Source organism: Orcinus orca, chromosome 5, assembly GCF_937001465.1.
Source record: "Orcinus orca chromosome 5, mOrcOrc1.1, whole genome shotgun sequence".
Lineage (NCBI taxonomy): Eukaryota > Metazoa > Chordata > Mammalia > Artiodactyla > Delphinidae > Orcinus > Orcinus orca.
Window position 1 is genome coordinate 106,104,125 of NC_064563.1, and position 144,179 is coordinate 106,248,303.

At 36.7% G+C, this 144,179-nt stretch overlaps 1 pseudogene; it reads right to left on the minus strand.

The window, feature by feature from the left end:
- Window positions 1-68,329: 68,329 nt before the first annotated feature.
- LOC101290137 (14-3-3 protein theta-like) lies at window positions 68,330-69,341 on the minus strand (annotated as a pseudogene).
- Between the last annotated feature and the right edge of the window lie 74,838 nt (window positions 69,342-144,179).

The window sequence follows — 144,179 nt, forward strand, 5'->3', positions numbered from 1 at the left end:
GCCCGGTTGCTCCGCGGCATGTAGGATCTTCCCAGACCAGGTTTTGAACCCGTGTCCCCTGCATTGGCAGGCAGATTCTCAACCACTGCGCCACCAGGGAAGCCCCTTAAATATATATTTCTAACGTCTAAGTTTTTACAATGATTGTTTTTCAAATATTGAAAATCACTAAATTTTAAAACTATAAGCTTTGAAATATATAAATACATATGGAGTCTTTTATTTCACATAGTTTATGATCTGCTAAAGACTTCAAAGGGAGCAAAAATGGGTTAATCATTATTAGCTAGTTTGTATATTAATGTCTCCAAAAAAATAAGGACACTATTGTCCATCTCCCTAAATAACAATGTTGCAAGAATAGGTTTCAGGCAGGACCAAAATTCTGGTCTTTTAGAAAAATGGTACACTGGGGAGATGACCCAAGAGTTACCTCTGATTGGGAATTCTGAGTCTTTTATTCTCACTGGAATTCTAGTCACTTTTGGCTGAGTGAAAATTGACCTTTGGTTCACCCATCTCCTGTAAACACTCAGGAATATCCTACCTGTTGAGCAAGTAGGTAGAAAGCCAATTTCCTGATTACCTGAAAAGGGACAATAGGGCACATAAACCCTGTGAGGATGGCAAAGGGAAATTCTTGAAGAATCTGATGGTGCCTTCATCACTGTCAGGTGGTATCACTGGCAGAAGTAGCACCTTGATGGAACCTAAAGGCAAAGGAATCTTTCCAAACTGCAAGAAGTGTCACTGTGTTTTTGGCTCTGTGCAGCTATCTCAGTGAGGCATTTTTTATTCTTACTGAGTTTAAGTGAACATATATCTTTTGGCTGTGAATGTTAGTATCTTCCCATCAATTACATCACTATTCCACTGGGACAACAGTCCACATGAAATGGAATTTATATTTATATTTTCTTTACATTAGCCATTTTATTTTATTTTTAAAATATGTACACTCTTTTTTTTTCATTTTTATTTATTTTATTTTTGGCTGTGTTGGGTCTTCATTGCTGCATGCCGGCTTTCCTCTAGTTGCAGCGAGCTGGGGCTACTATGTTGCGGTGCGCGGGCTTCTCATTGCAGTGGCTCCTCTTGTTGCAGAGCACAGGCTCTAGGCGCGCGGGCTTCAGTAGTTGTAGCACGTGGGCTCAGTAGTTGTGGTTCACGGGCTCTAGAGCACAGGTTCAGTAGTTGTGGCATATGGGCTTAGTTGCTCCGCAGCATGTAGGATCTTCCCGGACCAGGGCTCGAACCCGTGTCCCCTCCATTGGCAGGCAGATTCTTAACCACTGTGCCACCAGGGAAGCCCACATTAGCCATTTTAGAATCAAGAATTAAAATAAAAAACAAAACTCAAGCCTTTTGAATGATCTATCCTTATATTTATCTGTGTAGTGCGTGATTTTTGATTGCCTCCTCAGAAGCTTCCCTACACTCTCCTTTTAACAACCTTGATTTCCATTTTTGTAAGTTAAATTTATGCCAAATCCTGCAGTGACATGTGTAATTCAGGCTAAACCAATTGGACATGTCATTCCTCTGCCATCATGATTGGTTCAATAGTAAGTATGAGAACTGATCCAGTCCACTCAAAGTGAAATTCATGACGTTATTTGAGAATACTGGGACAAAAGATTCCCTCTCATTTCTAAAAATAATGAGGAGTCAAGTAGACCAGGAACTTCTGGAAGCCTTTTAGGACCACAAAGAGAGTCCACCTAGGTATAAAGAAGAGCAATTGAAAATTGAAAAAAGAGAAGAGCAAGAAAGAAACTGAGTTCCATGTTAAATAATTAAATAGTTGAATTTTCTTATCTTTGGAAACAAAAGCAGCTATACTTTACATAAATTAATACTATTCTATACAACTCTTTGGGAAATTTAAAATATCCAATCACCTTCATATGAAAATGAAAATTTAAATCTAAATCAGTACTAGGTGGGTATTCTTGAATCAAAACTAAGTATTATTTATTTAGTATGCTTACCAAGTGCACACATAGACTACCTTGTTCACACTTAACTCGATTACTTGTTTAACTTGAATTTTTATTTCTTTTGGTATATGGAAAGACATTTGAGCTATAAGGATGCCCTTTTTAAACCACACCTCCTGGTATTCAGACCTTCTCACATAGATTATGAGCTGTCCCTGTGAATGAAGGTAAAAGTGATATAGTGTGACTTGCAAGGTCCTAAGAACCCTTGAGTCTTCTGCTTTGATCTCTTTGAATACTTCCTCAGGGAAAAGCCAGGCACCTGTGAGAAGTCCTACTTCCCTGCCCCAAGCTGGCCATGTGGAGAGACTGCATGGAGAGAGAGATGCCTTGTTAGCCCTAGCCATTAGAGTCTTCTCAGCTCAGGTACCAGACATAGGAGTAAGAAAGCCATTTGGGATATCCAAGCCCCAGTAGACTGATGTGTCGAAGAATCAAGGGACACGTTTGACAGTCAGAACCAAGAGATCTCCATCTATGTTCAGCAACTTAAACCACAACACTTCATATCCCAATCATTATGGATCAGAGACATGCTGCTCTAGCTGGGCTCTGCTCAATTTTCTGACTCCCAGAATTTTGAATATAATAAAGTTGTTGCTTTATGCCACTATATTTTGGAGTGGTTTGTTAGGTAAAAATAGGAAACTAGAATAACCAATGAAAGAAAAGAAGAAACAAGCATGAATAAAAATTTGGATCATGATATTATTTTAGTGCCAATGATTATTCTCCAACATAGCATTCACCAATATTTCCTTCTAGTCATCTGGAAAGGAAGGCAACTTCACAAAGGAATGACATATATGCTGGATCTATGGACCCATCTAAACAGGAAATAAGGCTTCTAGGACATCTGAAATATAACAGATGACCTGCCAGATGTAATCAGGGCTTGTCCTTGCTTACACAGCCGGACTAGTGATCCCTTTTTGCAAAAGGATTCAGTTATATGTGTTCAACAGTGCCTAAAGGGTTTCTATATCCCTTTACTCTGGAAGACAAAGCAATTAATAGAGAAGATACAAAGATAATTTGGTAAAGCACATAGAGTATAAATTAATATGCATATAAACATCCCAAACATCTGGGTGTTTCTAAATCCTTCACTTTTTAATAGAGTGGTAATAGTTAATTCATATCACCTATACCATGGAAAATACAGCACCCCACACTTTTCTAGCAAAAAAAAAAAAAAAAAAACAACCCTCAAATAGGCCTTTTATTGACCTCATTTTCTCTGTAACAAATTATGTTGGAATTATTCAAAATGTCAGAGTAATCCCTATATTTGTAAATAGCCCCTTCCCTATGCATGTGTTCAGTGAATATGTCAGTAAATTATGTCATGCTGATACCTGATTAAAATAAACATTTCAAAAAGAATGAATATATGTATATGTATAACTGAGTCACTTTGCTGTACACCTGAAACTAACACAACACTGTAAATCAACTATACTGCAATAAAATAAAAATTAAAAAATAAAAATAAATTTTAAAAAATAAATAAAAATTTAAAAGATAAACATTTCATAGATCTTCTAAGTTTTTCCAACATCTGGTAGTGTATAAAGAAAATTTTCCATGATTCCAAGATATTTCAAACACTGTCTATATTTAAGTGTTCCTGCAACAAATATTAAGTACCTATTATTTACCAAGCACTGTTCCAGGAACTGAGGATACAAGGCAAAACAATAGCCTTGTCCTAATGTAGTTTAGAGCACAGTTTAGGATTCAGATGTTACCCATAATCCATAAAAAATGCTGCAAAGGAAAAAGAAAGGAAAAACAAAGAAGGAGCTTAGCAATAGGGGTGTCCAGGAAGGCTTCCTATAGAAGTGACCTTTCATCTGAGGTCTGATGGATGAGTAAGCATGCCCTAACCTGAGTAGGGTGGGCCTTGACTAGTGTTCTAGGTTAGAAAAGAGTATGTGAAAGCCCAAAATGTGGGAGAGAACACAGAACACTCAAGGAACTAAAGGAGACAGGCTGACATATAGAAGACTGAGTCGTTTAAGACAGGCATATAGAAATAGGGGCCAGGTCACACATGGCTGGTATAATCAGCAAGGATTTAATTTTTGTTCTATAAGAAGTGTGAAGCTATGGTTAGGATTACAGCACTTAGGAGGAGAATACAGAATGAGAAGAGAGGGGGACCTTGACTACCCTGACATTCAAAGGCTAGATAAAAGAGCATGAGATGGCAAAGAAACTGGCAAAGTGTGGCCATGGAGTTTGGAGCAAGCCCAGAACAATGACATAAAATTAAAAAGAAGACAGAATTTCAGGGAAAAGAGTATGGCCAGCCCTGTCCAATGCTGCTGAGAGATCAAATAAATACACATTGGCTGTAGCTACATCAAAGTCACATGTTAACCTCAGTGAGAGGCCTGTTAGGGAGGTTGGGAAGCGGTGATGTGAAATCCAGATTAGAGTGAGTTGAAGAATCCATCTGTGATTAAGAACTGAAGACAGAATACACAGACAACCCTTGGGAAATTTATATGTGGAAAGGAGACAATGAATAAAGAAATGGTTAAGGGAAATATGGGAATTAGGAGGTGGGTATGTCTGTGTGTTTATAGAATGTGTGTGTTTTAAGATGAGAAAAGCTAGAGCATGCTTGAATACTGGATGGCAAGGACTCAGTAGGGAGAAATACACAGATGACTGAAAAATGAGACGAGTAATTCCAGAGTAAGGATCCAGAAAAAGCAAAGAAGAGCCAAAAACAGTGTGTAGGCAAACGTTTGGCATACTTACACAGACCAGTTTATATTTTCAGACAATGTATATTTCCATTCTTCTGCCCCTTTCTATCTTCCAAACTCCTTAGAATCAAATCAGAAAACTAATGTATTTAAATTACTATGAGAAAATTCATATCACCATTGTTATAGGTGATAGGACTAACAGATGTAGTCCATGAATAATACAAATAAACATATTCAATTATGAATATGGCTTTCATGAAACAATGAAACAATGTAATGATTCAATATATCTAATAAAGACATATTGAATTGTAGTTCTAATGAAAGTGAAATTTTTGGAAAATTCTTAGAACTTTCTACAGGCTTGTATTGCTGATTAAATCATAGCCTGATTAACAATTTTTTTATTAAAAATGTTTTAATCATAAATGTTTAAATCCAAGTTACCGTATATTCATAGGAAAATAACGCCAATTTCCTTATTACTTAAACTAAATAAGAATACCAAATTGAGTTTTTTTTCCCTTTATTTCATAGTTGTACAAAGAAGACAGACTAAAATTGCTTCTGATCCAGCAACAAAAAGAAAGGAATATAACTACATGTAGCATCATAGATGAATTTTAAAAACTGCATGTGAGCAAAAAAAAAAAAAAAAAAAAAAAAGCCAGGTGCAAAAGAGTTCTATATGTTAATGTGAGTGTTGGTTATAGAGCATATATGATTTTTAATCAAGCTATAAACTTAAAAATCATTACATTTTATTGTATGTAAATTATACCTCAACAAAATTGCATTTGAGTATTTCCATTAAAATTCAATAACAAAGGGAATTTTCTAATTTTAATCAATACTTTCTTTTTGTACTTATTATTTTCCCAAAAAAGACCAAAACCCTTCAGAATTGGGCTTATTTTTCTCTGCCCTTCACTCTTCACCAGCTTGTATTATCTGAGGTCACATTTTTATTGTGGGCATCAAGCCACTTCAAAGAGTTCCCAAGTATATCAGAGAATCCAGCAAGGGACACTGTTCTATTACCTGCAAACAAATATGCCAGTTTTGTTTCCTCTCCCTCAATCTCCAACCACCATTCCTGACCAAACTGGTAGCTTTGGAACCACTGCCTGTCCTCAAGAAGAGTCTGATTCTACACTGAGCTGGCTTATTTGTAGGAAAGTAAAAGAGCGCTGCCCTCACCTTCGCCATACTTTCCCAGTCATGGTGCAAGCTCAACCTTTCAGTTCCATGTCATGGCTGAGATCACTTCACTCTGCACCTCTGTTCTCAGAGCCTATTAACCGCCTGATCAGCCTTTTCTTGACAGATCTAGTCATCATGAACACAGGGAACACTCCGAGTATCCTAACACTACTAGTGCATCTTTTTAGCCATTTCTTCCTATTCAAGGATAACCTCATCCCAGTTTGACTTTCTGTGGGAATATTTGTTGCCTTTGAGAAAAACTATAATCTCCTAAAAGCAGAACTGTGTACTCACCCATGGATCTAAGTAGAACAATTGCATCAGAACTGAATAGTCCAACTGCAGTACAATTTCTGTTATCCAGACATAAGCATCTATATACTAACTGATGTTGAGCTGTATCTAGAATAGCAATTCTTTTTAGGCTACTTCTTCAGTAAGAGGTGATGATTCAACCTAAGCATCTTCCTACTTTCCCAGCTGTCTCATCTCAAACATATACACCACAACACCAGAATGAGCAGAGTTTATAAGAATACTGCATCCACACAAAGGAGAAAGAACAAACTCCTCCTTTCCAAATAAAGTCTCTGACACATAGCTGTGGTTCAACCATTAACAATATTCCACATTATTGGATGATTGGATTTAGACTTCTAAATCTAAAACACAAGTTCCTATGCTTTCACTATTTCTTCAGTAATCATGGGTGGTATTATTTGCTTTATGAGTATTAGTAGGGCCCCCTATAACACACTTTCCCCTGCATATCCCCTCAAAAGATAACTTCTTTCCAAATGTAAAAGTCAAAGTTATATTTCTTGGAGAGACAAAGCTTCTTTAAATCTTTAAATCATACTTTTTACCAGTTTCCGGCCCTAAATTTTTTTTTTTTTTTTAATTCTTAAAGAAGAATTTTAGATAGATCATTCTGTTGTCAAAACAAAAACTCATGTTGGTATGGCTTTCATAACCAGTTCAAACCTTATATGAACTAATGCATGAGTGAGTATATCTAGGCCCATCCCTACCCTCCAAAATGATGCCAATAGATGATTTATTTAGTAATTGAATACCATAATCATGAGATTTTGAAGAGGCAAAAAGGAAGAAGACAAACAGAAACCTTAAACTGCAAAGGAGAATGAATAAAAGAAAGAAAAAGGCCCAAAAAAGGAAAAAAGAAATTTGTGAAGGAAAAGGAGGATGAATAAGTGGAGACAGAACAAAAAGGGGAAAAGAGTGGGAGGATGATCATGACTGAAATATATTTAAATTTGTATTACAGTTTCCAATATACTTCATACAGCATCTTTACACCCTTGTGATTTTCAGTAAAAGGTTCTAAACCAACCTTGTGGAGTTTGCTTTCCTCAATTTTCATCAATAAACTAAACAACAAAACATGTATTTAAAAAACTAATGTACTTTTCTCAGATTTAGCCTTGACAAACTGGTTACATGCTCCCTAATGTTTTCACAACGTCTAGGACAGGGACAATATGTCCACAGCTACAATTTGTTCTTTACAGCCCTGATTTCATCAATGTTGCTATCTGCAGCAATGAAAAGAGATATAGCTTGGTTCCTGAAAAAAATGAAAGAAGCTGAGAATAATAGTAAGGATATTAATAATAACATAATAATTAACACACATGCATCAGATACCAAGTCAAGCACTTTATATACCTTATCTTTAATGATCTTATCAACAGTACTGTCAGGTTGATACTGAAAGTTGAGAAAACTGAGGCTCACAGAGGTTAAGCAACATGACCAAAATTCTACACCAGACATCAGAATCTAGTCTGTCTGTTGTCTAGTCAGCACACTTCCACTACACCATTTGAGATTTTCAGAAGATTCTCAACCATCCATTTCCTGTCCCATCAGGGGATACATACAGTATTCCTGATGTTCTTAATTTTCACTCTCCCTGTTCTACAAATTCTTCTTATCACTCATCCTGGAAATCTAAAAAGTCCTTGAGTTTGCTGATTATCAGTTCCTACCTAAAGTTAGGGTGATTTTGGAAGCAGTCACAAGCATGGTTCTGACTCAGTTTGTGCAAAATAACCCTACAATGCACTGCAAGTGGCCATGTTTGGATGCTTTCCCTCCACTTATTGCAGATCACAATGTCACATCTAAATTCCTAGTGACGTTATTGATAAGACTCTCCTTGCTGCAAACATTCCCCCAATACTTTCCTACTGGACTACATTCTGCCTGAACACATGGTTTCTTTAAGATTCTTGTTAGGGTCTCAAAGATAGGATCAGACAGTCTTCTGTGGGACAGAAAATTGTGGTCTTATGAAGCCAGTTTCTACAGGGTTACACAGACAAACACACACAGAAATAGATGGCAGGACTGGAGATGTCAAGGGTCATTTCTGAGGGGGAAAAAAGTCCTCCCTGAATCATACACCTGCGTGGCCAGACAAATTTCTATTCAAAACTCAAAGAAATGAATTTGAAGCTCTTGGAAGAAAGCCTTTGAATGCTGTTCAGCTAATTTCCCAAGATAATAGCAGGCATTGTATCATGTTTGTTTGGTCCTTAACACACAAAGCCACAAAACTTGTTTTACTTTTATTTTTTTTACAGAAAATCTGGTTAAATGAAAAGTTACTGCCTTATTTTGCTGAAAGGAAAAAAGGATACAGCTTTTTAATTTTCTTTCACGAACTAAAAACTATTTCAAAATACGAACTACTCCAAGTATAATAGGAAGGAAATGAATGGAGGCCTTAAACTGCTCTCTTTTTGTTTTGACACAATCACAATTGAACATGGCATTCAGTATATCTTACAATGGTGAAACAGGAGAATACAGTAGTAATGAACAGTGCTTAACACAGTCTGTCTCATTTTTCAAGACAGAAATGTCCTGTAGCATGAGTTTAAAGAAATGAAATTTTGTAAAAAGGAGATGGAAGGGAAAAATTGGGCATAAACTCTGACCCTTCTAAATTCCTGAAGCTGCAAAGCAGACAAAAAGAAAAGAAAAGAAAAAAATAAATCTATAGAAAAATAGTCAGTAAGCACCCTGTTTAAAGAGAGAAAATATTTGAACAAAAGCTATATTAGCACTTGCCTGGATCTTGATTACTTGTAACAAGGTTTAGAAATAAAGGAAGGAGAAAATATTAAAACTAATAAGGGAGGAAAACTGAAGGAAGGAGAAAAAAAATAAGTTGCCGGAAACATGAGGAGAAGTTTTGATGTTTTTTAAAGTTAAAATGTGCATATGGGGAGAAAAAGGGATAGCATATCATCATCACATGTCATCACTTGCCTAAAAATTCATCACCTAACATAAAAAAGAAAAAAATTTGCACAGCTTTACTAACCTGCAGATAATTCTTAATTGTGTCCCCAAACCAGTTGTTCCTGCAAGCACTCACGCTGTCTACTCTTGGGTGAGTCCATAAACAACTTTAAAAAATGGAGTTATACTTTATACTTAATGGAGTAGGTTGGGGCTTTTAAATTTCTTCTCATGGACCATTTGAATACTTAACAAATTTAATTGATGTAGAGTCCTGAGAATTAAGAAATTTTAGATCTGGAAACAAACTCAGAGTTCATTTAGTCATAGAATCACACAAAACTAGAATCAAAAAGAAAGGTTATCTCATGTGTACTCCCACATCAGGATGGATTTCTCTATATTAATGTCTTTGTTAGATGGTCAACACTATGTCTGAACACTCTTATTTTCAACTCATTCACTTTATAGGTAACAAAGATAAAACCCGAGAAAAATCAATGTTTTGCTTTTTTTCCCCAAAGAGTGCTCATTTATATATAAAACAAATGCTTAGAGTCAAATGGATCTTGGAGATGTTGAACTTTAAGCAGCATTAGAAAGCCTGATCCATTGCAGGGCATTGCAGGACTTTACTAATTTACATTGTAATTTCCCAAGACCATTGAAGTTTTGTTCTTGTTTTGATGAATTTGGGGGGGTAGAGAGGGTGGCAGGAGGTGGGGGTAGAAGTTGCAAGACTAGTTTTCTTCAAAATATATTTTGGAAACACTGACCTAAGTGGCTTTTTCAAAACTCCCAGGTATTAGTTTTAAGCCATGTGTTTTTGTGCTTTCATTTGATGTGAAAAATCAGCTTTTGATCATTTTCTATGTAAAAGATTTTAGAATTTCTATGAGCTCAATCAACTTCCTCTATGGCTCTGCAGAGTTCTTTCCTCATGGATGGATAAGCTGCAAATGTTGGTTTGACGAAACATAGAGGGCTGGGGATTGTTTATATGGTTCTCAGTCTCAAATGATCTCCCTACAACTGCCTGAACTTGACTAATCAGAGGGTGATTTAATGCATTTGAAAATGGAATTTGTGCCCAGAAAGCTTTAGTTCACGTGTCATCCATGCCACTGTATTACAACTGACAAAATTTCTCTGAGGAAATAAAAGTTGTGTAAGGAGAGACCTGAGCAAATTGTCAAAATAGGAGTTAATGGGTATCTAGAAAAAAAAAAGCATAAGGAGCTAGGCATGGGACAAGGAAGGGGGAATCAGAAACTGGAAAGAAACCAAAGAAAATACCAACATAAATTCTATTCTGCCTTGATCAATACTGTGACCTAATATGCTGATCCATTAATGAAAATTCTGCTCTTTGAGGTATCCCTAAACTTTTCTGTATGTGTCTTCAGTTGAGGTGTCCAAAATTTGACACAGTACTATACTAGGGTTTTTATCTGAAATAAATATTTTTTATAAGCATTTTCTAAAAAGTAAAAATTCTAAAAAAGTAAAATTTTTACTAAATTCTAAAAAGTAAAAATTTCTTTGGAAATATATTTTGATACTGAAAGATAATTAAGGACAAAATCTATCAAATGTTAGAAAACTATAATGAGCCACTTACTCAACTCCACATAACCAGAAAACAACTTCTTGATTTTATCCTGATTTTATTCAGTAATAAATTATCTGCGGCTTCCTTTTCTTTGACAATTGGCCATAACAGCAGTCACAGAAAAAAAGCAATTTCCTCAGAAACAAAGAGCCACTTCATTGTTTATAAATGAGAGTTGGAGACCAAAGAAGAGTATAAATCAATGATCAGAAGTCTTAATACAAGAAACTGTGGCAGTAAACATATAATGATAAAATATTTCATTTCAGCTGAAATAATCATGAAAAGTGGCATCTTTCACAATGTAGAAAATATCAATAAAAATTCCCTGAGAAGAAGTTTATTTGATCTGTAATACCCTGATTCCATTGTAAAGCCCTGGTTCCAACAATATCATCTACTACTGACCATTCCCTGTTTTGAATCACTATTGCCCTAGAAATGAAAACAATGGCATTGAATGACTTGCTTATTCAGCAACTCAAAATATCAAAAACTATTTGCCTAACTCATATGGTGCCTGACTCTTTCACATACTTCTTCCCTAATTTCTCCTTTATTCAGTATTCACTGATTCAATATGTATTCTCACAAAGACCCAGCCCTGCCCAGCCCTAAGTCCACAACAGCCTAACTGTGCTTGAAAGCTGCCCTGAGTTCTAAGTGAAAGAAAAATGCTGCTCTAATTTCTCTTATAATGAGAACAGCTAACATGCGGCGACAGCCAGAGGAAATCTTACATTGACGTGAAGTACTTTATTTCAGGATTTAATTTTGACCTCAAAAACATGCTTTTGCCTGGCTTTTCCAAGTATCTTAGAAAAGGACTCACTTCAAGTGTCAGTAAACTGATTTCACAAGATACATGGTGACATTTAGGTCCCTCGGTAAATGCAAGAACTTATCTTAATTTAGCACTGAAAGCCAGCCTTGTAAGCTGGACTGTACTTGTCATTTCTTGTCATTCTCACTATAGGATTTATGGCTCCTGTAGCATACAAAAGAAGAATCAAGGCAATTCTGAGCCAATGGTCTAACAACATCACACAGATGGCATCTCTTCTATCATAATCAAGCAGAATGTACATCACAAGAGAAAGGGGAAATTAATAATTTTTGTATATCCTCCCTTTGATTTTTGTTCTTATTCCTATTCCTTGTTTACATCACCAGTTGGAAATAAGGAATTTATTATTATAGATGTGTTATGGATAACAAGGAGAAGTGGTTTTTGTTTGTTTGTTTTCTAACAAGTCAAACATTTCAGATGTTTCCTTCTGGCAGACTTTTTTTTCATTTCCTTGGTAAATGTTTACTCCCAGTTTGAAAATGGAGACAAGTATTAACATTACTCTTTTGGGACCATAGCTGTGTTTTTGACTAGTTTGTGTCAAAAAGAAAAAAAAAAAAATACTTGAGCAGCAAAATGAAACAAATTTATGTTTAGAAGTAGTTTAGAGAAAATACTACCAATGTGGAAGAGGAAAAAAAAGGAAGAAGTTATAAGAACACAGAGACTATATCCAAAAACACCTCTAGAAATTTAAGTTCAGTTGATATCAGTAAGCTATTTTCCATATCTCTCTTGCTCTGTTCTTTGGCTTCTCTTTCTCCAGGTGCAATCCTTTGTTCATACTTGGTTCTCCATATTTCTTCCAATAAAATCTGAAAATCACAACTAAAAAACAGAACCTGTCTTGTCCAGGCTTGCAAATAGGTCACATTTGGTAGCAAAATTCTCTCCTTTGCAAAGTATTTCATGGAGTCCTAATGCTATGAGATGTTAATATTTTTAGTGAGAGCAAAAAGCACCTGGAGCCATTCCAGCTGTGACAAAAATGATATGGTAAGAAAGGAATCTGATAGAATTAGAGATCATTTTGAGTTTGATGTAATGGGAATATCAAATAGATATATGAATTTGGCTAGACATTAATATTTTAAAGACATCTGCAAAAGACGGATATTGAATAGGAGTTTGAATTCATTTGAACTCCAGCAGAAGTGGATCTTGAGACAGTATTCGATGCAAGTAGTTTTATTAGGAAGAGATCCTGTTAAAGGATCTCTTTCAGCCCTGGGGTCGGGCTGAAATGGGTGAAAGGGGTCAAAAGGTACAAACCTGCAGTTATAAAATAAACACATCATGGGGATGTAATGTACAGCATGGTGACTGTAGTTAAGAATGCTGCATTGCATATTTGAAAGCTGCTCGGAGAGTAAATCTTCAAAGCTCTCATCACAGGAAAAAGAATTTCTTAACTATGTATGATGATGGATGTTAACTAGACTTATTGTGGGGGTTATTTCACAATACATACGAATATTGAATCATTATGTTGTACACCTGAAACTAATATAATGTTATACGTCAGTTATACCTCATTTTTTTAAGTCACTTTTTTTATAATTCCACTAGTCTAGATTTTTTTAGGGTAATATCAGAACTTCCCTCTCTAACAGTTTAAAAATGGCCAAAGTTCAGCATTTTATATTTATTCATATTTTTTTCAGCATTTGAGCAAGGTATATTTTTTAGTTTCTCAAAAGACATTACTACCATAATTATCATTCTGATCTGCACACAGTCATCACTAATAATAGCTTCGCCAACAAAAGCAGCTACGTTGTCTGCTACATTCCATGTCTCAGGATATTAGCCCTTCTATGCCAAATTCCAATTTTTAGCTAAAATTTTTATAATCCTTATATAACAATTTTAGTACTCAATTTTAATTAGGCAGAAACTAATGCCATATTAAATTCCAAAATACTCAATAAATGAAAAGCATTAATAGAGACTGAAGAGCTTCTAAAATGCTTTCAATAAACTTAAATAATTTTTAAATATATGGGGCACTTTTCAAAATTTTGTTTGAATGATCTCTTCACAAGTTATCTGAATCCACTGTGTCCTACACTGAAAAATATTCAAATGCTAAAATCACATTTCATTTGATACAGGATACTTAAAAAAAAAAAAGACAATAGAAAATTCTGAAGTTACCTCCAAAACAATACCTGCAAACAAAAGAATACACTAAAGTGTAACTTTGAATTTGGGGTTGACAGACACTGACATAGCAAACTCTACAAAATTCTGAAGGCAAAAGGGCTATTTGTAGCAACAGCAACAGCAGCAAGAGAGGGACTGGTGACAGAATGGGAAAATACAACTCAGCTGTGTTCCTACTGGCACACGAAGGAGACAAGAATCTGTAGCTTATTCTTGAGCAAAGATTAGACACTGTCTTTCCCTTAGGAGAAATACTTAGCCTAAGAGGGTTCTGGCTTCATATTTTACTATACTTAGGACTTAACTCGTCTCAAAAAAATCCATAAGGATCTCAGTTATTCATTTCACTTTGCCCCTGGAGATTGCAAACATTGGGAAAAAAATTCCCAGTTGTTGATAAAAAAAATAATTTCTACTTGCAGTCAGCTAAATAGCTGTCTGCTTTAAATGAGATATTATTAAATGCATTCAGTTTTCCATGATTCTTTGCATGTGAATTGCCTGGGTACACTTTTCACAGCTTTAGAGGAGGTGAGTTCAGTCCAAGACACTGTGCTCAACGCCAGAAAGGATAAAAAATTAAGCAAGAGCCGATTTAATATTACAAACTAATTTGACTTGGGGCAATTTTTGTGTCATGTATGGAGGATGGAGGAGTTCATAAGAACTATCAAAAATTACTAATGGGATCTCAGAGTTTAACAAAACCTGAAGATCCAATTAATAAGGTCTATCAAAACAGAAATTAATTTTGAAAGTACAGACTATAAACCAGCAATGTTCTTCAGATTGTGTGTTGAGACATCATCAGCTTACTATTGCAGAATCTGTTTAAAATGTCTTTTGCATTTCAAATTTTATTTCTTTAGTGGTTTACAACATAATTATGAGAGAGCATATACATTTTTGCATTACTCCATATAGTGTTATACAAATTGGACTAGTCTCCTAATTAAAAACCAAATTCCCAGTTAATGGTAAGCTTTACCTCTGCCGGTATTTGAACAGAATGATTCTTCCAGATGACTTTGGTGATAGGAGAGCACTAAGAGCTCCCTGAAAATATAGGGAAACTAATTAGAATCTGATTCATATCCAGACTTCCCTAATGCTTGCTACCTCTCTTTTTATATTTTCCTCTGTAATAAAATTTATTAGATTAAATTAATTTATAATCACCGGTTCTCCTCTAACATTTTTATTGATTGCTTATTTTCAGTCAGCTTTGTCAACCTTCTTTTCTCATTTAATTGTGATTGTTATACTATGGTTCAACTAACATGACCTTAAAGGAGAGAAAGAATAAAGGAACCAGGAGAAAAGAAGGGAGAGACTAAGAAGTGGGGGATAAAAAGGGAAAAGAATTGATAGAAGAATAAGACAGATTTTTTAAATGAAAGATAGAGATGTATAATATATAGACATGAAGAAAAGGGGAGAGAGGAGAGAAAGTAACCAGAGCCAGAAATATCAAGAGAGCAGAACCTTCATAAAGAAGCAGTCCTTTCGTGGATCATTAGGATTTTACTGCTGATAATATTTTACATTTCGAGACATGTTTACAACCATTAGTACGCAGATTAGATAATAAAGCCCTGCCTTACCATTCCCCTGTTCCTTGAAGTACTGAACACTCTACACGAAAAGCTCATCTTTGAAAATCATTTGACCTTCGCCTATTGATATAAAATCTCTAATTCTGCCCCTCACCTACATGTCATTCTAAGTTTCCAAACTCAGTGCAAAGTTTTTCAGTAAATGAGTCACAATGCCATTCCAAAGCCTCTTTTCTCATACTTAGCAAATCAATATGACCTTCCAGGATCATTGATATAACAAATCTTAAGCTATGTGCAACAAAATATAATGTTCAAAGAAATAATATAAAGTTTGTTTTTATATATTTGACATCTCTCTATATCAAAAGGAATTTTATTTTTGCCAGGATATTTTTTTTCATAAGTGTGTGTGTTGGCCATGAAAATAGGCAACTCAGATCTCCTGCTGTGGGGAATGTAATTGAGGAGACAGCCTAAGCTGCTGTACTCTGAAGCCACTGCAATTGTACTGAGGCCACACTTCCCATAGCTGCTCCCAGCAAATTATTGAGTATGGTAGGGATACTAAAATAGGTTCATTCCTATGAGAGGTAGGATTCCTCTGTCAAGTGACTTTGGCTTAAGGACTCCCCCATGGGCCTAATCCAAACTTTCACAGAAACGTACTGTAGCCCAAGACTCCTCTTACACAGCACTTCACTCTCTCCCTCATAGGGGTCAGACCTGTATTATAGTCTCATAGGTTCACCATCACCTCCACTGGCTCCATTCCCATTTCTCTTATAGACACTTTCCCCAAATAAATCCTAGATGTATAATCTTATTTTAGCCCCTGCCTCTCAGAGGACCCAAATTAACACTACTGGTACTGAGAGTGACCCAACAAAACAAGCAATAACATTTTGAGTTTAATACTCACTGCACAGTGGAGAAAGGAGATAGATGAGGTACAGATAGTCCCTGGCACAAGACAACAGCTAAACTGGTGATGACCTGGGCAAATGTTCCAGTGGAAAGGAATGTCATTGTAGGGCCAATGTTTCATGCATACAATGACAGTAGAGTTGGCTGGTTATTGTTAGTTGTAATGATAGCCTTCAGAGAGATAATGAGAAACTGAGGACCCATGACAAATAGTGAATGGTCAAGTTTAACATAGGTAATCAAGGAACTGAAGACTTGATAGAGTTGCAGAGCTCCAGAGATGTTTGAATCCCAGCCCAGACAGATCAATTTTGCTAAGATCAGAGTCCTGGTTATAAAAGTGTGGGATTCTGAGACATGACATAGGGACATCTGGATGAATTCCGCTGAGGATATTGGCTTGATAGAGCCGGTCTAGCTAGCATCTTCCCAATTCTAGAAGATATTTCAGGTATACCTCCCCAAAATTGCAACATGTGCCCCACTCTGGAACTGTCCCAGATCATTCATTAAGGTTATTATAAATGCTCAGTGAGAAAAGAATAAGCATCAGTTATGTTCCATACGTTCCTTTCTGCAAGCCAGAGCTGATGGAAGGAGAGGCAGTCATAGGTCTGGCATTGTGAGTATGCATGATGAGTATGGGCCAGGGGCAGCACTTAGCTACAAGAAGCCCCTAAGTACCATAATGATGCAAAGTAAGAGAAGCATGGAAGAGGGCTTTACCACCTCCATTTGTTTTCTCAAAAGTAAAGCTCACCTGAAAGAAAAATACTAGAATATTTGTCTAAAATGAAAATCTCTGGGCCTCATGCCATGGCACCAAGTTAAAATTTGGGGGAGAAGTGTAAAGCATCACCAGTATTTACAGAGAGATATATTTTATCTGCTGTATCAATTCATATGCTTGATCATGTTGGGAGAAGCAATCCTGCTTCCCACCTCTAAATTAAAGACAGTCACAATATCAGAGTAGTAGTCCTCAAGCCTCAAAAGCTGACCCCCGGGCTTCCTTGGTGGCGCAGTGGTTGAGAGTCTGCCTGCCGATGCAGGGGACACGGGTTCGTGTCCCGGTCTGGGAAGATGCCACATGCCGCGGAGCTGCTGAGCCCGTGACCCATGGCCGCTGAGCCTGCGCGTCCGGAGCCTGTGTTCCGCAATGGGAGAGGCCACAACAGTGAGAGGCCCGCGTACCAGAAAAAAAAAAAAAAAAAAAAGCTGACCTCCACTTTGAGGGTTCTGGAAGTACAGAGAATTTACCACTTTATTCTCAAAACTGAGCATGTTTAAACTTCCATGGTTTCTACAGATTGTCAGTGTTCAGAACTACCTGGTATTGAAAATTGTTGAAATCCTACTCCCTGAAATGGGTTTTCTAGGGCTTTGGGGGAGAGCCGTATAGTGTGAGGGGCATGATGGCCCAGGGAGAAATCTTACACTCCTTTGACTTTAAGTCTCCTCTCAACTTCAACAAGAATCTTCAAGGAACAAAGGACTCAACTGTTCTGGAGTTCTGTTGAGCAGAGTGCTGGATTTAGGATGTAAAAGCAAAATAGCGCTGTATGCACATTTTTATTGTGTTGTTGACTCCCTAATTTCATAAAAATAATGCAGAATAATTAGTATAAATCATCATAATTATATACAAATCCATATTATATACACATATAACTAAGTAATGTTATACATGAAACTAACAGGTTTAAAGACAAATCAATGTGAATTTTTATTGAGCTAGAATAGAGGAGGAGCCATGAATAAAATGTTTACATATGTAGAGAAATATGCATTTACTCAGACAAAAAAAGAAAGTTCTAAAAAGTGTCAACAAACAAATGTCAACAAAGTAGCATAGATCTTTGTCCTTTCTTGGAAGAGTTTGGACCAACAGTGTGCATAATTCAAGTTATATAATTCAATGAAGATATACTGTTTAAATTGTTTAGACAGCTGTTACTCTGTAAGCCTAACTGTAGAAAGGCTAATATTTATCATTCTGGTTAAACCATAGTATAGAGAGAATGCTGGCCAAACTTGGCTGGAAGAAGTCACCTTGAGTGTGTTTCTTTTCTGGCCTCTAATTAAACAATGCATTTAAAGAGATGATGAACTCATACATCAGAGTTGGATGTTTCAAAAAAAAGCATGCTGTAGTTAAACAATAAAACTCTAAGTGGTAGCAGCTGGAGGAGACATTCAATATTTTATCACAGGAAATAGAATTAAGTCAATGACATCTGTGCAGTGGAAGAGACTTTCTCAGTTTAGATTTATCTTGGAAGCTACTCTCTTCTTGCCAAGATTGAGCACCTATAAAGATCTTCCTACCATGTAGCTTGGTTTAGGTTCAGCAGGAGGCTGAGCCCTTATCACAGAGCAGAGAACAAAGGCAGGAGCCCAGAAGCCAGCATTTGGTAGGCAACATGCTTTGGACAAGGGCAAGCCTACTTGGACAGTTTCAGAGAATATAGATAGTATAAACCTTTAGAAATTGTTCACCTTGATGCTGCAAATTCCCTGATATTGACATTAGGGACTGGAGCATAAATTAGAGAGATAAGCGAAAAAGAGACTCCAATGACCCAGAACCAGAACATCAGAATGACAATAACAAGAAAAATGGCAGTAGCAACAAACAAAACTAAACAAAACCAAAACTAAATAGAAAGCTCTCTTTGAATTGCGCTACATGGTGACCACTTTTTCTAATTATAAGAAAAGAATATAAGTTAATACACAAATCTCAGGCTGTATATTAAATTTACTTTGTTGCATGGGCTCTCATTAGTGTTTTTTATACACTTCTCATTTCATGGCATAGATTCAGTTATTATTAAACTTTTTCTTTCTTAATATTTTTTCAAGGCTGCAACTTGAAGAATCCTACCAGGTGTTATTTTTAAAATGATACCCAAAAAGATAGATCCTCAAAAAAAAAGAGATCCTAACTCATAGTGGCTTTTGATATTCTGGTTCTAAAGTGAAAAGAGAAGAAAGTTTCTGTCCTAACAGAATCTTGATTGACGTATATCATAAGACATAGGTCACTTGAACTAAAACTGTGCTTATGAAAGAAAGTCTCCTTTTCTTTCAATTACTGATATTTGGTAGTAACACACATCACCTTTCACCTTCTATTGTAGGTATCTGCACATACATTTTATCTCCCCTTATAGAGAGGGATACTGTCTTATTTATGTACAGCATATAATAGGCATATAATATATTCATATTTGTGGAATCGAATAACTGAATGAATGAGTAATGAGTGATATGGTTATTATTTTTTTTCCTCAGGGCAACTGAAAGGAGTGGAAAATACACTTGACTTGGGCCAACAAATTCTGGATTCATATCCTATTTCTGTGGTTATTTAGCCATTTGACCTTGGGCAAATCATATAATCTATCTAGTTCTCTCTCAAATTAAAATTTCATTTGAGTGATGGGTAGGATATTAGAGAATTCTACTGTTATCCACCATTAAACTGTGTCCCTCTCAAATTTATATGTTGAAATCCTAACCCTTACTACCACAGAATGTGACATTATTTGGTGATAGGATTTTTACAGAGGTAATCAAGTTTAAATGAGGTCATGAGGACGAGCCTTAATTCCAAGATGATCAATGTCCTTATACAAATGGTAAATTTTGAACAGAGACACACATAGGCCTACAAGCCAAGGAGAGAGGCCTGGAACAGGTCCTTCCCTCACAGCCCTCCAAAATAACTCTGCCAACACCTTGATTTTGGACCTCTAGCCTCCAGAATTATGAGAAAATAAGTTTCTGTTGTTTAAGCCACCTAGTTTGTGGTATTTTGTTTGGAAACCCTGACAGTAGTCTTGGTAAAGAGGGGTCTTTATAAATGTTATCCTAGCCATGTGGTTCTCAGCAAATTGTCCTACCTAGTTCTAGAGCAGAGATCAGTAATTTTTCTGTAAAAGGCCAGACTTTAGGCTCTCTAGGCTACATGCGTTTCTGCTGTATACTCTATTTTAATCTTTTAAAAGTGTGAAAACCATTCTTAGCTTGCTGACTGTACAAAACTGCGATGCAGCCTGATCAGCCCACAGGCTTTAGTCTGCAGACACTTGGAGCACAGTCTCATGTCACAGGCAAGGATCTTGTTCAATCAATTCTAAAATGCCATTCAAGTGCATGTTACAAGTATTACCAATCAGTTTAAGTAATTTTTTTCAATTATTTTTAATAAAATATTATTTTTTAATCAACCCTCAACTCTTTACCCACAAAAAGCTCTGCTAAGGCCTTAAGTTCTTTTTCCTATCTTTTATCAACTATGGAAATTTTCAACATTAGGTTCTAATTTCAAGTGATATTGCTGATAAATAAAAATTTTCTCCTATGTTTAGAGTAACATTTATTGGGAGAATTTGATCCTCCCTCCCCAATTATGCAATGATTTAACAAGTTTAGTTTCAACATGGCACTAGGCATTGCCCTCAATTCAGAATTAGCTATATTGATTCCTCAATGATGTCAAAGTATACTTTGGGTAAAAAATTGTGATTAATATAACCTATAAAAGACTTTACAGACCAAAGCCCCAGAGCCACTTCAAAAATATATAGTCCAATAAGCACAGGCTAGGTGGTTTGCTTGCTAATAACAAAATTTGCTTCTAAATGCTGGAATGTATGTGCTGGAATTATAATTGCAGCCCTAGTACTCACTACTATTTCTTAGGAAATCAGTTATTAGGTTTATGAAGTGATAAATAGCTCCTTGTTCTGCTAAAGTGACTAATCTTTATTCTTTATAGATCCATCTCTAGGCATTAAAAAAAAAACTGTTCTGCTGAATGCAAAAAGTTTCACATTTAATTCTAACCAAGTTTCAGTTGTGAAGATGAAAGTAGAAATTTATTGCTGGTTGATGAGTAAACTAGCACACAAATATTTAAACCAGCAGATATTTCCTCCTTTATCTCCAAACATCTTGTCTTATTTCCTTCCAATTACATTTTTTCTTCTTCCATGAACAGCAAATATGTCATTTCTATCATTCTCCTGCTGGTGGCCTTATGGAAGATGATTGAATTACCCAATCTTTGGAAGGAACAAGCTGTTTTATGTCTCAAGTGTCACGGATTTTGTAGATTCTTTTGCTCTGGGGTCTTTCTCAGGTTATTACAGATTTTTTTTTTTTTTTTGCGGTACGCGGTCATCTCACTGCTGTGGCCTCTCCCATTGCGGAGCACAGGCTCCGGACATGCAGGCTCAGCGGCCATGGCTCATGCGCCCAGCCGCTCCGTGGCATGTGGGATCTTCCCGGACCGGGGCACGAACCCGTGTCCCCTGAATCGGCAGGCGGACTCTCAACCACTGCGCCACCAGGGAAGCCCAGAGTTATTACAGATTTTAAGCTACTTTCACTGAGTAATGTTCTCCTGAAGGAAATGAAGGAATGAAAACTCTGGGTACATGCAGTTTTCCCAGGCACAAAATCACAATGATGAGCTTTTCCTACATCTTGATGAAAGATGGAAATTGTGAGAAATAATTCAGTGTTTCTCAAACTAGTTAAGAGACTATCTGCGTCAAATTCCCCTCTGTTATTTGCTAAACTACAGGTTTTGATTCTGACCCCAGATCTTCTGAATCAAGATCTCCAAAGGGAAGTCCCATGTGCTAGTATCCTATCACTGGGTAACAAATTACCACAACTTAGTGGCTTAAAACAAAACCTCATATCATCTCATAATGTCTGAGTATCAGAAGTGGAGGCACAGTTTAGCTGAGTCCTCTGCTCAGGGTTTCACAGGCTGAAATTAAAGCATCAGTCAGGCTATCTACCCTTCTAATGCCCAAGGTCCCCTACCAAGCTCACACCATTATTCGTGAAATTCAGATTCTTGAGGCTCTGGTTGTAGGACTGAGAGTCTCAGTTTATTAATAGCTGTTGACTGGAGGCCACCCCAGTTCCTAGAGGCTGCCTACTGTTCCCTGCCATGTGGCCGTCTCCATAGGCAGTTCACAATATGGCTGTTTGCTTCTTCAAGGCCAAAAGGAGGCTCTTTTTCATCAGTCTGCTAAGATAGAGTCTAAATTATAAATACAGAGCCAGAGTTCTAAAAACATGACTCCCAAGATTCCGTATCCTAATCCCCAATACTAGTGAATATGCTGAGATATCACTTCAGTGATTATTTTACATAGCACAATTGATCTTAAGATGGGAAGATTATTTGTGTGAACCTGATTTAAATCCTATAGGTCCTATTAAAAACAGAGAATTTTCTCTACCTGACAGAAGAGGAAGTCAGAGAGGTTGGAAGAACAAGAAGGGACTCCATCGTGCCATTGGTGGGATCAGGCCATGAGAAAGAATGAGGGCAGCCTCCAGGAGCAAAGACCAAGCTCTGTCTGATAGCAGGGAAGTGGGGACCTCAACTCAATAACCACAAAGAAAAGAATTGAATTCTGCCAACAGCAAGAATGACCTTGGAAGTGGATTCTTTCCCTTTTTCTCTGTTTAGAAGCAAGTCACATGTTCTATCTTCACTCAAGGAGAGGGGATTACTTCAATGGGAGTAATTCTCACTCTAGAGCCTCCAAAAAGAAAAAAAATCTTGCTGACAAATTGATTTTAGCCCAGAGAAACCCATTTTTTGGCTTCTGAACTCCAAAAGTGTAAGAAAATAAATTTGTGCTGTTTTAAGCCACAGAGTTTGTGGTAATTTATTGCAGCAGCAAAACGAATTTAATACACTATTCTTGTCCATTAAGATCTTAATAAGTTTTTCTAAGTCAAATTACTCTTCTCTCTATTGTAAACCTTAGTTTATAACAATTGAGTAATACTTAGTACATGATGCTGCAATTATATAAATTCAACTTATGCATCTCTACGAGTGTTAGCTTCTCAAGGGCAGGAATAGTATTTTAAACAACTCTACATCTGACACAATGACTAGCACAATGCCCTACTAGCCCCTGGTGCTCCATAAATGTTTACTGAAAAAATCATAGTTGACGTTTTTAGAGCAGAAAACAATTTCCATAATAAAACCTTATGACAAGACAGTGATAAAATTCATCTCTAAAAGAGACAGATTCAAAGTTTCTTTTATATGACATTATTCAAATTTTTCCTAGAGGTCTACGCAGAAAGAATAACCATAAACAAGTCCTTAAAAAAATGAAACCACTTCTATTAATTGTAAGTTTTGTTTGTGGCAGTCACTTGTGATATCTAAGAAAGAAATGCATTCGACTTAGAGGGAAGATGAGGAATTTACTCAAATAACTGAAGATCAGATAACTTAATCCAGTTTGAATTTTAATCCTGAATGGCTGCAGACATGTCATATCTTTTATAGGGTTCTCTGTTATTATAATCACTGAAAGTGACCGGGACATTCTTAAAGGTTTTTACAAATTAACTTTGGTGGTCTTTTCTCCCCTTTATGTTGGTGCTCTTTCAGATACTTTCGTATTCCTCTATTGGTCTCTAGCTGTGTTTCTATTTGTTTTGATGAAATATTACTTTCCTCTGAGATATACTTCCCTGATACTCTTTTGCTATGGTTAATTTTTTGTGTCAACTTGACTGGGTCCAAGGGAGCCAAGGTATTTGGTTAAACATTATTCTGGGTGTATCTGTTAGGGCGTTTCTGAATAAGATTAACATTTGAATCAGTAGACTAAAGCAGATTGTCCTGCCCAATGTGGGTGGGCTCAATCTAATCCACTGAGTAGAACAACAAGGCTGATGAAGGAGAATTTGTTCTTTATCTGACTGTTGAGCTTGGACATCTGTCTCCTCTTGCACTTAGATAGGAACTTATGCTGTTGGCTCTTCTGGCTGTCAGACCTTTAGATGTAGGCTGAAACCACACCATTGACTCCCCTGGTTCTCCAGCTTTCTGGCTGCAGATCTTGCAACCGCTCAGCCTCCATAAATGTTTTAGCCAATTCCAAAAAAGAAAGAAAGAAAGAGAGAGAGAGAGAGAGAGAGAGAAGGAAGGAAGGAAGGAAGGAAGGAAGGAAGGAAGGAAAGAAGGATGGAAGGAAGGAAGGAAAGAGAAAGAAAAGAAAGAAAACAAAGGAAGAAAGAAAGAAAGAAAGAAAGAGAGAGAGAGAGAGAGAGAGGGAGGGAGGGAGGGAGGAAGGGAGGAAGAACCTATTGGTTCTGTTCCTCTGCAGAACCTTGACTAATACACTTTTCAGTTTAAAGCTTCACTTTCTTTGACACCCCACACACTTAAGAATAGAAAAGTTGCAGGCTTCCCTGGTGGCGCAGTGGTTGGGAGTCCGCCTGCCAATGCGGGGGACATGAGTTTTTGCCCTGGTCCAGGAAGATCCCACATGCCGCGGAGCGACTGGGCCCATGAGCCATGGCCGCTGAGCCTATACATCCGGAGCCTGTGCTCCACAACGGGAGAGGCCACAATAGTGAGAGGCCTGCGTACCGAAAAAAAAAAAAAAAAAGAATAGAAAAGTTGCTAAGAGAGTAGATCCTAAAAATTCTCATCTCAATGAAAAAGAAAATTATTTTCTATTTTATTTTTTACCTACATGGGATACGAATATTAACTAAACTTAAAGTGGTAATAATTTTTCAGTGTATATAAGTCAATACACCTTAAACTTACACAGTGTTATATGTCAATTAGATCTCAATAAAACTGAAAGAAAAAAAGTGGAGTTGGTTTCCTTATGCTTTCTAGTACTACTTCCAGATCATTACTTCATCCTCATGTTAAAAATGCCTGCTTTTTGAAGTTATTGCCATTCTATTGTAATATCCTTTCTTTCTTTTTCTCTCTTAAATATTTTCATTTTCCGAACTCCCTTCCTCACACTAATTCACTGAAGACTTTAAGATCTTGTTCTGTCTTCCTCGGCACCCCAAATACTATTAACATTCAGGTTCTTTCTTTCAGACACTTCAGCATTCAATTTTCTGACTTTCTTATCATCAGAGATTTTTTCCCCCTCAGTTTTACTCCATCATTATACTTTTCCCTTGCCAACTAAAAATTGGCACTTGTCATCTGCCTCTACAAGGATTAAATCACAAGCTGCTGTGACCACTGACCCTCAACACACACTGAAAAGAGTTCAGGGTGGAGACCAGGAATGAGGCAGTCTGTGCTCTGGGGAAAACTGGCAGAACAGGTCTTAAGATAGATATTTTCAGGAGAAGATTTTATGAGCCCAATTCTTGCATCTCCTCATAACTAGAAAAGCACTAAAATCCTTCATGTTGACATTTGCTCCTCATGACTAGCAGCAACCTTCTGCAAAAATGTCTGCTTGATTGCATGTACTCCCCCTGAGCCAAAATCACATATATACTGACCCGCCTGCTACCTCTTTGGAGCAGTTTCTCAGAGGTATCTGAAATGCTGTCTCCTGGGCTCTGGTCCTCATTTTGCCCCCAAATAGAACTTAACTCACAACTCTCACCTTGTGGATTTTTTTCAGTCGACGCTCTCAACAGACATTTGTTTCATAAGAAATCATCCCATAACTCCATGACATTAAGAAATAAGCATCAATGATCACACTCCCAGGTCCTCAGATCGCATGGAAAGCCTTTTCTTCAGACTATGGGTTTACAAGTTGGTCAGGGTGACTCTGTTTCCAGAGGCAGGGCTGAAATTTAATTTGGGCAGCTCTGCTTCTCAGGTCTCTGACTCTTTTGGAACCATAAAGTTACTCAGTTTATTGTATCAATGGCATATGAGAAGTATAAAAAAGGAAACTGAAATATGTGACATTTCTCAAGACCTAAGCTAATCACTGGCATATAGACATTTCTGCTTACATGCCATCAGCCAATTCAAACACAACATAAATGGAGAACAAAATTCTATTCTATCCACAGTGTCAGAGGAGGTGAGAGCGAATATTTGCTGAACAATAATCCAAACCATTACATCTTTCACAGATAAATTTTTTAACGTGTCATCATACGGAAATACTCCATTTAAAAAAATATAGGAAACATTCTCTTGTAATCAAGATCTATTGTCTTTCATACTTTCAAAATCAGGTGCTTCCCAGTACATCTTTACTATGTAGAAATTTCCAATATCTTAAAACCTCTAATACTTCCCAAGTCATCTTCTGTTTTATATCTTTATTTTTTAACTTAACTTCTTTTAGTATCAATTTTCTTGTTCTACAGTCTTTCCTTACCAGGAACTAGACAAGCCTCAACCCAGAATCAGTTTAATTGTCTGATTTCTCCATAACTATATCAGGCTACTGATTGAGCAAGATAAAAATCATGCAGTGGCATGGGTTATATCTCCTGTATGTTCTAATGTTTCCTGTATCCTCAACACTTCCAGGAGTCCATATAATCTGCTAGGATAAGTTTTTTCTACATTTTCCCAAAGTCTGTGTCAAAAGTTGACATCTTAAATTTTGAATCCATAATTTACCAAGAGGGCTTCCCTGGTGGCGCAGTGGTTGAGAGTCCACCTGCCGATGCAGGGGACGCGGGTTCATGCCCCAGTCTGGGAAGATCCCACATGCCGTGGAGCGGCTGGGCCCATGAGCCATCACTGCTGAGCCTGCGCCTCCGGAGCCTGTGCTCTGCAACGGGAGAGGCCACAACAGTGAGAGGCCCGTGTACCGCAAAAACGAAAAACAAAACAAAAACATAATTTACCAAGAAAAATTTAATGTTCTCTATTTCTCCTGTGCTCCACTCCTGGTTGTCTTTATTCCAGTCCGAGAAGGTGGGAAGTTTTTATGAATTATTCAACATATTGATTGGGCTGTTAGTAGGAATTACATTTTTAAATTGTTGTTTGTTTAGCACATTAACGGGTATGATTAGTCTTAACTTGCTTTTCTTTTCCATCGGAATCTTAAAATCTGAGATTTTGGATATATCGTTAAAGAAAAGGGACTAAGTAAGCCATTTGTTTGTAATTTTATTGAAGACTTAGGCTGTTAGGCAAAAGAATTTAACTACAAGTCCATCCTACATCACTAAAGTTCTGCATTTGAATTTGCGAATAACACAGTATAGTAATAAACAGTGATTTCTTTTACCTGAATTTATCAGCTATGAAAATTTTTCCAAAAGGTATCTAAGGGATAGTAGGCACACATTAGAAAACAAGGCAGGTGATCTTATGTCTCAATTCCCTTTCTCCCTCTCTCTCTCTCTCTCTCTCTCTCTCTCTCTCATCTTTCTTCTTGGCAAACAGCTGCCTTTTATGCAACAGATGAGCTTACCTTCTACTCCACAAAGTATCAGCTTTCAAAAATGACACTTTCTATTTCTCACCACAACATCCTACATTTGTACCCATTGCGGGCTCTATGCCATTTTCATTAGGGAAAGCCTTCCCCCCACACCGCCCCAACCTCCACATGCATATGATTTAAGCCTGGTCCCTTCACCTGGTTTCTTTCTATCATACCCTAAGCATGAGTAACTTTTTCTTTTATACAAACAACACCAACCACATAAACACTTCCTAAATTCCACTTAATGCTCAACTTCTATCCTTTCTCTCTCCTCCATTTAAAACTTTAAAATACATTTTTTACATTTGTGTTTCTACTTCATCTCCAACCACACAGTTCTAAAGATAGGTTTCCCTTCCTACCACAGTGCTGAAGCTACTTCTTCCATGATCACCAATGATTTCTTTTTTGCCAAGAAAACTTTGTAATACTTATCTTCATGAGTGTCCAGTAGCTTTTGACACTCCCCTTAGGCTTAATATTTGAAACTTTGTCTCCTTTTGTCTTTGTTGCACTGTGGTTTCTGGTCCCTCCAACCCCACTTTCTTTCTGATCATATTATAGTCACATTTATTGACAACATTTCTATTCACAGCCCTAAGGTTGTGTTTCTTATCATCACCTCATTTTTGATAATAGCATCTCCCTGACTTATTGTGTTAAGTTCCTCAGCTTTAGCTATCATCTATATTGACAAGTTATTAAAGGAGAGGCAGTGCGTCATTGTGGTTAAAACCCTGTGATGCTGGATACAGACTGTTTGGGTTCAAATCACAGCTCCACCACTTGTGAGCTGTGTAAACTTGGGAAAAACACTTAATTTCAATAAACCTCAAATTTACCATTTGTGAAATGGGGCTAATAACATCATACCTATTTTATAACATTGTTGTATTAAATTTATATATATAAATATATATAAATTGGATCCAGGCCTGCAATATTTAATTACTTACTGTACAAGTGTCATGTATTGTTCTTAACTATTAGAGCTCTATCTCCAGCTCAGATCTAGCTTTTAAGCTCAAGATCTCAATATTCAAATGATGTTTACTAGAAATCTCCAAACGTTAATTCCCCAGTCATTTGGAACTCAGTATGTCCAAAACTGCTCTTATTTTCTTCTTCACTAAACCTGTATTCCATCTCCTGTATTATCTTTCTTAGTTATTTGTGCCATCATGTACCTATTTGGTCAAGCCAGACCAAAACATGTTACTACATTTTTTTGGCTCCCACATTGAAACAGTCACATTTCTTGTCGACTTTAAAATATTATTTTTTTTCTAATCTATCTTTCAATATCTCATATTTCAAAAATATATCTTGAAATATTATGTATTCTTGGCACTTTTCTATGCATGGAAAAATACATGACAAGCAAAAATAGCACTCTGTGGAGCTTAGATTAAAATGAAAAATAAAATTAAAATGATATCACAAATAAATGTAAAATCATATCCATATCTCTCTAGTCCTCTAGTCTTATTGAACTACCTAATTCAGGCCATCATTACCTTTTACCTTGACTATTTTCCATGGGTCCCTAATCTTCTCAATTTCTTCATTCTTGCCCCATTCAGTCAGTTCTAATCAGATGATCTTCTAAAACTCAAATCTACGTTTTCCATTCCCCTGCTTAAATCCCTTCCCACTGTCCTTAGGAAAATATTAAATTATTTACCAAGTTCTTACATCATTCTATATGATCTCATTTTTGATTACCTCCTTGGCCTCATTTTTTAAGCACTCTTTCACTCACACTATGGTCTAATTATCATAAAGTTATGTTAGTTCATGGAAAATACCACATCTTCTCTTGGCCAATGGGCACCTCGCAACTTGCACCCTCTCCCTGAAACTTCTTGCTCACATTTCTCCCATCACTGGCCACATTTCCTACATGCCTCATTCTAAACTCCCTCCCACAACCATACCTAATCCATTTTCATTCTTCAGATTTCAGATTCAGGCTAATATTGGGTATTTCCTTCTTTTTGCTGTCCAAAAGCACATGGTGCTTTCTATTATAATAGAACTCAACACAGGGACTTTTAACTTCCAATTTAGTTGTATGTTTTCCTCACTAATCTGTAAGTAACTTGAGAGTAAAACTGTCTTTGCTGTGTGTGCTGTCAGTCTTTTACACAATGTATGGCACATATTAGGCATTCAATAAATACTTTGGGGGAAAATGAAATTAAAGTAAAGGGTATAATAGAGAAGGGAAGATTCTGAAGCAGACACAAACCAAACATTCTGATGGTACAGTGAGAAGCCAGGTCTCTCCAGAGTTTGGAGCTGGTTGTATATGTTGGGAACAGAAAAAATTGCCATACCTGGCACACAGTAGGTGCTCAATAAATATCTGTCAAGTGGAAAACTAGGAAAGAGCAATTATAAGTAGTTAAGATCAAAAGAAAGATTAAGGCTGATTCCAAAGCAAATGGGAAAACATTGAAGGATTTCAAGCAGTATGATGCTAGAAATAGGTACTTTTATGACAATATTCATCATTGACTTGGTGCAGACAATTTCAAGACCTGTCACTTATGCTTTGTGTGTATATGTCCATTTAAACTTTTGAACAGATGAGAAATGGAGACATATAAACTTTAAGTTTATACTTCTATAATCACAAAGTTAGCATGATACAACAAAGGGGTTGAAACTCAGGTTTCTGACTCCGAAGACTGTTACTTACTACAGCTGGGTCAGAGAAAGAAGTTCAAAGCTATTTCAGCACTCTAGATATGAAAAGCTGAAGATCTATGTTAGGGTGATGACAGTGAAAATGGAAAACTATAACAGGATAAAGTTAAAAGTTTTAAGTGACAGTTTATAAGCAATGAAGGTGGAGAATAAGTTTTGAAAATAACATGAAGCTATTTTCAGAAAGTAAAATTATTCTTAATAACTGTAAAATTATCAGTTAATTTAAAATTTTTAGATGCTCAATACTTAATTTTAATTTCAAAGTGTTAATACATAGTAACACTAAAATTCTTTTTTTTTTTCCGGTACGCGGGCCTCTCACTGTTGTGGCCTCTCCTGTTGCGGAGCACAGGCTCTGGACGCGCAGGCTCAGCGGCCGTGGCTCACGGGCCCAGCCGCTCCGCGGCATGTGGGATCCTCCCGGACCGGGGCACGAACCAGTGTCCCCTGCATCGGCAGGCGGACTCTCAACCACTGCGCCACCAGGGAAGCCCTAAAATTCTTAATGAGGGATTTTTGTAAAAATCTATTTAACTTTTTAACACAATACCTATAATTTCTCATACAATAATATAGAAGAATTTTATGTACCAGCAGCTCAATATTTTTCTAATGTTATTACCTAATTCAACTCTCTCATTCAGCCCTTTCAATACCATTGGTTGTGCAGTAATGCATTTCTAGGACAGAGGCTTCAGAACAGAGGCTCCAGGGGCATAAAATATATTCTTATCATTCAGAAACAGAATAATAGAGGGACAGAATATTTAAAGGGCTTTTAACTCCCTTAACCTACAAAATGATAAAGACCAAAGTAAGAAGTTTTCTAATATTTTTCTTTCCTTTAGTATTTTCCTAGAGGTGTCCTCTATAAAACAGACTCCTCTTTCATCGGCTCTAGAAAAAGGAGAAGAAAGCTGCCTATTGCATTAGTTCTGATCCTCCAAGAAGTAAATGTCAAAATGGAATTTAGATGCACCAGAGGTTTGGGGTATAATGACTATGCCAGAGAAAACAGAGAGTCAGAAAAGTAAGGAGAACTATCAGATTATGATGCAGGTCTTACCTTTGTGAAGGAGAGGGAGGGAAGAAAGAGGGACTGTGAGGGAAGAGTCTCAGAATATAGCATAGTTCTAACAAAATTTTGACCAGGCTGATGAGGAGTTCTGGACCCAGAGTCAGCACTCAGAAAAATCCCATATTTTACAGTATTGGGCCTGCCTTAGTGTCCATTCTGTACTCAGTCATTAGCTGCAAGCATCCCAAGGGAAATGTGGTCTCAGAGCAAACAGCACACAGCACAACTTCTAATTTTGTCACTACATTAAAGATTTTCTTTCACTATCTTCTGATTATTATAGTCTCTGATGAAAAGCCTACAGAATTTAAAATTTTATTTCCTTCTATGCAATGTGTTATTCTCTGGTGCTTTCAAAATTTGTTTTTTAGGGGCTTCCCTGGTGGCACAGTGGTTGAGAGTCCGCCTGCTGATGCAGGGGACACAGGTTTGTGCCCCTGTCTGGGAAGATCCCACATGCCGCGGAGCGGCTAGGCCCGTGAGCCATGGCCGCTGAACCTGTGCGTCCGGAGCCTGTGCTCCGCAACGGGAGAGGCCACAACAGTGAGAGGCCCGCATACAGCAAAAAAATAAAATAAAATAAATAAAATTTGTTTTTTAGGAGACAGGATTAAAATGGTGGGGTAGGAAAATCCTGAGCTCACCTCCTCCCACAGACACACAAAAACTACAGCTACACATAGAATAATTCTCTCTGAAAACAGCCAGAAGATTAACTAAACAACTCTTCTACAAGGGTATAAAGAAAAAACACATTGAGATTGGTAGGAAGGGCAGAGATGCAGTCTAGTCAGGACCCACACTCTCGGTGCATGACACACAGATGGAAGGAGATATCATAAACACAGAGGTCCTCTTTATGAAGAGAGGGGTTTGAGCCTCATATCAGTTCCCCAGACCTGGGGACTTACACTGGAAAGAAAAGACCCCATAATGTCTGGCTTTGAAGACCAGTGGGGCTTATGTCCAGAAGATCCCAAGGGCTATAGGAAATCAGGATCTTGCTCTTGAAGAGCTCAAACACAAACTCACACATTCATTCCCAGTGCAGAGGCAGTAGGTTAAAAAGCACCTGGGTCATACAAGAAGATATTGATTACTTTCAGGGTGTGTGTGGAGGACAGTGATCTGGTGGAAAATTCTCCAGGGACAGAAGCACTGGCAGATGCCAATTTTTTTTTTTTTAAACTCTCTTTCCATATAGTTGGCACAGTGCTGGTGGACGCCATTTCTGTCACTCTACGCCAACCTAGCTAATGCCATGTTCCCCACCATAGCAGTTTCCTGAGGACTAACCCCATCGAATCTGCCTGGTCCCTCCGAAGCAGCTCCAAAGCCACTCCCCACCACTCCTGGCAGGCAGTCTTGGTTAAAACCAGCACCCACCTAAAGCAGCTCCCACCTCAGAGGATCAGCCCCACTCACAGGCGCACCCTCAAATATTACAACTGCCCCCACAACCATCCACACCAGGGCCAATACTGCCCATAAGGGCAGTAACCATGGCCAAGCCTCATAGCCAGGCCCACTGCAGACTAGATGCACCCATTAAAGCACCAACAGTCCTCACACCCAGCTGTCCTGGGGGCCAGCCCCACCCACTAGAGCACCTGCAGCAACTGTGGCATTGGCACAACAGGAAGGCACATTCAGCCTATGCACAGGACACCCCAGGAGCAGTTGACTCTAGTGAACAGAGGGTATTTCTCTTATAAGCAGGAAATTTTCTACATAAGACCACTTCTTTAAGACTGGAGATGTAGCTGATCTACCCAATAATATACATGGAAACAATACAGAGAGTTAGGCAAAGTGAAGAGATAAAGAAGTGTGTTCCAAATGAAAGTACAAGACAAAACCTCACACACACACACACACACACACACACACACTAAATAGAGGTAGGTAATCTACCTGATAAAGAGTTCAAAATAATGGTTATAATGTTGCTCACTGAACTTTGCAGAAAAATGGATGAACACAATGAGAATTTCAACAAGGAGATAGGAAATATAAAAAGAACCAATCAGAGTTAAGAATACAATAACTGAAATGAAAAATACCCTAAATGGAATCAACAGCAGATTATATGAGGCAGAAGAACAGATCAGCAATCTGGAAGACAGGTAGTGGAAATCACCCAATTGGAACAGCAAAAAAAAAAAGGAATTTTAAAAATGAGGATAGGTTAAGAGATCATTGGAACACCATCAAGTGTACTAACATTTGCTTTATAGGTGTCCCAGAAGGAAAACAGAGGGAAAAAACAAAACTTATTTGAAGAAATAATGGCTGAAAAATTCCATCATATGATGAAGGAAACAGAAATCCAAGTCCAGGAAGCATGGAGAGTCTCAAAAAAGATGAATCTAAACAGATCCACACTAAGACACATTATAGTTAAAATGTCAAAATTTTAAAATAAATAAATGATCTTAAAGGCAGCAAAAAAAGAAAGAAAACAACTTGCAAGGGAACCCCTATAAAAGTATGAAATGATTTTCCAGCAGAAATTTTACAGACCAGAAGGAAATAGCACAATATAATCAAAGTTCTAAAACAAAAAAAAACTTATAACCAAGAATACTCCACCCAGAAAGTTTATCATTCAGAATTGTAGGAGAAATAAGTCGTTTTCCAGATAAGCAAAATTAAAAGAGTTTATCACAACTAAACCAGCCATACAAGAAATGTTAAGGGACTTCTATAAGTGGAAAAGAAAAGGTCATAACTAGAACTAAGAAAATATATGAAAGAAAAACGCTCACTAATAAAAGCAAACATATAGTAAAGGTAATGAATCAGTCACTTACAAAGCTAGTATGATGAAGGTTAAAAGATAAAAGTAGTAAAATCAACTATAACTACAGTAATTAGTTAAGGGACACACAGGATAAAAAGATGTGAAATATGACATCAAAAATGTAAAAGGTGGGAAGGAGGAGTAAAAATGTAGTGTTTTCAGAATGCATTTGAACTTAAGTGACCATTAACTTAAAATAGACTGCTGTATACATAGCTTACTATACACGACCTCATGGTAACTATAAAGTAAAAACCTATAGCAGATACACAAAAAAATAAAGAGAAAGGAATCCATACATAACACACAGAAAGTTGTCAAACCACAAAGGAAGAGAGAGAGAGAAGAAGAAAGGAATAGAGCAGAAAATACAAAAACAACCAGAAAACAATGAACAAAATTGCGATAAGTACACACCAGTCAATAATTACTTATATGAAATGAACTAAAAGCTCCAAGCAAAAGACAAAGGGTGGGCTTAATGAATAAAAAGACAAGAACCATCTGTGCTGTCTACAAGAGACTCACTTCAGCTCTAAAGATACACACAGACTAAAATTGAAAGGATAGAAAAAGATATTCCATGCAAATGGAAACAGAAAGAAAACTGGGGTGGCAGCACTTATACCAGAAAAAATTGCTTATATCAGACTTTAAAATAAAGGCTGTAACAAGAGGCAAAGAAAGGCATTACATAATGATAAAGGGATCAATCCAACAAGAAGATATAACAATTGTAAATATTTATGCACCCAAAATAGTAGCACCTAAATATATAAAACAATATTAACGGAAATAAAAGGAAAAATTCACAGTATTTAATAATAGTAGAGGACTTTAATACCCCACTACAGCAATGGCTAGATTATCTAGACAGAATATTAATAATGAAACACTGGCCTTATGTGACACATTAGATCAGATGGATTTAATAGACGTTAAGAACATTCCATGCAAAACCAGCAGAATACACATTTTTTTAAGTGCACATGAAACATTCTCCAGGGTAGATCACACATTAAGTCACAAAATAAGTCTCAGTAATTTTAAAAAGACTGAAATCATATCAAGCATCTTTTCTTACCACAACCCTATAAAACTAGAAATCATTTTCAAGAAAACTGGAAAAAAAAACACGAACACTTGTAAACTAAACATGCTACTAAAAAACCATTGGGTCAATGAAGAAATTAAAGAAGAAATTTTAAAATACCTTGAAACAAATGAAAATGGAAACACAACTTTCCAAAATCTACGGGATACAACAAAAGCAGTTCTAAAGGGAAGTTTATAGCTATACAAGCCTACTTCAATAAACAAGAAAAATCCCAAATTAAAAAACCTAACTTTCTACCTAAAAAAAAAATTGGAAAAAGAACAACAATCAAAGCCCAAATTTAGCAGAAGGAAAAAAAATAATAAAGATCAGAGTGGAAATAAATGAAACAGAGACTAAAAAAAACAGAAAAGATCAGCATAACTAAGAGCTGGTTCTTTGAAAACATAAACAAAATTGACAAACTTTAACCAGACTCATAAAAAAAAAAAAAAAAAGAGGAAGGGCACAAATAAAAAAGGAAAGAGAAGTTACAACGAATACCACGGAAACACAAAGGATCATAAAAGACTACTACAAACAATTTTATTCCAAAAAAATTGAAATGGAAGCAAAACTTCCAAACTCATTCTATGAAGCCAGCAATACCCTGATACTAAAACAAGACAAAGATACTACAAAAAAATAAGTTTTAGGCCAATATCACTGATGAATGTAGATGCAAAAATCCTCAACAAAATATTAGCAAAATAAATTCAACAATACATTAGAAAGATCACACAACATGATCAAATGGGATTTACTCCAGTGGTGCAAGGATGGTTCCACGTCCACAAATGAATCAATGTGATATACCACATTAACAAAATGAAGGATAAAAATCACATTATCATCTCAGTAGATATAGAGAAAGCTTTTGACAAAATTTAACATCCATTTATGATAAAAAATATCTCAACAGAGTGGGTATAGAGGGAATGTACCTCAACATAATAAAGGTCATATATAACAAACCCACAGCTAACATCATACTTAACAGTGAAAAGCTGAAAGCTTTTCCTCTAAGATCAGGAATAAGCCAAGGATATCCACTTTCACTGACAATTTTATTGAACATAGTACTGGGAGTGATAACCACAGCAATTAAACAAGAAAAAGAAATATAAGGCATTCAAATTAGAAGAGAAGTAAGACTGTCACTATTTGCAGATGATACAATACTATGTATAGGAAACCCTAAAGACTCCAAAGAAACTATTAGAGCTAATAAATAAATTCAGTAAAGCTGCAGGATACAAAATTAATATATAAAAATCTGTTGTGTTTCTGTACACTAATAACAAACTTTCAAAAAGAGAAATTAAGAAAACAATACCATTTACAATCACATCAAAAATAAATTTAACCAAGGACCTGTATTCTGAAAACTATGATACTGATGAAGGGAAAGACAAAACAAATAAATGGAGAAATACACCATGTTCATGGATTGTAAGAATTAATGTTGTTAAAATATCCATACTACCCAAAGAATCTTCAGATTCAAAGCAATCTCTATCAAAAAATCCAATGGCATTTTTTACAGAACTGGAACAGATAATCCTAAAATTTGTATGAAACCATAAAATACCCCAAATAGCCAAAGCAATCTTGAGAAATAAAAGAGCAAAACAAAACTGGAGTTATCACACTCCTGGACTTCACACTGCAGTACAAAGCTATAGCAATCAAAACAATATGGTACTGGCACAAAAAATAGACATATAGATCAACAGAACAGAAAGCCCAGAAATAATCCACATACGTATGGTCAATTAATCTATGATAAAAGAGGCAAGAATATACAATGAGGAAAAGACAGTGTGTTTAATAAATGGTGTTGGGAAAACTGGACAGCTACATCCAGAAGAATGAATGTGGACCACTATTTTACATATATACAAAAATAAACTCAAAATGCATTAAAGACTTAAATGTCAGACCTGAAACAATAAAACTCCAACAAGAAAGCATAGGCTGTACACTCTTTGATATTGGTCTTAGTGACATTTTTTAGATCTGTCTCCTCAGTCAAAAGCAACAAAAGCAAAAATAAACAAATGAGACTACATCAAACTTTTGACTACAGTCAAAAGCCTTTTCACAGCATAGAAAACCAGCAACAAAACAAAAAGGCAATGTACTGAAGGGGAGAAGATATTTGCAAATCATGTATCCAGTAAGTGGTTAATATCTAGAATAGTAAAGAAGTCATACAACTGAATATCAAAAAAACCAAACAGTCCAATTAAAAATGGGCAGAAGACATGAAAAGACATTTTTCTGAAGAAGATATATGGATAACAAATAGGCAAACGAAAAAAATGCTCAACATCACTAATCATCAGAGAAATGCAAGTCAAAACCACAATGAGATATCACCTCACATCCTCAGAATGGCTATGATCAAAAGGACACAAAAAAGCAAGTGCCAGTGAAGATGTAAAGAAAAGGGAACCCTCATGCACTGTTGGTGGGAATGTAAGCTGTTGCAGCCACTATAGAAAACAATATGGAGGTTCTTTAAAAAATTAAAAATAGAATTACCATAAACTACCATATGATCCAGCAATTCCTCTTTTGGGTATTTACCTGAAGAAAACAAAAGCAATAATTTGAAAAGATATATGCACCTCTATGCTTATTACTGTGTTATTTACAACAGACAAGCTAGGGATGCAACTGAAGTGTCCATTGATAGATAAATGATTAAAAGAAGTGATAAACACATACACATACACATACACACATATATGCAAAATGGAATATTACTCAGCCATAAAAAAGAATGAAGTCTTGCCATTTGAAACAACATGAATGGACCAAGAGGGTATTATGCTAAGTGAAATAAATTAGGTGGAGAAAGACAAATACCATAGTATTTCACATATATGTGGAATCTAAAAAAGAAAACAAATGAACAAATGTAACAAAACAGAAACAGTCATAGATACACAGAATACACCGGTGGTTGTCAGAGAGGAGGAGGGTGGGGGAATGAGTGAAATAGGTAAAGGCAATTAAGAGGCACAAACTTCCAGTTATAAAATAATTAAGTCATGGTGATGTAATACACAGACTAGCTAATATAGTCAATAATTTTGTATTAACTTTATACGGTGACTGTTGGAACACAGACTTACCATGATCATCTCATGATGTATATAAATGTTGAATCACTAGGTTGTACACCTAAAACTAATATAACATTGTATTCCAGTTATACTTCAGTTAAAAAATTGTTTTTTATCTTTGTTTTTCAGCAGCTGGAATCAAATGTACCTAGGCATACTTTACTTTGTATTTATCCCAGTTGGGAGTTGCTGAGCTTCTTGAGTTTGCCAGTTTTCTACATACTGGAAATGTTTCAGTCATTTTTTTCAACCATTTTTTTCCCTGTCCCCTTGTCTTTATTCTCTCTTCTGGTACTCAGTTCCCCATATTGTAGCCCTCTTCACTTTGTCCTTCAGGACTCTGAGGCTCTGATTATTTTCTTTTCTCAGTGTTTTTCCAGTCTATTCTTCATGTTGATCTATTTTCAAATTCCCTATCTCATCTATCATCACCATCCCGCTATTAAGCCACTTTGATGAATTTCCTTTTTATTTCAAATATCGGATTTTAAGTTCTAATAGATCAATTTTTTAAAAAATATTTTCTGATTCTCCATTGAGAGTTTCTATGTTTTTGCCCAGTATGAGTGGATTCCTTTCCTTACTGAGCATAGTTATAATGGCTAATTTAAAGTCATTATCTAATCATCTCAGCACCCATGTCATGTCAAGTGTAGCCTCCATTAGTTATATTTTTCCTTGAGAATATATTTCTGTTTCTTTTTAAGTCAAAAATCTTGATTAATATCCTAGAAATTATTAATATTGTTTTGGAGACACTGGATTTTTGTGATATTCCTTTGAAAAGTGGCAATGTTTCTGTTTCAGCAGGCAAGTAATATAGTTTATATTTAATCTGCAAATTCTTGTCTTTCCTTTTCAAGATTACATTCATTTCTCTTAGCCATTACTATAAGGGGTCTTTAATCTTCATTCATGAATTGCTCAGTTATGGGAAGCCAGAAACTTAGAAAAATTTTACGCATGGAATTTAGTGCTTCTCTTTTTCAACTCTTTCCCCTCCAGGATTAGCTCCTCACTCTCTAGCAGCCATTCCTCAGCTCTGTCTCTTGGTTCCTCAATCCAGAAAGATAGCAAATTTTTCAATGAAATTTTAGCCATTTCACACTGCACCAAAACTCTGGCCCTCTCTTCATACCAAAGCTTCAAAAATAAAAACTCATTCCATAGTTTTCCCTTCTTCAACATCTTAATTTTCCTCCAAAATTGCCTGCTTTTTTTCTCTCTCCAAAGTCTTTATGCAGTTTTTATGTTTTGAAGTTTTCACCTTTTGTTTGTTTGTTTTTGTTGTTGCGTGGGGTTAGTTTCTTGGGGTTTTTTTTTGTATTTTATTCAGAGTTTTAAATTGTTAATTACAGGAGACTTCAGTATTCTCTTCCATATTGGAAATTGAAACTCCATAGTAATACTCTTAATCTCAGAATTAATTAAGTCATAGATAACGCTACTATCTAAATCCATATTTTTTCAGGAATGGTGTCCCAAGGGTTCAGAAGAGATTTCTTCACCAGGTAACTAACTAAATAGTTTTTTTTTTAAATAATTAATCCCAAACTATTCAATGTGGGCACTCTTCAGAACACCTTTTCAGTTCTGACATCTTCCCAAACCAATAATACTTGTATTCCAGGATAGACAAAAGACTATCAACACTAGTTACCAACAGTGTGTTAATCCTTTTCTTATCATCTAAATTAAAAAATAAAGTTCATGCAAAGAAGGGGCAGTGAACAATATGTAATTTTAACAAAATAATAATAATAATGGTTTATTTCTCTTTAACCCACTTCTACTTTCATTATGATTTAATACAGAAATGACTGGTCTCTTCCAAGAATGAGTGCTTTATTGAAAATTTTTTGTTATAACAAAGTTTCCACATAATTGGAACAAGCCAACTTTAGTAGTAAATGTCAAGTTACTTATTTTTTTTTAAATACCGTGTAGCTTTTTTTTTTAACATCTTTATTAGAGTATAACTGCTTTACAATGGTGTGTTAGTTTCTGCTGTATAACAAAGTGAATCACCTATATGTATACATATATCCCCATATCCCCTCCCTGTTGCATCTCCCTCCCACCCTCCCTATCCCACCCCTCTAGGTGGTCACAAAGCACCAAGCTGATCTCCCTGTGCTATACAGCTGCTTCCTACTAGCTATCTACTTTACATTTGGTAGTGTATATATGTCAGTGCTACTCTCTCACTTCGTCCCAGCCTAATCTTGCCCCTCCCCGTGTCCTCAAGTCCATTCTCTACATCTGCGTCTTTATTCCCGTCCTGCCCCTAGGTTCTTCGGAACCTTTTTTTTTTTTTTTTGATTCCATATATATATGTTAGCATACGGTATTTGTTTTTCTCTTTCTGACTTACTTCACTCTGTATGACACTCTAGGTCCATCCACCTCACTAGAAATAACTCAATTTCATTTCTTTTGATGGCTGAGAAATATTCCATTGTGTATATGTGCCACATCTTCTTGATCCATTCATCCAATGATGGACACTTAGGTTGCTTCCATGTCCAAGCTATTGTAAATAGAGCTGCAATGAACATTGTGGTACATGACTCTTTTTGAATTATGGTTTTCTCAGGGTACATGCCCAGTAGTGGGATTGTTGGGTCGTATGGTAGTTCTATTTTTAGTTTTTTAAGGAACTTCCATACCGTTCTCCATAGTGGCTGCATCAATTTACAGTCCCACCAACAGTGCAAGAGGGTGCCCTTTCCTCCACACCCTGTCCAGCATTTATTGCTTGTAAATTTTTTAATGATGGCCATTCTGACTGGTGTGATGTGATACCTCATTGTGGTTTTGATTTGCATTTCTCTAATGATTAGTGATGTTGAGCATATTTTCATGTGTCCGTTGGCAATCTGTATATCTTCTTTGAAGAAATGTCTATTTAGGTCTTCCACACATTTTTGGATTGGGTTGTTTGTTTTTCTGATACTGAGCTACATGAGCTGCTTGTATATTTTGGAGATTAATCCTTTGTAAGTTGCTTCATTTGGAAATATTTTCTCCCATTCTGAGGGTTGTCTTTTCGTCTTGTTTATGGCTTCCTTTGCTATGTAAAAGCTTTTAAGTTTCATTAGGTCCCATTTGTTTGTTTTTGTTTTTATTTCCATTTCTCTAGGAGGTGGGTCATAAAGGATCTTGCTGTGATTTATGTCATAGAGTGTTCTGTCTATGTTTTCCTCTAAGTGTTTTATAATGTCTGGCCTTACATTTGGGTCTTTAATCCACTTTGAGTTTATTTTTGTGTATGGTGTTAGGAAGTGTTCTAATTTCATTCTTTTACATGTAGCTGTCCAGTTTTCCCAGCACCACTTATTGAAGAGGCTGTGTTTTCTCTATTGTATATTCTTGCCTCCTTTATCAAAAATAAGGTGACCATATGTGCATGGGTTTATCTCTGGGCTTTCTATCCTGTTCCATTGATCTATGTTTCTGTTCTAGTGCCAGTACCATACTGTCTTGATTACTGTGAAAATGACTATACTACCCAAAGCAGTCTACAGATTCAATGCAATCCCTATCAATTTACCAATGGCATTTTTTACAGAAATAGAACAAAAAATTTTACAATTTGTCTGGAAACACAAAAGACCCCGAATAGCTAAAGCAATCTTGAGAAAGAAAAATGGAGCTGGAGAAATCAGGCTCCCTGACTTCAGACTATACTACAAAGGAGATGTATTTTTTACTGTAGAAAACCTTGTAAGTGCTCGTTGCCAAGTCATTATTTTTTCCCCATATTTACCAGTAAAACTATTTAAAAATGTGTGTAATGACTCCTGCCTCCATTCTTCACCATGTATTTTATCACTAATCCCAACCCTGATTTAAATTATAGCCAAAACATTGACATTTCTCCAAACAGACCAGTGATTCCTTACAAGATTTTCCACTATTGTTTTACTGATTTTGTCCTGTTTTTTCCTGCTATCACTGAACAATTGCTATAGTTTCAAAATAAATTCTAAGCTTCTTCAACTCCCATGAAAATTTTATCTAATATTTCCTCTACTCTCTTTCTTTGACTCTTTTTTTTGTTACAGTTTTTTTCTCCTGACATGAAAATGTTGGGTACCTTAAAGTTGACAATTTGACTTCATTTTCGAGCTTTCCAAGATGAGTATGTGTATCTCTAGATAGCGTGGTAAGGTATATTTAGCTTTGTAAGAAACTGTCAAACTGTCTTCTAAGGTGGCTATATCACTCTGTATACCAATCAGCAATGAATGAGTGTTCCTGTTCTCCACATTCTCAGCAACATCTGGTGTGTCACTGTTTTGGAATTTGGTCATTCTAATAGGTTTGTAGTGGTATCTCATTGTTCTTTTAATTTGCATTTCCCTGATGATACATGATGCTGAGCACCACTGTGAATGCTTATTTGCCATCTGTATATCTTCTTTGGTGGGGTGTCTGTTCAGATCTTTTGCCTATTTTTAAATTGGGTTGTTTGTTTTCTTATTGTTGAGTTTTAAGTGTTCTTTGTATGCTTTGAACACCAGTCCTTTAACAGATATGTATTTTGCAAAGAGATTTCTCCCAATTTGTGACTTGTCTTTTCATTCCTTTAATGGTGTATTTCTCAAAGCAATTTTAATTTTCATGAAGCTCAACTCTCAATTCTTTTTTCTTTCATGGATAGTGCTTTTGGTATTGAATTTAGAAAGTCATTGCCAAACCCAAGGTCACCTAGATTTTCTCTTATGTTATTTTCTAGTTTTATGGCTTTGCATTTTATACTTAGGTCTATGTTCCATTTTTAATTGATTTTTGTGAAAGACGTAAAGCCTGTGTCTAGGTTTATTCATTAATTTATTTTTGCATGTAGGTATCCTGTTTTTTCAAGTACCCTTTGTTGAAAAGACTATTCTTTCTTCATTGAATCACCTCTGCTCCTTTGTCAAAGATCAGTTGACTATATCCGTATGGGCTCTGTGTTCTGTTCCACTGATCTATATGTCTTTAATTAATAATACACTGTCCTGGCTTTATAGTAAGTTCAAGTTGAGTAACATCAGTCTTCTGAGTTGGTTCTTCTCCTTTAATGTTTTATTGGTTATTCTGGTCTTTTGCCTTTCCCTATAAACTTTAGAATCACTTTGGCAATGACCACAAAATAGTTTGCACAATTTTGATTGGAATTGCATTCAATCTATAGATCAAGTTGGGAAGAACCAACATCTTAAGGGTATCAATACATAATTTATCATTGTATCACTTCAATTATCAAATCCACTTTGTAAACCACTGAGGAAGACCATAGTATACTAGAAAAGCCAAAATACTATAGTCAGAAAATTTGGAATTATGCTCTAGATTCACCACTTTAATTAGTATGATTTTGAGCACATAACTTATCCTCTTTGAACCTTTGTTTTCCTTATCTGTAAAATACCTGGGACAGAGGATATTAATCAATACTGGTTTTTTCTACTTTTTTTCACACCCTTTCATCCTCCACTCCACTCAAGTATTTCATTGCTTCTGAGAAAGGAAAAAGTAAAAAAAATAAAGAAAGAAACCTCTCAGTTTTTGGTTTATGTTTTCCACATTATAAGCCACTACAGGAACCTGGAAAAAAGAATTTGGGTACTGAATGTACTGTCAAGCCAACAACATTAAGGAAAAATCAATTTCCCTGGTTGAGAGTTTGCATTGGACTCAGTGGTACAAGTGAGGTAGAAAGTGAAAAGAAAGAAGAAAGAGAGAGATAGGGCAAATAGAGAGAAAAGAAAGAAAGAAAGAAAGAAAGAAAGAAAGAAAGAAAGAAAGAAAGAAAGAAAGAAAGAAAGAAAGAAAGAAAGAAAGAAAGAAAGAAAGAAAGAAAGAAAGGAAGGAAGGAAGGAAGGAAGGAAAAGAAAGAGAGGGAGGGAGGAAGGAAGGAAGAAAGAAAGAAGTGAGGAAAGAGAAAGAAAGAAGGAAGGAAGGAAGGAAGGAAGAAAGGGAAGAAAAGAAGGGGAGGAAGGGAGGAAGAAAGAAGCAGAGAAAGAGATTGAAGATAGCCAAAAGGGACAGGCAGGTATTCCTTCTCCCTGCTCCCAAGCAGCTAAAGCATAACACAAAAACCAGATTCACCCAGTTGAACTCTTGACTAGGACTTGAATCTTAAGAAAGTGACTAAAGTTGCTAGGCAGTTAGAATATATTCATGGAATCATTAGTGGAGTCAAAGTTTCAATGGCAGAGACAACTTTAGCAACATCCTAAGTGACTGTTTCTCTTATGTAAACTTAGCCAGATTCTTAGTCATCTTTTTGGCTCTGATCTGTTATCAAGCATTGTTATCCAGCCTTCCTACTTATTCTATGGGCTTCCAGGTATCTTAACCATAAATTTCTTTCCTTAAAACAGAAACAAAACTAAATTGGCACCATTTATTTGTAACAAAGAAATCTGACTGTCACCAAAGCTGGTACCAGAAGTGGGATCCCATACCCACTTTAGAGACATGGAAGAAAACTAGATTGCATTACCTATTATAGATGAGTCTAAAATCAGTAAAACTCTATGAGTATTCAGAAATTAGAATGTCATGCATGCAAAGGGAAAAAAATTAACTGAATTATAACTTAGACTTACATGAAAGCAAGACATATGGGGCTGTAGTTGTAACTGGATAGAATATGTTATAGGTTGAATTGTGTGACCCTAAAAGGACACTGAAGTCCTAACCTCCAGTATCTCACACTGTGAACTTTTTTGTTAATAGGGTCATTGAACATGGAATTAGTTAAGTCAGGCTGAGGTCATACTGGAGGAGGGTGGGGCTCTAGTCAAATATGGCTGATGTCCTTATTTGTCTCAGGGTATTTTCTGATTTCTGCTTTGATTTCTTCATTAACCTATTGGTTTTCAGTAGCATGTTGTTTAATCTCCATGTATTTTTGTGATTTTTCCATTTTCCTTCCTATAATTGATTTCTAGTTTCATATCACTGTGGTCAGTAAAGATGCTTGATATAATTTCTATTCTCTTAAATTTGTTGAGACTTTTTTTGTAGCCTACCATGTGATCTATCATGGAGAATGTTCCATGTGTACTTGAAAAGAACGTGTATTCTGCTATTTTTGGTTAGAATGTCTTATAGACATCGATCAAGTCCAATTGGTCTAATGTGCCATTTAAGGCCACTGTTTCCTTATTGATTTTCTGTCTGGATGATCTATTCAATGAAGTAAGGGAATTGTTAAAGTCCCCTACTATTATTGTCAATTTCTCTCTTTTGTCTGTTAATATTTGCTGTATATGTTTAGATGCTCCTATATTAGATGCCTATGTTTATGCGTGTTATATCCTCTTCATGTTTTGATCCCTTTATCATTAAATAATGCCCTTATTTATCTTTTAGTTCCTTTTTTTTTTTTTTTTTTTTGGTTCACCCAGCTTGTGGGATCTTAGTTCCTCAATCAGGAATCGAACCTGTGCTCTTGGCAATAAAAGTGCAGAGTCTTAACCACCGGACCATCGGAGAATTCCCTCTTTGTCTTTTATTATAGACTTTGTTTTTTAAAATCTACTTTGTCTGATATGAGTATTAGTACCCCAGCTTTCTTTTTGTTTCTGTTTACATGCAATATCTTTTTCCATTCCCTCACTTCCAATCTGTGTGTGTCCTTGGCTCTGAAGTGAGTCTCTTGTGGGCAATGTATAGAAGGGTCTTATTTTTTATCCAATCAGTCACCTTATGCCTTTTGATTGGAGAATTTAGTCTAATGCCATTCTGTTAACTGTTTTCTGGTTATTTTTGTAGTTCCTCTCTGTTCTTTTCTTCTTTTAGTCTCTTCCCTTGTTGTTTGATCATTTTCTTTGGTGTTATGTTTGGGCTCCTTTCTCTCTAATTTTTGTGTATCTATTGTAGGTTTTTGTTTTGTGGTTACCATAGAGTTCATATATATTGACTTATAACTATATCTACTTATTTTAAATTGATAGTCATTTAAGTTAAACACATTCTAAAAGATCTACATTTTTTACTCCCCACCTCCATGTTTTGTGTTTTCAATGTGATATTTTATATCTTCATGCCTATTCCTTAACTGTTTATTGGAGTTAGAGTTGATTTTAAAATTTTATCTGTTGTACTAGCTTATTTAAATGGTTAATCCATTGCCTTTACTATGTATGTGCCTTTACCAGTATGATTTTTCCCGTTCTATAATCTCGTATTTATTGTTGTAGCCTTTTCTTTTTTCATTTAAAGACACTTTAACACTTCTTGTAAGTTTGATTTTGTGTTAATGAACTCTTTTCATTTTTGCTTGTTTGAGAATCTCTTTATTTCTCTTTCAATTCTGAATGATAAGCTTGCTGTGTACAGAATCCTAGGTTGGAAGATTTTTCCTTTCAGTACTTTAAATACATCCTGCCACTCTCTTCTGTTCTGCAAAGTTTCTGCTGAAAAATCAGTTGATAGCCTTATGGAAGTTCCTTTGTATGTGACTCTTTCTTTTTCTCTTGCTACCTTTAAAATTCTCTATCTTAAAATTTTGCCATTTCAATTATGCTATAACTTGTGGGTCTCTTTGGATTTACTTTGTTTGGGACTCTTTATGCTTCCTGTACCTGGATATCTGTTTCCTTCTTCAGGTTTGGGAAGTTTTGGGCCATAATTTCATCAAATACATTTTCTACCCCTTTCTCTCTCTCTCTTCTTCTCCTGGGCCCCCTAAAATGTGAATATTTGTACATTTGATGTTGTCCCAGAGGTCCCTTAAACTATCCTCAATTTTTAAAATTTGTTTTTATTTTTGCTGTTTTGATTGGGTGATTTCCATTATTCTATTTTCCAGGTCACTATGCATTCTTCCGTATCACCTAATCTGCTGTTAATTCCTTCTCATGTTTTTTATCCTTTCAGTTATATTATTCACTTCTGACTGTCTTTTTAAAAATTTTTTTCTAGTTCTTTGTTGAAATTCTCACTGTGTTCATGTATTCTTTTCTCAAGTTAAGTTAGCATTCTTATTACTATTGCTTTGAACTCTTCATCAGGCAAATGATTCATCACTGTTTCATTAGGGTTTTTTCAGGAATTTTTAATTGTTCTTTCATTTGAAACATATTCCTTTGTCTTCTCATTTTGTTTAACTTTCTCTGTCTCTATGAAATTAGGTGAAACAGTTACCTATCCTGCTCTTGAACGTATATCCTTGTGTGGGAGTGTCCCTATACAGTCTGAGTATAACCAGAGGCTTTGGTGAGACAGCTGGATTGGAAGTGAGCACAGGCTACATCTCCCTGGGGTGTGTTTGCAGCCACCACATTAATGGGAGGTAAGACTGGAGTTGGAGGGGCTAAAGCCAGAGCCAGGTGCAAGCTGGGACTTCTCCTGTGCTCAATGGCCATCACTGCCCTATTAGGGAACAAGACTAGGGCCTGAGGGGCTGGAGCAGGATGTCAGGAAGTTGGGTTTCTCCTGGGTGTGATGGCAATCTCTGCCTTGGTTAGGGGCATGCCTGAGTCCTAAGAGCTTGGGGCTGCAGTTTTATGCTAGTGTCACTTTTTCCCTGGTGAGTGTACCTTGGTTGGAGGCTGGGTTGGGATCAGAGGTGTTGGAGCCACAATACTGGGCTGCTTTTGATCCCTCTCAAGTGTGCACAGGGGCATATGCACTGGCAATGACTGCCTCTGTCCTGGTCAGAAGTAGGGCCAGGGCCTGAGCTGGCTCCTTTTCCTCCAAGTGTGCACACTCTCATTAGCAATGGCAGCCATTGCCTTAGTGAGAAGTATTGAATCAAGAGGGGTGGGAGCAGGAGCCTGGCACAGGCTGGGGCATGTGCTGGGCCTGTCCTGGCAAGCTGGCCAGAGCCCCAGGCAATTTTTAATCTTTTGCTTCTGTGCTGCAACTGAGGGCAAACAAATCTGTGCATGTGTTCTTCAAGAGTGGAGTCTCAGGTTCTTACAACCTTCCAGTAAGCCCCACTAGTTTCCAAACTAGCTAAGGGACTAATCTTCCTGTTATCAGACCCCAGGGCTGGGGTTCCTAATATGTGGCTCAAACACCTTGCTCCCCAGGGAGGATCCCTAAGCTTGTGATATCCCTGTCTTCTTCTGGATCCCCCAAGAGGGGTGTTGATCCAGACTAAATTGCTTCCCCTCCCTACCTACCAGACTCTGTGTTGATCTTTCTTTACAGCCTTGGTTGTAGAAGAGCCATTCTGCTAATCTTCTGGTTGATTTCAGCAATAGTTGTTCTACATGTAGTTGTATTTTTAATGTGTTCACGAGAGGAGGTAAATTCAGCAAACTCCTACCCTGTCACCTTGATCCGGCCCCTGGCTGATGTCCTTATAAGAAGACAGCCGTGTAAAAACAGAGACACACACATAGGGAGAATGCCATGTGATGATGATTGCAGAGATTGGATATATGCAATTGTAAGCCAACGAATACTGAAGAATGCCTTCAAACCATCAGAATCTAAGAAGAGGCAAGGGCGAATTCTCCTATAGATTTCAGAGGGAGCATGCCCTACCAACATCTTGATTTAGGACTTCTAGTCTCCAGAACTGTGATACAATAAACTTCTGCCTTTTTTATCCTCTTTGGATGTGTGGTAGTTTGTTAAGGTAGCCCTAAGAAACTAATACAGAACATTTAAAAAAAATGAGAAACTCAAAAACTGTGGAGCACTGTGGTTGCTCTCAACACTGTTTGACAGATTAAAAAGTGCACAAAATCAAATTCCTAAGTTTTAGTTCAAGTGATGGATTTAAATCTAGGGGCTTCCTATGATGGTGTTAAAATAGTCACAGACAGCTGAAAACCAAATGCAAACACTAATCCTATAAGTTGCTGATTTATAATGACAGTTGAATTTGAAGACAAGCTCTATTATTTTATATAAGTTATAGTATTGTTTTGGAAAAACTAGGATCATGAAAACTTGAAAGAATATATTTGAACATCTAGATGGCATGGAATACTCTCTGATATTTCTCTAGAACTGAAAGAAGGAAAGAAACCCCTTGTCTGAAAATCTTTTCTTCTCTTGTTTTAAAATCTTATCAGAAAAAAAATCTTAATGCTCCCCCCACCACTCCCATCTCTCATTAACTCCAGAGGTATATGAGAATCAGATGCCAGCATGACTAGGATAGGATTCAGTAAAATATTAAGATCTCACCAAAATAAATGACTATGTACTAAAGTAATCTCAGAATCCATTAATTTTGCCAAGAAATTTGTGAGTGATATGAGAAATAAAGAGATGCCCCAGCAGCATATTTGGAAAGGATTTATTTACTGTTCTCTGTAGCCCTTATTTCAGCATCAGGGGATTCTGAACTCATGCTGTTTACATTCCTAGTTCTTGAGGAAGATGCTCAACAACTGGAAAAGTTCCCACCTGTCTACTTGCCCTGTGAAGAATTATTATGGTGAAAATAACAAAGATAAAGTCCACAGAAATCTCTCTTTTCACAAAAATAATAAATCAAATGGTACACCACATAACTGGGGAAATGACAGAGATGAGTACCACCACTGAGACTTGAAAGATGAATATATCTTGACTGCTTTACCAAATTAGCGGGATGGGTCTTTGAAAAGGGGAATAAATATTTATAAGCTTAAATCAGAGAGTGACTCTAAATTATAATTACTGTTCTAGATGTGGTCCCATTACCAGAACAATTTAATTCAATTCATGAAACTCTTGCATGTTGTAGAAAGACATGTGAAAAATGAGAAAGAGGTAGAAATGAATCCCACAAAAACATATATGTTTTAGATCTTAGGCATATTAGGACATCTTCTCCAAAATGAAAAGTTAGTTGCTTCATCCTCACTCTATAAAATTAAGAAAGACAATATTTAGAGAATATCTTTTTGGTTTTAAAGACCATACACTACATTTGGTGACCCACTGAGATCTATTTACAGATGTCCTCAAAACCTGTAGTCTTTGAGTTGAATCCCTACCCGACCCAAGAAGGCGTTCTTGTATGATACAGGCTACCATGTAAGCAGCTCTGCCTCTAGGCCCTTTAAGACTTAACAGAAGTCAGTGGTGCTCATAGATCTCTGGTGTATAAGTTCTTTGGTATGCCAACAGAAACTCTGAAGTTTTTGTTGTATGCCTTCTTTTTTAACTAACTCTCCATGTTGGCAAAACTGTTTGATTTGCTAAGGAAAAATGATAGAGCCTGAGCAAACTGCCATGGCATAAAAGGTGACCATTTAACCCAAGCTTCTAATCATGAATTGGATGTTACCCAAGCCTCTAATCATGAATTGGATGTTATCATATCCATGAAGACATATATTTTAGTAGAACAAAATATCACTTCATTATAAAGTAAAAGTAGGGCCCAGTCTTATGCAGAAAGTATATATAGTTAGCATTGGAAATTTCCTCATATTTCCAAAACATGTGTTCCAGATATAATTCAACTCTCCATTGACACAAACTAGCAACACAGACCCATGAGGATTTTCTATCATTAGTTATCCAAAGAAAACATAAATGAAATAAGTTAAACCTGACAACTGCACAAAGTGCTGGCATCACCCAGATACAGACTTCTAGGATATTATAGCTCCTCTAATGGTGGAAAAAGTAATAAATCCCATTAGAAAGTGCTTCAAGCTGGAAATCTATTATCATTATCTACTTTGCTTATAAAAAGAAAAAAACCTGTTGTTATGATCTTCACTGGTCTGCAAGTGTTTTGACTAGATATTCAGGCATTTTTAAGAAAGGATATTAGAAGACTGTTGACATAGTAGCCTGGAAAAGGAGAATGTGTGTGGACTCCTCAAAATAAGCCCATTAAAAAAATATATTTAGATCATAGGGTTGTGTTCACATTCAATAGGCTGCCATTTTTCTAAAAGGAACTTAATAATAAAATGGAAAGATAAACCACTTTGCGCATGTTCATCAACATACTTTCTCAGTCACTAGAGTGCCTGCTCAATGACCTCATGGAAAAGCTTCCCTAGCAATACAGGAGGTCTATGCATGGGTCTGCACAGTGGGCTTGCCCTCATTAAACCAATCAATCATTAATACTTAGTGCAAGAGTCTTCCTTAGCAGCTATCAACAATGTAACCCCTATAGAGTTCCTAAAATTGTAGGACTGGAAAAGCCATATAGTTACTTGATGGCAGGTTGATTACATTGGAACCCCACCCATAAAGATCAGATCAACATTTTTTCCTTCAGTAAAACAGACACATTCTAGTTGTGGAAATGCATTTCTTATCTGTCATTCTTCCTTTATCACTACTAACACTAGACCAACTAAATGCCTTATATGCAATTATAGTATTACATACAATGTTGATTCTAATTAAGCAACTGGAGAGTTGCTTAATTAGCAGCAAGGAGTTAAGTGATTCTTTTATGCCCAAGCTCTCACCATGTACTACATCACACAAAAGTGGCTGACCTTAAGGAGAGGTGGAATTGTGTACTGTTACTTAAAGTATCAACCATTATAGTGCTACAATACAGAGAACTATAGAATCTATATCATTCATTCTTTCTCATATGATAAGTTTCCTGAGAGAAGAGAGCATTTTCATATTACTTTTGTGTCCCCAGTATTGTACACAAAATGGGTGCTTAAAAGAATGCTGGTCAAAATTAAATAAATCAATTAAAAATTATTTTGTAGATTCATAAAGTATGATTAAAACCCACTAAAAAAAAGAGACCAGTATCATAAAATATCCAGAAATGCAAATCTAATTTGCCTTTCAGGTTTCACATAAAAATGGTGCTTTGTTGATACCATTACAGAGTACTCACTGTTTCTTTCAAATAATCAACTATATTTAAAAGCTATATTTTAACACTGTTCTTTACAAAGAACTGAGTATTCTGCCCTTATGATGACAAATGCTTTGCACAATTGAATTATATCCAAGCCACTGATTTCATTTTGATAACTGCCTTTCCAAAATCATTTGCAAAGCATTTGTATTTACAGCTCTCAAAGAACTGAACTTCTGGTAAGGAACAGTAATTTGACTATCCTGAAATTGTGAGGTTTTTAGCTTCTAGTTTCCTTGCTGTATTTATTTTTATTTGTTTATTTTGTTTTAGTGTAAGGTGGTATGGGTAGATTTAGTCAAATCTAAAACATTTTTTTTCTTATTGATGATTACTAATATATATTTATTTGTTTTCATTTTCAAAGATTAGTAGGGCTGCTATCTGACTATACAACTTTAACTGATTCATCTATTGAAGGAAGACCGAGAGGTTGTAGTCTCTGAGCTCAGCATTGCATTAGTACACACTAAAAATATAGAGTACAAAAAATAAAATTCAGTCCTTCAATTCCTTAATCAATCATCATCTTCTAAAGGAAGTGCAAACAAATTATTACAACAAGCACTGCAAATAAAGTATGCTTAAAAATATTCTGAAAGGGCTTCCCTGGTGGCGCAGTGGTTGAGAGTCCGCCTGCCGATGCAGGGGACACGGGTTCGTGCCCTGGTCCAGGAAGATCCCACATGCCGCGGAGCAGCTGGGCCCGTGAGCCATGGCCGCTGAGCCTGCGCGTCTGGAGCCTGTGCTCCGCAACGGGAGAGGCCACAGTAGTGAGATGCCCACATACCGCAAAAAAAAAAAAAAAAAAAAAAAAAAAAAAAAATATTCTGAAAGCACAAAGCAACTTTCTTGAATACAACATAGATTTAATAAACTCATGTTGTTGGGGAGGAAGAAATTTTCCTCTATGCTTCTAGGTTCGTCTGGCTGGTCTAAGAATTAAATCTACATGAGATAGATTAACAGGAGAAAAATCAGATAAAAGTTTAATAAAATGTGTACATGGAGGATACCCAGGAAAACTGAGTAACTCACCAAAATGACTGCAATCTTTACCTTACATACTTCAGCTAAAGAAAAAAGAGGATGCTGGGGAGTAGTGGTTTGGGACTTCAAAGGGGAGGAAGGCAATTGACATGGGGATGGAAAAGCAAATGTTTGGTAAACAAATGTTTGCTAGGCTGGCCATACAGAGACAATGGTACAAAGAGAGGAATTTTAACAAACAGCCCTTGCTAGGTTCCTCCCTGTCTACACACCTAGTTTATACTATAGCTGTCTATGGTGATAGCTACATTCTTTAGGCAGTTCTGGAAGGCCACAGTTTCCTCCTGAATCATTTGGGCCTTGACTGTTTTCAGCTCAAAATAATCTGCATGCCAAAAAGACATTTTGGGGTGGGAGATTTTGCTCCCCTATAATGTGTTGAATTTTTAAAAATTAAATATCATATTTTTAGAAAGGAAGTACTTTTTTATTGTTATAAAATCTCCAGAAACCAGTTGGTCTCTAACTTTTAGAGACACAATATATTTTTGGTGAATTAATGAATATGAATGATTGCAATAACAAAATTAAATGAAAGCCTGAGTCATTTTTATTAAAGTTTTACACTTTGAACAATTTATAATATTGTTAGAACACACTAATCTGTAATTTCTGCCTTTTCAAGAATTTTATAGTAAGTCTGGACTCATTCAAATTCTGTCATTACTATTATATCTTTCTTATTTCTCTGGGTTTCTGGTAGAATAATTAACCAGAGTTTTAAAACTTGAAATGAATCTGAATTTTTATAGTCTACCTATGAAAAGAGTATGATTACTGTCGGGTATTTACTTTATCCACTTTTTTCTCCTATCAATCAATAAGAAATTGTTGATTAGTATTTTAAAATATTGCTTGTGTTCGGAAGTTATGGTGATAATTAAGGTCAAAATAAAATGAATTGCTTGTAGACAGTAAGTTTAATTTAATATCACATCAGTATATTTCATATCAAATTTTAATGTGTAACTTTACTGAAATATATGATCTCGGTCTACAGTGATATTTTCAAAGAAGAAATAAAGGATGACTATAAAGATCAATTTACCCTTCAATCTCAGGAAAGTACCTACAGACTATAACAGAGATGCAGTCTTCACTTACAAGACGGAATCATAGCATCTTAATATTTGAATTTCATGTTTATACTGGCAAAGATGAGTAATTGGTAAATGTAAGCTGCATAAACACAAATACAGTCCTCAGGACTGAATCTCTTATTCATGGTATTTTTCTGAATTATATAATTACTATATCAAATACACAGTGACTGTGAAGAGCATGTACTACCAGCTTTCTTGTGTGTGTGTATAAGATTCTGAGGATATTTGGATATTTTCCCATTAGTCTTCTAATAAATTGTGGATATGCCCAATCAGAAAAGAATGAAATACCTGGCTATAATCAGAATTTCAGAAAAAAAATCAATGAAAAAGGTGTGCTTAGCAACTCCATTTCCCTTCCAGATCCATTCTCCACTCTGTTCCATCTTATGCCACGCTCCAGGACACTGACATGTTGAAATATATCATCAGATCTCCTGTGCTCTTCCAGCTGGGGAGGCCCGGGGAATTTTGGAGGAAGAGATGAGAACATGGTCAAGGCTTTGACCCTGATTCCCTTCCTTTGAAGTCACTTCAGTCTGGCTGTCCCCCTTGAAAAGATGGCACTACTGCACTCAAAATGGCCTATTCTACACAATTCCTTTTGGTTCTGAAAACCTCTCCTGCTCCACATCACCATTATACGTAGGGAGAGTAACATTTGCTTCTGTTGCCAAGGTTCTGGGATTTTGCACCAATCTTTGTGTTATTCCAAGACTCCAGCCATTTTTTTTTAATTTGGCACTTTATAAATAAACCATCTTCAAATCATCTACTATGAATGTGCTATTTTCTGATGCAGCCATTGATATCAGGAGTGTCCTAAGAAACTTACCCTTAAAATGGGACTATGGGATTTGGTTGGTCATATATTCCAGGAGCTCACAGATAACCTCTATTTCAGGGAAAAGTAGGATACAAGTAACCCGTGGCATGCTGTGGCATCATAATTACTCAAATTATTACTGCTAGTAACACTGGATAAAATACAGTTGGAGGAAACGGCATTGTGACATTGACTGCTTTGACACCATGCTATGACAAAAACAGTGATCTTGAAGTTCAGATGTTCACCTGGTTTCTTCTAATGCCCCTAGAGAATTAAAATAAGGCAAAGAGAAATTTGAAACTATGAATGTGAAGCTAAGAATATATATGAAAAAACAAAATGTGCCTGTGACAGCTTTCATGAAGACTTTTATTTCCTCTACTTACAAGGCACACATGGCTGAGGACCATGCATAGGAATTTATAGTAAGGGTTGCAGTTTCATCACCAATGAAATGCCCAGCTCTTCCGCTAGTGGGGAAGGAGCAGGACCCTGAAATGTGGAGTGGGGACAATTAAACACGTATGGATGAGATCTTGAAACTTTAACTTCCCCCCCAAGTCTTCCTCCATCTGAAAAAATCAGTCCATCCTCAACTCCTGGTTGCACCTGGGACAATTAGCTTCATAAGATAATAAAATTTTTTAGAACTATTTTCTCTACTTCCCCTTCCTTTCAGATCTACAACAATACTTATACCCCAGCATTGTCCAGACAGTGAGGTACAAGGTCTATTCTAGGAGGAGAACAGTGTATATACCAAGCAAGTTAAAATCTTTCACAAATTTAAATTTTTGGATCTGTGTGGTACTTGGTTCTACATGTGTTAGACCACACACAAAATGTAAGATTCACTAGGTTCTAATCAATGGCATGGACCCTTTCACATTGGTTTCAGAATTTGCTGCGTAGGCTTGAGCACCTGTGCATGACAATAATATTCTACTACTCTGGCTAATCTAAGTCTTCTCTCAACAAAGCGCTATAGTTAATGAAATTGAAAGGCAAAAAACTTCCTTGTTATACTCTGAAGGAAAGTCTTAATTCTTAAGGAAATAGACTTGTTGGAATGAATCTATTAAGTGGAATCTTCTCAGCAAGTGCCTAGCCACATCCTCCTGGGATATCTGGGAGGACATTCCCTCAACAGGACATTAAGAAATGCTTTCATGAGGGAGGCATGAGCATTCTTGATCTCTCTCGTGTTTATACTCTTTAAGCCAGAGATGCCAGTGTGAGATGCTACAATGAAAATTGGCTCAGTGACCTCAGTGGTAAGAATGGGATTCTAGAGTGGTAGAAAATGTGAGCACCATTACACAGAAGCCATAGGGAAAAAATGGCTACAATAGTGTTTTGATCCATGGGAATCTATTGCTAATTACTCATAGCCTCAGATATGAAATAAATTGATTCCTAGAAGTCTACTTAAGTGCTTCTTGACATATATAGGATGATAAATTCTAGACTTGTTGAGAAAAATCTGACCCAAATTGCCATTTGGAGATTCACAGCTTAGTTATTACACCAAAGTCAGTTCAAGTCAGACCTTTCCCCATGAAAAATTTTGAGGCTATTCAGTTTGAAAAGTAAACCTGCATCAGGTTCCTCAAATGGACCCATTACCATTTTCCAGAATGATTTTAGAATGGGATATATCCGTAATTCAGAATTTTTCAGTTACCGGCTCTGAACTCATGCTTATCCTCAGAGACCCAAAATACTGTCATATTTTACTAGTCAGAGTAAATCTTGAGTTGTTCTAGCAGCAGTTTCAGAACATGCAGTAAAAATAGAATATATTTAATCAACAAGAAGAATTCTCATATTTGTTCCCTAGTATATGGAATAAAGGCTATTTTTGTAGGAAGAGAACCAAAGAGAACCCTGTATCTCTTCTCTTCCTTAAAATAGCAAACCAAACTACCATCCCTAGGGGAATTACAGAGATTAGTGCTACCATCAAGGACCTGAGATGTGCAAGGGTTGTCATTCCTAGCACAGCACCAATGAACTAGCCTGTCTGGTCAGCGCAAATACTTGATGGGTCATGGAGAATAACAGTAGATCATCAAAAACTTAATCAAGTACTGATGCCCATTGCAGCTATGGTTCTAGATCAGATATCTCTATAGGCACAACTCAACACAGATTTTAGCACTTGCTATGTAGTAAATAATTAAATTTCTAATAAAGTTAGTAAGCAAAATCATAAATGGTTTGCATTTTCATGTCAGAGAAAACTAGGTGACGTTACTGTCTTGCTACAGGGCTTTGTCAACTCTTTAGCTTCCTTACATAACATATAGAGAGTTTTTAGTTCACTAATTAGCTAGCACTCTAGATAACTTATTAAGACAAATTTGTGCCAGAAGGTATGGGATAAACTACAAATGTTCATGAATCTGCCTTGTTGGTGTAGTTTCCAGAAGTCCAGTAGCTTGGATCTGTCAGAATACTCTTTCTAAAGTAAAAGGTATGACCAGCCTCAAAAGAATAAGCACATGGGACTTCCCTGGTGGCACAGTGGTTAAGAAGCCACCTGCCAGTGCAGGGGACATGGGTTTGAGCCGTGGTCCAGGAAGATCTCACATGCTGTGGAGCAACTAAGCCCATGCACCACAACTACTGAGCCTGCGCTCTAGAGTCCACGAGCAACAGCTACTGAGCCCGCATGCCACAACTGCTGAAGCCCGCACACCTAGAGCCCATGCTCCACGATAAGAGAAGCCACCGCAATGAGAAGCTCGCGTACCACAACGGAGAGTAGCCCCTCCGCTCGCCACAACTAGAGAAAGCCCGCGCGGAGCAACGAAGACCCAACACAGCCAAAAATAAATAAATAAACAAACAAATAGATTTATTTAAAAAAAAATAAGCACAATGTTTCATGGGTGTGTATAGATTTTAGAGGCAAAATATCCTGTATTTGGGTGAGCTGTTGTACCCAGACGCCAGGCACCTAATGTGCCTGTTTTCAGTGTGATCTGGAGAGAGAAATTTCACTTTATCAGATTTAGGTTGTAATATGATTGTGCTTCTACTAGGCATAATGACTCAGTAGTTCAAATGGTTTTGGAATTGTCTTTGGCATACAGATGCTGTATGATGTTTCTGGTAACCCCAGAAAGAAAATCAGAAAAATCCCTAGGGTAAGACCATGTCCTCCTCTTTTGGCAAATGTTCTACATTAGAAAAGCAGCTCCAGGATTGTAGCTGGATCCTTGACAGACTAAATGACTGAACATGAGATACCTAAAGACCACATGAACCAAACTGCCCATTATGACAATAATCCAACAAACCTTAGCATTGGAGGTCAACAGGCAGCATTCCCTTATAAAGTAAATGTAAGATACACAAAGCAAAGCTCTATGAGGCCCTGAAGACATGCTTGAACTGCACAAGCACATAACTAAGACGCATGGTACCTGTTCCTACTGTTTCACTTCCTCTCTCTCTCAACCCACATTTGTGGTCTCATGGAAAGTTCCCTATGACAAGTTAATAAAAGAGGAAAAGGTGTGGGCCTTATTCATGGATGGATCTACAGTAAATTAGAACCAGATGGAAGTATACGACTAGTGTTCCACAATCCCCCTCAGAAATGGGCCTCAAAAGCAGTGGAAAGGCAAACCTTCCTGTATGGAAGTGGCTCTCCACATTATGGGAAGGGAGAATAGCCTCGCATGGATCTGCTGGAACAGAACCTAGAAAAAAGTCAGAAAGTTAATGAAAAAGTGGTCTAGTAAAAGATAAATGAGAAAGATTGCTGGAATCATGAAAAGATTAATAATATAAAAGGAATTAGTGTGGAAGAAAAAAAGACTCATTCTCCTATTCTTAAATAAAACAAAAAGCAAATGTTTCTAAAAATATAGAGAAAATGAGCACCATGAAAAAAATAAAATAATTTCTTTTTAAAAATCTGCTGTCAATTATAGTCACTCTGTGACTCAGCTAAATTTCCCATTATAATTGTTTTCAGTTTCCTTGATTTGAAGGGAGCAATTGCCAACACTTGCTTAAATTTAGATCAGTGCAACAATATACTGAACTGCATTCCTGATCATATAGGAGCATAGTAATCAATAATTATTTCTGCCCCTTTTAGAAATGCTAGAAACCTGTCTTAAATGTTAAGTTGCTGAATAGGCCATGGACCATTATCATACAGAAGCAGGAATTCATGGTCTGAAAAAGCCCACCTTAACATTCTGAGTCTTGCTACTTCATGGATCCAGGTAAATGATTACTTAGGGCCAGTTGCAGGGTCATGCCAAGGCTCTTGAGCTCAGGATCATTTCAGGGGCCTACAATTAGGACAGCCCGATTATCTGGTGACTTAAATGACCCAAGTTTTACCAAAGCCTATGCCAACTTCAGTCCGTCTTTGCATTTATCTCCTATAATTAATAAACTTATAATTAAGTAGCTTAGATTCTTTCTCTGATTATTAAAAGACTCAAAGACCTCTCTGTCAGAGGTCACAACAACATTGATCAAAAGTCTGCATTCATTTATTATGATTAGAAAACATATTATTTAACCAACTAAAAGTAAAAAAATACAAAGAAATATTATCAAGACCATTAAAGAGGAATATGTCTGTCCATACACAAATTTTTTTAAAAAATATTTCCTTTTTACTTAGGAATCCAACAGAGAAGTCCTCTTTGTTTCATAAAAAAGCACAAGTTGAGCATAGGGGGAAGCTGTCAGTGTGCCTTTTTAAATTCACTTTCAACATACTCTTAAATAAAGAACAAAAAGAATATTCTTACTCTCTGCTACATGGAAGTTAGAATTCCTTCATTCATTTACAAAAATTATTTGGCTTGAACTGTGCATATAGTATAGGACATGCAATTGTTTGAGGCAGGAATACCCATTAGAAAGGCTATACAAAGTCTGTTCCTGCCCTTGAACCTCCTAGAACCTAGTAAATACTGATTGAATGCCTGCTCTGAGGTAAATCTCCAGCCCCACAAACAGTTAAACTCATAACTCCCTCAAGTACATGCACTCACAGGTACACAGGCAGCACTTAACTCTCAATTGTTATGTCCAGGCTCTGTTCTCCCTCAGGTGAGAACAGCCAAAGTATTCTCTAGTCCAAGAGTCCAACAGAAATCGCTAGGACTTGTAAATATAGCAGTAGATAATCTTTACCTGCAATGTTAGAGATTATTTCTATGTGATTTCCCTGGCCCTTTCACCTACACAGGAGCACACTTTGGAACTCTGACTGTTATCCAGTATTGTACTTTTAGAAAATCGTAACTACCACTCAAAATAAATAAACTTAAAATAATAAGTGGGAAAATGAATGAGAACTTGTAAAAGTGTTTAATAAATTTGCAGCTAAAAACTGGTATTGAATTTGATTGGTCTAACTCCGTGATTAGAATTTGAATCAAAGTATATTCTTGGGAACATCTCAGATTTCAAGGTCATCTAATCAGATTCCTAACAGTTCTTCACTGACTAGCATCAGGTTCTACAAATTTCCCTAAGAAAATATTTTTATTTAACACATTTTTATCACCAAAAACTGGACCTAGGGCTTCCCTGGTGGCACAGTGGTTAAGAATCACCTGCCAATGCAGGGGACACGGGTTCGAGCCCTGGTCCAGGAGGATCCCACATGCCGTGGAGCAACTAAGCCCGTGCACCACAACTACTGAGTCTGTGCTCTAGAGCCCGCGATCCACAACTACTGAGCCCGCATGCCACAACTACTGAAGCCCACGTGCCTAGAGCTGTGCTCTGCAACAAGAGCAGCCATTACAATGAGAAGCCCATGCACCGCAGCGAAAAGTAGCCACCGCTCGCTGCAACTAGAGACAGCCCACGCATAGCAACAAAGACCCAACACAGCCGAAAATAAATAAATAAAATAAATAAATTTATTTAACAAAAAAACTGGACCTAAAGGCTTTAATAAGTGGTTTAGTTTTAGAAGGTGGTTCTTCTGAAAGTCATCAAACTGATACATGCATCAGAAATTTATATCTGGGACTTCCCTGGTGGTCCAGTGGTTAAGATTCAGTGCTTCCACTGCAGGGGGCATGGGTTCAATCCCTGGTCAAGGAACTAAGATCCCACATGCTGTGCAGCCAAAAAAAATTAAAAATTGTATCAGATTATTCATAACAGTGTAAGTAATGTCCTTAGGCCATTTAATGTAGAACATGAAGTTCACAGTGGTGAGTACATGGTGAAACCAAGACCTCAGATCATTTTGTTTCCAGGGACTAGAATAAAATACTATAAGGATTTAAATCCTAGGATTTTATTTGGTTGGTCAGATGTAGAGAATAAACTATGAAAATACAATAGAACTATTGAAATTATTAACTTGGAATTCTCAGGTATTTTTTTTGCACCCGTAGATTATATCCTCCCTGAATAATAAAGTATTCTTTACATTATAAATTGCATAGACAACTTGCAAATGGATACAATGTATTAAATGGCTACATTGTACAATGTAAAACACATTAGTGATTATTAGAAACAGTTTTTTTAAAAACTCCCAATATATTACTACAAATCCATGTTCATAAATTCTAAAATTTATAAAAACGGATCTAGGCCATCCTTGAAACTGTCACTCATTTTTTAGATGCTTAGTAAACAGAACCAGCTGTGATTCTGATGTCTATGAAAGTAGATATAATACCTTTTCTTCTTTCTCTTACAGTCTTCTGTATATCTCTATGTTCAACAAATATAAAGATATGTTCCCATCAAACTACCAATGGCATTTTTCACAGAAGTAGAACAAAAAATTTCACAATTTGTGTGGAAACACAAAAGACCCCAAATAGCCAAAGCAATCTTGAGAAAGAAAAACAGAGCTGGAGGAACCAGGCTCCCTGTCTTCAGACTATACTACAAAGTTATAGTAATCAAGACAGTATGGTAATGGCACTAAAACAGAAATATAGATCAATGGAACAGGATAGAAAGCCCAGAGATAAACCCATGCACATATGGTCACCTTATTTTTGATAAAGAAGGCAAGAATATATAATAGAGAAAAGACAGTCTCTTCAATAAGCGGTGCTGGGAAAACTGGACAGCTACATATAAAAGAATGAAATTAGAACACTCCTTAACACCATTCACAAAAATAAATTCAAAATGGATTAAAGACCTAAATGTAAGGCCAGACACTATAAAACTCTTAGAGGAAAACATAGGAAGAACACTCTACGACATAAATTACAGTAAGATCCTTTATGACCCTCCTCCTACAGTAATGGAAATTAAAAAAATATAAACAAATGGGACCTAATGAAACTCAAAAGCTTTTACACAGCAAAGGAAACCATAAATAAGATGAAAAGACAACACTCAGAATGGAAGAAAATACTTGCAAATGAAGCAACTAACAAAGGGTTAATCTCCAAAATATACAAACAGCTCATGCAGCTCAATCAAAAAAACAAACAACCCAATCCAAAAATGGGCAGAAGACCTAAACAGACATTTCTCCAAAGAAGACATACAGATGGCCAACAAATACATGAAAAGCTGCTCAACATCACTAATTATTAGAGAAATGCAAATCAAAACTACAATGAGGTATCACCTCACACCAGTCAGAATGGCCATCATCACAAAATCTACAAACAATAAATGCTGGAGAGGGTGTGGAGGAAAGGGAACCCTCTTGCACTGTTGTTGGGAATGTAAATTGATAAAGCCACTATGGAGAACAGTATGGAGGTGCCTTAAAAAACTAAAAATAGAACTATCATACGACCCAGCAATACCACTACTGGGCCTATACCCTGAGAAAACCATAATTCAAAAAGAGTCGTGTACCACAATGTTCATTGCAGCTCTATTTACAATAGCCAGGACATGGAAGCAACCTAAGTGTCCATCGACAGATGAATGGATCAAGAAGATGTGGCACATATATACAATGGAATATTAGCCATAAAAAGAAACGAAATTGAGTTATTTGTAGTGAGGTAGATGGACCTAGAGTGTCCTACAGAGTGAAGTAAGTCAGAAAGAGAAAAACAAATACCATATGCTAACACACATATATGGAATCTAAAAAAAAAAGAAAAAATTGGTTCCAAAGAACCTAGCGGCAGGACAGGAATAAAGATGCAGACGTAGAGAATGGACTTGAGGACGAGGGGAGGGGGAAGGGTAAGCTGGGACGAAATGAGAGAGTGGCATGGACATATATACACTACCAAATGTAAAATAGATAGCTAGTGGAAAGCATCCACATAGCACAGGGAGATCAGCTCGGTGCTTTGTGACCACCTAGAGGGGTAGGATAGGGAGGGTGGGAGGGAGATGCAAGAGGGAGGAGATATGGGGATATATGTATATGTAGAGCTGATTTACTTTGTTATAATGCAGAAACTAACACACCATTGTAAAGCAATTATACTCTAATAAAGGTGTTAAAAAATATATATGTTCCCAAATTATTCGTAATATTTCACAAGGCTTCCTTCATAATGTTCTATGGTTATTATTCTTATTTGGAAGGAATGGATGTTGAGGAGAAAAGGATGCGTTCACTTAACTACAGAACATTTTTACTTCTGGAGCTTCTAAATAGAGATAAGAAATACACAGCAACAATATAAGGAACCATTTCTTAGGAAAATGTGTACAAAATATTTTAAAGAATTTAAAATATATTAAAAGAATATACTTTTACTGTTTAATGATCCTGACCTGGTGAATTTAGGAATAAAAGGTAAACTTACTTTGATAAAAAGAAAAAAATAGAAAGAAAAAAAATAAAACCACCTCAGGAGATTTTAAATTAAAAGTTTAAAAATCACTATTATTAAAAATGTAGGGCTTCCCTGGTGGCGCAGTGGTTGAGTCCACCTGCCAATGCCGGGGACGCGGGTTCAATTCCTAGCCCGGGAGGATCCCACATGCTGCGGAGCTGCTGAGCCCATGCACCACAGCTGCTGGACCTGCACTCTGGAGCCCTTGAGCCACAGCTACTGAGCCCACATGCTGCATCTGCTGAGGCCTGCGTGCCTGGAGCCCATCTCCACAACAAGAGAAGCCACAGCAGTGAGAGGCCTGCACGCCACAACGAGGAGTGGCCCCCGCTCACCACAACTAGAGAAAGCCCCCACACAGCAACAAAGACCCAACACAGCCAAAAAAAATAAAAACACATAAATAAATAAATTTATTTTTTTAAAAAAGTAATATAAACATATACTTAAGGTGTCATAAGAGTAGGAATGGGAACAGAAGGAAGCAAAGGAATGTTAATAAAGTCAATACATGTAAAACAAGTACATGCCTTGTATAAAGTCTCAAGATAGCAAGTTTTTGTACTTTAAAAGTCAGTTGTCGGAGCGGCTAGGCCCGTGAGCCATGGCCGCTGAGCCTGCGCATCCGGAGCCTGTGTTCCGCAACGGGAGAGGCCACAACAGTGAGAGGCCCGCATACCGCAAAAAATAAAAAAATAAAATAAATAAAAAGTCAGTTGAAATGGAGATTTCCAGTCTTCCTCCCCAGAGATTCTGAGTCTTTTGTTGTCTTATCCTTGACAGGCCATAGGTGATACAATTGGCCATTTACTAGTAATGCAGTGCATAGAAGCACAAGAGATATCCTAGTGAAACCCCTGGATGGTCCCCAGACGTACTCCTTTCTGCTCCCATTGTGTGACATCAAACTGAATACTTCATGGCAATTATCATTACTTCTGATATTACAGGAGCTCCTGTGTTTGTTTGCTGGTCCACGGTCAGGAGGAGGAGCTGAAAGCAGTTTGTTCCTACTCACAACATCCAATTCAGTGAAATTCTCTGTCCCCTGGCTGACTGAGTGTTACCTGCTTGAAAACCACAATCCTCAATAGATGTTGATAGGAACTAATCCTATTTCCAACATATAGTGCCTGGAACTGTATATTTTAGCTTTAGGGGATGCCCCAACAGAAAATAAACTGTTAGTTGATTACATAATGGCCTCCTAGGGAACAGCGCCTTACCCCTACAGGGTATTGTCCCTAAGCCAGTGCTTTGGCTAAGCCTTTAGCAGTATGTTCTGTCATCCTAGTAGGTCAGTTGCATGCAGAAGACCAGTGGATCCTATCGTTATGCTTTTTATTTTTGTGCCTCCTTTACCATCAAATGGACCTCGGTCTGAAGCAACATCCTTTGGGATAACGTGTTTATAAATCAGACATTCTATAAGCACTCAGATGGTGGTGGGGGTGGACACATTGTAGATAAGAAGAACCAGCCCATATCTAGAGTAAATATTGATTGTAATTTAAAAAAAAAACACTGCTATCTCATCCAAGACCGAAGGGGCCCAATGTTATCCCTCTGTGATCAGTAGCTAGTTGGTTTTCTCAAGGATTGGTCCCATATCAATCTCTGCAGCCCACTGAATAGTCATTCAGAAAGAAGCAGTAGCTAATAAACCCTGGTAAAGGAAGAATATGCTATAGAGTCCATGCATTGCCTCTACGCCTTCCACAATGGCTACTCTATTTATGGGTCCATTGTATCATCTTGTGCTGGCATTTTAGGATTCAGATCTAAGCACTTTACCACTCTTTCAGTTAGTAGTGGGGAACGATCCATGAAGCTGAAGTTAGGAGTTGAAGTGCAAGGGTAGTAAATACCACGGGAATCTGGACTATTTATTCAAGTAATTTTCTTGTGCCTTCTGGACTTAAGCTGGTTCAATCTCAATTATAAAATTTCTATTAGCCAAAGGGTTGTTGTACTCACAGTGGAATTTATGACCCAGAGAATCTGATAGTATCCAGGTTATTCCAGCTAGCAGTCATTAAAGCTATCACTTGCTTAGGTTAATGTAATCTACCTAATGTATTTGGTTTTTACATGTACTAGAAAGATAAAATAAGCAGGGAAATTATGGGAACCACCACATCTGACTTTTTCAAGTTATAGATGGTACAGATTCTGAAATTTGTGTCTTTTGTATGCTGTAAGAGAGAGAAATCGAACTTAATTTTCTTCTAGCTGTTTTCACATTAAATAAACTATTCTTTCTCACTGGATTTATATTTCATCTTAGACATACATAAATTATCGTGTATACCAGAATCTATTTACAGACTGTCTTTACAGACCAGTTCTACTGATTTATTCCTATACTAATAATATGTAGATTTGATTACAGTAACTCTGTAGTATTTTCTGAAATCTGATAAGTAAATCCCAACTCAATATATTTATTGGTAATAAAATTTTTGGCTAATCTGAACCATAAAGTCTTGCAGAATATCTTGAGGTTATTTTATTCGATCTATATCTCCTCAAACAGTGTTTGAATTCTAAAATATTAGTCAAAGAAAATGTAACTCATATACATTGTCTTCTCATCTAAGAACATGACTGTATTTCCTTTTGCCGTATCTTATTTTATATCTGTCTATTAAATTTAAAATCTGTTTTCCTTGAGTTCCATAGCTTTCTTGGTAAAGTTATTCTATCTCTATTATAGATCTTTATTTCCAGTATCAAAGAAAGCTATTGCTATTTGTTGTATTAATAACACTATATTACCACATTCTTATTAGTTTTAACAGCTTTACTGAAATATAATTAAAGTAAAATAAACTGTACATATTTAAAGTGCACACTTAATAAGATCTGGCATGTGTATGTACCTGTGAAACAATCAAGATACTGACTATATTGATCACTCCCAAAAGTTTTCTTATGCCCTTCATCACACCTCTTTCCCACCCCGTTCACTCCTGTCCTTCTACTGCCCCATTTCCAACTATTATTCTGCTGTCACTAGAGATTAGCCTGCATCTTCCAGAATGCTATGTAAGTGGAATTTAACATTATGTACTGATTTTAGCCTGATTTCATTCACTCAGGATAGCTAGCTATTTTCAGAATCACTCTTTTTGTAACAGGTATCAGTAATTCATTTCTTCTGATTGAAGAAGATTGTTCCATTATGTTTGTTTAGTCATTAACCTGTTGATGGCTATTTGGTTTGTTACCAGTTTTTGAACATTAGAAATAAAGTTGTTATAAACATCTGTGTGTAAGTCTTGGTATAGACTATGCTTTCATTACTATGTGTGGAATGCAGAGCAAAATGCTTAGATCTCATGGTGGGTGAATGATAAACTTTTTAAGAAACTGTCAAACATTTTCCAACATTGTTGTACAATTTTACATTCTCACCAGCAGTGTACGAAACTTCCAGTTTATTCATATCCTCATCAACACTTGGTATGGTCAGTCTTTTTAGTTTTAGACATTCTTACAGGTTTACAGTGGTATCACATTGTAATTTTAATTTGCATTTCCCTAATAAAGTTGAGCATCTTTTTTGTGTTTATTTGCTATCCATATGTTTTCTTTATTGCAAGAACTTGTTCAAATCTTTTGCCACTTTTTTTTACATTATAAAATGTAATTTTATTTTATGCTACTCTGCTATTACATAGGGCATAACATTTTCACAAGGCTTTTTTGGGACTACAGTCAATGATTATTAGAGCAACATACAATAGTGGTCCAACTCTCTAAATAACAATCACTAGACAAACTGGACACCCTCTCACATGTGTACAAATCTGCATGGAAAAGTACTAAAGTTTTAGACTTGGACTTGTGTACTTTATTTCCCCTTTCTAGTGTATTAAGAAATGACATGCACTTTCATTTGCCAAAAGCAATGCTTGTATTTTGGCAGCAACATGCTACTTCCATTACATAGTAAAGGGAATACCAGAACTACAAAGGCAGGAGATGTAAGTGAATTTTTATTGGGAAGGGAAGTTGTCAACTTAAACAGCAGCAAATGAAGAGTGAATGAGGAAAGTTCCTGTTGTCACAGATACACAAGAACTCCATCATATATGATACAGGAGGCATTTTAATTTGTGACCCCCAGCCTCAAAATGTCAAATGTTTTTCCATTCAATCTAATACTTCTGGATTCCTACCAAAAAGGAATATATTAAGAGGATGGAAAAGTTGCTTACTGAAAGAAAATCCCCAAAGAAGAGTAAGGGAGGGAATGTAGAAGTCAAGAAGTTATGTAGAACACTCTTTAAATTGTAATTAACTACATTTTCATATTTTCACAGTAATACAAAACACAGTCACGTGCAGAACTGGTTCAGGTTACTTAAATACCAGATAGATTTTTAGTTCTCTACATAAGTGTTTGGAAGTTACTTGTGTTTTTATAAAATGAAGCTATTAATACTTTTCTACAGCAGTAACTGCACACTAGGAAGGTCAAGACAAACACAAATCAAGGAATGGAGTTTTCCCAAAGCTGCAGTGTAAAAAGACTATAAACAGTTGATTCCATACACATGAGTGCGTTTCTTTGCTATAGGAAATCCAAATGGAATAAGGAATGGAGATGAGTAAAAAGGTTTCTTGAGGGGAAGAAGGATGACACCCTGTATGCACTTAGTTCTCTGCCCCTTCTGCCACATCACATTCTTCTCCTGCACTGTCTGATGTCCATTATGTTAGGTTGTCTCTAAGCAACTGCATGATGAGGGTGCTGTCTTTGTATGAGTCTTCATTCAGTGTATTAAGTTCTGCAATGGCTTCATCAAAAGCCATTTTAGCTAGTGTGCAGGCAAGTTCTGGGTTATTAAGGATCTCATAGTAAAATACAGAAAAGTTAAGAGCCAGCCCCAGGCGTATTGGGTGTGTGGGTTGCATCTCTTTCTTGCTTATATCAATAGCCTCTTGATAAGCTCCTTGGGAATTATCTATTGTTTGTTTCTGATCATCACCACAAGCAACTTCAGCAAGGTACCGGAAGTAATCTCCCTTCATCTTCAGATAGAAGACCTTACTCTCTGGATTAGTTACATTGGCTATTAAATACTTATCCAACAATTCCAGGACCGTGGTGCAGATGGACCTCAGTTCGGACTCCACTTTCTCCCGATAGTCCTTAATCGGCTGCAACTTCTTGTCGGAGGTGTTGGTCTTCTGCTCGATGCCCGAGATGACCCTCCAGGTGGACGTGTGGCCCCCGACGTTCTTGTAGGCCACCGAGAGCAGGTTGCATCCTCGTTGGACAGCTCCGCGCCCTGCTCCATCACAGCTTTCATGCAGGTGGCCATGTCGTCATAGCGCTTGGCCTGCTCGGCCAGCTTGCCCTTCTGGATCAGCTCCATCTTTTCCATGGGGCCGGGAACAGGACAGCGAGGGCAAGCACCAACCCGGATGGCAAGGAGGAGTCTCTTCTGCCACTTTTAAATTGGAATTTTTTATCTTATTATTCAGATTTGAGTTCCTAACATATTCTGACAATCATTCCTTTATCACATATGTGATTGGCAAATATTTTCTCCCAGTCGTTGGCTTTCATTCTTTTAACAGTCTTTCAAAGAACAGAAATTTTAAATTTTGATGAAGTTTAACTTATTAATTTGTTTTTTTATGGATCATGCTATTGATGTTGCAACACAGAGTCACAAAGGTTTTTCCCTCATGTTGTCATCTAGAAGATTTACAGTTTTAGGTTTTCAATCTAGATGGATGATCCATTTTGAGTTAAACTGTGTGAGATGGTTGAAATTCATTGTTTTGCCTATGTGTTTTCAGTTGTTGCAACACCATTCCTTGAAAAGGCTATCCTTTCTCAACAGAATTACCTTTGCAACTTTGTAAAAATTTAATTGTCAATATATGAGTGAGTCTATTTCTCAGCTCTATTCTTTTCTACTGACCTATACATCTATTTTCATGCCAGTACCAATCAAAACATTACTGTAGCTTTATAAATCGTATAATATCTTAAAATCAGGTAGTATTAGTTGTCAAATTTTACCCTTTTTCAAAGTTGTTGGCCATTCTAGGTCCTTTGCATCTTCATATAAATTTTAGAATCAGTTTATCAATTTCTACCCAAAAAGAAAATAGTCTGCTTGGATTTTATTGGGATTTAGTTGAATCTATAGATAAATTTGGGGAGAAATGACATTTTAACCCTATTGAGTCTTCTGACCCATGAACATAGTTTATCTCTCTAGATCTTTTTAAATGTTTCTCAGCAGGGTTTTGCAGTTTTCGTTAGATTTATCCCTAGTGGTTTCACATTTCCTGATGCTGATGTACATGGAATTCTTAAATTCCAATTTGTTGAGTGTTAAAAATATATAAGATTTCAAAAGTTTTTTATACATTAATACTTTATACTGAACTAAAGATTAAAGGAATATTCTAAATGCTTCTAGTAGGGAGGCAAAGGGGAGGTGATAAAAATCTGACTGTGCTCAGACTTCTTACTTGAAACTGTTGAAGCCAAACTATAATGCCTTTGAAGTTTGAGGGATAAATTATTTCCAATTTAAAATTCTATTCCAAGTCAAGCTATCATGAAAGTTTGGAAGTAAAATTAAAAATGTTTTCCAACAAAAGAATAACTAATACAGATTTGTTCAGCATTATCTTAATTTTGTACTTACTGTATATCAGCATAATTATAATAGCTCTCATTCACTTTTCAATTTTTCTTCATAAATATCAACAATTCTGAAAGTCTGCCTTATATGCTCCATAAGGAAGATCCTAAGGTTATGTTCCTGCCCAACAATGACATAAACGATTAAAAAAGACTCAGAATTCAAGAAACAGAAGATAATGTAGGAAAGTAATAAAGAGAAATTATAATGTGACTGATTAGAAAAGGAATTACCAAAGAAAGGATTTTCATTCCTGGAAATAGTCAAACAGTCATAATAACTATCTACCTTGGGTTTTGTAGAGAAATCTATGGGAGGGCTAGATTAGGTGAACTGTGGTCTCCAAAGTTAAAAGAATCTTCTATTGTAAAATAACAGTTCTTTGATTATGATTCATAAATGTCTGCTTCTTTTATTGATGCTAATGTCAATGCTAACAACTTACATTTAAAGTTAGCATATATTTTTCCCTTTATTCTGAAGCAATATTTAAGAACTTCAATAAGATTGAGTAAAACTTTTTAAAAGTTATGAAATAGTGAATATAGACTAGCTTGTTTCATAAAGTCCTAGGGAAACAGATATGAAAGAGATATCAAAGTTTGTCTGCCCTTAATAATGATAATGGAATTACATTTGTGTTCTCTTTTTTTTTTTTTTTTTTTTTTGCGGTACGCGGGCCTCTCACTGCTGTGGCCTCTCCCATTGCAGAGCACAGGCTCCGGACGCGCAGGCCCAGCGGCCATGGCTCACGGGCCCAGCCGCTCCGCGGCATGTGGGATCCTCCCGGACCGGGGCACGAACCCGTGTCCCCTGCATCGGCAGGTGGACTCTCAACCACTGCGCCACCAGGGAAGCCCCATTTGTGTTCTCTTGACCTACTTCTCTGATGACCGATAAAGCCTGTTGATAAGAACACAAGATTACATATAATTATCTGTAGAGTAATAACTGTCTATATGGATATTAAAACTATAACTTTGACGCTGGGTGTTACACTCATTCAAAAGAGTTTAGCAAACTTTATGTAAAAACTTTAATCTCCATGAATAGAAAGCTTGTCAGAAGTTATTAAAAAAAACAAATTGAAATTCCCATTTAAAAAAAAAGATTTCAGTCAGACTGAATCATCAACATTGTCTAAAGACTGATGGAAAGATTCAGTTAAAAAAAAAAAGATGAGATAGGATTCTCATGAAAAAGGAATCTTATTCTTGCTTAGTTCAAATGCATTCATTCAAAAATAACTTATTAAGCACCAAGGATATTCCAAACACATGGTGACCATGATGATTGGGGGAAAAGCTACCTTAAACTTCAGACAGGAAAATGTCAAAGAAAGTAGTGAAAGATATAAATGGTCATGTAGTTTCAGACTCTAAAATGGGAAAGTTCAGAGTTTGGAAATCACTTGAAATTGAATTTCTGCCTATGAAATTACAAGAAGACTTATCAAGGAGAGGATCTGAAGATTCATAGTGGCTCCATAAAGATCACTTGGATGGTTTTAAGTTTTAAATTTATATGTAGAAAAGAGGTATAGAGGCATATAACCAAGCACAAATATGAAAGAAACATGAGCCTGTGAGAACAGTGCCAGAAAACCGAGAATGAATTGAGGTTTGTGAATAAACTGCATAAGGAAAATAAAACATTTTTAAGTTACATTTATATCCAGAGCAAGAACAAAGAGAATTTACCTGTAATATGTCTGGCAAGATTTTATAAATTGAACAAGTGACACAAAATGGGATTTGGAAAATTCTATTTTACTTCCATATTCTCTGACCAGAAGAATAAATTTTAGCCTAGAGAAGGCGGAATAATATGGGTAAAAGCAATTGAACCTCAGGATATGTAAAGAGATGATAAGATAGCATTTAGCTTCTCTAAATGATTTCAAGTCTCCAGGCCTAAAAATATTACATACTAGAGTATGGTAAAAACTTACAGATGAGATAGTGAACTGCAGGAACGGAAATTTCTTATCTTTCAGCCACCAAGGAAAATGGGAGATGTGACTAGGAATCCAGTTATAAACATTTAGTCTTGACTTTCAAAATGAAAGGAAGAGATAGTGTCTTGGAAGAATTTATTATTATAATTTGTGTGTTTTCACACTGCTCTAAGCCAGTAGCTAGTCCATTAATACATCCATGTCTCTGGGATGGTTGCAGATGGAAAGCAGACAGAGCTTATGATCAGTGGCTCCTTCAGTCTTTTGTGAAAACCTACGTTCCTTAAAGAGAGGGTGTTGGGTTGCAGATGCCATTAATGCTCACCTAATATTCAAAATATTCTCTACAATTCCTAGCCTCCCTGGCATTTGATTTGGGACCATGTGACTAGTTCAGGCTAATGAATTAAGAGTAGAAGCAAAATATTTTATTTCCAGACCAAGGCAGTTAAAAGTCAAATTCTTCCTCTCACTCTCTCTCTTTCCCTGCCACAAGTTGAGATGGTGGCAGCATAAGATGGAAGAAGTCTGGTTCCTTGAGTGACTACAGAAAGGACAACCTATGACAACTCACATCAGACCTTATGTGGATAAAATATAGCCTTTCGTTGTGTTAACCTACCCATTTTTCATGGTATCTTAAGGTAGCTAGCATTAATTTCCTTACTCTCTGAGTATAGTTACTCATTTAACTAAAAAGTTTAGAGACAGATAAAGCCTTAGACATTGCCAGACTAGAATTTTCATTTCACTTATAAGATGTTTTGTCAACTATGTGTTTTGTCTTCACCCTTAGGCTGGCATCCCTCATGTTAGCAAAGTAGCTATAAGCAGTTACAGGCCTCATATCTGCACATCTTATCATCCAGAGCAAAAGAAAGAGACTTCTTTTTCCTCAACCTAACATTCTATCCAATCAAAGAAGATCTATTCTCTGACTGAGCTATCCATGAACCAAGAACTGTGACATAGTTAAATTATGCCAACTAGCTTCAACAAATCAGGGCTAAAGCCTAAAGAAGATATGAATCAAGCCCTCCCAACCTCATAGCTGGTACAAGTCAAGGGGAAGTTGGAATGGATCTTGCAGAGAAACAGCAATGAAATATACTAAAGAGGTCTTGAATATCCTTAGATCATTTTACTTTATCTTATTGAAAATGTTCATAATGATTTAATAGCTTATTTAGTGGATTCATAAAGCTTGTAAAGAAAGTCATTATGTTCGACAATACAATAAAGTTTCAGAATAATGGTTCAAGTCTAACAACATAAACATTTCTTAAATAGAAATTAAAAAACTAATATGTAAGATATTAGTAAGAACCTGGACTTGGATTTTTAAAAATTATACAAATACAGGTCCAGTAGGTAAAGATTATTAGTACCTCCTGTAAAAGATTAGGGGGTTATAGTTTAACAGGAAACACAATCAGTCAGCAATGTGATGAGACCATCCAATAAGGTCAATGTTAAATTGCACAAATGGACATAGAAAATCTCCAATGATACAGTGAAAAATCTCATGATATTCTATATAAATGAGACCACCCTTAGAATCTATGTAAAATTCTGGAATCACAATTTAAGAGGAATATTGAAAAATCAGGAACATCTGAAGAAGAATGAACAAATTAATGAAATTGAAGCTGTATCAGTTTTGGAGCAGTTGAAGGAAATGTGGAGGATGCTTAGCCATGAAAAGAGGGGCTTAAGAAGAATTTGTTAACTGTCTTCAGACTTCTGAAATGCTGTATATTCATGCACATACAACTTGTTTGGAGGGAATCACTAGGACAAAAGAACTGAAACACAAAAAAACAGATTTCAACAGTGTACAGAGAAGGCTTTTGTAACAGTTATAGATATGCATGAATGAAAGAGGATGCCTCAGCGCAGAAAGCTTTCTCATCACCAGGGTGAGTTCAAGAAGTAAGACTAGCTTGTCAGATGTGATATGGAGAAGATACAAGCCTGCAGTGATACTTGAACAAGATAATTTTTATAATCCCTTTAATGTCAGTGTTTCTAGGATAATATGAAATAAGCTAGATTTCACTACTATGTAGAAGTAGCCTATTTTAAAGCTTAATTCCCTCAAGATGCTGCAATTCCACCATATAGCTTCAGAGAAACAGAAAGAAAATGTCAACTTTAAACAATCTCTACTTTTCTAGCTCATGAGAGATTTCATAAATTTTATGATTTCTAATGACACAGAGAACATGTCATATTTCCATTAAGAAATAATTTCATATAAGTTAATATTGACCCATGAAATGTCACTCTCTGATCGTTAACGGCAATGACAGCATTGGCTAAAATAGAGTGCTTTTAAAGAACTCTATCCATATCATTGGTTTAAGAATAGAGTGTCTCCAAAGGCATTCACTCAGGGAATAACAACTCAGAGAGATAAAACCAAGCCAAGAGAACAGTGAATAATTTCTATTAGCAGTGCATTCACCTTGAGAAATCACCAGCCTCTCTTTGACTTTTCTAACTATGACCAATTAATTTCGAATGGATTTTCTACAGCTCTCCTCCTTTACCCTAAAAAAAAAAAACCACATAATATCAATTTGTGGCATTGTATTTCCTTTTGTCTGGGATGAAGCCACCAAACACTAAAGGTTAGAGTCTTACATAAATTTAGATAGCAGGACTAAATGAAAATGAAGCTCTTATTAATGGAAAATAATCTCATTGGAATAAACAGACAAAAACTAATTTATAATACAGATTCCCTACACCAAGCAGTATCTACTGAAAGCCCTTTATCTAAAGTATCGACAAACTACTCACACCTTTTAAAGAGATCTTAAAAATACACCAAAGGTATTCTGGAGAAAGTTTAGGTCTACAGATGTGAAAGAATTTCCCATAAAATTACATAACCTGCCTACAACCAAGTTTTTTCAAAGTTACATTGTTTTCATAAAGTTAAAACTGCCTCTTCCTATGCTTCTGTGTAATGCCTAAGAGGCATTACTCTTTGGAAGCTTTCTAACGGCCTATGTGAAATAAACTGGTAGACTCCATCACTCTAAACAACCTTACTAATTTTTGAAGGAAACTTTAAAGACTTTGCATTTTACAAAAAGTGAATTATTTAAGGTCATTTATTACACGCTCTCTCTGTTTTCAGCAGGGCTGATCTAAGAAGCGAAGAGAAGAAAAACTGCCCCCTTAAGCTCATGTGAGCTATTTTGCAGGGAATAGTTCCTTGTTCAAGAACCATTTACTATAAATTTTTATTATCCCTTTTATGAAGCTAGGGGAAATATTTAAGAGCTACTCCTTGAAAAGCACAAATAAGTGGTAAATGTGGCTTTCAAAGCATTGACATGTATTTGGAATTAAACTACTAAATACATCAGATTACTTCCCAAATTGATAAAAATGAATTCTGATTCTATTTTTTAAATCAATCCAAACTTTTGATGAATTACATTGTTAAATAGTTGTGTTTAGACATTTTTCAACTAGTATTTTTACAAAAAGCAGAAAAAATTTCATACATTTTACAACTTAGTAACATGGACATTTCTAAATTTCATGTTCATTTAGCTAATATCTAACAGGATTTTTAAAATTTGTAATATTATTCATCAGTGTAACAAGAAAAATCCTTTCTATTTATAGTACTCAAGGCCCAGTTCTAGAACATCTGAGTTTTAGTCCCTTATCATTAATTTGAGTCTGGGGTAGATGGGTGAAGAACTTGGTGTCTCAGGGCCAATTCAGCTATGTAAAGGAAGGAAGTGGGCTCATGCTAGGTAGGACGTATCCAAACCTGGGGGCTCTTGCCCTGGCTAATGAGAAAAATACTACCTGAATCAAGCATATTGTTTCTATATAGGAATTAAGAAATTTTCCCAAAGAAGCCACAACTTAGATTTTTGTGTAAAATTTCTCACTTTTGCAATTGACATCAAGATTGATGTCAAGACCTGACCTCAAGAATTGACATTAAGATTTTCAAAACACTATGCAGAACAATGTTATGAGAACTAAGCAAAACACACATGCAGATGAGGGAAACTTCACTTCAGTCTACAAGAGAATGTTTCGCATCTATGGTCTAGAGAATGCACAGGGCATCAAGAAAAGGGACTCATAATTCTTATTTTCAGACTCCCGCTTCACATTCTTCCCTCTTTTCACATGCTTATTCTCCAAATGCTACCTCTTTTTCCTTCCTTCCCAAGCCACCCCAGCATGTCCTTCTTCCTTGAGGAAAAACAACTAAAACTTCAGGAACATAGAAAGAAGTATATTAGAAAACCAAATCTGAGCTATTTAAATAGGCACTAGAGTCCACTGTGATTCATTTTCTAAGAGTAACTCATAGCTCTCTCCAGGTGTTCCTACCTGGGCTTAGAATTAACCTTAATTGTGTGGCATAATCTTCAATCGTAAAACACAAAACACTAGAAAAACTTTCAGTATGAATAAAATCATTTAGTAGAACTTGACTTTCATATTGATATATGAATTTTCTATACTCCACACTTATAATTAAGAATGATAATAGAGAGACATTAGGTATTAGAAGTTGTAAGTTTGGCCAGACCAAAAAGATTGATCCAGTCTAGTAAGGATGTGTTCACCTTGGTTTCCAACTCAATGTGCAAACAAACATCATAAAACATAGGAAAACAAGGAACAACTTCCCTGTACCTCTCTAATTACTTAGGAAGACATACCTGAAGGTTTAGTGGTGAAAGAAACCCCCAAAAGAGTAAGAACTGATAGTAAAAGCCCAAGGCCCCAAGCTTGTTGTCTTTTCTTCATTTAGCCAGAAAAGGCCTCGATTATACTGCTTGCTAAGCCAGTTACTTTCTTCCCTGTCTAATAAAAGAGTTACAGTATAGGAATTACAGTCCTAATTTTAATATATCACATATGAAGACAGAAGAGTTGCATAAAGGAGAATTAACATTATTTTTTAAGGTTGAAAATTAAAGAAATACACAGCAGGGACTAAAGGAGTTTAGAAAAAGAAAGAATTTTATTAGAGTGAACAAGGAAACCTTGTATATGAGAGAAAACTCAAACTAGAACATGAGGGAAAGTACTCTTGTTACACAACTAAAAGAGCACAATTCATTGCAGATTCAGAAAATTAATGAACTCACTGTTTGGTTGAGAGAACTATTTTATAGGGTTGAAGGGATTTGTGAAGGGACACAATAAATGTTGAGGCTGATGTGATAGACAGGGATCAGTATACGAGTTGTAAATGCCAAATTTCAGGCTAAGTTCAAACTTTTTTAGGCATTAGGTTTGGCCACCAGTACTTTCTGTGAGGAACTGGAAACAGCTACAACTAAATTTGAATTTTCAGAAAATACATGGTGAGACACTTTAGAGACATAATTTGAAACTTCTTTTCCAACCTGGTTTGGCAAAAGCACAAATCAATCTACCTTTAATGCAGACTGAAGGTCCATCGGCTCAGGCTAGCCCACCCAAAAGAGCATACTGAATTACCATTGCTCATTGATGCACCTGTGCCTTTTGAATCGTTCTTCTTAAAAATTGTGTATTTTCAACTGTAAACTGCTCTAAGGCAGCATAAAAGATACCTTTTATAAGAAAAATAATTTTGTATATTTACATATACAATCCACTCAGCATTTTAAAAATGTTATTGAAATATAGTCCATGTACAGTATTATATTAGTTTCAGGTTATTACATAGTGATTTAACATTTGCCTACATTATGAAATGATCACAACAATAAGTCTAGAAACCATCTATCCCTATAAAAATTTATTACAACATTATTGACCACATTCTTTATGCTGTGTATTATACCTCCATGGCTTATTTATTTTATAACTGGAAATTTGTACCTCTTAATCCCCTTCACCTGTTTTGCCACTCCATCCTTCTCTCCTCTAGCAATCACAACAATCTCAGTATCTATGAGTCTGTTTTCATTTCCGTTTGTTTATTTGTTTTGTTAGATTCCACATGTAAGTGAGATCATATGGTATTTGTCATTCTCTGTCTGACATTTCACTTAGCATAACACTCTCTAGATCCATTCATATTGTTGCAAGTGACAAAATTTCATTTTTTTATGGCTGAATAATATCTATATCTATGTATCACAACTTCTTTATCCATTCATCAATCAATGAACACTTAGGTTGCTTCCACATACTGACTATTGTAAATAAGACTATAATAAACATTGGTGTGTGTATCTTTTCCGATTAGTATTTTTGTTTTCTTATGCTGAATAACCAGAAGAGAAATTGCTGGATCACATGGCAGCTCTATTTTTAATTTTTTGAGGAAGCTCCATACTGTTTTCCACAGTGGCTGCACCAATTTACATTCCCACCAACAGTGCATAAGGATTCCCTTACTCCACATCCTTGACAATGCTTGTTATTTGATATCTTTTTGATTCTGACATGTGTGAGGCGGTACCTCATTGTGCTTTTAATTTGCATTTCCCTGATGATTAGTGATGTTGAGGACTTTTTCGTATGCCTGTTGGTCATCTATATTTCTTCTTTGTAAATATTTCTACTCAGGTCCTCTGTCCATTTTTTAATCAAGTTGTTTGTTTTTTTTTTGATGTTGAGCTCTATGTGTTCTGTGTATATTTTGGATATTAACTGCTATTGGATATATTGTTTGCAAATATATTCCTCCATTCAATAGTCTGCCTTTTCATTTTGTTGATAGTTTCCTTTGCTGTGAAAATATTTTTACTTTGATGTTGTTCCATTTGTTTATTATTGGTTTTGTTTCCCTTGACTGAGGAGACACATCCAAAACATGTTGGCTAAGATCAATATTAAAGATGTACTGCTTGGGCTTCCCTGGTGGCGCAGTGGTTGAGAGTCCGCCTGCCGATACAGGGGACGCGGGTTCGTGCCCCGGTCCAAGAAGATCCGACATGTTGCGGAGCGGCTAGGCCCGTGAGCCATGGCCACTGAGCCTGTGTGTCCGGAGCCTGTGCTCTGCAACGAGAGGCCCGCGTACCTCAAAAAAAAAAACAAAAGATGTACTGCCTACCTATTCTTCTAGGAGTTTTATGGTGTCAGGTCTTAACATTTGTCTTTACTCCATTTTTTTTCTTTTCCTTTTTTTTTAAATTGGGTTTTGGTTGTTTTACAATGTTGTGTTAGTTTCTACTGTACAGCGAAGTGAAGTACAGTTCCCTGTGCTACACAGCAGGTTCTCATTAGCTATCTAATTTATATATATTAGTTAGTGTACATATGTCAATCCCCATTCCCAATTCATCCCACCCCCCTTCCCCTCTTGGTGTCCATACATTTCTTCTCTACATCTTTGTCTCTATTTCTGCCTTGAAAACCCATTCATCTGTACCATTTTTCTAGATTCCACATATATACATTAATATACGATATTTGTTTTTCTCTTTCTGACTTACTTCAGTCTGTATGACAGCCTCTAGGTACACCCACATCTCTACAGATGACCCAATTTTATTCCTTTTTATGGCTGAGTAATATTCCATTGTATATATGTACCACATCTTCTTTATCCATTCTTCTGTCAAAGGACATTTAGGTTGCTTCCATGACCTGGCTATTGTAAATAGTGCTGCAATGAACATTGGGGTGCATGTGTCTTTTTGAATTATGGTTTTCTCTGGGTATATGCCCACTAGTTAGATTATTGGGACATATGGTAATTCTACTTTTCGTTTTTTAAGGAACCTCCATACTGTTCTCCATAGTGGCTCTATCAATTTACATTCCCACCAACAGTACAAGAGGATTCCCTTTTCTCCACACCCTCTCCAGCATTTATTGTTTGCAGGTTTTTTCATGATGGCCATTCTGACTGGTGTGAGGTGACACCTCATTGTAGTTTTGATTTGCATTTCTCTAATTATTAGTGATGTTGAGCAGCTTTTCATTTGCCTCTTGGCCATCTGTATGTCTTCTTTGGAGAAATGTCTATTTAGGTCTTCTGCCCAGTTTGGGATTGGGTTGTTTTTTTTTTTTTTGATATTGAGCTGCATGAGCTGTTTATACATTTTGGAGATTAATCCTTTGTCTGTTGATTCGTTTGCAATTATTTTCTCCCATTCTGAGGGTTGTCTTTTCATCTTGTTTATGGTTTCTTTGCTCTGCAGAAGCTTTTAAGTTTCACTAGATCCCATTAGTTTATTTCTGTTTTTATTTCCATTACTCTAGAAGGTGGGTCAAAAGAGATCTTGATTTATGTCAAAGCAAGATTTATGTTGTGACTTATGTCAAAGTGTGTTCTTCCTATGTTTTCCTCTAAGAGTTTTATAGTGTCCTCGCTTACATTTAGGTCTTTAATCCATTTTGACTTTATTTTTGTGAATGGTGTTAGGGAGTGTTCTAATTTCATTCCTTTACATGTAGCTGTCCAGTTCTCCCAGCACCACTTATTGAAGAGGCTGTTTTTTCTCCACTGTATATTCTTGCCTCGTTTGTCATAGATTAGTTCACCATAGGTGCATGGGTTTATATCTGGACCTTCTATCCTGTTCCCCTGTTCCATTTATATATGTTTCTGTTTTTGTGCCAGTACCATACTGTCTTGATTACTGTAGCTTTGTAGTATAGTCTGAAGTCAGGGAGCCTGATTCCTCCAGCTCCATTTTTTTTTGTTTGTTTTGTTTTTTTCCTCAAGAGTGCTTTGGCTATTTGGGATCTTTTGAGGTTCCATACAAATGTTAAGATTTTTTGTTCTATCAAAATACCATTGGTAATTTGATAGGAATTGCATTGAATCTGTAGATTGCTTTGGGTAGTATAGTCATTTTCACAATATTGATTCTTCCAATACAAGAACATGGTATATCTCTCCATCTGTTTGTGTCATCTTTGACTTCTTTCATCAGTTTCTTATAGTTTTCTGAGTGAAGGTTTTTGCCTCCTTAGGTAGATTTATTCCTAGGTATTCTATTCTTTTTGTTGCAATAGTGAATGGGATTGTTTCCCTAATTTCTCTTTCTGATCTTTCATTGTTAGTGTATAGGAGTGCAAGAGATTTCTGTGCATTAATTTTGTATCCTGCAACTTTACCAAATTCATTGATTAGCTCTGGTAGTTTTCTGATGGCATCTTTAGGATTTTCTATGTATAGTATCATCTCATCTGCAAACAGTGACAGTTTTACTTCTTCTTTTCCAATTTGTATTCCTTTATTTCTTTTTTTTCTCTGATTGCTATGGCTAGAACTTCCAAAACTATGTTGAATAATAATGGCAAGAGTGGACATCCTTGTCTTGTTCCTGATCTGACAGGAAATGCTTTCAGTTTTTCACCTTTGAGAATGACGTTTGTTGTAGGTTTGTCCTATATGGCCTTTATTATGTTGAGGTAGGTTCCCTCTATGCCACTTACAGGAGGGTTTTTATCATAAATAGGTGTTGAAATATATCAAAAGCTTTTTCTTCATCTATTGAGATGATATGGTCTTTATTTTTTAATTTGTTAATATGGTGTATCACATTGATTGATTTGCATATATTGAAGAATCCTTCCATTTCTGGGATAAATCCCACTTGATCACAGTGTATGATCGTTTTCATGTGTTGTTGGATTCTGTTTGCTAGTATTTTGTTGAGGATTTTTGCATCTATATTCATCAGTGATATTGGTCTGTAATTTTCTTTTTTTGTGATATCTTTGTCTGGTTTTCATATCAGGGTGATTTTGGCCTCATAGAATGGGTTTGGGAGTGTTCCTTCCTCTGCAATTTTTTGGAAGAGTTTGAAAAGAAGAGGTGTTAGCTCTTCTCTAAATGTTTGATAGAATTCTCCTGTGAAGCCATCTGGTCTGGATTTTTAATCACAGTTTCAATTTCATTACTTGTGATTGGTTTGTTCATATTCTTCCTGGTTCAGTCTTGGAAAGTTATACCTTTCCAAGAATTTGTCATTTCTTCCAGGTTGTCCATTTTATTGGCATATGGTTATTTTTAGTAGTCTCTTATGATCCTTTGTATTTCTGTGGTGTCTGTTGTAACTTCTCCTTTTTCCTTTCTAATTTTATTGATTTTAGTTCTCTCCCTCTTTTTCTTGATGAGTTTGGCTACAGGTTTATCAATTTTGTTTATCTTCTCAAAGAAACAGCTTTTAGTTTTATTGATCTTTGCTATTGTTTTCTTTGTTTCTATTTCATTTATTTCTGCTCTGATCTTTATGATTTCTTTCCTTCTGGTAACTTTGGGCTTTTTTGTTGTTCTTTCTCGAGTTACTTTAGGTGTAAGGTTAGGTTGTTTATTTGAGATTTTTCTTGTTCCTTGAGGTAGGATTGTATCGCTATAAACTTCCCTCTTAGAACTGCTTTTGCTGTGTCTCAAAGGTCATGGATTGATGTGTTTTCATTATTTGTCTCTACGTATTTCTTTATTTCCTCTTTGATTTCTTCAGTAATCTCTTCGTTATTTAGTAGTGTATTATTTAGCCTCTATGTGTTTGTGTTTCTTACAGTTTTTTTTTTCCTGTAATTGATTTCTAATCTCATAGCATTGTGGCTGGAAAAGATTCTTGATGTGATTTCAATTTTCTTAAATTTTCTGAGGCTTGATTTGTGACCCAAGATGTGATCTATCCTGGAGAATGTTCTGTGTACACTTGAGAAGAAAGTGTAACCTGCTGTTTTCGGATGGAACATCCTATAAATATCAACTAAATCTATCTGGTGTATTGTGTCATTTAAAACTTGTGTTTCCTTATTAATTTTATGTCTGGATGTTCTTTCCATTTGGGTAAGTGCAGTGTTAAAGTCCCTCACTATTACTGTGTTATTGTTGATTTCCCCTTTTAAGGCTCTTAGCATTTGCCTTATGTATTGAGCTGCTCCTAGGTTGAGTGCAAAAATATTTACAATTGTTATATCTTCTTCTTGGATTGATCCCTTGATCATTATGTAGTGTCCTTCCTTATCTCTTATAACAGTCTTTATTTTACAGTCTATTTTATCTAAGTATTGCTACTCCAGCTTTCTTTTGATTTCCATTTGCATGGAATATCTTTTTCCATCCCCTCATTTTCAGTCTGTATGTGTCCCTAGGTCTGAAGTCATTCTCTTGTAGACAGCATATGTAAGGGTCTTGCTTTTGTATCCCTTCAGCCAGTCTGTATCTTTTGGTTGTAGTATTTAATCCATTCACATTTAGGGTAAGTATCAATGTGTATGTTCCTACTACCATTTTTTAAATTGTTTTGGGTTTGTTTTTGTAGGTCTTTTTCTTCTTTTGTATTTCCCATTTAGAGAAGTTCCTCTAGCATTTGTTGTAGAGCTGGTTTGGTGTTGCTGAATTTGCTTAGCTTTGGCTTGTCTGTAAAGCTTTTGATTTCTCCATCGAATCTGAATGAGATCCTTGCTGGGTAAAGCAATCTCGGTTGTAGGATTTTTCCTTTCATCACTTTAAGTATATCCTGCCACTCCTTTCTGGCCTGCAGAGTTTCTTCTGAAAGATCAGCTGATAACCTTATGGAGATTACTTTGTATGTTATTTGTTGCTTTTCCCTTGCTGCTTTTAGTATTTTTTCTTTGTATTTAATTTTTGATAGTTTGATTAATATGTGTCTTGGTGTTTTTGTCTTTGGGTTTATTTTGTATGGGACTCTCAGCACTTCCTGGACTTGACTATTTCCTTTCCCATGTTAAGGAAGTTTTCTACTGTAATCTCTTCAAATGTTTTCTTAGACCCTTTCTTTTACTCTTCTTCTGGGGCCACTATAATTCGAATGTTGGTGCACTTAACGTTGTCCCAGCATCTCTGAGACTGTCCTCATTTCTTTTCATTCTTTTTTCTTTATTTTGCTCTGTGGCAGTTATTTCCACCATTCTACCTTCCAGTTCACTTATCTGTTCTTCTAACTCATTTATTCTGCTATTGATTCCTTTGAGAGAATTTTTTATTTCAGTTATTGTGTTGTTCATTACTATTTGTTCTTTAGTTCTTCTAGGTCCTTGTTAAACGTTTCTTGTTATTTTCGCTATTCTATTTCCAAGATTTTGGATCATCTTTAGCATCATTACTCTGAAATCTTTTTCAGGTAGACTGCCTATTTCCTCTTCATTCGTTTGGTCTTGTGTGTTTTTACCTTACTCCTTCACCTGCAGCAGATTTCTCTGTCTTCTGATTTTGTTTAACTTACTGTGTTTAGGGTCTCCTTTCCACAGGCTGCAGGGTCGTAGTTCCTCTTACTTCTGGTGTCAGCCTGCACTGGGTGAGGTTGGTTCTGTGGCTTGTGTAGGCTTTCTGGTAGGGGGGACTGCTGCCTGCTTTCTGGTGGGTGGAGCTGGATCGTGTCCCTCTGATGGGCAGGGCCACATCCAGTGGTGTGTTTTGTGGTGTCTGTGAGCTTAGTATGACTTTAGGCAGTCTGTCTGCTAATGGGTGGGGCTGTGTTCCTGCCCAGCTAATTGTTTGGCATGACGCATGTAGCACTGGAGCTTGCTGGCCGTTGGGTGGGGCCAGATCTTGGTGTTGAGAGGGAGACCTCTGAGAGAGCTCTTGACAATTAATATTCCCTGGGTCTGGGAGTTCTCTGGCAGTCCAATGTCCTGGACTCAGCTCTCCCACCTCACAGGCTCAGGCCTGACCGCTGTCTGGAGCACCAAGACCCTGCAAGCCACACAGTGTGGAAGAAAAGGAAAAAAAAACAAAGAGACACACACAGAGAAACACACGCACACACACACAAAAAAACAAAAACAAACAAAACCCCAAGACAAATGGTAAAAGCAAAACCATACAGACAAAAACACACAAAGAATCTCACACACACACACACACACACACACATTAAAAAAAAAGAGAAAACAAAAAAGAGGAGAGAAATCAACCAAATAAATGAACCCCCAAAATGAAAACAAACACTAAAAGCTAAACTAACAAAAACAAACAAAACAAAACAAATCAAAAGCAGAAAGCAAACTCTCGGTAGGTCTCTGGACCTGCTGTGGGCACTGTGGGGCCAGCTCAGACTGTGATCTGGCCCAACTCCTGTGTGTACTTGCTCCCCAAGTCCACAGTTGCCCCCAAAGTCCACAGCCTCTATTGTGGTAACACTCATTGTCTATTCAGATATTCCACAGATGCAGGGTTTACCAAGCTGATTCCGGGGATTTAATCTGCTGCTCCTTTGGCTGCGCAGAGAGATTTCCCTTCCTCTCTTTTGGTCACACTGCCCTGGAGTTCAGCTTTGGTTTTGGCCTCACCTCTGCATATGTGCCACCCTCAGGCATCTGTTCCCAGCCCAGGCAAGAGGGGGTGAAAGCAGTGGCTGATTCGGGCTCACTTGCTCACTCAGGCTGGGGAGAGGGAGGGATATGGCAGTCACAGTTGGGATGTGTGGGAAATGCCTTCAGCAGCAGAGGCCTGTGGGAAGTTGCAACAGCCTGAGGCATGCCTCACTCTCCCAGGGAAGTTGGCCCAGGATCACAGGACCCTTGGCAGTGGCAAGCTGCACAGGCCCCTGGGAAGGTGTGGGCAGTGACCTGCGCTTGCTCACAGGACCACTGGTGGCAGTGGCAGCAGGTGTAGCCATCGCGCCTGCCTCTGGGGTCTGAGATAACAGCTGCGACTTGTGCCCAGCCCTAAAGCTTGTGTAGGCGGTGCCCTGCTGTCTGTGAGTGCACAGAGCAAGAAGCTCATATGACGGGCCGGCCCCTCTCCTCACGCACCCTGCAACAATGGTCCCTTTCCTCTCTGGCAGGCCCAGGTCTCTTCCTGGACTTCCTCAGCTGTGGAGCACTAGCCCCCTCAGGCTGTCTTCATGCAGCCAACCCCAGTCCTTTCCTTGGGGTATGACCTCTGAAGCCCGAGCCTCAGCACCCATTCCCCACCCACCCCAGCAAGCAGGCAAGCATTTCAGGCTGGGGACTGCTGGTTGGCACTGATCCTCTGTGTGGGATTCTCTCTGCCTTGCTCTCCACACCCCTGTTGCTGCACTCTCCTCTGAGGCTCCAAAGCTCCCACCCCCTAGTCCCTGCCAGTGAAGGGGGCTTCCTAGTGTGCAGAAAATTTTTCTCCTTCACAGCTCCCCCTCATAGGTGCTGGTCCTGTCCCAATTCCTTTGTCTTTTTTTTCCTTTTTTCTTTTGCCCTACCCAATTATGTGGAGATTTTCTTGCCTTTTGGGAAGTCTGAGGTCTTCTGCCAGCATTCAGTAGGTGTTCTGTAGGAGTTGTTCCACACGTAGATGTATTTTTGATATATCTGTGGGGAAGAAGTTAATCTCTGCATCTTACTCTCCAACTCCATCTTCCCCAAACTCCTCGTCTTTAATCCATTTTGACTTCATTTTTATATATGGGGTGAGAATGTTGTCCAGTTTGATTCTTTTACATGTAGCTTTCCAGTTTTCCCAACACTTTATTGAAGAAGCTATCTTTTTCTCACTGTATATTCTTGCTTCCTTTGTCATAGGTTAATTGACCATATAAATTTGGGTTTATTTCTGGGCTCTGTATTTTGTTCCTTTGATCTATATGTCTGTTTTTGTGTCACTATTATACTGTTTTGATTACTACAGCTTTGTAGTACCATTTGAAATAAGGGAGCAGGATACCTCCTGATTTGTTCTTTCTCAAGATTGCTTTGGCTATTTGTGGTATTTTCTGTTTCCTTACAGCTTTTAGAATTATCTTTTCTAGTTCTGTAAAAAAAATGCTTTTGGTATTTTTATAAGGATTACATTGAATCTGTAGATTGCCTTGGGGAGTATGGTTATTTTAACAATGTTAATTATTTCAATCCATAAGCATGGTATAACTTTCAATTTGTTTTTGTCATTTCCAATTTATTTTATCATTGTCTTATATTTTCAACATACAAGTCTTTTACCTCTTTGGTTAAATTAATTCTTAGGTATTTTATTCTTTTGATGCAATTGGAAATGGGATTGTCTTCTTAATTTCTTTTTCTGATAGTACATTGTTAGTGAATAGAAACACAATATTTTTCTGTATATTAATTTTATATCCTGCAACTTTACTGAATTCATTTATTAGTTCTAATAAAATTTTGATAGCATCTTTAGGATTTTCTATGTATAGTACCATGTTATCTGCAAACAGGGACAGTTTTACTTCTTCCTTTCATGTTTGGATTTCTTTTGTTTTTCTTGTTTGATTGCTGTGGCTAGAACTTCCAATACTATGGTGAGAGTGGGCATCGTAGTCTGATTCCTGATCTTAGAGAAAATGATTTCAGCTTTTCACCATTGAGTATGATGTTGATTGTAGGTTTGCCATATATGATCTTTATGATGTTATGGTATGGTCCCTCTAAACCTACTTTGTTGAAAGTTTTTTATGATAAATGATGTTGAATTTTGTCAAAAGTTTTTTCTGCATCTGTTGAGATGATCATGGACTTTTCATCCTTCATTGTGTTAATGTGATATATCACACTGATTGATTTGTGAATATTGAACCATCCTTACATACCTGGGATAAATTCCACTTGATCATGGTTTATGACGCTTTTAATGTACTGTTGAATTTGGTTTGCTACTATTTTTCGAAGACTTTTGCATGAACATTTATCAATGCTATTGGCCTATAATTTTTGTGTGTGTATGGAATCTGTCTGGATTTTCTATTAGGATGATGCTGGCCTCATAGAACGAGTTTGGAAGTATTCTTTCCTCTGCAATATTTTGGAATCGTTTGAGAAGGATAGATGTTAACTCTTCTTTAACCACTGAAGCTGTCTGATGCTGGACTTTGGGTTGTTGGCAGTATTTTAATTACAGCTTCAATTTCATTACTGATAATCAGTCTGTTTATATTTTTTTATTTCTTCTTGCTTCAATCGTGGAAATTTATCCATTTTTTTCTAGGCTGTCCACTTTATTGACATTTACTTGTTCATAGTAATCTCTTATAATCCTCTGTATTTCTGTGGTGTTAGTTATAGCTTCTCTTTCATTTCGATTTTATCCATTTGGGTCTTCTCTCTTTTTCTGGATGAGTCTGGCTAAAGGTTTATTAATTTTGCTTATCTTTTCAAAGAACCACCTCTTAGCTTCATTGATATTTTCTGTTTTTTTTTTTTTTACTCCCTAGTTCACTTATTTCTGCTCTCATCTTTATTATTTGTTTCCTTCTATTAACTTTGAGTTTTATTTGTTCTTCTTTTTCCAGTTCCTTTCTGTGTAAGGTTAAGTTGTTTATTTAAGGTTTTTTATGTTTCCTGAGTTATTCTTCTATGGCTATAAACTCCCCTCTTAGAACTGCTTCTGCTGTATCCCATAGATTTTGGATTATTGTGTTTCCATTTTCATTTGTCAGTAGGTTTTTTTAAATTTCCTGTTTTATTTCTTCAGTGACCCATTGGTTGTTTAGTAGCATGCAATTTAGACCACATGTTTGTGTTTTTTCCAGTTTTCTTTTTTTTTTGGTTGTTGATTTCTGGTCTTATACCATGTGTCAGAAAAGATGCTTGATATGAATTTAATCTTGTTAAATTTATTGAGACTAGTTTTGTGGCCTATCTTGTGATATATCCTGGAGAATGTTCCATGTACACTTGAAAAGAATGTGTATTCTGATGTTTTTGAATGAAATGTATATGTATATACACATTGATTTTATATATATATATATATATATATATATATATACACACACACACAATATATATACATTGATTTTCTATCTGAATAATTTTTCCATTGATGAAAGTGGAGTGCTAAAGTCCTCTACTATTATTGTGCTACCAACAATTTCTGTTTAATGTTTGATAATATTTGCTGTATATTTTTCGATGCTCCAGTGTTGGATGAATATATATTTACAACTGTTATATCTGCTTGTTGGATTGATCCCTTTATCATTATGAAAATTCCTTCTTTGTTTCTTGTTACAGTCTTTGTTTTAAAGTCTATTTTGTTTGACATAAGTATTGCTACCACAGCTTTCTTTTTGTTTCCATTTGCATGGAATACCATTTTTCATACCCTCACATTCAGTCTTTGTGTGTCTTTAGATAAGAAATGAGTCTCTTGTAGGCAGCATATATATGGGTTTTGTTTCTGTATCCATTCAGCTACTTCTGATTAGGGCATTTAGTCCATTGACATTTAAAGTAATTATTGATATGTATGTACTTATTGCCATTTTGTCAGTTGTTTTCTGGTTGTTTCTGTAGTTCTTTTTATTCCTTTCCTCTTCTTTTGTTCTATTCCCTTGTAATTTGATGACTATCTTTAGTGTTATGTTTGGATTTTTTTCTTTTTTTGTGTGTGTATCTAGTATAGGTTTTGGGTTTGTGGTTACCATGAAGTTTATATATAATAATCTGTGTATATAAGTGATTATTTTAAGCTGATTATCTCTTATGTTTGAATACATTCTATCCACTCTACATGTTTACTCCCTTTCCCCAGGTTTAATGCTTTTGACATATTCCACATCTCTTTGTTTTGTGTATCCTTTAATTACTTTTTGTGGGTATGAATAATTTTACTACCTTTGTCTTTTAACATTCCTACTAGCTTTATAATTGTTGATCCACTACCTTTGCTATATATGTGCCTTTACCAGTGAGATTTTACCTTTAATAATTTTTATATTTCTAGTTGTGGCCTTTTACTTTCTGCTTAGAGACATTCCTCTAATATTTCTTATAGAGCCAGATGAGTGGTGCTGAACTCTTTTCACTTTTGCATTTCTGTAAAACTCTTTATCTCTCCTTCAGCTCTTAATGATAACCTTGTTCGGTATTCTTGGTTGTAGGTGTTTTCCTTTCATCACTTTGAATATATTGTGCCCCTCCCTTCTGGCCTGCAAAGTTTCTGCTGAAAAGTCATCTGGCAATCTATGGGAGTTGCCTCACATGTAACCAGTTGATCTTCTCATGCTTTTTCTGAGATTCTCTAGTCATTTTTCATTTTTGATATTTTAACTATGATGTGTCTTGATGTGAAACTTTTGGATTCATCTTATTTGGAACTCTCTGTGCTTCCTGGACCTGGATGTCTGTTTCCTTCTCTATATTGGGGAAGTTTTCAGCTATTATTTCTTCTAATAAGTTCTCTGCTCCTTTCTCTCTTTTCTATTTCTGAAATCCCTATAATGCAAATGTTAGTATGCTTGATGTTGTTCTAGAGTTCTCTTAAACAATCCTATTTATTTATTTACTTACTTACTTGTTCTTTTTTACTGGAGTATAGTTGATTCACAATATTTCAGGTGTACAGCAGAGTGATTCAATTTAATATATTCAATATGTATGAATATATATATTTTTTTCTTTTTCAGATTTTTTCCATCACAGGTAATTACAAGATATTAAATATTGTTCCCTGTGCTATACATAGGTCCTTGTTTTTCATCTATTTACATATAGTAGTGTGTATCTGTTAATCTTAAATTCCCAATTTCTCCCCCCCTTTCTTCTTTGGTGACCATAAGTTTGTTTTCTATGTCTGTAAGTCTATTTCTGTTTTGTAAATAAGTGCATTTGTAATATTTTTTTCTTAGATTCCACATATAAGTGATATCATATGATATTTGTCTTTCACTGTCTGACTTACTTCACTTAGAATCATAATTTCTAGGTCTATCTGTGTTGCTACAAATGGCATTATTTCATTCTTTTTATGGCTGAGTAGTATTCCAGTGTGTGTGTGTGTGTGTGTGTGTGTGTGTGTGTGTGTGTGTGTGCGCCATATATATAAATATATGTATATGTATGTGACATATCTTCTTTATTCATTAGTCTGTCAATGGACATTTAGGTTGCCTCCATGCTTTGGTTATTGTAAATAGTGCTGCTATGAACATTGGGGTGCATGCATGTTTTCTAATTAGAGTTTTTGTCTTTTCCAGATATATGCCCAGGAGTGGGATTGCTGGATCAAATGGTAATTCTATTTTTATTTTTCTTAAGGAACCTCCATACTGTTCTCCATAGTGGCTGTACCAACTTACATTCCCACCAACAGTGTAGGAGGGTTCCCTTCTCTCCACACCCTCTCCAGCATTTATTGTGTGTAGATTTTTTGATGATGGCCATTCTGATCGGTGTGAAGTGACACCTCATTGTCGTTTTGATTTGCATTTCTCTAATAATTAGTGATGTTGAGCATCTTATCATGTGCCTCTTGGCCATCTGTATGTCTTCTTGGGTGAAATGTCTATTTAGGTCTTCTGCCCATTTTTTGATTGAGCTGTTTGTTTTTTCAGTATTAAGCTGTATGAGCTGGTTGTGTAGTTTGGAAATTAATCCCTTGTTTGTTGCATCATTTATAAATATTTTCTCCCATTCTGTAGATTGTCTTTTCATTTCATTTATGGTTTCCTTTGCTGTGCAAAAGCTTTTGAGTTGAATTAGGTACCATTTTTTTTCTTTTTCTTTTCATTACTCTAGGAGAAGGATCCAAAAAATTACTGCTGTGATTTATGTCACAGAGTGTTTTGCCTATGTTTTCCTCTAGGAGTTTTATACTACCCAGTCTTACACTTAGGTCTTTAATCCATTTTGAGTTTATTTTCATATATTGTGTTAGAGAATGTTCTAATTTCATTCTTTTACATGTAGCTGTCCAGTTTCACCAGTATTTCTTACTGAAGAGACTGTCTTTCCTCCATTGTGTATATTCTTGCCTCCTTTGTTGTAGATTAATTGACCATAAGTGCTTTATTTCTGGGCTTTCTTTCCTGTTGCATTGAGCTATGTGTCTGTTTTTATGCCAGTACCCTACTGTTTTGATTACTATAGCTTTGTAGTATAGTCTGAAGTCAGGCAGTGTGATGCCTTCAGCTCCATTCTTCTTTCTCAAGATTGTTTTGCTTATTTGGGTAATCTCCCAAGACTGAACCAAGAAGAAATAGGAAATATGAACAGACAAATCACAAGTACTAAAATTGAATCAGTAATTTAAAAACCTTCAAGAAACAAAAGTCCAGGACCACATGGCTTCATAGGTGAATTCTACCAAACATTTAGAGCAGTTAACACCTATCCTTCTGAAACTATTCCAAACAATTGCAGAGGAAGGAACACTCCCAATCTCATTCTATGAGCCTCCATCACCCTGATACCAAAATCAGACAGATATCAGAAAAAAAGGAAATTATAGGCCAATATCACTGGTGAACACAGATGTAAAAATCCTCAACAAAATACTTGCAAACCAAATCCAGCAATACATTAAAAGGATCATACAAAATGATCAAGTGGGGTTTATCCCAGGAATGCAAGGATTTGTTTAATATTCACAAATCAATCAATGTGATGCATCACATTAACAAACTGAAGAATAAAAACCATATGATCATCTCAATAGATGCAGAAAAATCTTTTGACAAAACTCAACATCCATTTATGATAAAAACTCTCAACAAAGTGGGCATAGAGGGAACCTACCTCAACATAATAAAGGTCATATATGACAAACCTACAGCTAATATCATACTCAATGGTGAAAAACTGAAAGCATTCCCCCTAAGGTCAGGAATGAGATGAGGATGTCCACTCTTGCTACTTTCATTCCACATAGTTTTAGAAGTTCTCGCCATGGCAATCAGAGAAGAAAAAGATATAAAAGGAATCCAAATTGGAAAAGAAGAAGTAAAATTGTCACTGTTTGCAGATGACATGATATTATACATAGAAAATCCTAAAGATGCTACCAGAAAACTACTACAGCTCATCAGTGAATTTGGTAAAGTTGAAGGATACAAAATTAATATACAGAAATCTGCTGCATTTCTATACACTAGCAACAAAAGATCAGAAAGAGAAATTAAGGAAACAATCTCAGTTACTATCACACCAAAAAGAATAAAATATCTAGGAATAATCCTACCTAAGTAGGCAAAAGAGCAGTACTCCAAAAACTGTAAGTTACTGATGAAAGAGACTGAAGACCACACAAACAGATGAAAAGATACAGTGTGTTCTTGGATGGAAGAATCAATATTGTCAAAATGACTATACTGCACAAGGCAATCTACAGATTCAATGCAGTCCCTATGAAATTACCAGAACTAGAACTATACTTATTTTTTTGAATTCTTTTTTTCTTTTTTCTCTTTAGCTTGGGTGATTTCCACTACTCTGTCTTCCAGCTTACTGATCTGTTCCTCAGTATCACTTTATCTACCATTGAGTCATTGTAGTGTTTTTCTTTCCCTTAGTTATTGTATTCTTCAGCTCTGTTTGGTTCTTTTTTAATAATTTTTAACTGTTTGTTGAAATTTTTAGTGTCTTCATCCATTCTTCTCCTGAGTTCAGTGATTACCTTTATGGTCATTACATTGCACTCCTTATTGGATAGATTGCTTACCTCTACTTTGTTTCTTTTTTTTTTTTTTTTTTGATATTATGTCTTGTTCCTTCATTTAGAACAAATTCCTCTGTCTCCTTATTTTGCCAGATTCTGTATTTATTTATATGTGTTAGGTAGTGTTGACTAAAAAAATGCACAACCTAAAAGTTGAGAGTTATGTTTTTTTCCACAGACAAAATTGAGGACTTAAGCCAGGGATATAGCATCTCAGATAACTTTGAGAGACTGCTCCAAAGAGGCAAGGAGGGGAGTCAGGATATATGGAGTTTTGCAACAAAGACCAAGTAGTCTGAACTTCAGAAGATTACTATTAATTAAAGAAAACCAGACATCTCAAGTTAAGGAACTTAGCACTTTTCTATGAATGGGAAATACAAAGTCTGGGCTCATTGAAATGATTCCTTTGATATGTACCTCAGCTATCTGGGGCTAGTATCCTTTGCTTCTCATCCAGAGTCTCCTCAGGGTGCACCATCAGGGCTGGCTGCAGTGGCTGACTGTTAGATGAGGGGTTGGGGGGCAGCCTGCCTCCATCCTGAGTTCACTGAGGGCTCACAATCAGGGTGGCTGTAATGTGATGGCTTGATGGCCGCAACATCCTTTGTTTACTAATATGGCAGGCAATATTTTTCATTCACAGTAGGTTGGTTATATTTCTTGATCTTGGAGAATAGCTTTATGTAGGAGATATCTTATGGAATTCAGCAATACACTCCCCTCAGGTCACCAGAGCTATATGTTCTAGAGGTGCCCTTTATGAGAGTTGCATAAGCCCTTCTGTTGTGGTGATCTGACTACTGTGGGCACACTGGTAGGCAGAGCTGGCCCTGGCCAGGTCACCAGAGCTATATGTTTTAGAGGTGCCCTTTATGAGAGGTCACCAGAGCTATATGTTCTAGAGGTGCCCTTTATGAGAGTTGCATAAGCCCTTCTGTTGTGGTGATCTGACTACTGTGGGCACACTGGTAGGCAGAGCTGGCCCTGGCCAGGTTGTCTGTGAAGCCATGCCTTGTGGGGTGGCTGAGCCCACTGAAGGGTGGGGTAAGCTTCCTACATGGTTGGCTAGGCTGCCCAGGGGAGTTTGAGGCTATTGCTGGCCCACTGTTGGGCAGGACCAAATCCCTGCTCAGCTGTGTGTGGCCCCCAGGGGCACAGGGCTGGTGCCAGACCATTGGAAGTTGGAGCTGGTTCCCTGTGTGACTGTCTGCATGGCCTGACAGGGCTTGGTCTAGTGCTAGCCTGCTGGAGGGTTGCCTGTGCACTCTGGGGGTGCTATGGACTGGTACCAACCCACTGGAGGTAAGGGCAAGTTCCCCACATGACTGTATATGTGGCCCAGTGAGGGGGCTTGGTGCTGGTGCCTGTCTGCTGGAGGGCAGGGCCGGTCCCCATGCAGCTGTATGCATGGCTCAGGGGGGCTCAGGGCTGGGTCCCTGTGTGGCTGTCTGCATGGCTCATGTGGGCTCAGGGCTGATGTTGTCCTGCTGGTGGATGGAGTTGGTCCCTGATACTAATAGGCTGGAGGGAGGATTCCAAACTTGTGCTTGCTAGCACTGGTGTTATCATGGTAGAACGAGCTCCCAAAAATGGCTGCCTCTGGTATCTCTGACCTCAGGGGAGTCCCAGTTACCTCCTACCTCTCCAGGAGCCCCTCTAAGGTCAGCTAGTGCGTCTGCTTCAGGCTCCTTTTAAACTACTGCCTCTCTACTGGGACTCAGATCATGTGATATTTTGCATGCACCCTTTAAGGGGGGAGTCTATTTCCTATAGCACTCTATTTTCCTAGACATAAGCCCTGCTGGTTTTCAAAGCCAGATGTTCTGGGGAATCTTCTCGGTGTAGGACCCCTGGGCTGGGGAGTCCAACATGGAGCTAAACCTCTTGCTCCTTGGGGAAGACCTCCTCTACAACCCCCATTTGTGGGTTGTCAACATGGAGGGTTTTGGTCCTGACTATACTCCATCTCCGTTCCTCCTACCCATTGCACTGTGGTTCCTTCTTTACGTCTTTAGTTGTGGAAAATCTTTTCTGTTAGTCTTCAGGTCATTCTCATAGATAGTTGCTCTGTAAGTAGTTGTAATGTTGGTGCGTTCTTGGGAGGAGATGAGTTCAGGATCTTCCTATGTGAAATCTTGACTTCCCCTCCTCCACTCAAAAAAATTTTTTTTTTTTTTTTGCGGTACGCGGGCCTCTCACTGTTGTGGCTTCTCCCGTTGCGGAGCACAGGCTCCAGACGCGCAGGCTCAGTGGCCATGGCTCACAGGCCCAGCCGCTCCGTGGCATATGGGATCTTCCCGGACTGGGGCACGAACCCATGTCCCCTGCATTAGCAGGCGGACTCTCAACCACTGCGCCACCAGGGAAGCCCTAAAATTTTTAATTATAGTCCGTTTAACACATCAGACACCTTGTTTCTCGATGTACTTCATAAACTCACAAAAGAAAAAAAATATATTGTACTAACCTGACAATTATGGGGAGGAAAATAATCTACCCAAAAGCATAAAATTAAGATTAAATTTCTAATATAATAATTGTTATTTCTTGTCTTCTGAGGAAATGTTGTTTATTCTTTTGTATCTATAAGTCTATACCCAGAATTTATATTTCATTCACACACAAAAATTGATCTGGACAACCTAAGTCCAACTGTCTCAACTAAACTACAGATTTTTGATAAGAAAGTGATATTTGAAACAACATATCGTTGGGATTTTCAAAATTGGAATTCATGTATTTTCATACAGATGGAGAAGAGAAGGTCAGAAAGCTTCTTTCTACCCACACGTACACACACTTTTAGGGGAGATCTGGGCAGGTGCTTTAAATGTTTTCTTCAAGCAGAGATGATACTCTAATTTATATATGATACTCTCTTTCACATCTGTGGCACATGTCAAGCTGCATATACCTTATTTTTGCAAGCAACATTTTGTGAATTTGCATAATACACTCTGTTAACGTGTCTCAGTTTAAGGTTACTCCATGGATCAACCTAAGATGTTGGTACATCTTGTTTCCTCAGTTCTTAGAGTATCATCTACAAGAGGACATTGTTCTACCTTGAGATCTCTCTGGCACCTGTATGTTACCTGCTATCTGTTTGTCACATCATGCTTGCTAAACATTCCTTACATTTTAATGCTGAATCTTGATCATGTTCTATAATTGACCATACACTATACTTCCTAAAGATGAGAAACCAGACATGGGGTTACTAGATAGTTCTAGACTAGTTTCTCCTCTTTCCAAACTAATGCTACTTCCCAGCTAATTCCATAATCAGCTTTAGGGAAGTAAATCCCCAAACCATTATTAATGGAAATTTAGTTGCTGCTTATTTTCATTTGCTTGAAACTCTATGGTTTGAGAGTCAAGAAATCCTAATTTGTATACAGACTGACAAACCTTGGGAAAGTAACTTAACCTTCTGAGTTTCAGTTACAGAAATAAGAATTATAATAATATATTGTCTTGATGTGAAGGGTTGTTTTAAGAATTAAATGAGATGTGTATATAGAATATTTACTACAATATCTGGTATAAAGTAGGGACAATAGTATTATTAATTAACATAAAGAAATAGATTTAAAAGGTAACTTCCAAAAATACTGTAAAAACTACATGTCTTTAGAATGGTGTTACTTAACATTATAGAATAATAGTTTGAGCAGTTCCAAAAGGGATAGTCCCCAATGAACTCAATTTAAGGAAATCTGAAAATTCACCTTTCTTCAAGAAGGAAAACTCCACCAAAGGTAAGGTGAGCAGTATTCATTTGATCAATATTTATTGAGCAATTATTTTATGCACAGCCTTGTGTGGGAAAGTTGTCAGCAATATCTCCCTTCCTTCAAAACATGCATAATTTATTGTGATATGCACACATAAAATTGAAATGCAGGCTTCCCTGGTGGCACAGTGTTTGAGAGTCTGCCTGCCGATGCAGGGGACACAGGTTCGTGCCCCGGTCCGGGAAGATCCCACATGCCGCGGAGTGGCTGGGCCTGTGAGCCATGGCTGCTGAGCCTGCGCGTCCAGAGCCTGTGCTCCGCAACGGGAGAGGCCACAACAGTGAGATGCCCGCGTACCGAAAAAAAAAAAAAAAAATTGAAATGCGAGTGATAAAAAAGAAAGAGAATACTCCAAAGGAAAGAAAGGAAAAACATACTTTTAATAGATATAAAGGAAAACATGCTATAGGAATACTGAGCAGAACAACACTATTGAAGGATTTTCAAGGTTGAGGCTAGTTACATCGAAGGAGCTTGGATATAAAGATTAAGGCTCTGGATTTTATACTGTGAGAAACAGAGTGCTACTAAAGATCCAAAGCTGAACAGTGATGGACTCAATCTGACTTTTAGGAAGATTGATCTGGCAGTGATGCTTAGGACGCAGTGAAGTGGGGAAAGACTGAAGACATGGAAGTCAGATGGAAAGCTAATGCGTGAGTTCAATGAAGACATAATAAAAGACTAAAAAAGGTTAGTGTCCATCAGAATGAAAATTTCAGAAGGATTATTTTAAAAAATGAATAACCTTAATGACTTATTAGATATGAAGGAAAGAAAGAAATTAAAGATGACTGTTACTGTCTTAGGGCCATATGAACAAGTCAACTCAGATATAATGATCTTTGATGGAAACTTTTAGTAAGAGCTAGCTCTTATCCAGCACTTAGCATAGCCAGACACTGTTCTAGTTGTCACATACATTAACTTATTTAGTACTCACAGTAACACCATAAGTTAAATATTATTATTGTACCATTTTTTTAGCTAACACCTGGGGAAGAGGGGGGTTAAGTGAAAAAAACTAAAGCCACACAACCAGTATGCAACAACGCCAGATTTGAACCCAAGTTGTTTGGCTCCTAGGTAAATGGCTCTTTACACTACATATACTGCCCTGCACCATTTCTATAGGAAAGACAACACGTTGCTAGCATCAGGTGTAATACTCATAAAATTGGTTCCCTCCTAAGATTGGTACAGTATTTGTACAATACTCCTTCCTTCCAAGATTCTGCTTCAAAACTTAGTTTCAAAAACTATAAGCCATGAAATAAGACCAGTTATAAATTATATTTTATTCTTATCTTTTTATAATCTAGTCAATGCCAAAGAGATGAAAAGCTGCCAAATATTATAATTAGAAACAGTGGTCTAGAACTGGCAGCGTAATTACAGAAAGTCAGACGTGTCAGAGTTCATGAGTGGTCTGAAATAGAAGACTCTCATGTAAAGACCTTTAATTTTTCCATATTTTATGCCACAATGTTGATTTTTATAATTTATTGTGTTTCATAAAATAATTAGAGTTTCAAAATCAGTGAATTGTCAGAACTTACTGGTAAAGGGCAATGCTCCTGGCTGTGGAGTGTAGTTATAGTCCACGGGATATCGGACATGTAGTGATTAAGGAATAATTCCTTGGAATTGCTACGTCCCTGTGGGTGGAGGAGGGAGCTATGTTTGATGTTATTACAGTATCATGCAAATGGATATGATTTCAACATAGGCTCCAGGTTGTAATTGGCATTTCCTAGTTCAGAATGTTCCTTCCCTCATCTTTGAATAGAACACCAGTTATGGCCTACAGTGCAAAGATGCAGGACAGAATACCTAAATTAAAAAGAGTGTTGGGGACTTCCCTGGTGGCGCAGTGGTTAAGAATCTGCCTGCCAATGCAGGGGACACGGGTTCAATCTCTGGTCCAGGAAGATCCCACATGCCGCGGAACAACTAAGCCCATGCGCCACAGCTACTGAGTCTTATGCCACAACTACTGAAGCCTGCGCGTCTAGAGCCCATGCTCCGCAACAAGAGAAACCACCGCAATGAGAAACTTGCACACTGCAACGAAGAGTAGCCCCCACTTGCTGCAACTAGAGAAAGCCCGCGCGCAGCAACGAAGACCCAATGCAGCCATAAATAAATAAATAAACAAATAAATAAATAATTTTAAAAAATAGTGTTGGAGTGGCATGCAGGAATAGGGCAGGCAACTAATATTTTTTCAACTACATTGGAAAACCATTTCGTGACCAAAATTTTAAATGATGACATCTATTTAATGCATAAAATGTTTTTACACACACATACACACACACACACACACACACACACATACACAGAATCCTATTTAATTCTCATAATGTCCCTATCATGTAGATGCTGTTATTATCACCACTTTACAGATAAGGAAACTGAGACATAAAAATATTAAGTAACTTTGCAATGTCACATAGCTCATACATGGCAGATCAAGATAAAAAATCTAGGTAATTTGGCTTCAAAGTAGACACTTTTAACCCTTACATAGCCATTTATCTGTGCACGATGGAACAAAGCAGACCTTTCAAATATATTCACAGAACTTTCAGAAAGTACTCTTTGAACATTTGCAAATGAAAAGACTCAGGAATATCTGCCATCAGTATTAAGGGCTCTCAAAGAAGACATCTCAGCCCAGAATATTGTTGAGATAGGATTTTAAAGACACAACAAAACTGTTTATCACAACTGGGGCAATCCAACAAAACCAAACTGGGCCAGAATCAACACTGACCCTTTAAATACACAGATTTAGAGTCATTACCTGATGCTGCTGAGATAGAAATAGAAGTTTCCATTCTAGGATTTAGAGAAAGCTCTCTCAATGAATTATTTTTCGTATTTCTGAATTCTTACGTAAAAGAATCCTTGTAGAGACCAACGGTATTTAAGTATCCCTTACAGAAATCTATATTAACGTAACATAAATTAAGTCCATCTAGGTCTACTAAAGAATACATAAATAAATGATTCAAGAATGTACTTTTATTCTAATTGTGGAACACCACAGAATATAATCTTCGCACATGTTTTTATCCCATAGGAAGATAAGTTGGCCAGTGTTCTATGTAGAAACCAGTTATTATTTTGGGACATATTAGAATCAAGCCCACCTGGCAGAGTCTGGCTCTTAACATTTCATACAAGAAACTGCCATTTTAGGGATTGGTAGTAATTTATTTATTTGAGGGGTGGAAATGGAAATTTGTCTTTAGAGCAGACTTTCCTTTGTACTAAGAAGGACCATTTGGGGAGTGTGATAGGTTGTGAAGATTCTTCAGTAAAAAGTTACACTGAAGTGTAGTAATACTTCATAGTAATGCTTCACAACACTAAGCTACAAAAGAATGAGAGAAACTATATTTAGTTTTTGGTACACATCTTTGCCTTTTTCCTGAGACCAAATTACTGTGATTAACTGGGCAGGCAGAACTGATCCTCTCTCTATTTCACATTGGAGCACAAACTTTGAGAAGATACTTAACTGGATGCAGCAACCAGTACTGGACACTTGGTATCCTCCATGTAATGCTATTTAAGATTTAATATGCCAGACTATTGGAAACCTACCATCAACTATTGTGATTGTTTTATTGCAGCTGTGTGCCTGGTGGTGGAACAAGAATTTCCCTCTGAAGGGAGTGGATGTTCTTATTACCCATCATGTTAGAACATGTTTAATCCTGAGACAAGACATCAAGCTAAGTATGGCAGGAAAGAACACTTATTTTCTCTTGAGTTGGGAGGACAGGAGTGCAGAGGCTGAGGACAGGGATGGGACCTGGACAGTTGAGATATGGTGATATTTTTAAAGAATCCCATTGGTGTAGGGCAAGTGGATGAGCTTCTGCTATCTGGAGGCCTACTTGGGGTAAGGCAAAGATTCACATTTTGATTTCTGGAGTCTGAGGGCTCTAAGAGTAATAAACACAAGTAAGGGACACAATTTAAGGGACTTAAATTTGTACTTGTAACATGTAGTAATGTCTTATAAAAAGTCGCAGACTGGTCTTGCTTGTGCTCTGGGGGATAAGAAGAAATGGTTTTTCCTTCCAGAAGCCAGAGAGGCAGTGTCAGTGGTACTCACCACTGGGGGATGACTATGCCAACAGGGCAGCAGTAGTACAGGCAGAAGAAGCAGCAACTGGGGCCAGACAAGGAGGCTAGAGCAGAAGAACTGAGGATGTTATGAGCATCAGAAACCTGAAAAAAAATCACAAAAAGCTAGAACAGTCTTGGATAGATGAAATTTCTGTCAATTATTCTAGTGTTTGTATTGAAAGAATTTAATATAAAATAAGATTCTATTTTTCATTACAGATTCGTGAGTCCAGTTCATACTGATGATGATGATGTTGGTGATGGTGGTGGTGGAGATAGTGGCATTAAACAAACATTCCAGACTTCACCAAGTTATAAGCACATATTTCCCTTTAATGTGCGAATCATGATTGCTTAATCTTCAACCAGATTTTTAATATTTTACAAGATTCCAATCCCTAAATGTTTGTGAGGATATGTAAAGAATACTTATGTGTTTCTCAGATTCACTGTTTTTTACACATCATCTTAGCTAGAGGTCAGGCTCATGATCACCACCTCCCCATTCCATAGTCCACCTCTTATTTTCTTGAGACTGGGGACCCACAAACCAACACTACTTTGCCTGTACCACATAGTCCCTCATAGTGGCCCAACTTTTCTTTGATTCTCCAGAATGAGAGTAGACCAGGCTACAACATATGAAAGGATTGTCCAGAGGCTTGGTAATAGCACAAAGGAATTACAAAGCTGAGGATTTAAACCTGGACTCTAACTGTGGCATCCTCACAGCTTTAAGCCCCTTCAATAGTCATGTCTTCCTATGTAGCAATACCCCTATGACCTGGTGCCATCGTGTGTACCTTCCTAGGGTAAGTGCACAGAAGCATGTCTTTCTCCCCTTGGGATCCAAGCCCCAAGTACCTGAGCCCTGAAAAAAGGAAACAATCTCCCATTATGCTGGTCTGAGGCTTGTCACACATGTTCCACATTTCTGCCTTTGGATTAAATTCTTCCCTGGATACTTGACAATATGAATGCATATTTTTCCCTACCCTTAAGCAATAAGGATTGGCCTTACCTAAAACTGCCATTAGGACAATTCATCAGAATCTAACATTCTTCTATTATTCCTCTAGCCAAGATAATTCATTCTTAAATACCATCTCAAAAGTGTACTTTGACAGTCAGAAAAAACTTTAGAATCTGATAAAGGTCTCTCTCATTACACGATGTGAATATATGTCCCCATATCCTGGCTGCCATCTTTCGGTCTCCACTTCTGACAACTCTATGAGATGGGTTCAATTATTTTACCTATAGATACAGACAGGTTATATAGCTTGTCCAAAGTGAAACAGTTAGTACATGAGGAATCTATGATTCATGCCCAGGTAGAATGACTTCAGAACCTTCTGTCTCAACTACTGTTCTGAAACTGCTTTAGAAAAGAATTTTCCAAGATGATGCACTCTAAACACCTATTTAGAAAAGAAACATTTCTTTCCAGAAGAAACAATCCAGCACTCTTCCAATAGACTTTGAGCCAGGCAGAATAATTCTTTGTTTTCTTAGACTCATGAAATTGCTTGCATGTGACTCTAATTATGGTAGGCACACTTTGTGAGGTATACTGAGATTTAGGCCTATTCCCCTCATGCAGAGGTGGAACTTTAAGAGATAGACAATGAGCGTCTTTCTTTGCAAAAGTGTTGGAATGGATAATACCCCATTTTTTATGTTTTTTGTTCTGTATTGAGACAGGTGAAAATCATTAGCTTCTTCTAAGAAATCCTACACTATCAGGACAAGTAAAATGAGGACAAGTAAAACTGGGCTTTCAGTTAGATTTCCTCAGCATCAGCTATCAGGCTTGACAAATCACATCTTCATGTATGTGACATAGAGAGTGCCAGCCTAATCTATTGCACAGGCATGCTACAGGGCTTAAATGAGATAAAATGCCAAAGCACACTGACAAATATGAAGTGCTTTATAAGTACAAGTTTTAATGGATATGCCACTGGAAGAAAAACAAAATGTGATAGATTAAAAAATAAAACAGAATGCCATTCCACATTATCTTCCTAAAAGTAGGATATAGCTATCATTCAACACAGAAACCTGACTGTTGTTAGGAGAAAAAAAAAATGTCCCTAAAATTACAATTTAAAATATGTGCCGATTTGTTCCATTGATTTCCATTATGTATTTTTAAAATTACTTTATGTGGGAATACATATAGGCATATGCATATAAAAACAGTTACTTAAGAATGCTTTTAAAAATAAGGCTCAAAAATAAAGGTACAATTTTTTAACAGTGATTATCTTTGAAAAGCTGAATTATAAATTTGAGGGTAGCGCTAAAACATTATCCCAAATTTTTGTCAATAAGCATGCACTTTTTGTAAAATCATAAAATGTATTTTATAATAATTCTTCTTTGCCTCAGGAAACTCCTAAAGCATTAGATATAAAAATATGGTTGCAAAAATTAATGGCAGGAAAATAATAAGATAAATGGGAGAGATAATTAGAACCTTAACTTTATTGGTAGCAAAAAAAATACAGTTCAGAGACCTAAAATAAAAAGAATTATTCCTTGCAAACATCTATGATAGGCTGCTCCTACGTTCCATAGAATAACATCTCAATGTCACTCTCATTTAGAGACCTAGGTTCCATCACTGGATACCATAACAGAAGAAAAGGGGAGAAGCAGACAATTTCATGAGATGTGATACTTTTGTTCACACTTCACTGGCCAAAGCAAATTACATGGTGAATCAGCACTTAGGTCTACCTCACAGTTCTTTTTCAGTGAATTTTGGGGAAAAGAGAGAATTGTGTTATCCAAAGACTTGTCCTTCAGACATATTATTTATACTTTTCACAAAAAGTAGAAGGCAGTTCTCAAAGTTATGATTTGTGGATCACTTAAGAAAATGTGGCCAACTGATTTTAGAAGCCAATAGTAAAATTACTAGCATCCTTCCTTTCTTCCTCTTTTCCAGTCAATAAGCATAGATTGACCCCTTCTACACCAGGCTCTAGGAACACAAGGATGAAATGACCTAGTTCCTTCCCTCATGGTACTTTATGGTCTAGAAAATATAGAAAACATCTCTCTGTACAAGAAAATATCTCTGCTTCATGAGAACTAGAAGTTAAAATCTGATTTTAAAACAATAAAACCTGGTTTTATTCTCTTTGGAAAATTATGGACCTTCTCCCCCGCCCCAACAAAATATTAAAATTATCAACATCATTGTCCAAATAAATAGAAACTATTCTATCACAGTTTGAAGGCTACCAAGAATGATCACTACTACTGAGAGTAGCTAAATAAGAAGCAGACAAAAGTCTGGGAGGTAGAAGTAATGAAGTATACTAAAGGTCTACTTACTGCATACACTTCCTGCTTCCCAAAGAAATTACAGCTATAAGGGAGACACCAAAAAATGTGTGGACTCCATGAGCCTATATTTGTTTCTATTGCTACCCCTAAAAATGTGCTTGTACTGAAGTAGATTAACCTAAGAATTGCTTAGCTATTTTTCCAGAAAGCAAAAATAACTTAGATAACAATATTGTAAGTGCAAATTCATTGCAAGATGTTTGCAATTTGATCCCTCAATATTGTTGACTACAAATTATAAGGTAAAATTTGCACACTGAATTACTGCAGGTTCAATTACACCTGTCCTTGAACTATAATCTCTTTACCTTTCTTACTCGTATGCTGAATGCAAACTGTACCAGTAAGATAGGAATACATCATTTATATTCACTCTGTCTATCTCAAATATGTCAATAAAGATTGCTTACTATGTCATACAGTCAACCACTTTCACCACACTGGTCATTTCTTTAGGCAGAGCCAGTGTGAAAGTGTATTATGTCAGGGAACACAAAACACTTTTTTAATAGCCACATCTGGCATCGTCTTTCCAATTGAATGAAGCATCAAAGGCAAACTACATACTTAAGAAATGCAATTCATACACTGTGTCCCCTCTCTATTCATCATATAGCCCATCAGTGCCCTGCCATGTGTGTCCTGTCAAACAGCACTCATGATTTCACCACAGGAATGTACAAGTTCATTGGCCCAAGCAGCTACTGAGGTGAATTTATATGTGAGAAAATATCTCATGTGCTCCAGATGAGGAAGCTTGGATTTATGTTTTGTGTGTGCTAACCATCCTCTTAATAGCTTCTTTCTATGGCGTTGCATGGTGTTAGCTAGATTTATCTCCTGATAACTAAACAGAGTAAAACAGAAGTTTTATGATTCTGGCATTAGCAGCCAAAAGCTCTTGCAGTTAATACCTACAGATTATCCTGTAAATATCTGGAGAATTAAAAACAATAATAGCAACAAATACCCTGTTAGGTAAACTATATACCCACGGAATGGTTAAATTAGAAAGGATGCTGGCTAGACATAAAGATTAGCCAAGCCAACTCCAACAATAAGCAGAATCCCCCCCCGCAAAATTTCCCTCATATTTAGCATCCAAAATACTATTAATATTGTGAGTTAAGTTTCCTTCAAAACAAAATATTTTTCTCTTGCAGAAAGAAAACCTCTTTAAGAAACCACTACAACAAACTTTCTTAATACATTCAGTGGTCATTATTGTAGTCAGTTAAGAATGGTGTGCTACTTCCCATAGGTTTTGGGTCATCGCATTTTTGTTGCCATTTGTCTCTAGGTATTTTTCGATTTCCTCTTTGATTTCTTCAGTGATCTCTTGGTTATTCAGTAGCGTATTGTTTGGCCTCCATGTGTTTGTGTTTTTAACAGCTTTTTTCCTGTAACTGATTTCTAATCTCATAGTGTTGTGGTCGGAAAAGATGCCTGATATGATTTCAATTTTCTTAAATTTTCTGAAACTTGATTTGTGACCCAAGACGTGATCTATCCTGGAGAATGTTCCGTGTGCACTTGAGAAGAAAGTGTAATCTGCTGTTTTTGGATGGAATGTCCTATAAATATCAATTAAATCGATCTGGTCTATTGTGTCATTTAAAGCTTCTGTTTCCTTATTAATTTTCTGTCTGGATGATCTGTCCATTGGTGTAAGTGAGGTGTTAAAGTCCCCCACTATTATTGTGTTACTGTCGATTTCTCCTTTTATAGCTTTTAGCATTTGCCTTATATATTGAGGTGCTCCTATGTTGGGTGCATATATATTTATAATTGTTATATCTTCTTCTTGGATTGATACTTTGATCATTATGTAGTGTCCTTCCTTGTTTCTTATAACATTTTTTATTTTAAAGTCTATTCTATCTAACGTGAGTATTGCTACTCTAGCTTTCTTTTGATTTCCATTTGCATGGAATATCTTTTTCTATCCCCTCACTTTCAGTCTGTATGTGTCCCTAGGTCTGAAGTAGGTCTCTGGTAGACAGAATATATACGGGTCTTGTTTTTGTATCCGTTCAGCCAGTCTGTGTCTTTTGGTTGGAGCATTTAATGCATTCACATTTAAGGTAATTATTGATATTAACACATATATGTGGAATCTAGAAAAATAGTACATATGAACCAGTTTTCAAGGCAGAAATAGTGACACAGACATAGAGAACAAACATATGGACACCAAGGGAAGAAAGGGGAGGTGGGGTGAATTGGGAGATTGGGACTGACATATATACACTAATATGTATAAAATATATAACTAATGAAACCTGCTGTATAGCACAGGGAACTCCACTTCACTGTACAGTAGAAAGTAACAACATTGTGGAACAACTCTACTCCAATTTAAAAAAAAAAGAAATGTAAGAGACATAGCAACCAATTACAATGTATGGACATTATTTGCATCCTGATTCAAATAAGCAAACAGGAAAAAAATGCCATTTATGAGACAACTGAAAATTTATACATGAATGAATATTTGGTTATAATTAAAGACATTAACTTAGATGTAAAAAAAAGAATGTTGTGCTATGTATGTTTTCCTTCTTTTATTTATAAACTCAAAAAGGAGGTAAAAAGTTTAACTAGATAACTGAACATAAAAAATTGGAATGACAAATTTAAAGGAAAAAAAAAGTAATATTTTTCCTCTAGAAAATAAACTTCCTTAATGAAGTTCTATTTCTGTTTCTGTCAGGTGAAGTCTAAATTGTATTCTTCTCCACTGCACCAGAGCCATCTTGATTATTTTTAACACATGTATTTCCATTAAAAGTGGTATTATCTGATCCAGCTGCTGAGGAAAGTGTCAGAAAGTCATATCCAGATTTTTTGCTGCTATTGTTTTTCTTCTGTTTAGTTTTTTCTTTAAATGAAACATGTTCTATAAATGGAGCAACATGGCAGAAACAGAGACCAAAAATATATTTCCCAGAAATGGAAACCCAAAGCACCGAATGATAATTTAATAATAGAGTCTTCTGAATCATGGGATGACAATGAATTCTAGCAATAAGGCAATAAGAGAAGGGTATCAGTGAAGAAAATAGTGGGGTGTTTTTGGTAGTATTATTAAATGATACAACATTGATTCAGTACAAAGCTCCCTGTTAAGGAAGATCAGAGCTGACACTCACTCTCACTCTGTTTTATAGCCATTTTTTCATACCCTGGGTAATGGTCCATGATTCCAACTTATGCGCCAGATTAGAGGATTGAACAAGAGAATTATATCCACATTCATCACGTCTGAAAAAATTTATTCTAGTTCCATGGGGTTTTTTGATGAGTTAAACATGTTCATTCATATTGGAGGAAATGTTTTAAAGGTCCATATACATTAAGATATGTCAAACATTTCTCTCAAAAGTACAAGTAGGCCAACTATACTAGGAAAAAGATTACTTTCCTCTCCAACTTTGAAGTAATGCCATACATCTATAGTAAGTGCAAGATTAATTCTTTTATTACCAATAATAAAGTTATAATAGTCACCATTTACTGAACACTTAAGTTAGGCTTATGCTTACTATGTGTATTACCTCATATAATACTTATGATCTCTAGATGAAACATTATCTTTCCCATAACCACAACTACTTTATGAGGTATAATTTATATTCAATAAACTATATATTTAAAGCATACAGTTTAATAAGTTTAAAATACGTATATACCAGTGAAACCATCACCAGAATCAATATAATGGACATAACCATCATCCCCAAAAGTTTCCTAATGCTCACTGTAATCCATCCCTCCCTTCCCATCTCAACTCTATCTATTTTCCTTTTATCAGACAACCACTGACCTGCTCACTGTCACTATAGATTATGATGTGGAGAAACTAGAATTCTCATACACTGTTGATGGGAATGTAAAACGGTACACATATTTTGGAAAAGGTTTTGGCAGTTTCTTTAAAAATGAAACATACAGCTACAATGTGACCTACACACTTTGCTCCTAGGTATTTATCCAAGATAAATAGAAGCATATGTCTCCAGAAAGACTTGTGCATGAATGTTCATAGATCTTTTATGTGATGTATGACATGGCTTATGTTTCAAAGAGATCCTTCTGAATGTTGAATTTGGACTGGACTCCAGAAAAGTGGAGAGTAGAAGGAGGAAGACCAATTAGGAAGCTATTATAATAATATGGATTGGGATAACAGTGGCTTAACCAGTGTGGTGTGATGGTAAAGTGGTGAGAAGTAGGCAGATCCTACATACATTTTTAAGACAGACATTACTGTATTTCCTGATATACTGGATGCATGGTATAGGAAATGGAGAGGACTTGAGGATGTCTCCTAGACATCTGGCCTAAGTGACTGGAAAAATGAAATTGCCATTAACTGAATAGGGAAAGCATCAGGAGGAACAGGCTGGGGGAGGATGAGATCACAGGTTGGTTCGGGATATGGTAATATTGAAGTGCTACTTCTTAGTAAACAGATGGTATCTAAATATGGAAGTGAATGTAGAAATAGAAAAGATGTAGTCCAAACTCTGATCCCTAGGACTATGCATGGATAGAATGTCTAAGAGACAAGGAAGAACAAGCCATGCAGATTGAGAAGGAACAGCGGGGCATAAGGAGGAAAGCCAGGAGAGACCACTTTTCAAAAAGTATTTAAAGGAGGATGGGGTAATATACCCTCTCAAATGCTGCTGGTAGGTTTACTAAAATGAGGAGAGAGGATTGGACATTCAATTTAGTATCATGACCAACGGTGGCTTTGATGAGAACAATATCATTGGAGTGATGGGCATTAACTACTGATTAGGGTAGTATGGGGAGAGAGGTGTTGGAGATATGGAGTATATGCAAATCTTTTTAGACTTTCTGTGAAGGAATGCAGAGAAATGAAGTGGTAGTTGGAGAAGCATGCAGGATCAAGAGAGGTATTTTTGTTTGTTTTGATTAAAAAAATATTTTTTTACTTTGTCTTGTGTTCTTTTGTTAGTCAACCTAGAAGTACAAGTTAATGTATTTGGTGGTCTTTGATACGTTAAAATTTGATATATAAGATATTTCACTGTGGGTACATTTTCTAACTTTTTATTTTGAGATGATTATAGAGTCACAGAAATTTGCAAAGATAGTACACAGAAGTCCTTATACTCTTTACCCAGTTTTATCCTGTGTTTATATCTTATATAACTATCATACAATATCAAAACCGGGAAATTGACTTTGTTATAACGTGTGGGTAGAGTTCTAAGTCATTTTATCACTTGTGTAGATTCATGTAACAACCACTACAATCAAAACACAGAACTATTATTCCATCACCACAAAGATCTCTCTTGTGCTACATCTTTTTTTTTTTTTTTCTTTTTTTTTGCGGTGCGCGGGCCTCTCACTGTTGTGGCCTCTCCCATTGCGGAGCACAGGCTCCGGAAGTGCAGGCTCAGCAGCCATGGCTCACGGGCCTAGCCGCTCCGCAGCATGTGGGATCTTCCCGGACCGGGGCACGAACCCGTGTCCCCTGCATCGGCAGGTGGACTCTCAACCACTGCGCCACCAGGGAAGCCCTTGTGCTACATCTTTACGGCCATGACCTCACTCCTCCCTGCTACCATTCCTCACCACTGGCAACCACTAATTTGTTCCCCATCTCTATAATTTTCCTTTACCAAAATGTTATGTTAATGGAATCATACAGTATGTGACCTTTCGATATTGGCGTTTTCTCACTCTGCATAATACACTTGAGATCCATCCAAGTTGCTGGGTGTATCAATAATTTGTTCCATTTTATTGTACATGGTATGTATGTACCACCATTTGTTTAACCATTTACTAATTGTAAGACATTTCAGGGATGTTTACATGTTGAAGAAATAATCTAGTAAAAGAGGGGGAGCTTGACGGTGCAGAAGAGAGTGAAATTACTGGAGCAATGTCCTTGGGTGAACACGTAGAGCATATAGGGCTCAAGTGGAAACCAGGGACATTCATCCAAAGTAAAGCTTATGAAGTCAGAGTCAGTGGGCAAAAATGCAGCCAAATGGGTGTGCTGGTGGGAGCCTGTGGAAGCTCTTTCCTGATGCCTTCACCTTTCTAAATAAATAAGCAAGCAAGGTCATAAACTGAAAGGAAAAGTTGTTGCAGGTTGGAGGAGAAAAGAAAATGTATTCAACAAGCAACTAGGAGAGGAGACAGTGAAGAGATCAGAGAGATGTCTGATGTTATGCTGCAGCACAAAAGGCCCACAAAGATAACAGCCATGAATTTAAAGCCAAAGTAACCAGCATGGCTGTGTTTTTCTTCTGCCTCATTCAGCTCCATTGATGCAGGTGCAGAGAATGCAGGAGGAATAATGACTTGAGGTAGGCAGAGGAGAAGTGAGAAAAATAAAGAAAAATCTAGAGTTTGGAAAGCACTATTTGGTTTTGTTTTCAAAAATGTAAGGCACATTGCAGATAACAGATGTTCTATAGATGCAAGCAGCTTAAGAGTTAGTGACAGGATGCCTTGAATTATAAAGAGAAAGCCAATCCTGTTTATCTTCACCGTTAACCAATACCCTGAAAATCCCACTGAAATACCACAGGTGGAAGTGCAGTAGTGATTCCTTGGTCTGTTAAGATGCTGACACTTAGCACTTAATGCTTGCCCTTTCTCCAAGGAGGGTTGGTGCTATCTTTGGTCAGCTCCCTCAGTCACTGCTACTTCAACTTCTCCAGCCATTTGAATACCTGTAGCCTTTGACTAGCTTTTATAAAACACTCATACCTTACCCTACTCAGACAATCTGATAAACCGTTGCTATTTTTCCATCTGTTGGATCTGAATATCACGTCAGGGAAATAAAAGTCTGGTTAAAGGCTTCTGCGGGAATTTTCATTTTCCTGATTCACTTGGCTGGGGTGTTAAAACACAGAAGCTTTGCAGTTCCTCCCACACAATGAATTTCATGCAGAATATCCCAGTGGCATTCCTGAACAGATTATGCCTCTTGTGCGCCAGGGACAACAGCACATGAAACAACCCAGGGTTGTGTGGTGTGTTTGAGGCAATCGGCATGTCTGTGATTTCACAAAGCAGGCTGCCACTTGGCTGAGTAAAAATACGACATTTCTAGAAGCTCTGGGGAAAGGACAGAGAAACAGTGCCTCAGTTCAGAGACATTTCCTCATGTTGGTACAGCCCTTCCAGCCTGATACATCTTGCAGTGTCCATTGCTGAAAACAGAGCGGTCAGCACCATTACATTGGTGCCTCTGCTTTTTTAACAGGTTGGAAGCTAGACATCTTTCTAACTAATATCATTTGCTTAAAGCAAATTTCTGGCATTCAGTCTGGTTACAAGTAACAAGGAACAACAGCCTCTTAGGAAACAGAAAACTATATCAGTAATTTGTTGAACTAGCTTGATCTGTTTTAGTGCACTCAAGTCTCACACTCTTTCTCCCTCTTTGCCCTCCCCACCCCACCTTTCTCACTCAATCTCCAAACCAACACCCCTACTTCTGCCAGAAAGTAAACAAGGAGCCACAGTACTTATCTGGGTCACAGCACTTAGTCACTCAGGCAAAAAGAATAACAAATAGCTTAAATTCTGTCACTAGCAGAGGTCAGAAGTATGACAGGATCAAATCTGTGGGCCTTTCATTAGGGGCCTTCATTTAGCTCTGCCTAATCACCTTAATTTTCCAAGTTCTTCTAAGTCAGTGCTCTCAGTTCAAAACACAGCTTAGAATGCTTTTCCCCCAGTTATCAGCATGTTTACTTTCACCTTTAAACAACAAAGATTGCAAATATAACCTTCCACTGTCCTAATCCATTTTAAGAGACTTAAAGCAAAACTGACTGAGCAAAGCACCCCTGTATGCCTGTGAGGCCAAGAACAGATAATCTTGTCAAGCAGCAGCAGCCTGTAAGGGAAACGTGTTCCGGCCGAGCACTTCACAAAGCTGTTTTCTTGGTGTCTGCTTTAGTGACTGGGTTATAAAAGTGCCCATGGAGCCTGTGCTCCGCAACAAGAGAGGCCGTGATAGTGAGAGGCCCGCGCACCGCGATGAAGAGTGGCCCCCGCTTGCCGCAAATAGAGAAAGCCCTCGCACAGAAACGAAGACCCAACACAGCAAAAATAAATAAATTAATTAATAAACTCCTACCCCCAGGGCTCACTGGAAATAAGAGGGACTGGGAAGCAAGTGGGTGGGTGGGTGGGTGATTTCAAGGTACAGGCTGGTGCAGGCTCTTCCCCTGCTGACGCTCTGCAGGCCACAGTTCAACATGGCCTCACAGGCCCTGTGCTGGAAAAGAACTGTGAGTTTTCCCAAGTCTGTCTTCAGCACTGTTCCCACTGCTCTTTGGCCCCTTTGTGCTGCTATCCAGTGCCCCCCACCACTCCTCCTAGCCACATCCTCTCTCCACATACTTTTCTCATTCTCATTCATGGTAGCCAAGGCCTGTCACTGTCTTCTCAATTCCGTCAACTTGCCAAACTCTTCACATCAGGGTTTTTCCATACATTGTTCCTTTTGCCTTAGAGACTTTTTGTCTGCCTGGCTCCTTCTCATCAGTTGGGTCTCATCATAAACATAGCCCTTCTCAAGAGAGGCCTTCCCCAATTGTGGACTCCAGATTAGATCCCTAGCCCATCACTATCCCTCATCACTCCCTGGTCTGGTCCTTTTTTACCATAATTTGATATTTTCTACTTATTTTTCCACTAACATTCAGAAAAGAAGTCTATTTTATTCACCACTGTATCAATACCTAGAACTGGCACAGGGAGATCAGCTTGGTGCTTTGTGACCACCTAGAGGGGTGGGATAGGGAGGGTGGGATAGGGAGGGTGGGAGGGAGCTGCAAGAAGGAGGGGATATGGGGATATATGTATACATAGAGCTGATTCACTTTGTTATACAGCAGAAACTAACACAACGTTGTAAAGCAATTATACTCCAATAAAGATGTTTAAAAAAAAAAAACCTAGTACTGGCCCGGTGTAAATGTTGCCCTTTATGTGTAACACTTGATTTTAGTAGGACTATTTTCACTGAGTGCCTATTACATTTTAAAAAAAGAAAACTGATTACGTGGTTGCCTCCCTTTCCCCCAGTAATCTGAACCACCCAGGCCTCCCCAGCACTGCACCATGAACTTGAAATATACTTCCTCATTTAATCATCAGCGCAGCAGTGTCATGTTATACCCATTTTACAGAGAAGAATACAATGCAAAATAGTTATATGATTTTCCCAAAATGTTTAGAAATGCTAATGCCAAAATATAAATTTATATGAGCATTTCAAGCGTGATAGCAAGCCAATAAGATCGCATCATGGATTATGTGATACAAGCTGTATAAAGACTATTTTAAAGAACATTGCCAGTAGCTTGATTCTTTACTGTAGTAGTACTACATTATCTCCAAATCAAGTTCAGGAAATGTAGAATGATGAAAAGTATCAACAGGTAGAGCCATCCTTTTAAGTAAGTATGGGGCACAGAGACTCAAGCAACATCTAATGGAATGTGAGGTATGTGATCAAGAGATTTCTGGAAACATAGTACAGCACACTAATACCAATAAAGGATGTTAACCCTGCCTATAACTATACCAGTATAATGGTGTGGCTAAGATTAAGAACTCTAGAATAAGACAGACTTGAGTTTTAATCCATGCTCTATTATTGGCTAATTCTGACTCATTTTCTCATCTGTTGAATGAATACAACAATCTCATCTCCCAACATCGGTATGAAAAGTAAATTTGGTATTTAAATTGATTACCACAATGTCTGACAAATAGTAAGTGTTCGATAAATATTAACTTTATCATGGTAATTATTATTGTTATTGTTGTCATTAGCTTGAGTTGCCTGCCACTGTAAGACCAGACATTTTAGTTCCCATCTCTGAAAGTTTACAAGCTAGATCCTGTATGTTGATGGGAAGTGAGGAGATTCCTTATAACTATGCTGCAGTAGCACTCTCCCCTCTTTGTGAAAAATTCTCTGTAATAGCACATTTGCCCCTCTACTTATTTATCAAGATTGAAAAAAAAATCCTTATTCTGAAAAAATGTCAATTGATGGTGTGTAATAGGTCTTTCTCATTTACATAAATTTAATGGAATTTATAAGTATGTGGTTATCAAAAAAAAACTTAAAATTTTACTTTTTGTGAAGTTGTTTTAAATATATGCTAGGTCTTCCTTAGATTCTGCAAAAAGGTTCCAGTTTTATTTTATGCTGCCTGACAATTAACTCCCTTGGGGATATCATTTGTTATCATCCTAATTATCATTTTGAAGCATTCTTGACAATTATGCTCAGAACAATTTGCTCAACCACACCTTGTTTAGGCTACTTTCAGGTTTGACTCTGCCGGCTGTAAAACTAAATCAGTGCATTTGTACCTAAAACAAGTTTGCAATTACCACCACAGCAATTTTCAGAATCATTTCATGTGGTGAGTGGAAACATTAATCTGGGTGCTTAACTACTGCTTGGGTATTAATTGGCATTCAGATAACATATATTAAAGAACACTGAATGGCAAAACTTTTTATAAAAATAAGTTCTGTTAAATAACTAGCCCCTATGGCTTATGTTTCAGTATACAATGATGCTAATGATTGAAGCTATATTCACTGCATTAAAAATAAGGCTATAAGGAGTCAGGAAATTTAGAGTTTTACTCCTAGCCTAAAGAATTCTCTTCATTATGTAAGAAAACTATAAATAACAGTTTTACCATTGGAAGGATACTGCAAAGAAATGTAATTTTATTACTTTTAAAGAGCTTTTAATGTGCATGGAATAATTAAAATCAATGCTTGGACATCTTTAACCCTAGGTATAGATTTTATGCAAGATGAGCATTCATAATTTTATGAAATGTTCTTTCTTATGGAAGACTTTATTTTCCTTAGATGTTTTGGTTGCATAAAATAAAAAAAAAACAATTGAGTTATTTTCATAATGTGAAACAAAGCATGATTGCCTAAAATCAGAGACATCGAAAAATGTCAATGCATGAATCAAATTTTCCCAAAATGACTACTAGAGTTAACACCATTCTAGTTTTGTGATTCATTTACTCAGTCACTCATTCATTTGTTCGTCATTGTTAGTCGTTGAATATTTATTGATGATCATTTAATGTGCCAGGCACTATTATAGCCACAGGAAACAAACATAAAATAAACAAAAATTAATGCCCTCAAAGACCATCCATTTAGTTGGTTGTGGAAGATGGTCAACAAACAAAATAAATAAACAAAATGTATAGAAACTTGGATGGTGATAACTCCAATGGAATAAATAAAGCAAGAAAGGGGAATAGAAAATTCTGTGTATGGATTTGGAATTTTAAAGAGGAAGGTCAGGGTAGGTTTTACTAAGAAGGTGACGTTTAAACAAAGACTTGAAGGAGACATGTTGGTTCACAACTTTCTTGGAGCTTCGTGTGTGTAATCTAAAATTGGACCCCATACTCAAGAGGGCAGAGAGAGACAGAAGAAAGAGGCAGGTCCTTCCAGATTGTTAGGTGGCAGTTTTATTAAGGAAAGGAATTTCCTTACAAGGCTTGTCTTGGGTGGCCGCAAGATGAGTAGACCTCAGCACTCAGGTAGTGCCAGAATCTTAAAAGTTTACATAGAGTTCTTAACTGGGCTCAGTCACATACATTAGTCTCAGTATCTCATTGCCCTCTCAGGGCTGTGTCTTTGGGCAAGTTCGAGCAAGGAGAAGGCCAGAAGAACACACATTCCAAGGATGGGGAGGGAGTGAGGGACCTCCGACTGCCTGGGTCAAATCATGCGTCAACAAGCGTCATGTCCTCTCTCAATTTATCTCCTCCAACAAGAGAATGGAGCAAATCTTGCAGAAATCTTGGGGGAAAGAGGGTTCTAAGAGAAGGAATATTAAGAATAAATGCTCAAAGGTGATAGAGTGGCTGGCACTTAGGAGGAAAATCAAGAATGAAAACGTGGCTGGCATGTCATTAGAGCAGAAGAGAGAAATGAGAGTTGGAGACAGAGAGGTTACTGACGTCAGATCTAGTAAGGTCCATTGTAAGGTCTTTTTCATTAGAGCTGAGTGCAATCAGGTGTGACCCAACTCTTCCTTCTGTTTGGAGAAATATTTTAATCATCTGCTGTTTCCTACACACTCTATAATCATGTCCACTTGGTAGTACACTAAAAGGTTCATGGTTGAACTCCAACTTTTTAAAAAAAATTCTTGATTGTCACCAAGATCAATAATAAAGGTGAAATAAACCAGATTTTAAAATTAAATGCATTCCAGGGATGGAGAGAATTTTGTTGAAATAATTTGTCTTCAATTAAATTTTTCGAACGGTGGCAGAAACTGTTAATGGTTCTCTAATGTTTTTCTCCCCACTGACTCATAATAGAACTCCTGCAGGCCTTGTGACCAAGTACCAGCTAATAGGATGTGAGCAAAAGATACAGGTGCCAACTCTAGGTCCTAAGAAAGAATACATTTCTATCTTGGCTCTTTCCCTTTTGTGGCTGAGTCAGTGAAAACGGGAACAGAGATGGCAGCAAAATATTAAGTTGAGCAGTTACCCAACCAGCTGTGACTGCTTATCTTTGGTTGGCAATATGAGAAAGAGACAAAGGATTGTCTTTTTACAGCCAATATTTTGGGGTCTTTGGTTTGCACCAGCTTAACCTACATTCTATCTCAAAGACATTAGCAAAACAAGAGTTAAATGAGACAGAACTCCTAAAACTCTAAATTATTTCATTGTAATCTTTAACCCTCTGATACTCACTTTAAACTTCTTTACTACATCCCACAAGGAGAAATGCAACTGTAATTCACTGTACTTTTTTAACATAAATAAGGAACAAGAAGTCCATGACCTTTTGACTCTAATTTTTATTCTACATTTGATGGAAAAGGAAAGAGAGGGACTTTGGAAATAATTTGAAGAACTTCTCAAAGAAAAACTCTATTTTCTGGCACAAAAACATTTCCTTTTTTTATTGCTAACTAGAGTGGTAGTTAGATTTGTTCAGGAATATGTGGTAATGAGTTACATATGGCACAGGAAGGCATTCACTGAACTATGATATTTTAATATAGCTTGCTATAGGAAGAGAGAGACAGGAGAGAGAGATTAAGATAGAGAAAATAAAACAAAAAAAGAAATATTAGGGTGGCGGAGACTGCAATGGAGAGATATGGGCTAACATAGCAAAGGAGAAACTTAAAGACAGACTCAAAGGGCACCAAAGAGGAACACGGCAAAAGACTGTCAAAAACCACATGTGGGAATCTGTTTATTCTTGGTTTTGTTTGTTTGTTTGTTTTAAGCTAATGCCCTGGAAGGTCTTCACTAAACTCAGAAAACAATCTAGAATATTTGAAACCCTTGAAGCCATTGTCTAAGTAGTTGAGAAGAATTAAAAAAACACCAATGGGGTGAGAACAAGTGGAGTTGTCTCTGCTTACTTTTCAAAGTTCCAAAGAAAGTATCTCAAGGACTATTTTATAAATATCTTTTAATGAACTGTAATCTACCCATGACTTTTGTCAGAGGTATAATATTTACATGAATATGTCCAAGGTTCCTGACGTTTCAATTATTTTTTCCTTGAACTTTCCTAAATGATTTTGTGTGTGTGTTAAGATTAATTGATCTGTTGCTCAGATCTGTTAGAATTTGAAAGCCAGTTGGTTGAGAGGGAAGAAAAGAAAAACAAAAACAAAAACAAAACCCTCAATGCATACTATTTTAGAGTACTTAAATGACAATTATTCAAGTTTAAAGACAATTTGAAAGAGAAATTTAAGATATAAGCATCTGTTGAACTCGAAAAGCATTCTTTTTTTAATATTTCTGATATATTTTAAAAAATCTGACCCAAAGATCATTTTGGAGTACTTATTTGGAATGGTCCAGATATCAGCATGCTGTCTAATCATTTGAAGGACGATATGAGAGCCCTCTAAGAATAGTCACTTTAGTGTTCATATGTGATTATTTCCCTGTATAGGTCAATTCCTATGCAAAATTTGTTTGTAAAATGACAGTTTGGAGAACTTAGCATAGCCTACAAGAATATGTCTAAGAAATAAAATAAATTAACTGCTTCATTTTTAATTCAAGACACAATATGAGCTGATAAAGTTATGAAAAGAAAAAAAATCCCAAGTAGGAGGCACAATCTGTTTATTAGATTGCTCATATTTTTATTTTTCTAAAAAAAAAAAAAAGCATGATAACATATAGGTCTGATAGAACAATGGTAAGAAAAATTAGAAATGAACAGCTCAGCAAGCACCTTAGTTTGATTTGCATGTCAAGTGATTGAGATGAAGAGACAACTCCCACCACCTAAAGTTCAATTCCTTTCTATTAGGACAGGGATTCAAAACAGAGTATGCTGGGCTTCTCCGGTGGCGCAGTGGTTGAGAGTCTGCCTGCCGATGCAGGGGACACGGGTTCGTGCCCCGGTCCGGGAGGATCCCACATGCCGCGGAGCGGCTGGGCCCGTGAGCCATGGCCGCTGAGCCTGCGCGAACGGAGCGTGTGCAACAGGAGAGGCCACAACAGTGAAAGGGGCCCGCGTACCACAAAAAAAAAAAAAAAAAAAAAGAGTATGCTATGCACCACTAATTATCGGATCAGCTTGTTTTTCATATGACTAAATTAAATGATAATAAGTAATCAACTTAATTATTCTGTCATCTAAACAACTGACAAGATTACCCTTCTTTCATTTACTCTGCAAAAATTATGTAATTTGAATCTAACACTATAAGATATAGGAAATTATAAATGAAGTCTTTGCCCACAGAAGTTAACAAGCATCTGAGGAGAGAAGGAAACACCATCATCTCCCACTAGAAGTACTGGAAAAGCAGCGTGGTCTCTGTTAAATCCATTCTCCACACTGCATTTAGGGTGATATTTACAAAGGGCATATCTGATTATGTCATCAACCTCCTGTGCTCCCAACCCCAACTAAAGACATGAACTATTTCAATGAATTTCCAGTGCACTTAGCTATACATGCAAAACTCCTTGCCAGTGTTTTTAGTGCTCTTCATTAGTCCTCCCCTAGAGACTTTCCAGTCTGGTCTGTCACTGGGCTCCCGTTGTCTCTGCTTCAGCCACAGTGGTCGTGCTTTTTCCAGCCATGATATCTTTGCAAAAGGTGGTTTTGCTTCATCAGGTTCACTCCTACTTCAGATCTCAGCATAAGTGTCACTTCCCTGACCTCCCTTTTTAGGTCAAATTCTTTATGTATAATATTTTATAGCACCATGAACCTCTCCTCTGTGCTTAGGGGTTAGAGACAGTTTTATGCTTTTGTTATTAATTAAAGTCTATCTTCCTGTGTAGGCTATGAGCTGCAAAAGTAAAAAAATCACGTTCAGTTCTCATCACTACTGTAAAAGATGTGCTTTTTTAAATAGCCAGAATCCTATAATCCCTTGATAAATATCAGTAGAATGACTGTTATTGTTAAGTGAGAAATGAAACTGAATTCAGCATTCCATCAATGGAACTTCAGAAAATCCCCTCCTAATGTTGGTAATGAGTTTCAGTCTTCAGCTTAAACTAGTCATTGGTGAGTTGATTGGGTTTTATTTGTTTGTTTCTTTGTTTTTGAAAAATAAACTTTGAATTGCTCTTATTGACAAAGAAAATGACTGCCTCTAACTATATTATAAACATTTATTTCTTCATGTTTTCAACAAATACAAAAAATATATATGAATTCAAAGATACTGCACAGGTTTTAATCACTCAAGAGCATGAATTTATAAATTTATTTCAAAATAAATGTAAACCGTATTACTTTTGAAAATTCTGTTGGCTCATGATGCCTTTTATGGCAGATCAAACTGTGTACTTGCTGTGCTCTATAAACTAAATTGTCAGTTAACTTTGTGCTTCTGTGGAAGAGTTGGCACTCCTTCATTTACCTGCATTAGACATTTTCCCAATCTGTTTTTCTCCCTTGATTGAAAAATCAGAAGTAATTTTTTCGGTTTTGAAAAATGAATCACTTAACCCTACCAAGTATTCTCTTATTTTCATTTTTTATTAAACAATTTTATGAACCAATAAGTTACCAAGCACTTATAACATGTCAGGCTCTGTTCAAAGTATTTTATATGCACTATCTCATTTTAACATCATGTAGAGACGATTACTAGATTCTTTGAGTAACTAGAAAGAGAAGTTCATCAAGTTGCCTCATCATGACCCAGGTAATGAGGGGCATGGCTTGGATTTTAGACCAGTTTTTCTTCCTTCCCAAAAGGTTATATCAAGAATAAAGAAACAGCACGAAGTGGGAGAAAGATTACCAAACTAGAGTCTTTTAAAATCCAGAGATAAGCCATGACTCCGTGACTAACGGACAAGTCACTAAAATTCTCTATAATCACCCTTAAAATAAGGAGCATGTAGAACATCAGGGCCAAAACTATTGTCTGCCGAGTGAAAGTTAATTGATTCTCTGCTTACCTCATCTTCCCTTTACCCAGCCCCAAAATTAAGTCCACAGAAAGAATGATGAATGGCTTAATGATCATGTATTATACAAGTAGACAGAAATGTAATCACATAGTCAGCATTTTTCATCTTCTAAACCACATGCTTATCTTCACAGAGTAGAATTTTTAGATTAGTAGCATTTTTTTTTAATGTGGTGTATATCATTAGGAGATAGGACTACTACCAGCTGTTTGAAGGAAATAGGAGTTTTAGAATCCATCGGAAGGAAGTGAATAAGACAGATTGTTGATAGGAGAGGAAATCAAGTCTAAAGGCTCCATTTCTTATCCCAACTCCTTATCTTTCTTACAAGTTCCAGTGACTTTTGTAAAGGATTTTAATACCTTCATTTACATCTCTATAAACTGTTTTAATGTGGACATTTTTACTTACATAGAAGTTAATGCTTGAAAAGTACTTTAAAATCCTTAGTGCTTCAAGCATTTCAAATGAATCCATATCATAATATAGTCTACTATACCATAAAATGTGGTAAAACAATGGTTTTTCAATAGTGTTGAAGAAACCTTAATTAAACAGGCTAGACTCAAGATGGAGTGCAAAGATCTACAATATTGATGCATGGCAGGTGTACTGAAGTGGTACAGTTTGTAACATAAAGAACATATGGATTAGATTTAGATAATATGGGATTAAATTCCACTTTTTCTATTTCTTGATTATATCTTATGGTTGTTAAAGAAATAATCTGGTATTAACTCCCAAATTTTTATTCTCCCATGTATAAGAAAGGTAATCAAAAGTAAGTTCTTGGGCTTCCCTGGTGGCGCAGTGGTTGGGAGTCCACCTGCCGATGCAGGGGACACGGGTTCGTGCCCTGGGCCCGTGAGCCATGGCCGCTGGGTCTGCGCGTCCGGAGCCTGTGCACTGCAACGGGAGGGGCCACAACAGTGACAGGCCCGCGTACGGCAAAAAAAAAAAAAAAAAGAGTAAGTTCTTCCTATCTTATCCTTCTGTTGCACCATTAGGAGTGTCTACATTGGCTGCCAAGCTCCCAACATCAGACCCCCCCACTGGAACTAGCAAAAAGGAGAAAAGAGAGCAAACAAGGTCACGTCCCTGCACAGATCTTGTATACTTATACCGCATTGGCCAAGACTTCATCATAGTTACAAAGCAAGCTAGGAAACACAGTCTTCATTCATGGCCATGTACATAGCCAAAAATTCATGGATATATATTGATAGAAGGAGTCTCTACCATAGTGATCTTAAGCGAGTGACATTACCTTCCTAAACAGGAAATTCATCATCTGTACCAGGGGTTTTAATACCTTTTTTGTCAGAATGGGATAATGGTGGCATGTTCTATTTAAAAGTGCCTGTCACAACTGTAAAACAGTGTGTTTACATTTAAGCCTTATGTAGACCTAAGACATTATTTGTTCATCAGAGTCCATGAAGAGACAAAAATGTGCAAACAGTCTGCTGTGTTACAAATAGACAGAACACTTTGGACAAGAGTCAACACATTTTTAAAGCATTACGTTTTCAATATGGTTTTAAAGATTCTGTTTATAACAGAGAAATGACTCTCAAGTGTTAATCGCTAGACTCAATATGCCTCTTCTGCCACTTGTAGCGCTCTAAGAATGTATTACTCCCTATCTTTCTCTTCAGCAAGGAGGGTGTTTTCTAACTCAGGAGCTCTGAAACTATTCAAAAGTGAGAAGTAACTGAAGCCAATCCTATCAGATTGCTCTGTACCTATTCAAAGCCACACTATGGAATGATCAGGAGGGACTACTGTATTTCAGTCACATTCCTATACATATACCATTTGTACATTCCTCAGAAGTCTCTAATAAAAACAGTTTCTTTTTAACAGTAATACAACCTCTGTGAAGACAGATTACCTTTTTTATGGGGTGAGGAACCAGACAGACAAAAGACTGTTGTCTAAAAGCAAGGAAACTCCCATTTCTAGTGACGGGGGGAAGTGGAAAGCATCTGTTAATATAATAAAGAGAAGCCACCGAGTGCAAAGTTAAGCTTTGAATTCATTTTAAGCAAACATGGAGAAAAAGTTGGATCATTTGTCCTCAAAGAAACTACATCAGAACATGAAATTCCTTGGTGGATCCAAAGAAAGACTCTTGCTGACAATTGGTGAAATAGACACAATGAACCAGTTGTCAGACATGCCTACTGAATACCAATTTGTAAAATAAAACCCTTGAACAACGAGAGGATGATTTAAAAGAAGCTGCTGACTCAAAATGAATCACTTCACTTTGCTGTGTTTTCTGCTCTTGTATAGATCATCATTACTATTTTTAGTTTCTATTTTCAGCAGAAATTTGAGTTAACCTTTTGTTCCATCTGTAGCTTACCTTCTGAAGCAGCACCACCTCCTTTTCATTATTCCTTTCAAAAGCACTGAAATTTGCAAAATGTGCCATTTCCCTCCCTCACTCTGTGGAGGAGCAGCAGAGCCAGCTTTTCAAGCATGAAGATTCCTAATAATCAAAGGAACGTGAGGACTAAAATGAGTATGCAGAGTGGATAATACTCAACTCCAGAGGAGGTGTGACCGGAGAGGCAACAAAAATCCTCGTGCTCAAAAATCTGTTCTTTAGAAACCTGTCAAAACACCTGGAACTCCCCACTGTGACTTGCTGAAGACTTCAAACCTCTAAGAAAAATTTAAAATATTTTCACAAAATATTATTCACTAAACCACCAACAACCATAAATGTCTCAGCTCATACTGGTTTATTTGATTCTCCCTACCTGAGGCCACTAAGTACTCTCCTGATTTCTTAGCAAAATATAATGGGGAGAAATTAGAAGCCGGGCTCCAAATCTTTTCCTAAACGAGGACACTGGTAAGATCAAAGGAGTTGCCAACTCCCCATATGATAATGTTCATTTAGTATGAGATAATTTCAGTATTTGAGAATATAAAAGACAAAATTTACTCAGAATTCACTGGCATCTTAAAATAGATGTTTTCTTACTCACAATAGCACTTTTATATATTTAAATTATAGCTGTATGTATTTATGGAATACAGACTTGCCCAATCCTCAGAAAGTATTCAAAGCAAATAAGTATTGGGGGCTTCTTATGGTTACACCTTGGCACTTTAGCCTGGTGTGCTCCCTGGCAGGGCTGGCTATGCCTACTGGCTGTACCTGGCTGGGCAGTGTTATAGGGAGAGTCTTGGTTGGGGGCTGGCAGGAGGTGGCCTATAGGAACTGGGCACAGAGGGCTTATTCTGGCTGTACTATAAAGAGAGGTAAGAAATGAAACCATTCCCCAAGAATTCCACCTTGTCAGTTCATCCATGATGAAGAAATTCCCACATGTAGACTGACACAGTAGATGATATAAATTTGTAGTGTAGAATAAGGGTTAAAGACTGGAAGAGGGGGCTTCCCTGGTGGTGCAGTGGTTGAGAGTCCGCCTGACGATGCAGGGGACACGGGTTCGTGCCCCGGTCCGGGAAGATCCTACATGCCGCGGAGCGGCTGGGCCCATGAGCCATGGCCACTGAGCCTGCGCGTCCAGAGCCTGCGCATCCGGAGCCTGTGCTCCGCAACGGGAGAGGCCACAACAGAGAGAGGCCCGCGTACCGCAAAAAAAAAAAAAAAAAAAAAAAAAAGACTGGAAGAGGCCTCGGAGGTCACATAATCTGATCATCAGGCAAGGAATATGAGGCCAAAGTGACTTACTACCTATATGTGATAACTAAGTAACTGCCAGGACAGGACTAACTCCAAGAGCCTTCTTTCTATGAAATTATTGACATTAACTAAATGTGAGTCAGAAAAATATCAAATGCAATGTTTCCATATATGTTGATATTGATATGCACTAAATAAATATACTGCCTAAAAACATTCTGCTGTGAGTCTTTTATAAAGTCTCGTATCATAGGTAAGGTATAGAACTAGGCATCAGAAGACTTACACACCAGTATTACTTATGCCATAAATTGTATGACATGTCATCACACTTTGACTCATCATTTTTCTTCTGAAAAATACGGATGTTAAATTTAAAAAATCTCTCAAGTCCCGTCAACCTTATTATTCTGAAAACATAAAAATTCTCCCCAAATGCAAAATATGACCCTATAATTTATCTGTATTATCACCATATTCTCATTTTAGAATAGCATTAAAGGAGAGTCATCTACGTATCTTTCTTTGGAAAAGGCAAATGTACATAGACTGTGCAGTTAAGGATCAAAATTCTTTTAAATTTTTTCAAAGCTACCATTTTCCTGATATGCCCTAACAACCTCAAGAAAGGTTATATTGAGATTGAAATAATATAGTTACATTAAAAACATATAAACTCATCACTAGAGAGCAATGGTATTATGAAGGTATTATGCTTTGAGATACCTTTGAGGATGGTAGCTAATAACTATTGAGGGTCTAGCCTAATACCCAAGAGTGACAGATTTTCCTATTTGTACAAGGAGATAGTGATAATATTATGTTGATTTTAATTATTCTAAGTATTAAGGCCACATGACAATGCTTTTTCTCTTGATAATCAACTAAGGCTGGATATCCACTGTCAGAGAGAAGTGTAGAGATGTAGACAAAGAGTATAAACCTTTGGCCCCAGTGTCTCAGATTGGCATGTGTTTAGTCTCCTGGATAGCTATTTAATTCCTTTTATTGTTCAAGTGTATCCCACTTGAGTAAAGGATAAAGGGCATAGGAAATTATAATTAACTTTCTATGAATTCCATTTGACAGGAGAGAGAAATAACTAACACTTGGCCCTAAGGCTATTTCTATATAAAACTATAGGCAACTAGTGAAAAAAAAAAAACTAATTAATCAAGCAGTAATTTTTGCTATGAATTACCTAATATTTTTACTGATTTTCCCCCAGAGAATAGGTTGTTTACACGACATTATGTAAACAGAGCTTAAGAGAAGCTACACACACTAAATAAAACATCAAGTCGAGGTTTGTTAGGATTGCAGTAGTGCAAATAACCATCTCCTGTTTATTTAGTTTCCAAATATTTCTTGAATGTATAAAATATTTTGAAAAAAGTCCTGTGTAAATCTAAAACCTTTCCAATTAATCACTGCAAAGTTCATTGTGCCCCTAAGGCATATTAAACTTCAATAAACATATTTAGCTATGTGAGAACATGGAGGGAAATGGTAGCATCTAGAATGTCACATAAAACTTGTTATACTGGTAACACAAAACAACAGAGGACTAGTCTTGTGAGTGCAGAGGGAAGTAGCCCAAAAAGTAAGATAAATCACTGGACTAGAAAAGAATATTAAAGAGTAAAGTATGACTGTCAGATCCATCTGTACTGAACTCCAAGCATTACTCCAAAGGGAACTTGATGTTGATTTTGTTTATTAGAGGGTTAGGAGATAATATTGTTGTTGCAAGATTAAAAAGCTGTTTCTATTAAATCTGAGCTTCTGAGAAAAGTAAGAGACAATAATAAGTATCCAAGAACTATTAATTCTGAAGCATTTTATATGTTTAGTTATTAATCAAAAGAAGAAAACAGACTTGAGTACTAGGAAAGCTGCTTGTTTTCTTTTTAAAACTGCAAAGCATTTTAATATATTTTGCCTGAATCACTTACAAATCCAGGATTGCAAGTTATAAAAACCCACTATGGTTTCAAGGGATTTTTTGTTTGTTTGTTTTTTTATTTAATCATAGTTGATTTACAATGTCATGTTAGTTTCAGGTGTACAGCATAGTGATTCAGTTCTATATATATATATATATATAAAAATATATATGTATACATATATATATCTTTTTCAGGTTCTTTCCCCTTGTAGGTTACTATAAAATATTGAGTATAGTTCCCTGTGCTATACAGTAGGTCCTTGTTGGTTATCTATTTTATATATAGTGGTGTGTATATGTTAATCCTAAACTCTTAATTTATCCCTCCCTCCCCTTTCCCCTTTGGTAACCATAAGTTTGTTTTCTGTGTCTCTGATCTATTTCTGTTTTGTAAATACATTCATTTGTATCTTTTTTTTTAGATTCCACATATAAGCGATATCATATGATATTTGTCTTTCTCTGTCTAGCTTACTTCACTTAGTATGATAATCCCTAGGCTGTTGTTGCCGCAAATGGTATTATTTCATACTTTTTTATGGCTGAGTAATATTCCATTGTATATATGTGCCATATCTTCTTTATCCATTCATCTGTTGGTGGACACTTAGGTTGCTTCCATGTCTTGGCTATTCTAAACAGTGCTTCAATAAACACTGGCATGAATGTATCTTTTCGAATTATAGTTTTCTCCGGATATATGCCCAAGAGTGGGACTGCTGGATCATATGGTAGCTCTATTTTTAGTTTTTTAAGGAACCTCCATACTGTTCTCCATAGTGGCTGTACCAATTTACATTCCCACCAACAGTGTAGGAGGGTTCCTTTTTCTCCACACCCTTACAAATCTAGAATTGCAATTTATAAAAATCCACTATGATTTCAAGGGATTTATTTGAAAACAAAACAAAACAAAAAAACCATGGGATCTGACAAAATCCTAGGAGCATAGAGAACCAGGCTTGGGAAATAGGCAGACGCTAAGGTAGCTCCTAACATGCAAAAATATAAAGCACAATGAGCAGAACAGTGTGGCCCAGATATCAGCACTGTAAGATACTCAAGGTACCACAGGACATACGACCACCACCTACTGACATGGCTACACAGTGGACATTCCATTTTACCTCTGTGAATTTATTCTATTTCAGTGTCTTAGTACCACTCATCAAAGCAATAAAGTCCTGGTTAAAAGTACATAATTGATCAAATGCATGCCATGTTTCTGATGCTAGAAAGCCATTGTATTAGTTACCTGAGGCTATGATAACAAATTACCACAAATTTGGTGGTTTAAAATGACAGAAATACATATTCTGGAGGTCAGGCATACAAAATCAATGTATTGGCAGGGCTTCACTCCCTCTGGAAGCTCTAGAGCAGATTCTTTTCTTTGCATCTTCCAGTGTCTGGTGGTTGCCAGCATTTCTTGGCTTGAGGCAATATCACAGCAATTTCTGCTTCCAATTTTACATTACTTTCTCCTCTTCTGTGTGTCTCTCAAAACTCCCTTTGCCTTTCTCTTATAAAGACACTTGTGATGGCATTTAGGGCCTACCCAAATAATCTGTGGTAATCTCCTCATCTCAAAATCCTTAATTTAATTACATATGCAAAGATTCTTTTTCCAAATAAGGTAACATTTACAATTTTTGAAATTAGGACAATGTCTTTGGTTGACCATTTTTTAATGGCCATGCCAACTGTTCTTGAGGATTACTAGATATCTATGTTGCTAGGACAATTAGACATCTCAAACAATAGTGTGATAACCATTTTGGGAAATGGTTTGGAAATTTTTAAAAAGTATACACATACACTTACCATATAATCTAGCCATTCCATTCTTAAATTTTATCAAGGGAAATTAAAGCATAGGCCCATATAAAGAATTATATACAAATATGGATAGCAACTCTAGCTGTAATAAGCAAAAGCTGGAAACAACGCACATGTCCACCAACAGATCAGATAAACATTGCCGCAAATCCATAGAACTGAATACCACTCAGCAGTCAAAGGAAAAACTACTGGTACATGTTACTACATGGACAATTCTCAAAATAATTATACTGAGTAAAAGAAGCCAAACAAAAACCAATTCAGAATGTATGATTGTATTTACACAAAATTCTAAGAAATTCAAACTAATGTAGAGTGACAGGAAGTAGATTAGTGGTCGCCTGGGAGGTGAGAGAGGAGTAGGAGAGAGGCATTATAAAGGCACACAAGGAGACTATTGGAGGTGATGAGTGTGTCCATTATATTATTATGGTTTCATGGATACATACATATGGCAAAACATCAATTTCTACACTTCGAATGTGTGCCATTTATTGTTATGATAATAATACTTCAATGAAACTGCTAGAAAATAGTAGTAGAGAATAATGTCATAGTAAGCCAAAGAAGTGAAATATGAGAAAAAAGGAGGAGCTGTATGTGAAAGAATGTTTTTAGCTGCAAGAAGCAAAAAGCTGAACTTAAACTGACTTTTAAAAGGGAACTTAATTGGCTTATAACTATAAAAATGAAACTAGGAAATTTTTACCATAAGAAGTTGGTTTAAGGAAAATTAACCAAAGTTAAATTAGCAATGAGAAAGCACAGGGAAAGAATAGAACAATAACACATCTGAAAGAGGATGCGTTAGTTATTTATTCATACTCATTGTGTACAATATGCAGCATACTTCAATGCCTCAAATTTAGTTTCATTTTGCACATTGCATTCTGTAAAAATGGTATTCTAGTGAGAGCTCATAAATTATATTAAACTGAATAACAAAGCCATGGAAATGAAAATAAGTTAAATATTCATTTATTACATACCTATAATGTGCCAGAGACACTGACAACAATAATGATGAATAAGACACAAGCTATCATCACTGTCCTTGATCACTTGGAAAGCCAGTCCCCAAAACTATGAAGGGCAAAAGAGCTCAAATCTCATCTTAAATCCAACTATATTTGTGCTTCTAAAAGGAGCTAATGAAACCCTGAAAAATCAGTTCACTTTTTATATAGTTGCTAGTGAGCTTTGATCCAATTCAAGCAAATATTTACGAGTGAAATAGTGCAAGATATTTTACCCACAGCAGCACCACTCTGTGTGTAATATCCACTAGATACAAATCATTGTTAAATATAGTGATAGGCAAATGCAAATACAGAAATTAGAAGAAAAAAAAGAATTACGATGAGACTTATCTAACAAACTGGGAACCCATGACATGATTTGCACACAGGGAAGCTGCAGAATTCTTGATTTTTATCAATTTTTTCTATCATTTACAATCAAGACCTAAAGTAAATCTATATTGTAGTCAAAAGTCCAATTGAATGAGACTTTCTCATAAACCTAATAATTAAAAAAAACATTTGACTGTATCATTTACCAATAAAGGCAGTTATTGGCCTACAAATCAGAGACTTCCTGTGTCCCCACTTCAGATGTTTCTGACCCCACCAGCTGCTGTTCCAGTGACCCATCTTTACTAACTTTGATAAGCTTCACATAGGTGAAACTTTAGGCCATTGCTTCATATCTCCTGTCTTCAGGAATTTTTTAATGCCAGAATGTGGGATGTCAGCAAATACCTGCTCAGCATTTAAGCATGACCAATCTGGAAATGTGGGAGAGAGAATGCCCAGGAGCCATCCTTAATCAATGTGAGATGAAAGCCAATGGATAAATGCTTCCTCTTTTCATCCCCCAGGCAGATCATTCTAAGATACATTTCATAACACACTTCATAAAATGCAGTGGAATCAACCTGCAGTTTCTCATACTGATTGCCAACTTAATAATGCATCTTTATTTTAGGTTTCCCTCCTTGCCTGTTTTACTTTCCCATCCCTCACTCCTATTCTATGCATGTAATCCTTTGTCTCAGGCTCTGCTTTCTTGGGTACCCATGCTTAGGCAATTGTTATTTGAATTGACTCTATATAACAGACCTTTGGAATGGGTTTTGGAAGCTGAATCAAGCTCCAATCAGATAGTTGATGGATGTGTGGTAGGACCCTAGCATATAAGAGCACCACAATTAGTGATACAAATGGAAAGTTAAAGTGTTGGCATCTGTGACTACCAAAATACCATATTATAGGATGTACTCTTACAGAATGAATTTAGGTGCCTTTAATTGATTGCTTTGAAAGCACTGAGAAAAGAAATGACAGGCTCCGTTTGGCCTACTATCATCTTAAGGCATGCTTGAAAAGAAAGGAGAACTCTAGAAGACTGTTTAAGGAAATCCGCATCTAGTATAGCTACAGGATATACCCTACTGAAAATCAGGCCCAAAATTTTATTGTGAGGTGGTAGAGTTGCAAAAGAACTGAACACACAGCCTTGATAGATCTGCTAAGTCAGAGTCAGAGCCCTAATAAGAAAAACTATAACTCTGAAAAAAATTAGGTGGAGATTTTTTGGTGAAAAATTCTAAGAACCTTGAATCCACAGATAACCCGGAACCCTTCAAGGTAGTAGAAGCAGCCTTCTCCCCCTTGATAAAGTAGGCTTCCAATTCTTAACTACCCTGCGAAGACTCTAAGGCAGATGCCTAGACAGATTTTGCTTGTCCTCTTCACAATATATATCTGTAACTCCTCATTGCTTTCAGGCCAAAAACCAAGGTTAGATCTCAGTACAGCCCAAACAGGGAAATGCAGTTTTTTATACACTGAAGGAATTGCGGGGACTGCTAATATGCACCAGCAGAAGCCAGAGGAATTCATGTGTGAGTAAGTGGTCTTGAGGCTACTACACTGGGCAGTGGTCAATGGAGGGTGATAAAGCAGAAAATAAGTTTGAACAGAAGATAATTTATTGGTTTAGAATCCTGTGACTCAGAGTTCAATGTCTTAGTAAGGACACTTGGTTTTGATCCTAGCACACTACATGAATGGCTCTTTGAAGCTTGGATCCAATGATAATCCTACACTAAATAAAGAAACTTTATTAAGATTTTATTAATTTTAATAAAATTATTTAATTTATTAATAATTTTAATTAACTTTAAAAATTTAAGTTTAATTTTATTAAACTTTATTAATCTAACTTTATTAAGATTAAATAAAGAAACTTTAGAGATTATGAAACTTCCTTGGAATGATATTGAGAAAAGGATCATAAAACTTAGGAAACTGAAAACATTTGAATGAAATTACTAGGAGACTAGAAAACCTGACACCTGATTACGTTTCCTGGGAGGACTCAGAGGACATATCTTCACAAAGATTATAAGAAATGTAAATACTAGTGAGAGAGGCACTAACATCTTTGATAAGCTTAGTGGGTATGATTTCTGCAGACAGGGAGTGACAGCAGGAGATGCTTCCTACTGGGCTCACTGGTATCAATAGGAATTATAGAATTACAGAATAGCAGAAGCCAGATGCAGCACTTAAACTTTAGAGTAAGACCAGAATGGCAGAGTATCTTAACTCACAGAAATTAGTGGTAAAGGGTGGCTAATAGATTATGATGCTTCAAGAAAGCTATAAATATATTTACAGCTGATATGATGTTATGACATTACTTTTCTCTATAACCTAAAAATAATACAATCAAGGTCTGAAATCAGAAGGCTGAGATGAATTGCTATTTTGCAAAATTATAATCCTTCACCCAATTTCCAAATCTAATCAGTCCACATATCCAGTGTGCCTTAATTGAAGTATGTATTAGTTTCTTAGGGTTTCCATAATAAAGTACTACAGACAAGGTGGCTGAACCAACACAAATTTATTTTCTTACAATTTTGGAGGCTAGGTACCTGAGATCAAGGTGTTGGCAGAGTTGGTTTCTTCTGAGGCCTCTCTCCTTGGCTTGTAGATTGCCATCTTCTCCCTAGGTCTTCACTGATCTTCCCTCTGTACCTGCCTGTGTCCAAATTTCCTCTTCTAAGGACAGCAGTCATTGGATTAGGGCCCACCCTAATGACCTCATTTTAACTTAACTGTCTCTTTAAAAAAAACTATCTCCAAATAAAGTCATATTCTAAGATATTGGGGGGTTAGAATTTGGTAGAAACGTAATTCAGCCCATAGCAAAGAGGAAGCGAGATTCCCTTGACAAAAGGCCTACCAAGCATATATGATAAACATTCCTTTAGTAACTTCCTAAAGAGACCTGTGACCTTATACTGGGAAAAGAACAGTACTCAAAGTTTTTTAAGACACTGATACCAGAGGATCTGAAAAAAGCCTATTGTGGGTCCCCTAATTTGTAAAGGGGTTTATAAAGACTAAGTAATAAAGATAATTTTGGCCCAAGTCTGTATCACAATGGTCCAAAATTCTGACTTATTGATTCAATTGTTAATTCCTTAGTCTCTAAGTGTATAATTGACTGGATATATTAAGCTGTTGGCATACCCTCACTTTAGTTCTCTGACCTATGGTATAAGAGCCATATGGTAGGAAGGATAAGTGGAAGACTTTAAGCTGCCACTGAACGCTGTCGAATTTAAAAGAAAGATGTAAAGAAAAAGCAATATTGCTACCCAGGAAAGATTTTAGATATTACTTCTACTTCTCATCAAAACCTTTTTCACTTCACTTGTTTGTCTCTGAAAAAGCAGATGGATTGTAGCAAATGAAGATGGACTATTATAAACTTAGCCAAATGGTAGCCTTATTCACAGTTGCTTCTATGCTGGAAGTACTTCTTTACTGAAACATATCAACATAGCCTCTAGAACTTAATATGTAGCTCTTGATCTACTGGACACATTCTTCTCAATCTCTACCAGTACAGAAGATAGAAAGAAGTTCTCTTTTACATGGGAGAGATAGCAGTACACATTCATTGTCTTTTCTCGAGACTGTGTTAACTATCCCATTCTCTGTCCTCAGGGAACTATTCTGTTTCACAGGAAATTTGATCATCCTGACATTCTGCAGAACATTTTCAGTTGATTATAATGTGAAAGAATGCTAACTGGAACTCAAGAGAAGTAAATAATCTGGTAGACAGAATTGCCAGAGGGTAGAAGATAAATACCATGATGATTCAGGGTTCTACTCTATTGTGGAGTTTACAGGTGTCCAGTGGTCAGGAGAATACTGAGACATTCTATTTAAGATATGGACAGGTTGATACATTTTGCACCACCACCTATGATGAGAAAAGAAGCCATCACTTGGTGGCCCTTTTTGATATTTGGAGAAAATCTGAAAATTCTGTTTTGACCTATTTACTAAGTGACTTACAGTGCTGACCATTTTGAATAGTTTCCAGAGCAACATAAGTCTAAGAGGGAAGTCTCAGCTGGGTGTAAACTGTCCTGACACTCAGGTCATATAACCTAGCATATTTTATGATCATAGAAGTTTCCATGGTATATTTAAAAAAGGCTTTGTGGAGTCTCTGATAAGCCACAATAGAAGAGTTGCTGCACAAACTCTGAGGATTTCATAGCAAGGCCATGCTTTCTGTGGCACAGAACTATCAGCCCTTGAAAAATAGCTCCTATTGTGCTAATGGCCCTAGTAAAGACTTAAGACCTGATCATGGGATACCAAGGGACTGTGGATTAGAGTTGCTCATCATGTCACAAAACAGGCAACAACCAACTGCATGATAGAAATGGCACATTCAGGATGGTGCCTGAGCAGATCCAGACATGTAAGTTGCAAGAAGAAAAGGCCCAGACCCCACTTCAGCTGACTCTGAAATACACTTGGCCTTTTTAGAGATGTGCCCTAGAACTGACTGACCATAAAGGAAAATACTTGGACCTGGTTCACAGATGGATTTGTTTTGGTACTGGACACAAATTGACTGTTGCTGTACTATACTCCCATTCAAGAATGGCTCTAAATGAGGAGCTAGGATTGCCACTACATGGTGGCCAGTAAGAAGTATGTCTGGAAGACAAGGGATTTATGGAAGCATCTCTTGGTGCTTCTGTGCTCAGTAAAAACTGTGAACAAACAATTGTAACAACTATAGTACAATAAAACAATTCAATTAAAGATTTAGTTCCTTTAGGGCTGAAGGATCATTTCACTAGGCAAGCAACATAGACAAGTTGAAATTCTGACTGAGGGTGAGCTAAATCTAGAATGGATGAGGTGGTAGATAATGAATACCAATTATGGCCTCAGGACAAGCTGCCACTGGGTACACTGCCTTGTTCAAATAATCCTGAGGATTTACAGAGTCTGAATAGATCTGAGTGCTACAAGGGTTGGACTGCAGATACTTCTCTTGTGCCTAATTTCAAATCCTCCAAGTGTCACCCTTACTCCAGCTGTGATAACCAGACCTGTGGAGACTGCAACCAGCTTCACACTGATGGAACCTATAAGCACCTAACCACAGATCCATGATGTGTGTACACCTCCCACTTCCTACATGCGGCTTTCTCTAATGGTACAGTGTTTGAGATGTTCATGGGAACTTGTTTAGCACTCATGCACAGCATGTCTAACCTAGAAATATGAGTTATTGCCCACAGGACCAAGCTTGACCAATGGCGGACAGGAGCTGATGGAAATATGCCCTCCTTTTAGTCAAGGAGTTCTAAAACACATTTTTTAGTCTCTTCAGAAGGTCGTACTGTATACCCTTGTCTGTCATTCCCGCTTCATGAGACCCTATTCCCAAATAAACTACCTGCAGGCAAAACCTCCTCTTAGCACTGCTTTTGGAGAGACTGGGTTGAGGCAGCAATTGCCCATTTACTCTTGAAAGTTTATATTCTAAGGACACATACTTAATATTAAATATAGTTAGACATTTCCTCTTATATCAAATGTGCTACATTTTCATGCATTTCAAACTCCTCACAAAGGCCCTCCTTTATGAGCAAAAACAAGAAAATATTATCTCTTAAACTTGGAAAATCAATGTTTTCTAGTTTTTAATGAAATTCAACCATGATGTCAAATATAAGACCTACCTTAAAATGTAAAGACATCAGCTATTATTATGAAGTGTTTTAAGGCACATCTTGAAACATGATCATAGCTAGAATATATATGAAGTTCTATATGATAAAAGATTAACTTAATAACCTTGGAGCATTTTCTCTGCATCAGCAACATTTTAGAGTATTGGAAGAGAAGCACTATATCAAATGATTTGTAAAACTTTCTTTAACAACACATCAAAGGGGGAAAATAGACAAGTTGGTTTCAAATAATTAAACTTGCTTCTCAAGAGAACCGTTGTCTAAGAAGTAAAACCCTCTGTTTATTCTCTGTGGCAGCCTATTACTTCACCTATTATCTATCACCTCTTTGCCCTTGGAGAATTCTCTTTAAATGTGTTTACAAAGGCAAAGACAAGTTTGAAGCAATTATCAAAGAAATGTGGGGTAGCATGGTACACAGAGAAATAGGCATTGTGCTTAGTTTTCCTTTTATCTACATATTTCCCAGGATCTGGCTTATGCCCAATTCCAGATATCCCTCTTTCTTCCATCATGTACCTCTTGATCTACAATCAATATTTCAAAACCATATTTGGATGCTCATTTTCTTCTTCTTTATATTATTTGTCTACTTCTTTAATACATCATTTCTTTTCTGATAATAGAACTCTAAATTGCTTGGGTATACTTATATTTCTTATTCAGATTTGCATATCATTCTAATATTCTTTGCAAACTCATCTCTACAGTTTGAAATACCTTCATTTTCATATCACTGCGGTATTTTAGTTTATCATTATTAGATTTTCTGAGGTTGTGTTTAGATTTTCTAAGGTGTTTTGCACACTTTCTGAAATATCATGTTATTTGATTTTATAAATATATTTCATCTAAAAATCTTGTATCGGTACCTGTATAAAGTTATTGAGTTATATATTTAGTGGTAACAAGAATAAAGTAATATTTAGGCAATTTTTAAACTATCATATCCCATACAGGTGAAATTCCAATGAGATGGGCACTCAAACATTGTTGTTGAGAATACGAATTTGCTACACATTCCCATAAGGAACTTTGGGAAGTAAAGTTCCCAAAGGAAAACTTCCCTTTTCCATAAGGAACACAAATCAGTATGTCAAAATAGTCATACTTTTTGATCCATAATGTATCTCACTATCTATCCTATGGAAATATCCAGAGATGCAGTCAAAAACTTATGGGCAAGAATATATACTCATTTCAGCAGTATTTGTACTAGTAGAAAATTTGGACAAAGCTTTAAAACTTACAAGATTGGTAAAAAAAAAAAAATATATATATATATATATATATATATATATATATATATATATATATAAAATGTATCAGCATAGAATTAATGCTGTCATTTAAAAAACATATATGTCATTTTAACGTAACAATAAAATGTTTGTGATATAATGTTAAACAGGAAGCAAATACTGAATAGAATATTGAATATCTAGTATTGTATACATTTTAGAAAAAATAAAATTAGATACATAGATTATAAATGTATAAAAATCAGGTATAAAACACTCAGTAAAATTTTCTCTGAATCATGGGATATCAGGTGATTTTTATTTATTTCTTTATGTTTGCCTGTATTTTATATATCTGGTCCCTAACCAACATGTATTTTTTATATAAATCAGAAAAAAACTTTATTTTTTAAAGATTAAAATCCAATTCTGGGTTCTGTTTCTTCTACAATTAGAAAGTAGACTGAAGCTTTGTCACCACGATATTTAATTACCTAAAAGATGAACCATTAATAAAATAAGTTTTCTCTGAACTCCTGATTACTGCCTTCATTAAAACAATTTTATTTCAAGTGATAGAACTCAAAATGTGTTATAACATCTTATTAAAGATAATGAGCAAGAAATGTAGGTAGCCCCCAGAATTGTGCAGAAAAAGATATTCTCTACATATCTCATTTCCACCTCGTTCATTCTTTATCACTGTCTTTTAGAGCAGCCTGGCTTTCTCCATAGTACAGAACATATGCACACTATCTGTTCCTGAGCATCTCATCTTACAGTATTGGCCAGTTAGACAGAATGTGATTCTCTGACTCAATTTCACTATTCAGAAAGAGTCTGACCAATTTAGCTTGGATCACTTGCAATCATTTGTGGCTAGAGGAAAATTAATAGGGAAGTTTCCAGAAGACCTCATTTATAGAGCTAAAAGAGTCAGAGAAGGCAATTCTCAGAAATGGGAAGTTGTAGAGCTTACAGTATGTCCAATACAATAACCATAAATATATAAATTAATAAACTATTTCTAATTGTATTATTTCAATTAATATTCTAAATGAACTACACTTTATAGTACTGTATAATAATGATTTGATCATATAGGTATATTCCTAGACATTTTTGAAAACCACCTCCCAGTGTGTACTTTATATATTTGTAATATGTAGAATACCTTTATTATCTAGAAAATGTATATTTTTAGAAGAGCTCTATTGAATATAAATATGTGAGCCACATATTTAATTTTAAATTATGTGGCACACATTTTTAAAAAGTAAAAATAAACAGGTAAAATTAATTTTAATAGCATATTTAATTTAAGCAAACATGTCCAAAATATTATTGTTTAGATATGTGGTATTAGCTACATTTCAAGTATTCAACAGCATCTCTGGTTAATAGTTACTCTATTGGATAGTGTAACTCTAAATTATATGGTCAGTATAGGTAAAGGCATAGAACATATGCTTTCTTTATATATGTATATATACTAAATATAGAATATATTTATTCAAAAATTTTATATAAATGTGGAATATCTTTGTTCATATATTCTATATAAGTTATCATTGTAGTGATATAATAGGCATATTACAGAATGATTAAATATAAGTTCTAATGGCTTCACTCACATCCCAGTGCATCATGTATGAGTGCACATGACTTAGGAGACCGATGCTGTAGAGATTCAATTCAGTTTACTTCTCAAGGATGTAGGAATTCTAAGTGTATCTGCATGAATCAATTAATGTAGAAATTAATTCAATCAATAACAGAAAAAGTATACAAAGAATGAGTTAGGTAATGGATGAAATAAACAAATTTCTGATTACTCTTTACTTGACATTAATGATGACTTGCTAAACTTGTCTCTCTTATACCAGAGAAAAGTGTTTTTTTTTATAGAATACACATTTGTAAAAATAAAACTTTCCAATGAATAGTATCAAACTGAAATAAGGAGTCTGGTTCAAGAGAACTTAAATATAACATTTCCCTTTTAAAATTTTCAAAATACTTTGTATTTCATAAGATGCTCCATAAGCATTCATAAATGGATTTGAATTATCACTTGCCACAAGAGCAAAATAAGGAGATCTTAGAGTCAAATCAGAAATATAAAATGTGTAAGAAATTCATAAGGGGAAGAAACAACAACAACCCTGAAAGTCTCCTCTTAATTGTCTCAAGGAATGGCTGAAGCAGCTCTGGAGAACCTTATTGTCTCTATTTTTCTATGGAACTCTTTTTGAAAAATTATTTAACTTTGTTGAGGACTGCACTCATCTTCAGGTAGTCTTTCATTTCAAGAATATCTTAGAATAGTTTTGTGCTAAGGAAACTGAGGTACAAGGGAAATACAAAATAAGCTTCTAGAAGGACCTGGCTAAATGCCACCAGTCCTGTAAAACGGTGATGGGCAATAGGTAGGGCTTGTGAGAAGCCCTGCATTTTCCTATATAGCTCTGCCTTTTGTTCTTTCCTTGTGCCACCCTGAGTGACCAAGTTGAGCAAAAGCCTTGGCTATCATAAGCGAATTGAGAGCAGGCAATTTCTCATTGCCGTCAGTCATATCATCTTTGCTTTCTTCCTCTTTATGAAATTTAAGGGTGCTTTTTGGCTGGGAAGAAACAAGTAAATGTTCAATGAGAGTCTCTGCCCTACCTTAGTTGATTTAGAGATTAAACAACTCTGGATTAAAGTGAGAAGGGACAAATTGATTTCTGAACTCTGCCAGGACTCGTAACTTTAAATATATTTTCTCTTCTCAAATCTGTAATTGAAGGAATGGCAAATGTTAGTCCATAAGAGCAACAATCCCCTTTAGGACTGCCAATTCTGGGTTTACCCTTTCTCTTTATCAGCTGTGTAGGATTACAGAAAAGTCAATTCAGGCACTGTCTTTCCCTGCCTTGGAAGTAACTAGACATTTTATGGAACCAACAAGATTTGGATAAACATAACTTAAAGTTGTTAAGACATGTAAAATTTCTTTGAGAATGTTCATCGTACACTATGGATCTACTGAAGTAGTAAATGCTTGACTTAAGAATAATAATAAATTCCTCAAACACAATAATACTGTGAGTTTAAATCAGACCCCAATATAAAAAACATCTTTGGCATGTGTTAATTGCCAGGCATATAAAGGATACTCAAAACAATTTATATCAATATCCCCTCATTAAGGAGGAGCTAGTAAAAGGTATAGCAAAACAAAAGATAACCTTGCCAAAGGACTATAGTCTTTATCCTTTATATATTCTTTCCTTGACTCTCTTTTTTGCATGTGTGTTGCTGAAAGTTCATTCATGCCTCTTGGTTTTATGAAATGTCCCTTTGTTAAATAACCAGGACTTTACAGTCCTGATTGCAGCTTCTTACAGAGTCACCTTTCCTTTTTCCAGCAATGTTATCCCACAGTTTTTCCTTTTTTGAGATGTTCCTGCACACTCTTGTCCTCCTGTCTATACTGCAAGCCAACACGTAATGTTCTCTGCAGCTGCCTGGCTCTATTACTGAAGGTCCCCACTGTACTCACTGGAACCACACTCTCTCGCACATAGATCTTCTTTCACAGAATTAAATTGTGTCCCTTATGTTGCACTTATGCATTCTGAGCTCACAGCTTTTTCCTTATGAACTGTGCCTGCCTTTGCCCCAAGACAGCATCTTTCAGTCTGTGTCAGGCTACCATAGCTACGCTGGCACTTCCCCCTATCCCCAACCCTACCAACATGGCCATTCAAGTCATTCATTTCTCTGAAAATATTTTCCCATTCTTTCTCCACAAAAGGAAAAGTGCTACTTACGTTTAAATGAAGCAACATCATTTTAGACTAAGAAAACTGGCTTTTATGTTCACTGTTACCAGAAGAGCCATCACTTAAGGAACAGATATTTTCAAGTATATTTTTTTCAACTACATGACAAACTTAAAATAAAATTCTTTCTCTGAATCCTTCAGAACTGGCAAAATTGATTTTTTCTTATGAATGTTTGCAACCCACTAAGGATGACTTACAAAAGCACAGCATGTCCTGCTTTCTTATGTACAACAAGGTGCACTTCAGAGGATCTGGATTTTTATCACGTGTCCAAAGGTTTGCTTCTTTAAGGAGGTTTTTAAAAATGTCATGACCTCAATAAAACAGTGATTGAGACAATATAAAGATTTCTCTCCTTGAATAAAGTTTCTGGTCAGGTGAACACTTGACACTTTCTTCTGATGAAGCATTCTATATAAGAAAAGAATTAGCTTTTCATAGATTATAACTTCCAAAGTGTGCATTTTGTAAGTCAGAAAAAAAAATACTGTATGTTCTTACATATGGAACCTAAAAAAGCTGAACTCATAGAAACAGAGAGTAGAATGGTAGTTTCCAGTGGCTAGGGAGTGGGGGGTTAGGGACATGTTGGTCAAAGGGTACAAACTTTTGGCTATAAATGAATAAGTTCTGGGGGTCTAATGTATTGTTAACAAAACTGTATCATATACTTGAAAGTTGCCAAGAGTAGATCTTAAATGTTATCACCATATACACAAAAAAATAGTAATTATGTTAGGTGAAGGATATGTTAACCTTATTATGGTCATCATTTCACAACATATACATGTACCAAATCATCATGCTCTACACCTTAAACTTACAAAATGTTATATGTCAGTTATTTCTCAATAAATCTGGTGGGAGGGAACAAAAAGTCACTCAGCAGCACAGGTCTTTGCAAAAATATCACTCAAATTAATAACTACATGGGCAAAGTGGAATGCTGAAGTTATCTTTATTTCTTGGACTCAGTTCCTCCACATATTACCTGTAGGCATTTGATAATACTTGCCTGATTTTAAAAATGTGTATTTTTGTACATTCTATATATTTAAAGTGATTTTACATGCAATTTTTATTTATCCTCATATGCCCCTGTGAGGCTGTAGAACAGACACAATTACTTCTTTTGAGGAATGAAGACACTCAGGCTAAGAGAAGCTATAAGAGCTTACGTGACTTGACCAAATTAACAGACACATTCATGAATGGAGGCAAGAGAACTAGATTCTAAGTTTACTACAGAATTAATCTCTAAATAAATTACTCTCTAATTCCCCATAATTAATGCATTAGTAAGTAATTATTAAATTCTCACTCTGCATTTAGGCATTATGCTGAATTATTAAATTGTCACTGTGTATTAGGCATTATGCTAAAAGTAACCAAGAAAAACCGTACTCTAAGACAATATAGTGTGTAAACAGTGAGAAAAATGTCCTTAACATTAGTTACTTCCTAAGGGGAGTTAGGAAAGACTTCAAGGAGGAAGGCATGCTTCAGCTAACTCCTGAAAGATGATTACACTTTTAGCCAGTAGATGGTATTCTTGGTACATGGCTAGATATGAGCAATCTAGAAAGATAATATTTAAGGACAAAAATTTAAAAGGTGATTGACAATCATTGTTTGATGTGACTGGAATCCAGGCATGTGAAATGGTTGGAACTGGGGGCAGAGAAGTAGAGATGGGGATGGATGGAGCCTATGTGCCCTCCCCTTGAATCTGGATAGATTCCATGACTGCCTGACCAATAGAATATAATGCAAGTCATGCTTCCCAGACTTCCAGGCCTGGTCCTTAAGAGGCTGGCAGCTTGTACCTCCTGTCTCTACTTGCTCCCAGAAGACAGGCACTATGCTGTAAGGAAACTCACAATCCTGTGGAGAAAAGCCCAGGCTGGGTTCCAGCCAACAGCCGGCACCAAATTCCCAATCCTGTAAGCCACTTGAAAGCCACTTGAAAGTAGACCCTCAGCCCCCATGTAAGCCTCCCAGTGATCCTGAATGGAGCAGACATGAGCTAGCTCTTTGAAGCAGTAAACACTTGCAGACTCATGCGGAAAATAAATAACTGTTGTTGTTTTAAGCCACTAGGCTTGGGGTGGTTTGTATGCAGCCAGAGATCATTGGGATACAGGGAATTCATGATCAGACTTATAGAAAGGATTCAGGTGTGTGTTGGATGGACTGGCTACTTCATTTGATTAGATGAAGAGATGATAGGACAGAGGGGAAAAAAGGATTAAATGTTCCACTAAATCAAATGATAATCATTTTTTTAATATCTTTATTGGAGTATAATTGCTTTATAATGGTGTGTTAGTTTCTGCTTTATAACAAAGTGAATCAGCTATACATATATATATATCCCCATATCTCCTCCCTCTTGGGTCTCCCTCCCACCCTCCCTATCCCACCCCTCTAGGTGGTCACAAAACACCGAGCTGATCTCCCTGTGCTATGCGGCTGCTTCCCACTTGCTGTCTATTTTACATTTAGTAGTGTATATATGTCCATGCCACTCTCTCACGTTGTGACAATCATATTTGTGAGCCCAGAATATAAAGCCTGGATTTTAATGATTCCTGAGAACATCCGCATTTTAGGAAAGCTCCATATTTACCTAAGTGGAGGACGTGCCATGAAATAAGGTTCATACTCTAAAATGCTTTGCCATCATTGAATATTCCTATCTAATGATAGAAAAAACACAGGAAAGTGACCCTAAACACAGGAGGGTGACCCTAGAACATGAAAATTACTCTTCCTCAAAGGGGCTATTAAAATTTGAAAGTATCTTTAAATCCCAGAATAGATGCTAAAGCTGTTTGAGAGCTTCCTGAAATATCTATCATATATGATTGTTTTTA